Genomic DNA, 124,058 nt, shown 5'->3' on the forward strand with positions numbered 1-124,058 from the left:
ACTGCAGACTTACAGCCACTGCAGTAAACACATAAGCTGCCTTATGTCGACCTAATTGTATAGTGTAGATGAGTCCACAGTGACCTCACCGTCATTAGCTCACCAACGCCCTGCATGGCCCCTCCCTCCCCCTTCCCATCCATGCAATGGAGAATCAACCCATTGGAGGGAAATCCTGCCTTAGGTCACAAAGAGGAAAGTTTGCCCCTCCCAGTCTAGCTTGCCCCAAGTCCCCACATAATTTGGCACAAGTCACCAACCTTGGCATTCTCACTTCAAGAGCATCTAGGGTCTACAGTAGCAAGAGGTGCTTCAGGTCTGACCTGAGCATTCTGAAAAAGATGGTGCTAATGGCCCTTCAGGTCACTAGCATTAAACTCACTCTCAAAAAACACAATGGCCATATGTGAAACCAGCATTCTGCCAGTTCTGGGTAGCTCCTAACTGTAACTTGCTTTATTTATACAGATACACCAGTCCTGAAATGAGATGGTCAAACAGCATGCAGTGCTATCCCTTCTCTCAGGAATCTCAGCCCAGTGCCAATATCCAGCTCCCAGAGAACAACTCTGCTTCAAGAATTAAGTCTAAGCAGAGCCCAGGGTTAATAATCAATAAATGGCCCTGAGGCCCTAAGACTGCAATTCTGCAAACACTCATGTACTTGCTTTACTGCTGGGAGTAGCTGCATTGATTTCAGTGGTGAAGCTCAAAGTACGTTGTGTTCATGTGCATAAGTGTTTTCAGGATTGGAGCCTGAAGGATGGGTTTAATGAAATAAATATCCAGGCTTATGCACTGTGGAAGGCCAGGGAAACCAGAAAGAATCCATGTTTTCATGGCTCATGAATATTTACAGGGATGGTGATTTTTAGTTATTGTTTGAATCCCATCAACAAACAGAAAAAAAATGAAAGGTTGTTTTGTTTGAGAGTCTAGGCTGGTGTGCATCCAGGCAGTGTAAGTGGGAAAGGGGAATCACAGAGTGCTGGTACTGCCCAAAGCTGCTAAACATTCCCAATCTCAGCTGGCACTTGGCTGAATGCATGTAGTGTGATAAGCTTTCAGCTCCACTCCAGGCAATAGAAATGAAACCTTTTAAAGAGGATGTTCACTGGCTTGTGGCATGTTTTCATTATTATTTTGCTGTGGATGAGGATAGTTTTCCCTTCGGTGAATGTTACAAAAGATATGTTCAAACCATATCAGCCAATAATCAAAGCCATATAACAATAATTCTATTCATTAGGGGAAGGGTTACAAGAGTATATGGGTACCAAAAGTTGCAGAGAGGCAACTAGTGGAATTTTTGAAAGTGCCTGAGTGAGTTAGGTGCCTAATTCCCAGTGACTTTCAGTGGGAATTGGGCTCTTAACCTGTGCTTGTGTAAATCCTCCTGTTCACTTACCTGCATCTTTGTGTGTCAGAGGGGTAGCCGTGTTAGTCTGGATCTGTAAAAAGCGACAAAGAGTCCTGTGACACCTTATAGACTAATGTATTGGAGCATAAGCCTTCATGGGTGAATACCCACTTCTTCAGACGCATGTGGATATTCACCCACGAAAGCTTATGCTCCAATACTTCTGTTAGTCTATAAGGTGCCATAGGACTCTTATGTCGCTTTCTGCATCTTCAGGGACCTAAATACTCTTGAAACCCTGGCCCAAGTTCCCCATCCATTTCCCAAAGCGTCCAGGTTGCTGGATTTGAGGTTTTTCATTCTGAGCCACTCAGGTCTGCCTTGCACAGCTCAAGAGCTTGCTCTTTGCAACCTTTTGATCCCCCCAGTGCTAGGACTGCAACTTATACCAACCTAATGGCTGCTCTAACTTGTGTCCAATTGTTGTTCACCAGCTCAGGATCACAGCAGGGGATCAGGCTATGCTGGCTTTATGTCATTTGACGATTCCCCTAAGCAAGGAGAATCTTTGAATGGCTCTTTAATTAGCTGTCCATCCTCTGTGCTCTGCTAGAACAAAAGGTACAAAGCAGGGCTAGGACTGGTATTTTGAAACAAAAGAAGTATGTAGTTAGAAGGGCCATTTGAATACTGCTCTCTCCTTTATTTTAGCGTACACTAAACTGCCATAGATTTAAGTGAAGAGGCAACTGACTTTAGCATTGCACGGGCCAGGATTGGCTTGTGCTCTAGTGGCTGATAGTGTGAAAGTGGCACTGGGCCAGCGTTCTAATCAGACTGAGCTGATTCATTTGAAGCACAATGATTTTTTTTTTTAAAAGAACATAGACGTGTTTTTCTAAGTCCTGTAGAGCGCATCCATTACTGAAATGGCTTTGTCACAGGGCAAGGCGAAGCAGCCCAAAGCAAAAGCAAACATTCCCTCCTCTGAAAGGCTTCACTGTGATCACAGTAATACTGGCTGAATCCTAAACAAAGGTAGAGCAGCTCTGGTGACCATTTAGAAAATAATTAATTGAACTTTACATGACATTCAGATGCTTCAGATCTCAAATGCCATGCTACTCCATGCCACGTATTCTGGGAATTCAGCAAACTACAGACAGTATTTGTTTAATGGTGGGGTGGCTCAGTATGCCCATGGTGTGCTGAGGCCCTGTATTTATGAAGGAAAAATATACACAGGATCTTAGATCTAGATACTAAATTGCTACACTTTGAGTGGGCTGAAAGATAGGCAGCCATATGGAGAGAATATAGCGAGTGCTTATGAAAAAGCCTCATTGGTGGGACAGCTGTGGGATAATTTTTCAGCTCCCCAAAGAGACCCTTCCGATAGCTTTGACTTTTTTCTGCTGTATCAATATTTCTGCAGTGCTCGGAAGGGAAGTCTAATGTTATACAGTAAGATCCATTTTATAATGTTACTGTCTAGCATTTTAAAAAATGCACTAGAATCCTCTAAACTGAGATGTTTCCTACCAAACTCCCCAATTAAAATTCACAGATTCTTAGAGTTTGTTTTGGGCAAGACTAGGGTCCCTTAGATCATCCAGTCTGACCTCCTGTATTTCACATGCCATTAATTTTCACTCACATACCCCATATTATCCCAAAGACTTTAGTTAAACTAAAGGATTTCAGTCCTCAGAGAACTAAACTGTGTGCCATAGGCAGATAATGCGAGAGACCGAGGTGCCCTCAATGCTTGTGAATCCTGCAATAACAGGCAACTGATTAGGTGAGATATGCCCATATGATCCCAGCTGGCATACCATGCCCCAAGATGCAGAGGAAGGCAAAAAACCTCTAAGATCCCTGTTATGTGAGCTGGGGGATAAATTCTTTCCTGACCCCAAACCTGGCAATCAGTATGACCCTGAGCATTTGAACAAGGCACACCCGCCAAACATTTAAAAGAAAGATTCTCGGCATCACCTCAGAGCACCGGTCCACCTCGTCCACTGTCCTGTCTCCTGCTGGGACCAATCTCCTATGCTTCAGAGGGAGATGGGGGAAAAGACCATCCCAGAATACATCTAGCCAATAGTGCAGGGGAAATGCTTTTCTGACCCCTGCAGGTGACTGGCTGAAGCCCTGAAGCATGAGATTTGATTATAGTCATTATCTTAATGCAGAGCTGCAAGCATTATGAGCATGTTGAGGGCTATGCAGGCAAGCCTGTCCTCCCCCAGCCCATGAAGGAAGGGGATAAACAGGACTCAGGTACACAGATTCCAAGTGCAGACGAGACCAGTACAACCATCCAATCTGAGACCGCCCCTGCACCTCCTCCCCCCCCCACATACATGAAAGCTTATGCTCAAATAAAATGGTTAGTCTCTAAGGTGCCACAAGTACTCCTCGTTCTTCATACAGGCCATGGAATTTGTCCCAGAACAAGCAGCTGCCCTGACTGAGATACAGATCTATTAAATATTGAAGAGATTTTAAATGACACAAAACACCAAACTGAATAAAAGTACAAGATTAAATATCATATTCACTCCGTTTCATTTTTCTTCCATTTTTAGGGCAGGATCCTCAATTGATGTAAATTGGCATGGTCTGTTGAGGCCAATATTTATTTGACGAAGTCTGCATTTAAAAGATCTGAGCACAACAGCTCAACTCTAACTCATGACTTAACCCTTTGGCACTGGCCAAATGTATCCACACAAAGGGTGACTTTTGTGAATACCATCCCATCACCACTATTTGCTTCCATAAAGCTAAATTTGTCATTATACCAATAATGTGGCTCTCTGAGATCATGTGAAGTGTATATCTATATCTATATATAGAGATATAGATATCATGACAAAGTTCCTCCTCTACCTTGGTGGGTCCTGTGCTTATTGGCAGATTTGCTCACCTCAGTGATCTTTCCCACAGTCTAGATCAACTCCTCCTGTGTCTGATCAGGAGTTGGGAGGTTTGAGGGGGAACCCAGGCCTACCCTTTAGTCCCGGTTCCAGCCCAGGGTCCTGTGGATTGCAGCTGTCTATAGTGCCTCTTGTAACAGCTGCATGACAGCTACAACTCCCTGGGCTACTTCCCCATGGCCTCCTCCAAACACCTTCTTTATCCTCACCACAGGACCTTCCTCCTGGTGTCTGATAACGCTTGTACTCCTTAGTCCTCCAGCAGCACACCCTCTCACTCTCAGCTCCTTGTGCCTCTTGCTCCCAGCTCCTCACATGCACTTCCTCTCCTCTGGCTTCCCCCTCCCTGACTGGAGTGAGCTCTTTTTTAAACCCAGGTGCCCTGATTAGCCTGTCTTGATTGGCTGCAGGTGATCTAATCAGCCTGTCTGTCTTAATTGGTTCTAGCAGGTTCCTGACTACTCTAGTGCAGCCCCTGCTCTGGTCACTCAGGGAACAGAAAACTACTCATCCAGTGATCAGTATATTTTCCCTCTACCAGGGAAAGAGCTCACTCCAGTCAGGGAGGGGGAAGCCAGAGGAGAGGAAGTGCATGTGAGGAGCTGGGAGCAAGAGGCACAAGGAGCTGAGAGTGAGAGGGTGTGTACCCTCCTGTACAGACTCCTGTACCCCACTGGTCTGGGTCTGTCACAATATATATATGTTTCTAAACAGATACAAACGAGTGCTTAACTGTCCAAGGAGAGTTACAAAGTCCAAAAGCTATCTTGCAATCAAGCAGATTGAAATGGAGATAAAACTGCATCAGAACAATCCACCTCCCATTGCTTGTGGGCTTTCCTGTCTGCGTTGTTATTAGGAGCAACCAACGATTCTCAACATGTTTTGTGTTTGGCATTTCCAATAGCCGTGACAGCGCAGCCTGTCTGTGAGCTGGCTGAGCCTTCTCCTGCATAGCTTGGTGCTAATCAACCCATCGCAAAAGAAACATGTCCTTGGTTTTTCAGTGAACCCAGCACTTTGCTCTCCCTTCCTTCTGCTTCCCCTCTCACTCCCTTTGTCCCACCTGAGGCTCTCTCCTAACCACGTCCTTTATGCTTCTCATCTTTGAACCTCCTCCCACACTGCCCATTTGTGTATGGAATGCTCTGCGCTTCATGACTGTCAACCAACCAGTTTAAACCTCTCAGCGATAATCTACCTAAGACAGATATCCATAATTCTATAAAAGCAGCAAAGAGTCCTGTTGCACCTTATAGACTAACAGATGTATTGGAGCATACATCTGTTAATCTATAAGGTGCCACAGGACACTTTGCTGCTTTTACAGATCCAGACTAACATGGCTACCCCTCTGATACTTGACATCCATAATTCTATACATTTTACAGTGGCATGGAAACCGGAATTTCTGTTTCAGAGAAAAATTCACATTTCAGAAAAAAAATCAGATACGCAAAGGCTGTCCACAGCTGTGGACAGGGAGTGGCACAGAGATTCCCCCATCCGTTCTCTCACAGTAAGCATGTGAAGCAACAGACAGACACAATGGCATGCCACTTCTGCTGCCTGTGATCACACAGTAAATATTAACACAGTAGGAGAGAGAATGGACTCCATATGGACAAGGAAAGCAGGTTGGCCTAAATCCTGAAGTCTTGATTCAGGTTTTCTCCATCACTTATTCAAGCAAAAGCCTTAAGAGAGAGAAAAAGTCTTGAGAGTTTGCCTAAGATTTGATGGTTATGTAAGTAGAAGATGATAGATAGATAGATAGATAGATAGATAGATAGATAGATAGATAGATAGATAGATAGATAGATAGATAGATAAAAATGAGTAAGGACCTCAGATGACCCATTGCGATTATTTCTGATTACACTTCCCCCTAGTTTCCACACTGCAGAAAGTATCTACCAGCTCTTGCTGACTACTTTTAGCATGCTATAGTTGTAGTTCTCCTACAAAGCATTTCAGTTTCAGAGATATTTTTGTTGCAAAACAAGTACATATGCAGGTGCATTCTAAAGGAAATAGCTGAGCGTCGTTAGTGGGTCTGGCTTTCATTCACCGGGCAGAAAATAAAAATTACCCAGTAGAGGTGTTCACCATCTAAGAGGGATATATCCAAGATCTTAACTCTCTTTGGACTGAAATCAAAAGGGTGACAAAAACACTCACAGTTTGTGTAAAAGATAATGTAATCTTCAGTGGAGGGTGATGGCCCCAAGGAAATATTGAAATAGAAAGGTAAGCTCAGAGAAGTGGCTGCCAATCAGATTCTTTTTGACTAAAAATGAAAATGTGTCCTAACTATTCAAACCTTGAGAACTCTTTACTTTATGGGGCCTCAAGTGGCAATCTCTGTGCTAAACCATTTAACTCACTTCAGCATTAAATAGTTCCTGCTGCTAGTACCATAAAAATATCCCAAAATATAGGGACATCCTTCATGTGCAATTAATACAATGACTGAAAGGCTACGTCAGGCTTCTACTCAGAATAATTTGAGTTGTTTCATTAAGTGACTCTGGAGAGATGTGCTTGTGCTTCAAAACAGCTCAGAATTGCTCAGCACTTCTGACTGTGGAGTTGAGGAGCCCAGCAGTTTTGCAGGGAAGTACAGGTCAATTATAGCAAGTACTCACTGCCAAAAAGCTAAATAGTTTTTGAAAGATCTGATTACCCATTGCTTCCCTTTTATTGGCCATTCGTTTTATCCATGGATGGTTTCATTGGATGTGCAACTATAAGTGAGTTCTGTCCCAGGGGTGAGGTGCATTTGGTGACTTAAGTGCAGTCACTTGTCATGATGGATATTTCCACAAATGTATGTTTTCCAAGTTTGCATGTCTTTTGTCAATACCTCGGTTCTCCTAGGAACAGCATGTCAACTTCCTACACTCTTATAGTTGACTGTTACTGAAAATCCGTCTGTTATGGTTCTCTGAAGCCTGCTTGATGGGAAAGGCTTTTTGACAATCCCTGCCTCTCCAGACCTCTTACCTTGATGCTCCTCTCTTTCATTTTTCCCCTTCCCAATAACAGACCCTGTTATTCAGGGTGGCACCTTTCTTCACCCCAATCTTCCAAAGTATATCTGCAGCAAACAGGTCTCCAGCTGGAGAACACTAGTGAAGCTCAGCAGATTAAGGTTCAAGGGTTACTAACATTTTTCCTGTGGACTCCTTCTTCACTGTGAGTTTGAAAGTTTGCATTAAGCCCATGCTGAAGGGTGGACAAGTGAATAAAAACATATCACTGAGGGTAGCGGGGAAACTACCACTACTGCAAGCACAGAAGTCAGCAGCTGGCACAAAAGTAAAGAGGTCACCACATTATGATCCTGTGCAGCACACGGGTTTTATGGGTGTTTTGCACAAGGCAAAACTTTAGATTAATGTGGGAATTATATCAGAGGGAGGAGAAGGAGGATATGGCACGAGCAGCATTTTGCTCCAAAAATCATCCTAGAGGATGAGAGAGAGGAATAGAAGAGGATTTAAGTGCCAAAAAAAGCATTTTGGGGAGTGCTGTCAGCATATACTCAGTATTCATTCAAAGGGAAGGACTGTCAGGAATCTGATACAAGAACATAGGAATCAGCAGACTGGATCAAACCTCTGGTCCATCCCATCCACTATCCTTTACTCGACAGTGACCAGTACAAGAGGTTTCAAAGAAAGAAACCCTGACAAGGGATAAGTTGCACTCCAGGAAAATCTACTCCTAGCCCCCAATAGCTAGCTGTTGTTTTATAGTCTGAAGCTTGAGGGTTTAAACCCTAATAATTGATGCTATTTGTTCCCATTTTACATTCCCCTCAAATGGCAATTAAAACAGTCTCATTGCTTTCACCTTTGATTTTAATTTGACTTTACATTTTTATTTTCATCCATGAAAACTGTTTTGTTTTCCACATGAGCTTTTTTGTAAAAGCCCTTTTCTAAGCACTAGAAGTCAACAGCAGCCTTTAAAGTGCTGCTTTAAAAAAAATATGCTTCCAAGCAATTGAAATAGAAGAGAAGAGGGGTGAGAGGAACATGGAATTGAAAGCTGCTCAAAACACCATTTCCCCTCCAAAGATATCCAAGACATGGAGAGATCCACCCCAAAGGAGTACATGGCTCTGCGTGGCTTTCCTGGAGATATATTCGATGACCTGACAGAGACTTGTCAGGGAGAGAAGAGAAACTCAGCAAAATATTTTATTTATTTATTTTATTTTATTTTTAAGAGCTACATAAACAGCTGCACTTTTCCCTGCCCTTTTCCTTTTTGGAGATTTATTTTAACCATGATCTAACTGAAGCCCATTGAGGGAAGATCAAAACTAAATCTGAACAGAACTTTTAAGTATTTCTCCTCCAGAGCCTCCACCTTGGAGAGGGACAGATTCTCTGGTTGCAAACTGGTTGTACCTCTCTGGCTGGGGATTCCCAAATTGTGAGGTTGTATATCCATCATAGCTGGTTCCCATTGCTACACCACCCCCCTTAGCCTTTGGTGTAGGCAGCATACTGGGGACAAGGAGGGAGTGTGGCTGGAGCCCTCTGTATTCCCAATATTCTCAGCTGGTGGAATGTTCCATCATGGCCCTGCCAATTGCTGCATTTAGAGCAACCCCTAAACTGCTCTAAGCAGTGCAAGAGCCAAAGCAGAGCTGGCTTGAGGGTCACAGAAACACAGCAGGCTACCTTGCAGCCTTCTCTCCCCTCATGCTGTGGCTGGACATAGCAGAGAATCTGGGATATAGTTTGCTTTGCTATATTTTTGAAAGCAGTGAGGGGAGAGACTTTTCTGGTTTGGAATTGGGAACAAAGTTCAGTGATGCAGACTAAACACATAAAGACATAATAGCAAAAGGGAATATTTACGCCCACAGCCTATCCTAAGAATCCCAGCCTCAAAAGTCTGGTATGTGCTTCTGTTTCAACTCTGTGTTGTAACATGTTGCTACTAGTAGTTCTTCATCTCTGGCCAGTGTCAGAGTAGAAGAACTCCAAGAGGTGACTGATAACCAGGAAAAACCTGTCTGATTGCTGAAGGTTACAAAAAGCAGGCAGCAGCCTCTTCCTTGTTCCACCTCCTTCATGGACTGAATAGTTAAACACCAGGAAGAGCTGCTGTGGAGAGACAGCAATGCACGTAAGAACTTTCAGCAAATGCTGTATTGCAGCAACAGTCCCAACAAGCATCCAGCCTCTGAATCATCAGGATATATCAGAGCCAAAGATGTGTGAGAGAGCATAAAGAATCTGCAGGTGACCTGTGTACGTAGAGGACGAATACATTCACATATGGCTGTTTTGAAGGCTCAGCATTATATATTAAAGACCACATTTTCAGAAACAGGCACCTACAATTATTCCATGCAGCATGCACAGCCAGGGAAAAACAGGTATGTGTGGGCACAAAATAGGCAGCTGTGAGACATACCAATAGCTGTTTTCCCCACGTGTACATGTTTTACAGGTGCAACGTAGGCACTTACGTTTGCAGATCTGGCCTGAAAGCCTCAAGGAAAGTAGCAGAGTAGTGCACAAAGTTTCCTTTCATCTGCTTGTAGGAAAAGCTCAAAACATCCAGCATCTGCCATTAGCTGGCAATCCCAGCACTTCCACTTCTTCTTCCTAACTTCAAGCACTGAGCACACTGATGATTGCTGATGTGGGGAAAGAAAACAGAGCTAAGACTGCATGCAGAATAAGGTTAATGGTCAATATTTCCTCCTGGTGGGGACTTTCATGAACAAACTACAGGTGTTTTGGCAGCAGGAGAAGTTGTCTGAGCAGCTGGGCTCCTAGCCCCACTCCTGAGATGTTATCCTGCCCACCCTGATCCTTTCCTCCAGCACTCACATGTTTCCTGTCTCCTGCCAACACAATAATGGGCAGGTGGGGCTTAGTCCCTACGGCAGTCTAAGGGTCAGAGCTACCATTTCTACTTCTCAGAACACTTCGAGCCACTTGGGGTTTGCCAACAGGAATGTCCTATGAAGATGAACCACAGACAGTTCCTCAGACTGGAAGTGCTAGAGGTAAAGAAAAGCATTTTCCCCTGGTCCAGTGGGTATTACAGGGGAAAGGACGATATTGGAGGGGGATATGGATAGGGTGGCATTGATCTCCCCCAGATCTCTCCTCTACCCATTCTCCCCTCTCCGCTCCTTCCAAATGGAGCATTCACTAGCTATATCCCCCATAACTGCCTGTTCCACTATCCTGCCAACCGCTGTGAACGTCACCTCTCTGTCTCTGGCTCCACAGGGCTCTGTACTGAGCCCAGTCAGTGAGTCAAGGAGGCTGACAGGTAGTGCTGGAAACAGGCAGTAGCTGCAGAGCTGTCACCTCCATTTGGTGGAGACAGAAAATGTTATGGCGGATTGGGGAGATAGCTTCTAAAATGTTAACCTGGAGAATCTGCAGCTTGTGATGCGGTGCACATATGTTTAACTGTGTGTGTGTGTGTGTGTGTGTGTGTGTGTGTGTGTGTGTGTGTGTGTGTGTGTGTGTGTGTGTGTGTGTGTGTGTGTGTGTGTGTGTGTGTGTGTGTGTGTGTGTGTGTGTGATGCGGTGCACATATGATTAACTCTGTGTGTGTGTGTGAGAGAGAGAGAGAGAGAGAGAGAGAAGTTCAGGGTTTATTAGGGTCTGTGGTTCTTTAGAGGGATCTAGAAAAAGAGAGGGACACATCAAATTTCAAACAGGGAGCATTATTTCAATGCTCCTGCTGCCAAAGTGACTAATTCTTTAAACAAATGTCTTTTAGAAAATTCAGTAGGGCTCGGAATTCATTCAAAATATGGAAGGTACATTAAATCACCTCTGGGTTAAAAACAACTATTTCATTCCTACTTTAAATGAAAAGCTTGTCTCAACGTTAGCTGTGCAGTCGCTATTGCCTGGTCATACTACATTTTCCTTAACATTCCCCCTAACATTTTCTTACTTTTAAATCCTCCACTGACTTGAACAAGCCTGTGGTATGTGCTAATATGGGTGAGATTAGCAAAACTGCTAATCTCCCTACATCCCGGAGATGCTAGATTGCCCGAGTTCTGGTATTCATTGTTATCCCCCTCTGCCTGTGTCTGAAACTTCCCCTCTCTATTCACTATCTCTCTCTGAAGTGTGTTGTGATAGTTTATATTATTTCTTCTTTATGTAGTGCTAATGAAAACTGTTGTACTCATCCTCCTGGAGACCAAAGTCCTCTGTTTATCCACAGAACATGGTAGGACAGAGCAAGCACAGGTATCACAAAGCAAGCTTCCACACCCAGCTTGCCACTTGTGCATTACAGCACATACTTGACCTGTGGAACTCACTGCTACAAGATGTCTTTGACAATGCTAGGATAAGTACCTGACAATGGGTATCTGCAGTGGGTGCAGCTGAATTGGTGCTGAGTACATCTTAACTGCAAGTGTTGCCAAAAACAAGCTATGTAAAGGACCATTCCAGAAACTGTGGCTACAAATGCACAGATTCTGGTCCTGCTTTAGGAGTTAAACCCTTTTGGTCATTTCTAAACCAGCCTAGATTTGAACCAGCAGTCCAGATAATCTGCATCCTATCACCAATCTTAAACCATTTGGGATATTGAACTGGATGTTGCATAAAATTGTATTGCCATATTCACTTAGGCCTGGTCTACACTATGAGTTTATCTCGAATTTAGCAGCGTTAAACCAAATTAAACCTGCACCCGTCCATACAACAAAGCTCTTTATTTCGATATAAAGGGCTCTTAATATCGATATCTGTACTCCACCCCGACGAGGGGAGTAGCGCTGAAATCGGTATTGCCATTTCGAATTAGGGTTAGTATGCCGCAGCTTGACGGTATTGGCCTCCAGGAGCTATCTCACAGTGCACCATTGTGACCGCTCTGGACAGCAATCTGAACTTGGATGCACTGGCCAGGTAGACAGGAAAAGCCCCGTGAACTTTTGAATTTCATTTTCTGTTTGCCCAGCGTGAAGCGCTGATCAGCACAGGTGACCATGCAGTCCCAGAATCAAAAAAGAACTCCAGCATGGACCGTACGGGAGGTACTGAATCTGATCTCTGTATGGGCAGATGAATCTGTTCTATCAGAACTCCGTTCCAATAGACGAAATGCCAAAACATTTCAAAAAATCTCCAAGGCTATGATGGACAGAGGCCACAACAGAGACTCAACACAGTGCTGAAACTTAAGGAGCTGAGATAAACGTACCAGTAAGCCAAAGAATGAAATGGATGCTCACGGAGGGAGGGGCAACTGACGACTGTAGCTATCCCACAATTCCCGCACTCTCTGAAAACCATTTGAATTCTTGGCTGAGCTCCCAAAGCCTGAAGGGTCAAAAACATTGTTGTGGGTGGTTCAAGGTATATGTCGTCACCCTTCCCCTCCCTCCATGAAAGCAAAGGGGAAAAAATCCTTTCTCGCCTTTTTTCAATGTCACCGTATGTCTACTGAATGCAGGGCCGTCTTTAGGCCGATTCACCCGATTCCCAGGAATTGGGCCCTGCGCCTTAGACACTTTTTTTTTCTTAAACTTACCCTGGGTCCCTGGCTGCGATCTGCTCAGGGGTCTTCCGTGGTCCCGCTCCCTTGAGTGAAGCACAGGCGGGAGCACGGCAAGTCCCGCTCTCCCGGCTGGAGCTCCAGCCAGAGCACAGCAAGCCCTGCGGCCCTGGCTGGAGTCGCAGCCGGAGAGCGGCAAGTCCCGGTCTCCTAGCTGGAGCTCTGGCCGGAGTGCTGCAAGCCCCACTCTCCTGGCTGGAGCTCTGGCAGGAGCGCAGCAAGCCCCGCTTTCCTGGCTGGAGCTCCGGCCAGAGCGCTGCAAGCCCCGAGGCCCCACTCTCCTGGCTGGAGCCCTGGCCAGAGCGCAGCAAGCCCCGCTCTCCCGCCTGGCACTCCAGCCAGAGTGCAGGAAGCCCTGTGGCCCTGCTCTCTCGGCTGGAGCTCTGGGCCTTTAAATAGCCTCCAGAGCCCTGGGGTAGTGAGGGGCTCCGGGGGCTAATTAAAGGGTCAGGGCTCCAGCTGCCTGCCTCTGCCATCCTGGTCCTTTAAATAGCTGCCAGAGCCCCGCCACCCCCATGCATTCCCCAGGGCTCCCGTGGCTATTTAAAAGGTCCAGGGCAGGGTAGAAGCTGGGGAGCCCAGGGCCCTTTAAATAGCCCCCAAAGCCCTGGGATAGCAGGGAGCTTGGGGGCTATTTAAAGGGCTGGGGCTCCAGCTGCCTCTGCTGCACCCCCTGCCCTGCCCACACCAGCCCCGCTCCCCCTGCCTGCAGGCAGCTCTGCACCCCATGCCCACAGCCAGTCCCTGTCAAACCCCCCTGCCGTGTCTCCAGTCAACCCCTGCCACACACCCCTGTGGCCCTGCCCAAAGCCAGCCAGCCCCACACACACTGCTGCCCGCACCAGCCCTGCACACCCTGCCCTGTCTCCAGCCAACCCCTGTTGCACCCCCCTGCCTGAAGCCAGCCAGTCTGACACTCCTCTGTCTCCAGCCCTGCCAACCCCTGCTGCATCCCCTCGCGGCCCTGCCTGAAGCCAGCCCGCCTCACACACCCCCTATCTCCAACCAGCCCCGCACCCCTTGCCTTGCCTGCAGCCACACCCTGCCTCCAGTCAGCCCCTGCCCTGCCTCCAGCCAGCCCCATGTCCACTTGTGCCCTGCAGTTCCCAGGGCAGTAACCCTGCACACCTGCTTCAATGAGGGGGGCAGGAAGCAGCTGGGACCCACACATGTGAAACGGCAGTCATTAATAACCAATCAACAGCATATATGATGCAATGTACATAATATATAATTTTATTATTTATATAGCTATGGAAAGTAAATAATACTTGAAAGAAATGAAAGGCTTTTTTTTCCACTTTTTTTTTTAAGTCATCCCTGCCAGGGCCCCGCCGAAAATGTTCGAATTGGGCCCCGCACTTCCTAAAGCCGGCCCTGACTGGATGCTGCTGGCAGACATGGTGCTGCAGCGCTACACAGCAGCATCCCCTTCCCTTCCCTTCCCTTGCGGATGTAGACAGTACAGTAGGACTGATAGCCATCATCGTCATCCCGTGTGTGCTCCTGGCTGGCCTCAGTGAGGTCGGTCGGGGACACCTGGGCAAAAATGGGAATGACTCCCAGGTCATTCTCTTCTTTAAGATTTGTCTAATGGAGATTCACTCCTGCCTGGAATATCATAGCAGCTGGAGGCTGCCCTCCCCTCCCCCCTTTGATCTCTGCTTGCAGAAGCAATAAAGTCAGTGTTGTTTCTTATTCATGCATTCTTTATTACTTCATCACACAAATGGGGGGATAACTGCCACGGTAGCCCAGGAGGGGTGGGGGAGGAGGGAAGCAATGGGTGGTGGTGTTGCAGGGGCACCCCCTAGAATGGCATGCAGCTCATCATTTCTGCGATATGTCTGGGGCTCTGACTCAGAGTGGCCTTTGCCTCTCTGGTTCTTTAGTAGGCTTGCCTCATATTCTAGGCAGGACAGACTCTCCATTAGACAAAACTTAAAGAAGAGAATAACCTGGGGAGTCATTCCCATTTTTGTCCATGCGCCCTTGACCGACCTCACCAAGGCCGTCCAGGAGCACCCACGACAACAGCAGATGGTACAGTATAACTGGTAACCGTCATTGTCAACTTGCAAAGCAGAAGAGGGTACAATAGGGCTGGTAACCGTCTTTGCTAACTTGCAACACACAAGGGGATGCTGCTGTGTAGCACTGCAGTACGGCGGTCTGTTAGCAATATCCACTAGATATACGGTGACAGTGAAATAAGGCTGAACGGTCTCCATGGTTGCCGTGCTATGGCATCTGCCTGGGCAATCCAGGGAAAAGGGTGCAAAATGATTGTCTGCCATTGCTTTCACGGAGGGAGGATTGACTGACGACATTTACCCAGAATCACCTGTGACACTGTTTTTGCCCTATCATGCATTGAGATCTCAGCCCAGAATTCCAATGGGCGGGGGAGACTGCAGGAACTATGGGATAGCTACCCACAGTGCAACGCTCCGGAAATCGACGCTAGCCTCAGTACATGGACACACACCGCTGAATTAATGTGCTTAGCGTGGCCGCGTGCACTTGACTTTATACAATCTGTTTCCAAAAACCAGTTTCTGTAAAATCGGAATAATCCCGTAGTGTAGACATATCCTTAGATGCTATTGTGATGGGGGACATATAAGCACCTAGACAGATGGACAGACAGACAGATACATAGATAGACTTCAGAAAGTGGAAAAGTTGGATACAGATATAACCATATCATCCCATTTTTGCCACCACACCCATTTCTGTTCATAGATTCATTCAAGAACAAGTAAGTTTTAAAGGCTTACAAGTCATTACTTGAGCATTAAGTTGCAACAGATTTTTCACGTGCTATCTGGTTTGCTTTGTGGGGACAATTAAAATAAAAGGCTGACGTACAGAGATGTATGTGGGGCATAGGTAAGGCAAATGTTCATTTACATTTTCTGCAGTTTTCTTGAATGAAATATAGTACCATAGCTTGACAAAGGAACATCCAATTGACCTCAAGCTTTCTAAAGAAAAATTCTCCTCTGGCATAAGACTAAGCATGCCAAAATTTCATATGATAGATAGATAGATAGATAGATAGATAGATAGATAGATAGATAGATAGAGGGGGTGTCTGGGGATAGATGGATAGATAGATAGATAGATAGATAGATAGATAGATAGATAGATAGATAGAGGGGGTGTCTGGGGATAGATAGATAGATAGATAGATAGATAGATAGATAGATAGATAGATAGAAACTCTGAGTTTAGAATGAGAACTTCCTGACAATCTTATCTATGGAATCACTGCCCTGGCCCCATAGCTGTCATTATATCACAAGGGAGTTGTTATGATAACTGCTCAATACCCTAGCACAGACAAATAAAATATGAAGATAAATCTTGCAACACTTTCTTGATAAGTACTTTAAGCAAGTTAATATTCTGTTGGGGCGGCCTTAATGTATGATTCCTCCTCCTTTAGTTTCCTTTAATTGATTTGCATATTTGTGAGTAGTGGAGACAAAGCTTCTGCATGTACGATATGCAGATGAACTTATACTAGCTCCAAATGTGCATGTGCTTTATCCTGCCTTTCCCTGTCCTTTCGGTCTTGATCTTCTGACCCCTTTCCGAAATGTCAATCTGGATGTCCTGCTACAAACTCAACATAGCAACAACTGAATGCCCCATTTTACTCCTAACCCCCTCTCCTTTACCACTTCTCCATTACTGTCAGTGATTCCACTCCCCTTCCTGTTCCACAGATCCACGACCTATGTATCATTTTCATCTTCTCTTTCCTCCTCCTCACATTGCTGCTATTGCTAAATCTTGCCAATTATTCCTCTACACCTCCAGCATCTACCCATTCTCAGTGCTAAGCTCCTGGTGCAAGTTCTGATCACTTCTCACCCTGATTAATGCAACCTCCTCCTTTCCAATCTCCGTACTTCTTGCCTCACTCATCTAATATAAAATGCAGCCAGGAAAATCCTCTTCCCTGCCCACTGCTATGACCGCCTCCATCTGCTTTGCACATCCTTTGTTCTCACCTTACCCACCCAGACAAAACTGGAATTTAGGAGCAGAGAAGCTAGGTCAACTCAGATGATCTCAACCACCTCGGAGGAGAAGTGGCTCATGTGTCTCAGGAATACATTATGTTTAATAATGAAGAGAGAGGAGAATTATAGAAAACCTGCTGTATGAGCAGATTTGTATCTAAATGGAATCTTTCTAAAATTGTGCCATGACATGTCATTGACCATTTAATGCAGTTGTTTAAAAATTCACAAGTCCTTTGAAAATTATATTATGATTCCCCTACCCAGCCACCTGTTCTTTTTGTCAGGGGAGAGAGTAAAGGCCAGCCACACAAGCAGCCCCTGGGCTCAGGACAGTTGAGGGGCTGATGTTTAGTTGTTACCAATGGGAACAACTGACTAGAAAAGCCATAGCAAGTAGACAAAAACCATGTCTCCAGCCCATCTACATGCCAGCGAGTTCCACACGGGAGGAGATGTATGGGATGCATCCTTTAAAGGTGTGTGACAGATGGCTTTCCCCACTCCGGTACAAATAGAGAACTCTAGGAAGTAGCCTGCTTTCTCATGCTTCCTAATGTTGCCTCTAGTATGATGAAGCAATGCACTCCAATATAAGTGTCACAATTTAGTCTTAACTATGTAGTGGGGCCCAGAGCGCTGGCTGCAAGGCGAGCTGAGGCTGCGAGGGTGGGGGAACAGTAGGGGAGGGCCCGGGGGCTAGCCTCCCCGGCCGGGAGCTCAAGAGCTGGGCAGCATGGGCCCACGGGCTGTAGTTTGCCCACTTCTTCTCTAAAAGAAGAAATTAATCTGTGCAGGTGTTTCAGGAGAACCTATTAAATACACATAAGTAGGATGAAAGGCAAAGGCCATGTTGTAACTAGTGAGATGGGGCAGCAGACTACCTGGTTGCTCATCTGATATGTAACAGTGGTTTGTGGTCTGACCGTAACCCAACATTTTCAAAGGGGCCTACTAATTTGGAGTTCCTCAGTATTTTTCAGTTCCTGTCTTAATACACCTACAACTTGATTTTCAAAGATTCTGAGCACCCACCATGCCAAATGAAGTTAATGAATGGTGCAGGTGCTCAGCATTTTAAAAAAAACCTTTCAGACTGTTATAAACATTTTAAGTTTGACTGCTGTGGTAATTAATTAGAACAGCACACTAGCCAATTGTCCCCACTGCACACTCAGACCATAATATTGAAGCAAAATATTTATTTTCCATGGCCATTCCTCCAAAAATGTTCTTCAGTGTATTTCCTTGTTATTCAAGGCTGTGTCTCCATTTTATTTTGTCCCCAAAATCCCCATTTATTCACTTTCAAACGTTGATGGATATTCACTAAAATAGGGTATTTTGTTTTCCTTCCCGCCCTAAAAACCTGTTGTGCAGTTAAATGAGCTGTCAAGTAGTGCACGTAGTCAGCCTATGGAACCTCATGATCTTGTCATCTCTACCCCAGATTTGCAATCACTTGTTGCAACTTGATTTAAATCAGATTGCAGGCACTCTGGGGGCAGGGACAATGTTAATTTGTGTGTGTTGAGCACCCAGGACAATGAGGCTTGACTCGTCACCTTTACCCACCTTTCCAATTGTAAAATACATATATAATTTGTATAGCTGCTTTCCTTTCCCCTCTAAACCAGGTTGTTGGGGTTTTTTTTACCTGCATGGTCTTTTTATTTGATTCGGTTTTTTGAGCATCTAGCAAGCTGCTTTTTCATGATTTGCAGGAATCAATCACATTTTATTTTCCGATTAAATTCTCCCTCCCAGCTGATTTGGCTCATAACAGTTCTTTGGCTTTCTGAAGTCTTTTCATTGAATAATTATTGTCGGACGCCCCTCCTCCACCCCACCCCCAGCCCTTAGTTTCCCACAACTGTGAAAAATTAAACAGATACAAATAATTTTTAAGAACGTTGAAAAATACCTCGATATTATCTGTGAACGTTATTTTCAAAAATATATTAAAAAATCGAGTTGTGCCAAGCCTAGTCCATGGGAGGACTCCGGGGCCACTGGGGGGAGAGGTGTGCTCTGAGGGGGCCCCGACGCTGCAGCTCCCCAGCACTGTCTGCAGACACCCCACCGCCTGCCCTCTGAGGACACTACACCCCCCAAGGAGACAGGCTACCCTTCCCAGAATAACTTGCGAGGAACTCCCGAAGTTCTTCCGATTACCTCACGAGGACTACAACTCCCAGCAAGCTTCGCGGGGCAAAGAGGCATACCTCCCCCAGCATGCCTTGCGAGGGCTAAGGCCGAGAGCGGCTGTGAACGCTCCCCGCCCGGGAGTGGACTACAAGTCCCAGCAGGCCTTGCGGGCACGTGCCGTCAGCTTCCGGAGGCTGGGCCGGGCCGGGCCGCGCCGCGTCCGTGGGTGCCGTTGAGCTGTGGGGTGAGGAGGCGGCGAGCCGAGGCGGGTCTGGCCGGTCGGTGCCTCGGCGGCGGGGGCCTGGGGAGCGGCGAGCGGGGCTCCGGGCGGCGGCGGAGGAGGGGACTTTGGCCGCGGAGCGCTCTGTGCCACCGCCGCCATGCTCAATATGTGGAAAGTCCGGGAGCTGGTGGACAAGGCGTGAGTATTATGGGGTGTCGGGGTCCTGGCCTGCGGCCGCGCGCTTACCCCCCACTAGGCCCTTCCTGCCCTCCAACATGGCCGCTGCCCCGCCCCCCGGTGAGCTGGCGGGCGCCCCCCGCCCCTCGTGTCAAGCTATGTCCTCGTGCTGCCCTCACGCCTACTTCAGCTGACTCCCCCGTTATGGCTTCTGACCCCATACCTCGTGACAGCCTCTTCTACCTCACTACCCCCCGTGTGTCCCGTCATGGCTGCTGCCCCCCCCCCCCGTGTGTCCCGTCATGGCTGCTGCCCCCCCCCCCCGTGTGTCCCGTCATGGCTGCTGCCCCCCCCCCCCCCGTGTGTCCCGTCATGGCTGCTGCCCCCCCCCCCCCGTGTGTCCCGTCATGGCTGCTGCCCCCCCCCCCCGTGTGTCCCGTCATGGCTGCTGCCCCCCCCCCCCGTGTGTCCCGTCATGGCTGCTGCCCCCCCCCCCCGTGTGTCCCGTCATGGCTGCTGCCCCCCCCCCCCCGTGTGTCCCGTCATGGCTGCTGCCCCCCCCCCCCGTGTGTCCCGTCATGGCTGCTGCCCCCCCCCCCCGTGTGTCCCGTCATGGCTGCTGCCCCCCCCCCCCGTGTGTCCCGTCATGGCTGCTGCCCCCCCCCCCCGTGTGTCCCGTCATGGCTGCTGCCCCCCCCCCCGTGTGTCCCGTCATGGCTGCTGCCCCCCTCACAGCCTTATCTGCCCCCCCCCGTGTGTCCCGTCATGGCTGCTGCCCCCCCAACCTCATCTGCCTCCCCCCCGTGTGCCCCGTCATGGCTGCTGCCCCCCTCACAGCCTTATCTGCCCCCCACCCCGTGTGTCCCGTCATGGCTGCTGCCCCCCTCACAGCCTTATCTGCCCCCCACCCCGTGTGTCCCGTCATGGCTGCTGCCCCCCTCACAGCCTTATCTGCCCCCCACCCCGTGTGTCCCGTCATGGCTGCTGCCCCTCTCACAGCCTTATCTGCCCCCCACCCCGTGTGTCCCGTCATGGCTGCTGCCCCCCCAACCTCATCTGCCCCCCCCGTGTGTCCCGTCATGGCTGCTGCCCCCCTCACAGCCTTATCTGCCCCCCACCCCGTGTGTCCCGTCATGGCTGCTGCCCCCCTCACAGCCTCATCTTCCCCCCCCCCCCGTGTGCCCCGTCATGGCTGCTGTCCCTCTCACAGCCTCATCTGCTCCCCCCCCGTGTGTCCCGTCATGGCTGCTGCCCCCCCAACCTCATCTGCCCCCCCCCGTGTGTCCCGTCATGGCTGCTGCCCCTCTCACAGCCTTATCTGCCCCCCCCCGTGTGTCCCGTCATGGCTGCTGCCCCTCTCACAGCCTTATCTGCTCCCCCCCGTGTGTCCCGTCATGGCTGCTGCCCCCCCAACCTCATCTGCCTCCCCCCCGTGTGTCCCGTCATGGCTGCTGCCCCCCCAACCTCATCTGCCTCCCCCCCGTGTGCCCCGTCATGGCTGCTGCCCCCCTCACAGCCTTATCTGCCCCCCACCCCGTGTGTCCCGTCATGGCTGCTGCCCCCCTCACAGCCTTATCTGCCCCCCACCCCGTGTGTCCCGTCATGGCTGCTGCCCCCCTCACAGCCTTATCTGCCCCCCACCCCGTGTGTCCCGTCATGGCTGCTGCCCCTCTCACAGCCTTATCTGCCCCCCACCCCGTGTGTCCCGTCATGGCTGCTGCCTCCCCCAACCTCATGGCCCCCCCCGTGTGTCCCGTCATGGCTGCTGCCCCTCTCACAGCCTCATTTTCCCCCCCCCCGTGTGTCCCGTCATGGCTGCTGACCCCCCCCCCCGTGTGTCCCGTCATGGCTGCTGTCCCTCTCACAGCCTCATCTGCCCCCCCCCGTGTGTCCCGTCATGGCTGCTGTCCCTCTCACAGCCTCATCTGCCCCCCCCCGTGTGTCCCGTCATGGTTGCTGCCCCTCTCACAGCCTCATCTGCCGCACCCCCCCACCCCCCCGTGTGTCCCGTCATGGTTGCTGCCCCTCTCACAGCCTCATCTGCTGCACCCCCCCCACCCCCCCCCCCCCGTGTGTCCCGTCATGGTTGCTGCCCCTCTCACAGCCTCATCTGCTGCACCCCCCCACCCCCCCCGTGTGTCCCGTCATGGCTGCTGCCCCTCTCACAGCCTCATCTGCCCCCCCCATGTGTCCCGTTATGGCTTCTGCCCCTCTCACAGCCTCATCTGCCCTCTCCCCCCCCCCCCCATGTCCTGTCTTGGCTCTTGTCCCTCTTACAGCTCTCATCATGTGTACTGGAAGAAATCCTCAGAATACTTGCAAAGGTTCATCCCCTCTTCTCTCAAGTTTTTTGCCACCCCCCGAATGCACATACTGCACCTTATCGCTACTGTGGATATAACTGACTCTCAACTGCTTGGCCAGAGGTGGAGTGAGTGGGGAAAAGGAAATCCGGGAAACAAAATGCTCCTTTTGTGAGGACCTTAGTTAAAAAGAAAAATAAAAAAATCCAGATAGTTGAGGGCATTTCTACACTACAAAATGAAGCTGGTTTAAGTTACATCGACGTACAGCCACTACAGTAGTTAAATTGGTTTTGCATGTCCACACTATGGTCCTTGTGTCATGTTCTCACAGGGAGTCCTTGCAGTGATTTAACTGTCAGTATGGGGCAGTGTGGGATGGCTTCTGACAGGCAGCAAGAGTTAATGTAGGCAACGCTGTGTCTACACTGATGCTGTGTCGACCTGATTACATTGACCTGAGTGGTATGTCTCTTCTGGAGGTGGAATTAAGTTGATATAGTAGGTGAGTTATGTTGGTGGGAGCTACATTTTCATGTAGATGCTTACAGAATTAGGTTGATGTAAGCTGCCTTAGGGCAGCCTAACATGTAGACTCAGGTATTTGCATAGTTACATGCTGCACATGAGAAATTCTGTCCCTAGTACGGCTGCCTTGGTTACTATCATCATGACCATCACCTTTGTCTCGTTTTGAAGAATGTAGCACGACATGAGTTATCACTTAGTGTGTTTCTCTGCCATTCCTTATTTGTTGTGTTGGAGAAAAGGCTGAGAATTTCACCCAAAATGTGTCTGCATCAGAGAATGCAGTTTTTATTTAATGGTAAACTTGTTGCAACTTTGTATGATCTATCAGCTTCAGTACAGGAGTAACTGGATGAAATTCTATAGCCTGTGCTGTACAGGAGGTTAGACTATGTGATCTAATAGTCACTTATGACCTTAAAATTTAAAAATCTGCTTCAAAACATGAGACTCTTATTTGATTTAATCTTCAGTTACTCTAGTTTGTCTGAACAGTTTTTAACCATCCTGCTTTAGAAACAGCCAGCTGAAGAGGAACAGCAGCTTCATATTGACACTGGTTAAGTATTCATTTTGCTTCCTGGTGCACCCTAACTCAGTACACAACTGAGACTTTTCTAGGACAGGAAACAAAGTTGACATTTAAAAAATGCAGGGTGTCAGACTTTTTCTGAGGAAGTTGTTTACCTTTTCTCTGCTGAGCCTCCTTTTTATGACAGTAATTGACTCTTGTCAAAGGCGGACACTAGTTTTGATAGATAGAAAAAGTGGTATGTCAGGTTTTGTTGCCTTTAGTTTCTAGTGTTCCTGTGCCAATCTTGAATTCCAGGTTTTAAAAGGACGTTGTCAGGGAGTTCAGACACAGATTAGTTTTTGTTTGCATAGGTTTTGTTATAAACAAATATACATACACACTTACTTTACTAAACATTAATATAGACTTTCTTTACATTTAAAAATTGAATGTTTCATTTAATTTTTAGTATTTCTTTTAAACTCCAACATTGCAATGTGCCAAATGAATTTCAGAAAGTGAAACTTTTTCAACCTTAGTGAAATGCAGAAATAGTTCAAAAGGTGAAAAATAAATGATTTTAAAATACTTTTCGGTTTTAGTGATCTAATATTACCCATGTGAGGAAGCTGGTCTTCTGCAAATTACTTTTAACTTGAAAGCATTGTTGTTGCAGTAGCATCCAAAACCCTCAGCCATGATCAAGACTCTATTGTGCTAGGTGCTGTATAGAATAAGTCTTGTGTTTTACATCCATAGATCTTCAAGTACTTTACAAAGAAGGATAAGTATCATTATCCTCCTCTAGATGGGGAAGGAAGCTGAGATATTTAGTGAAAGAGCTGGGAATAGAACTCAATCTCCTTATTCATGTCTAGTGCCATATCCACTGGCTTTGACAATTATAGTAGCTTCTCCACTCTCTTTAATTATTAAAAATCAGTCATTCAGAAAACCCTCTTTCTACAGTGTTGAATTTTAAGAAGAGTAACACTTTCTTCCTCTGAAGAGGGAGAATGGGATTTAAATAAGGAAGTGGCTTGAAATGTGTGCAAGTAACTTGAAAACACAGTTCTGGAAACTTTGATTTGAAGGCTTTTGCTTACTTTATCTCCTAGACCTTGGTTCTACATAAAGCTGATTTTGGCCTATTTACTGTTATAACTTACTGATCTATTATAATTTCATACAAAAGGTTTGTGTTGGAAATAGCTTGATAACAAAAAAAGGCTTCCATTCAATCATTTATGTCTATTCTTTGGGTTGTGATCCACACCACGATGACCTGTGTCCTTCACTTTGGCTTTTGCTGGCTTAGAGATCTCCTTGATCAGTCATATCAGATGTCAAACTGGAGAACCACTTCTAGACTTTCTAGGCTCTCATTCTCTAAAAAAGACATTGTGGAGTTAGTAATCATTTGTTTTTAAGTTACTACTATTACGACTTTTTTTTTATTTTGTTGTTGTTAACATCTGCATGTGCTAGATGAATTCCAGAAGAGGTATAAAACATGTTCTCTGCCCAGAGAGTTTATAATCTGAGACTAGACTGGGCATGACAAGAGATGACAGAATAGTTGTTTAGATTATGAAAAGTGTAAATAAAGATCCTAGTTTATAATTAACATTTTAAGGTGTTTACTTTATGTGCTTCCCTCAGTTTAGACAGAAACTAGACAACTCAGTTTTACTTTTTGATTTACCTGCACTAGCATCACTTTGCAGTAGTATCTAGATGTCCAAAACGAGATCAACTTCCCATTGTGCGAGGCATGTTTATACATATAACAAAAACTTGGTCCTGTCCTTAGAGAACTTCCATTCCAAGGCATTGATCCTGCAGTTTGTTAATGTGGGTAGATCCTTGTGCCCACACATAACCCCATTCACTTGGCTCCATGTTGGTGCAGGGACCCATGCATAATAAATTGCTGATTGGGACCCAGGTGGTGGTGGTTGCTGCAAACCAAACACTACAGAGGAATATTTAAATCCAAACAAAATTTTTCTTGATTACTTCAGTTTCATGAAAATATTTTTATTTTAACTGAAGTTTTGTGAGATTTTTATGTTGAATAAAATTGTAATTTTTTATTTTAATTACCTGATCATATCCCTTTTAAATTTTGGGAAGACGCTATGCCAGTTTCCACTGTGTGACCTGAGTATTTTTAGCTATTAATATAACCTTTTAGTAGTCTTCACACTTTTTTCTTGTTAAATTTATGGGTTTGAGTAGTTGTACATGAATAATAATTTCATGCCTTGTCTTTACTGGCCAGTTGAAAATAGTTTTGGGCCTAAACCAAATGGATAATGTAGGTTTGTTGCTATACATATGGAAGGGATTTTGTACCTTTAATTTTATCGCTGCTGTCTTTAATTTAGCATATTTTTCACAGAGATGTTCAGAAGTAATTTAAAACATAGGCTACTAAATATCACAGTCTGTACAAGTATTCCTCAAATGTGTGGTATTAGTATGAGGAACTGTCTGTCTGCATAGCTTAATACTGCTTGCAGGCCTCTGACTTGAATTTTCTCATCTTTTTTGTAATAAATTGCCATTTTTTAGTTGTTGTTAACTTGTAAGTAAATTAACATTGGAACAGATTAAACCTTTGATTCTGTGAGTTTGTCATTTGGAAGTTAGTTTATTTTTTTAAAAACTAGGTAATATTTTAAACAAAACTATAAACTCTTTGACTGCAGCCCTACTGCATTGAGCTGTCATCTTGTTCACTGTCCTACCACCAAACAGGGTTGATTCTGCTCAGTATTTAAATGGCAGAGCTCTCTTCTTCCTGCCCAAGAAAAATCTAGGGTGTTGCATGATGTGATCTTGATGATTCAGGTGGCACCCTCCCCTCTGAGTCATTGCTGAACCAGTGCCCTGGCAGAATGTTATGGAGGGCTGTGCTGCCAGAAACTTAGGTCAAGGTCTACTGTAGTAGTGCATTGCCAGTATAGCTGTGCTGTTATACTGTTCAAGCCTAGTGTAGAGGCAGCTGATACCAGCAAATCAGTGCTTTTGTTGGCCTTGTTTGTTTAAGCCCAACCCCTACAAGTAAAATCACCTATGCCATCAAAAGCACAATTTTGTTCATATAATTGTGTCTACAATAGGGGTTTTTGCCAGCATAGCTATTTCAGTCAAGTCACACCTGATCACACCCATGACAGAAGTTTGTAGTGGGAACCTGGCCGTGGTCTGTTGGGTGAAACATACATTTTAGACCTTGATGTTGGCACGTTTTAACTATGGGGACTGAATATTTTGTAATTATGTATCTTGCAATTTCCTTTTTTCAGTTTTGTTTTGTGCAATGCTTCATATTCTTTAAAAGGTTTTTCCAGGGAAGCTTATAAAAGAAAGTTTAAAACAAGACAGTCCAACCCCTTCACCCTCCCCCGTTATTAATCTAACACAAACTAGAAGTCACCAAATGAAATTAATAGCAGCAGGTTTAAAACAAACAGGAAGTATTTCTTCACACAACACATAGTCAACCTGTGGGACTCTTTGCCAGAGGATGTTGTGAAACCAAGACTATGAAAGAGTTCAAAACAGAACTAGATAAATTCATGGAGGATAGGCCCATCAATGGCTGTTAGCCAGAGTGGACAGGGATGGTGTTCCTAGCCTCTGTTTGCACGAAGCTGGGAATGAGTGACACGGGGTGGATCACTTGATTCCTTGTTCTGTTCATTCCTTCTGGGGCACCTGGCATTGGCCACTGTTGGAAGACAGGCTACTGGGCTAGATGGACCTTTGGTCTGACCCAGTCTGGCTGTTCCTATGTTCTTAAGATCCTTTGGTACTTTTCAAAGGAATGGAAATGTTAGCTCTAGTATCCTTGCCAAATTCTAATTTAGGTACCAGTAATTGTACGTATGTTACGACTACCTGAATCCCTCTTCTGCTTTCAGTTGGATGCAGTATTCTTAATTTACTGTCCTGAATGAATTATTTGCATATTGTTGCTATGCCCTGTTTAAACAACAAATGTGTTTTTCCCTGAAGTGGCTGCATTTAAAGTAGTGTGGACACGATTCCTATGTGTTTGTGTTTCTGTAGTTTGCAAAACAGTTTAGGATCCGGTAGGAGAATAGAAGCTGATGCATAAATATAACATGTCATTGTAACTTTGTGTATTGTCTAAGAAGCTCCCATCACAGGCTTTTAGAACACATTGATAACTTGTTTCCTCCATCCTACTTACAATAGGTCCAAGGTTGACACACAACAATCAGATCTCAATCTGTTGACTTTATAGCCAGGGGTTTCACTTTCTGCAGCGTTTCATTATTTTGCTTCTCCAAGCTTCTGTTATCTCCTGAATGCCTGTGGCTTCTGGAGTGAGAAATGAATTGATAATAGTACAAAATGTTAGACAAGCTGATATTTTATCAATTTAAAAATTAACATTCTCCTACAAGGAGAAAGTAATCTTGAAATAAGAGGTTTGGACTATCTAAAACCAGGAATGGCCCAGACAAAGTAGGTGTCACGCTGAAAAATATGAATGTAATGAGCATGGGATGATCCAAAAGTTTTCAGACTGTTTTCATTTGGGTTACAGTTTAGATGTATGAGTTAACAGTACAGAAGATTGGTAGCCAGATGATTGGTCACTACTCTGCTTGTGTTTTGAAGATACTTGGACATACAGATTGATTAAAGCGGTGAGGGAGATCTTGAATTCTGAATTCCCTGCCCTTGTATAGATCTCTTCCTTCCCCTCCCCCCCCCCCCCCCCCCGGGTTCTGATCCTGTAGTTACATAATCAGTCTCGGAGGACATCATAGAATTGCTTTGGAGCTTTCATAGTTGAAACTTGACCATACCCCTCCCCAGAGTGAATATGTCACCTACACAACACTTCAACATGCCACCTCGCTGTTGGATGTAGAGGTAAATGCATATATATAGCTCTACTCCCATGTGACAGTGCATAGTTCCATATCAGTGTAGGTTCTACGTCAAGTGGGATATTTATGGAAACATATTTCACTATTACTGTCCTGCCAAATATATGCATTTAGGTAACTTCTGTGTTTTGATATGCAGAGCAAGTGTGTATGTCCCAGTTTGCGCTAGTATTAAGTGCTCAGCTCTGTACGTGAGACAGTGGTAATGAAGGATAGTACTCTGGAGTCCCTGGTGCCTAGTTGAATGTGCTTGTGTATCAGCCCAAGTTAAGTTTGCACCATGTTGAGTGATTAAATAATATTGCCTATCAATAGTTTACTCTACAGTTATATGGCTTATATTTCACTTCCAATTCCCTGTTGCTTGTATTTTTTTGCTGATATTTGACCAAGATGTCAGTAAGGCCTTACTTACTATTACCCCACTGTGTGATTTAAATCACCTCACTTAACTACTTTCAGCAATTTTTCCTTATGTCTGTAATTGTTGAGCTTGTTTACAGGCAGTTTTCTTTTTGGTTTATGGATTTATCCACCCAGAGTATGCAGCCCTTCCATGACTAAGTTATTGCTCATTGGCTTAGTAATTGCCAGTATTATGGTAAATGATCTATCACATGATCTATCCAGCTGAAGGGTAAATAACAGTCTAGTACTTATCTACTGCTGTCTGACCTTTCTGTAAACTCCCCTCTAGCTCCAGGGTCATTTCATTTTACCTTATATTTAAGATTTATTTTGTTCTGCATAAGTAAGATCTCTAGAGCAAGGACCATTTTGATCACTGTATGTAAGGGACAGTTAACCCTCACTGCATGAGTTATCCTTCCATTGCTGCTTTATGAAACCTCCTGGTGATAACTGCTTTAACAGTGAGCATTTTGTATCCTTATTACAAGCAAGGCGATTGTTACTGTCTCTGTCCTTGTATGTACTTTTCCTCTCTGCTCTTACCAGTCCTTCTGAGAGAGAGAAGAGGAATGTAGTGTTGGGATTGAGAAGAAAAATCATTGTGAAGCTATATGATGCATACAAGCACAGAGTGTAACTGTGTCTGCTAAGCACGGTTGTCACAGGCAGTATCGTTCCCAAAGCCCTTGTTTCTTGTGGGGCTGGATGAACAGCTTAGTAACAAAAAGAGAACAGTTCCAGCTTAATTTCAAGTAGTCACTACCTACTCGTCTGACTTTCTAAATGAATCCCTCTAGTTACTAGTGCATGTAATTTAATATTACAATATAAACTACTTATTTTTGAACGACCATAAATTCTGCATCTCTTTGCCCATTTGCTATTTTTGTGGCAAAGCATATTTTCTCCATCCAAAATGTACCAGTAAATTATTGCCCAGAAAATAAGGTAGATCAAAGAAAGTGAAGCAATATTTTTAATGGAAGATAAGTGGGTGTAGTAATATACACACAAATATATACATGTATTACACAAAGTAGATTGGAGTGCAGGACACTTGGTTTACATGAATACCCAAAAAATTGAGTAAATCATGGTAATCATTAGAACAGATGAATTATTTTTTTCCCTCTACAGGGAAGCTGTATTTCACCCTTTTGGTGTGGTTTTGTTTTGCTAAATTACTCTGATTCCTCAGTTTCCACGAAGCACAATGTAGCAGTGGAATCTGCCCTCTGCCAACTTGGAAAGTAAATAAACCCATATGCTTCTGGGCAAAAGCCTATACAACCTCTGCTGAGGTAAGGAAGAATTGTCTGCTGGCAAGTTATTCCATAATTGCCTATTACAGGGTTTCTTAAAACTTTCATTTGAAGCATCTGTCCGTTATACGGGTATTGGACTTGGCTGCACCTCAGTTGGATCCAGTATGGCAATTTCTATGGCTTAAGATCTTGAAATACCTGACCTTCAATATTAATGAGATCTTATGGTTCATATAGACAAGTGAAGGTAGCTCTGATTGCCTGGTATTGATAAGGGTGGTTAGGATGGCTTGAAGAAATTACTTTCTAAAATGTGTCACTTTGTCCCTTAACTTACTGCTGTACCTTGTGTGCATTAGTAGGCATTGTACCACTGATGATTTGTAACCTTTTGTACTAAGACCTGCAGTACGTAATTGCATTTACTGGGTAACGTCATTCTGTGGTGTTAGAATGTTCAGCCGGTGGAGCGATCTAATTGGGCACATGATTTTAAATTAAAAAGGCAATTGCAATCAGGAAGACTTTGGGAAGCTTGTGTATCATAACTCATCCACTCAAGCTTTATTCCTGTGATGGCTTGATCTTAGAGCTCCTTAATTATTATTTATTTGTGTTTCTATAGTTCCTCGGAGCCTAGTTATGGAACAGGACCCAATTTGGTTGAAACTCTTACCCTTGTATGGAGTGTAAATATACAACACTTAGAACCAAGATGAGCACTACATGTACTGTATACTAATCTTAGTTCAAGTGCCTGATCTGAGCATCTTTAAATTGCTCTTCAGACATGAACTAACTTTGATAGCTCTCTAGTAGCTTAGCCTTGCTTCCATTTCATAGCTAAGGGAAGTCAGGCAGAGGTGAAGTGCCTTGCCCAGCACTCCGCTGTGTGAGTGCAGCAGAACCAGGATTAAAACTCAGATGTGCTTTACTTCCAGTTCTGTACTATTTCCTCCAGATAATGCTGCCTACCACAGTGCATTATAAAATCGTGTGGTATACGCATGCTTTCTTCCCAAAGCCTAATTTCTATCCATTGTGTACATTTCTAATCAGGATTGCCGCTTTCCAAGTTATCTATACATAAACATCGCAGCTGTCACTGAATAATTTGAATTCCAAAGGAAGAATCCTGCACTCAGATTCTATATATGCACCTTCTAATTTCAGCTTCTAACTAAACTATGCAGCAGCTGCTTTTTTTTTCTCCCCATGTGTGGTAGCATAGACTGCCATGATCTGTTTTAGTGGAAACCTTAAAGCGGGGACCATTGGTGCCTGGCTTTCTCTTCCCCTTGGGTGAACAGTGAGCACATTTACAGGGTTTAGAGGTAGAGCTGGCTGATGGCCATTTTCTCTTCCTCATTTTCTGGAAACAGCATGATGAGGCAGATGCAAAAAATTATGAATCCCTCTGAATTCCTCCTAACTGGAATAGCTTTGCTTCGTTGTAAGATTTGCTTTACGGCAATGTTAGGAAAGAAGAGAGATCCTCTTGGATGAGTAGTTGTATGCATCACTGACAGGTGACTGGGATATCGGATTTAGTGATGGCTCCATGTCAGAACTCGGTAATAAAAACAAGAGATTTCCTTGATTGTAAGATGGTACTTTCCTACCCCGACAAATCAGGAGGGTGAGCCTGCCTTTGTTTTCTCAGTCCATCTTTAAATAAAAGGAATAGTTGAATGGCTGAAAGCATTAAGAAAGGAGTGCTCAGTTGTAAATTAGTTGTGACTGAAAGCATGATGATAGTGCTGTCCCTATTTCACAGCCAAAAATATCAATGTGCATTTCTGTTTTCATATGTCACTTTAAAAAGCAGCCTTTGTATGCTTGAGATTTAAATCTTTCTGTTTAATTAGTTTTGATTGTTCTCCTGTTTCAACATTGGAAAATGGTTTACAAAATAGAAAAACAGAATAAAAATATTGATTAGCTCTAACCTCCAGTGTATAAAGTGTAAAGCGACACTTTGAAAATAGAGATGTTTTCAAAGAAGAGAAAGCTGCTACTTTTTTCTGAGCAACCATGTTAAAGGCATCTGGTCAATCACTTTTACTAAAAAAACAAACAGCCTTCTTCCCCCAAAACCTCATAACTTGTTGAACAATGTAATATAAAATCTAGTTACCAATAACGAAGACATAAATAGCAGACCACCATTTTTTCCTCGATGCACATGCATGGCTCCAGTTGTTTGTGACAGTTATGTACATGTATCAGTGGGAGAATAAAACCTACACTTCAGCTATGGGGCCTCTTGAACTCAAACTACTTCTTCAAGTAGTGTCCCTATGGGTGTTCTACTTCAGGTGCGCATGCACCTCTTGAGCCCTTGATTGGAGATTTCGAGCTAGCATTTGGCCTGCACATGTCTCCTGTACTTACTCGTGGCAAACCCTGAGGCTATATAGAGGTGCGAAGCCGCCCTCCGGTTCTTCTCTACAGTCTGAGATAGAACACTACAGCATACGCAGCCTTCTGGTTTTTTCTTGCAGTTAGATAGTTGTAAGTAAGGGCTGGTCTTCACTACAGAGGAGATCAACACTGATGCAGTTGATGCTGCTGGTGTCGATTTAGCAGGTCTAGTGAAGACCCTCTAAATTGACGGCAGAGCGCTCTCCGGTCGACTCAGATCTGATATCTCCAGCTCCCCGAGAAGAGTAAAGTAAGTTGACCAGTGAGCATCTCCCGTCGATAAAACTCAGACTTAGTCATGGAATACACCCTGCAAGCCATGGTATATACCATGGAATACATCCCAGGTCAGGAGCCTCCCTCCACCCCGCCCCCCCCGGTACATCTGTTCCCGAACAAATCCAGTGCCCCATCAATCTCAGGGCATGGTTCCCCTGAGAAAGGAAAGTCTGTGAAACCCACTGGGAAGACTCCCAGAAAGAGGACCACAGACTCTCACTCTAAGGTGCCTGCTCCAAAAAAGACCACATCCCTGGTGAAGTCCTTGGTTGCTGAAGGTAGCATTGAGTCTGAGGACTCTCTCCAGTACCAGCAGACCTGTGAAGACCCGCAGCTCCGAGGAGAGGATGCATGGCTCCAATAGGGCACCGATGCCCTCCACCAGTAAGAACAAGCACAGAGAACCGTTGAGTTCTGCCTGAAGCATCTTACTCAGCTATTGGTGCCGACACATTCCTCAATCCAGCCATCGGTATTGATGCAGGCAACTTAGTTAAGAGTACCTATGCAAGTGGTACCCTCAGTACCAAGCAAGCAATGGCATCTGATATCTGCAATGCCTGCAGTATGCCCATCATCATCAATGCTGTTGGGAGTTCCTATACCTGAAGCACCTCTCAGTGTTGGAAGAACCAGAGTCCTCACTGTTGACAGGCACTGAATGTCTCTCGTTACTGAGACCTCTGTCTCTGAGCAGCCATTACATGCCCAGGGTTCTCCTCCATCGACAGTTGCTGCGCAACCTCCCCCATGGGAGGATGTGCAGGAAGAGGATTCTCAGAAAGTCTCCTTGGTTTCAGTGAGGGGTTCTCCTACATAACCTTTTGGGAATCTGCCTTTAGCTAGCCACAGGGAGGACCTTGCAGGTGACCAAGGATGGTGGAACCAGCTTTGCATGCACCTCTGCATCTTGGCAGACCCCATAATGGCTGTATTGGGACCTGTGGGCTGCCTGTTGGCAGCAATTTAACAGACCACACGTGCTATACCTCAGGGAAACCAGGGTTTCACGTCCTGCCCCTTACCGATCCCCCCCCACCACAGATGGAAACTTTCAAAAAACAGGAAGCTAGGGCAAATGAAGAAGTCACCCCTGAGACTCCAATTTCATCAGCACCGGATGAGACGGTTATGCCTCCACCACCTTCCGTGGCTGATGACTTCGGCAGATTCAGGACTTCATTAGAAGAGTAGCAGATACTCTGCAGATCCGGCTGGAGGAGTTTAAGGATCCTCAAAACAATCTGCTGGATATTTTGCAGTTGGCAGCACCCTTCAGAGTGAATCTACCTGTTAATGAGGCTCTCCTAGACCTGACTAAGATGATGTGGCAAATGCCTGCCATTATTCCACCAGTGTGCATACTAATGTGTTCAACTCTCTCATTGGTCTACCTCCATCTTTCTTGCAGCATCTCTCTCATCTTCCTGACATCGCAGTCATGGGTATTCACAGGAAATGGATAAAGATAGAGGAGATGTATATTAGTAGTTTTGGGTGAGGGCTTTGACTTCCCAGCTTAAACTGGAATAAATGGATATTGTTTAGCTAAACTCCTTCACATTTGAGAATGTGCTCCTTAGACAGATATGGAAGTGCGTCTGGGACTACAAAGGTCACTCAAATGAAGAAGTCCAACAATTTCTTTAAAGACTAATTTTATTTCTCCCTGTTCATACCCTGTTTCTGAAGACTACAGCCGAATTATTGAATGAGTATCTTCTTTTAGGGAGATAGTCATTTTGGAATTTTGCCTCAGTGTCCTCAAGTGGGACTGTAGTAAGTTTAAAGAAAGCAATCCGAATAACTAGGTTTCAATTAATCTACTTTCAACTGATTAAGTTATTTACTTTGATATTTCCCAGACTAGGCAATCACTGTGGGTATGTCTATGCTGCAACTGAGAGGTGTGATTCCCAGCCCAGATAGACTCTCATAAGCTCAGTTTGAGCTAGCACACAAAAAATCACCATGTGGCCTTTGCACCATAGGCTAGCCACCTGAGCTTAGACCCAGGGGGTTGAGGAGCCTTGGACTCAGGTGGCTAGCCCAAACTGCCATCAGTGCCAGCTAGTGTAAGTCTGTCTACCCACTCTAGGAATCCCTCCCCAGCCATAGTGTAGACATAACCTTTGAGATCTGCAAGTACAATGGAGACATTCATGATAGAATAATTCCATCAATAAGCCTAAGTGAAGCCTGTGTAAAAACGCATGCTAAAAGTTTTGAGGAATTTTGCGACCTCAAAAGGGACTCTCCTACTCTGTCCCCGAAGGGCAAGGATTATAAAGATGGGATAGTACAGAAATATTTAATGTCTCGATTGTGACGAAGTGGTTTTTGGTCTCTAGAAGAATTGCTCTTAATAATGTTTTAGGACAGTTGTGCATGTCCCAATGATTACAACTTTAGACTTGGCCACACTTTCTTAGGGTTGCATCCTCCTCCTCACGTGTCACTACTTCAGACTCCTGACTTGTTGTTTACCTGATGTTTGTTTGCATTTTCATCCCAGTCAATCTTTTGGGGTTGAACATTCCATTATTTCTGTTTTATCTTGGGCACCTCTGCTAATTTCTGAAGACAGCAGCAAACTGAAGTAGATGATCACACATTTGGCAACTACAATTTGATTTAGCAGCTGTGCAGATAGCCACATATGAGAGACTTTCAACTCCATTTCTAAGCTAATGTAATTGTGATAGAAGCACTGGAGGGATGTACTTTAATTATTCTTGTTTTAGGGTTGATGAATCATTAACAACCAGTACTTTGTGTAGAATAGTATTTTTAAATAGATAAGTAAATCTGTTTGGACATGGATCAGATTGTAATTAGGTTCCAGTTAGTGTGATACCAGGTCACTGTAGAGCAGTGGTCCCCAACCTTTTTGTGGCCAGTAGCACAACCATGTTTTCAGAAGAGTGTGGCGGCGCCAACAATTTTTCAAGGCTTATTTTGTATTTGTACATTAAATAATACGAAAAACATCATATTTAATATAACATAATATATGAATGAAGAGAGAAGCTGCAAGGACAGAGAACACTGGCACCTGGCCTGCAGCCCCAGAGTTATCTGTCCCCGGCAAGCGCAGGGCTGCAGCTTCTCTCTGACTTACGCCAAGGCCCCGCACCTGCCAGGGATCGAGAACACGGGCGTGCACAGCCTGCAGCCCCGGAGTTCTCTGTCCCCATCAGGTGCCGGGCCGCAACTTCTCTCCCCTGCTGGGCACTAGGTGGGTGCACATAAATGCCCCGGCAGGCGCCATGGCGCCTGCGGGCACCACGTTGGGGACCACTGCTGTAGAGTGTGTCTGTGTTTTAAGGAAGATTTTTTTTTTAAATGTTGTCACACTGCTCATAAAGTGCATTCTATATCATCCTCACCAGTTTGATATAGACTGCATATTTATTGTGTAGCAGAAAATAGCTGGCCCATCTGGGGTACAATTAGAAATGTTAAAATGACAGGATTAGTTAGAATTTCTCAAACCTCTTAAAATAAAATGCAGCCTCATTAATCTGCAGCAGTGATAAGACGACCAATTGTGGATTAGGGAACACGCTCCTCTCCTTGTCTGCCCTATCCCTGCCCTCAAAACAGCATCTGATATTAGCCTCATTTGTCACTTGAGAGTGCCACCTGACATGCACAACGTAGGATTTCTTGTCTTTTAAGTGGGACTGGGGGGGAGTACTGTGGAAGACTGGCAAGGGACAGGAAGCGTTTGGGGGGCTTTGTTCTATAGAGGTTCTAAAACTTCTTAAAATATTCAAATTAATTTTGGAATGAATTTGACACTGTCAAAATCTCCTCTTAAATGGGGATCTCACTGAAGTTGGTAGAAGTTTCATGTGCATCTCTGAAGCATGAAAGAAAGCTGTAATTTTCCTGATGCTTTCTAGTCACCATATGATGATACAAAGTAAGGCTGATATAATCTGCTTTCCAGTTAAGCCTTTAAAATACTAAACATTCAGGCTGTTGCATGGTAAATTCAGTAATCTTTTTGGTGACGTCATAATATAGTTTTACTTGCAATAACTTGGAAACTTAGAAATCCAAAACTTTCTAATTGGAATCTGGGTTCTCTCAGCCTTATTTTCCATCATTAAACTGTCAAAATAACAGAATTCTTTTGGTTAATTATGCAAAATAATATAAATATATTATAACAATTTACTTTGTGCAATTGCAATGATCAGATTATAGTACAGTAGAACAGAGTTAGGAACTGACGGGTCAACCACACACCTCATTTGGAACCTGAAGTACACAATCAGACAGCGCAGCAGCAGAAACCAAACAAACTAACGCCAAAAAACCCCAAATACTGTACAGTAATACTGGGAGTTTAGAAACATAAACTACTAAAAAAAAAAAAGGAAATTTTAATTTTTTTTTGACAAGGTAGGGAAACTTTCTGTGCTTGTTTCATTTAAATTAAGATAGTTAAAAGCAATATTTTTTCTTCTGCATAGTAAAGTTTCAAATCTGTATTAAGTTAATGGTCAGTTGTAAACTTTTGAAAGAACAACCATAATGTCTTGTTCAGAGTTATGAACATTTCAGAGTTATGAATAACCTCCATTCCTGAGGTGTTCATTCCCCTGAGGGTTCTACTGTATGTACGAATCTTCACATTAAAACATTTAAATAATTTTTCACTAGGATACAATATAAAAACAAAAATTAAAGTTTGTTTCATCTCAGATTATCCTCTTTTGATTGTACTTGCAAGCAGAAACTAGAAACTGGGGCTATGATGCAAATGAAACCTCCTTGTTGTCTTTTGTGGATTTAATTATTTGATCTGCTAGTGGAACCATTTTAACAAATGATACCTCCGAAGGAGAGGAAACTTCATGTTGTCCTTCTATATAAGCATTTAAAAGAACTTTGTACGTAATATTGGCAGTCAAGTTTTGCAATACAAAAGAATATTTGTCTTCAGTGATCACTATAAGGTATTTGTATTGTATTTTTTAGCTCGTCTCAGTTAAGTTCTCTCCCTACCCCCCCCAAAAAAAAAAAAGTTTAAATAGATACTGACCTATATATAGATATCTCTTATCCTGGATGTTCCATTGTGACAATTTTATTTGTATGCAATTTGTCTGGCAAAGTTTAGTGTGCACCAATGGATGTGGACTGTAGCCATTAATACAAGATCGTCTGGCTTGTTACATCTTATGAAATAACTTTATCCAACTCTTTATAAAATAAAAGGATTTGTAGGTTGTGACTCTGCTTCATTGAAAGCTTAAAGGCAAACAGAAGTACTGAGCTAATTGAGTATATTGGGAACTGGTGACTGCATCTTTTGTTATCCTTAATTGGCTATTCAGGGAGTGGGAAAGCAAAATTATAGTAATCCATATTCATCAGAGAACAGGGAGAAAAATCTGAAACAGCAGAAGATTGGGCAGCAGTGGTGTTTTGCTATTCTTTAAAGCTGCTTCTTTTGATTAACTTCAATGGCTCTAGTATGATAAAAGCGTGAAGATTAAAAAAAAATTGTGCTATTGTACATTGGGATGTTCCAGACCATTGGTTTCAAATATATTTAAGATGTATCTGAATTTTGTTCCCAGTATGCAGTTCAAACAATAATGTTTACCTAAGGAGATAAAATTTTGCATGCAGAGATTATTCAGGCTTAGTTTTTGTAATGTGAAAATTCTGTTTTATTTTTCTAAGGGAGAACTTGGATTCAGACAGAGCAAACTGGATTAAAATGTTATGGCCAAGGAATAGATTCTGAAAGTAAGATTATAGTGGAAACAATCTCTGGAATCTTAGGTGCTGCCTTAATACAACACTTAAAGTAAATTAAAGTAGAGTGCTCCTAGAATATCCAGAGGGAAGAGGACAAGAAAATATACTGCCTCCTTACAAAATATATGGAGTTCTTTTTAACTTAGGAAAAGGTTTGTAGTATAACTCATTACATAATATCTCTTCTAGAGAAGAATGAATACATTCCATTCTCAGGAAAACTTGTTTCATTTTAAGTATTTGAGTGTAGCCATGTTAGTTTGTATCCACAAAAACAACAAGGAATCCGTAGGCATCTTAAAGACTAACAGATTTATTTGGGCATAAGCTCAAAAGCTTATGCCCAAATAAATGTTAGTCTTTAAGGTGCCACTGGACTCCTGGTTTCATTTTAGTTTCAGCTGTCTTGGGCTTGATCTACAGTTTTTGTGAAGATTTAACTATTTTGGTTGGGGGCTGGGGGGGTTGACTTTTTAAACCTAAATCATTGGTTCCCAAAGTGTGGGGAACCCTGCCCCAGGGAGGCATGACGGACTGTTTGGGGGTGGGGAGAAAGCACCACCCAGGCCCTCCCTGCCCTCAGCTCTCCGGCAATCCAGCCCCCAGCTGTGTCCCCAGCACCGTGCACGCCTGGTCCTGGCCTGAGCCTTGGCCACTGACGGCAGCTCCTTTCCCGGCCTGAGGCCAACGCTGGGGGCAAGGCCAGGAGCAGAGCTGCAGCTGGCCACAGGCCTGGCTGTTGGCCCCCACTGCAGCCTGGCTGTGGTCTGATCCCACCCCAAGACGTGGCCCCGCTTCCAGAACCACCCCTAGCCGCAGCGTCCTTACCCCTGTTCATATTATACACACACACCCCCAGCTGCAGTTCCATTCCTGGCTCCAAGGGGGACGGGGGGAGGCAAGGTCAGAGGTAAGGGGAGACCACAATCCTCCAAAGTTTGTGGTTCGCTGACCTAAATAGTGAAAGCAATATACCCCCAACTTTGAACTCAAATATACTAGTGGAAAGGTACCTTACGCAGGTGTAACTTATTCTCCTAACGCTGTCAGCACTCTGGGTTTGTACTGTTTTTAACTATACAGGCATAGCTAAAGTGGTACAGTTTTTGTGTTGACAAGCCCTAAGCGTTAGTGCAGACCGGCTTGGGTGTAAATTTTAATACATACCAGTGTGGTGTGAACATGACTGGTGCATTTTAAAAGTTTTCTAATGTATGTTGACATAGTACTGTTTGAAATGGAACTACATCCATGCATGCTAGGGAACTTCTAGCATGCATCGACGGGCCAGTTAGTGCACAGCACACTGGTGTGCACTAGAGTTTGTACCCCAGCTTGTGCATATCAACATGCAGTGTAGACAAGACTGTAGTATGTTGCAGCATAGCCTCTCTGCAGAATGTCTGAGCCAGTGCTGGGGCACTAAAAAATGAGTAGTGATGTTTGAGATTGGAAGAGTACCTGTTGATAGCTCCATCACATAACTAGCCAGCATATTGGCCTGAATGTTGTAAGGAGTTATTAAAAGATGTATGAAGTGGAAAAACTTCAAGTTGTTGAATTGGTCAGCTCTCATTTTATAGATTTTTGCTGACATAAAGAGGTTTTTCAGCAAAATTAGGTGTAATCAGGCTAAAATTAACTAGATCTGGAAGTGAGGCCTCGGAGTATTGCTTTACCATCTGAACTACTATTTCAGCGTCTTCAAAACTCTAGATTACTTGAGCTCAAGAGTTATTTCCTATCCATTTATTATCAGGGTGGAATAGCCTTAGTTTTGGCAATTCTTACATCCCCAGAAAAAGGGAAGCCACTCTGGAAACTGTCTTAAATTTGTGTTTCTGTATCTTCAGCAATGTACTCTTCCTGCTATATGCCAATGGAGTCTAGGAATGAGCTCCATTGATCTAGTCACAGCCAATGCATTCTTGCTTTAGCACAATATAGGGGAAAAATAGTGTCACTTGTTCACTGTATTTATCTGGCATGATTTGCGAGATAAATTTGATAACTTTTTAAAATCAGATTTCAATATTGGTTGTGAAAGGAATGCAGTAGATGTATTACAGCTACATGTGAGTAAAGCCCTTGATATAATACGTGGTTTGGGTATAATCAGTATCTCATGAACTGAAAGCCTGTAAGCGAACACACAGTAGTAAAGAGCAATGTATTGAGAAGGTGCATTGTGAGGATATCATTTTTTGTTAGGTACTCAGGTACTACAGTGGTGGAAGACATAGGAGTCTGTAGATTGAGAATGTTTCCCAGGAAATTAATGTGCTTTGGTGGATTGAAAAGTAGTAGTAGTAATTCAGAGTATGAGGACTTGGATGGAAGGTTTAAGTGTTTAAAAAAAAAAAACCCACAAACTATAACTGTAGATGATGCTTGCAGCATATTGAAAATATGCAAGTTTTATAAACTTGTTTTTAAAATTGACTAAGGGCTTGTTTTAGTTGCAGTGTTGGTTTCACTTCACTTCTCCTGAGTTAGCCTAGCTTGAGTGAGAGCAGTCACACTGCAAAATAACACTGAAACTGCTTTTAAAACAGGCTCCAGAGGTGATCCCAGCAATTACAGGCCAGTAAGCCTGTCTTCAGTACTGGGCAAACTGGTTGAAACTATAGTAAAGAACAAAATTATCAGACAAATAGACGAACCTAATTTGTTGGGGAAGAGTCAACATGGTTTTTGTAAAGGGAAATCATGCCTCACCAATCTACTAGAACTCTCTGAGAGGGTCAACAAGCATGAGGACAAGGGGCATCCAGTGGATATAGTGTACTTAAATTTTCAGAAAGCCTTTGACAAGATCCCTCACCAAAGGCTCTTAAGCAAAGTAAGTGGTCATGGGATAGGAGGGAAGGTCCTCTCATGGATTGGTAACTGGTTAAAAGATAGGAAACAAAGGGTAGGAATAAATGGTCAGTTTTCAGAAAGAAGAGAGGTAAATAGTGGTATTTCCCAGGGGTCTGTACTTGGCCCAGTCCTATTCAACATATTCATAAATGATCTAGAAAAAGGGGTAAACAGTGAGGTGCAAAAATTGCAGATGATTCAAAATTGCTCAAGATAGTTAAGACCCAGGCAGACTGCGAAGAGCTGTAAAAGGATCTGTCAGAACGGGGTGACTGGGCAACAACATGGCAGATGAAATTCAGTGTTGATAAATGCAAAGTAATGCACATTGGAAAACATAATCCCAATTATACATATAAAATGATGGGCTCTAAATTGGCTGTTACCACTGAAGAAAGAGATCTTGGAGTAATTGTGTGTGGATGTTTTCAGAGAACTATCCAATGTGCAATGGCAGTCAAAAAAGCAAACAATGTTGGGAATCATTAAGAAAGGGATAGATAAGACGACAGAAAATATCATATTGTCTATATATGAATCCATGGTACACCCACATCTTAAATACTGTGTGCAGATGTGGTTGCCCCATCTCAAAAAATATGTATTAGAATTGGAAAAGGTTCAGAAAAGGGCAACAAAAATGATTAGCGGTATGGAATGGCTTTCGTATGAGGAGAGATTAATAAGACTGGGACTCTTCAACTTGGAAAAGAGACAGCTAAGAGGGGGATGTGATAGAAGTCTACAAAATCATGACTGGTGGGGAGAAAGCAAATAAGCAAGTGTTTACTCCTTCTCGTAACACAAGAACTAGGAGTCACCAAATGAAATTAATAGGCAGCAGGTTTAAAACAAACTGAAAGTATTTTTTTCACACAGTGCATAGTCAACATGTACAATTCCTTGCCAGAGGATATTGTGAAACCAAGACTATACCTGGGTTCAAAAAAGATCTAGATAAGTGCGTAGAGGATAGGTCCATCAGTGGCTATTAGCCAGGATGGACAGGGATGGTGTCCCAAGCCTCTGTTTTCCACAAGCTGGGAATGGGCGACGGGATGGATCACTTGATGATTAGCTGTTCTGTTCATTCCCTCTGGGGCACCTGGCATTGCTTTCTGTCTGAAGACAGGATACTGGGTTAGATGGATCACTGGTCTGACCCAGTCTGGCCATTCCTATGTTCTTATGACTGTATATGGATTATCAGCACCAGAGTGATTATTGTATTAGCAGCACAGGGTATTACTAGTTCAAGCATCAGCAGCTTTAGTTAGCTGGCCTGCCATGGAGCAAGGGTTAAAGTTAAAACACCACTTCACTCTATATCTTGAGTTTTTTGTGTGTAAACAGGAGTTTATGTAGGGGCAACGCTAGAGTTATACCTTGAGCTAACAGTGCAGTAATGGAAAGCCAATGAATGGGTCTTGTTTGATAAACCTGATCCCTTACAGTGGATGTTTTACAATGTAAGAACTATACTTTGAAGTGTGTACATTCTTCTTTGTATACCCTAGCCCCTTCAACCACTAATTCCTGGATATTTAATCCCAACTTCATTCCTAGATGTAAGGATAGTTCTAGATGTATCTAGAATTCCAGTTTGAATCATTGCACTTCACAGTGTATTTGCTAAGACCAGTTGAAGACTTTCTCTAAGAATTCCTTCTGTTTTGTGGCGTAAGCACTCAATTTCTAATTGTTCAGCTAATACTTTTCAAGCATTTATAGTTTCAAGACCATTCTTTGGCATGCTGTTACTTGTTTGTTGGCAGCATAACCCTGTCACATGCTCGTGATCTCTTTAGAAAGCCATGGTATGATCTGTTATGCCTTACTGGAATACAACCAAGAGAGACCAGTAAATGAACAGTCATTGATATACCAATATCTTCAGTGTTAGTTTTTATTTTTTAAATCAACCAAATTCTTGTGTGGAGTACAACTGCTTTTGTTTTCTAAAAGAATTATCTTAATGTAATTTTTTTAAACAAATTGACTCAGTGCATTAGCTTGTTGATACATCATTTGTTTACAATGCAAAGAATAGTTGACTGTTTCTGCACTTTTTACAAATTTAAAAAGAAAAGTTGCCTTATAGCTATTTTGGAATAATCCTGCACTGAATTCCCCAAATCCTTTCTCTCTATATTGTTAGTAATATGAAGCATAAGGTTCAAGGCATTCAATTCTTTTTTGTTTTTATACAGCTTCTTATAATCCCTAGTGCTGTTGTCTCTCCTTTATACAAAAAAAAAAAAAAAAAAAAAAAGGTGAGTGAGTTGAACCCTGATTGTCCATTTGAAACCATTATTTTTATCACTTGTGTCTCATGGTCTTTCTAGGGTCAAAAACCTGATTCTCTTTGCTGTGTGGAGATTTTTAGGATGTTGAAGATGTTTAGGGCCTGATCCTGCAAGCTGATGTACACGAAGCCTCTTTGTCTTCAGTGGGGCTCTGTGCAGGCCTCAAGGATTCTCTTAGGGTGGGGAGGTTTGAGTCTTAAAATGATAATTTAATAGCATGTAATTATGCTGGAGGAAAATGACATCAGATGTGTTAGACAGTAACACAAATGTAGTCAGCATTTTATAAACGCACTTGAAATTAGTTTTTTTCCTACAAGGACATTACTGTGTAAATGATATAAACACAGCAAGGGGTAAAGAGCTGAGTAGGGGAGTTAAAAACAGTGAAGTGTTGAAGATATGCTATGTTTAGGTATCTTGTAAAAGGAAAAAAACCTGTTAATATAGTCAAGGCTTTGGAGCGGAGCCTGGAGCGGGAGCGCAGACCAGTAGGTTTTTGCCTGGAGCTGGAGCGGAGCCAGAGCGGAGCAATTCAAAAATTGATTGCTTTAAATCCCTGAATATAGTTACTGTATTAGTAAAATTTGGGGTGATTCTTCGTTTGTATTGCAGTAGTACCTAGATACCTCAATCAAGATTGAAATTGGTTTGTGTGAGGCATTTCATGCCGCATAAGGAAGAGTTTCAGTCCCAAGTAAGGCATGTGGCAGGTGCAGCAAATGGATAGGAGAGCACAGGAGGACAGTAATACTATTATGATTAGTATAATAAGCAGCAGACACACCATATCAGCTGGCTTAGTCATCGTTGAATGTTTTGTAGGCTAAGGTGGAAGCTAACAATGGAAGTGAAACGATGTGCTCCCTTTTCTCCTCCAAAATCCATCCTTGCTCAAATAACTCTTTAGCCGATTAACTTCAGAGGTGAAAGATTTGATACTGGAGACTTGGACATTTCTTATCAAAAGTACTTTGACTCTTACAGAATATAATCAGACTTGTTCTTATGTGTCCCATTTTGAGACACTTGTCAGAGACCTAAAGGAAATGTTAGTTTTTGTTCAGACCATTCTTATAAAGAAAATAAGTGCTTTAACATGTCCAAATAAAATTGTACATTATAAGTTAGTTTACACATACAGTTCACTCTAGTTCAACAGCTGTATTCACACCATGGAATTTTACAATAAAACTTCATCAGTTCTTACACTGATTCAGCTGAATTGATGGGACTCGTAGTCTAGGCAAGGCTTCAGTGACTTACAGATATACAGTGCAGACTGGTACAGCTTCAAGAACCTCGTCTACCCTATGGTTCCCACTAGTTCATCTGAACTTGTTTCGGAACAAAGGGAAATATAATTTCTACAGAAATCTCTAGTGTAGACAAGCAAGTATGTTCAACACGTTATACTATATATTGTAAACCAAACTGGCTAAGGTGGAAGGATGGCCTTGAGGCTGAGGCATTGGCCTGAGTCTCAAGTGATCTGGTTCTGTTTCTGCCTCTGCCACAGACTTCCTGTGTGACTTTTGGGTAAATCACTTAATCTCTGTGCCTTAATTCCGCATCTGTAAAATGGGGATGACGTAAGGATCATTGCCTGTTGTCACAGGTTGGATCACAGAAACCCCCCTGGGAGCTGCCAACCGATGTGCCAAGACTACTTCTATCTCTGTTTTCCCTGCCAGCTTAGGACTTCAACACCCTGTCTTGCTGAGCCAGACACTCTTGTCTACTTCAACAAAGACCCAGAGTCTGAATTACGTGCCCCAAAGCTGCATGTTTACCTGAAAACAGCTCACAGAAGTATGCTTGTCTTTAGCACCCAGATGCCCAACTCCCAATGGGGTCTAAACCCAAATAAATCTATTTTACCCTGTATAACGCTTATGCAGGGTAAACTCATAAATTGTTCGCCCTCTATAACACTGAAAGGGAGATATGCACAGCTGTTTGCTCCCCCAGGTATTAATACATACTCTGAGTTAACTAATAAGTAAAAAGTGATTTTATTAAATACAGAAAGTAGGATTTAAGTGGTTCCAAGTAGTAACAGAACAACGTAACTTACCAAGCAAAATAAAATAAAATGCGCAAATCTGTGTGTAATCAAACTGAATACAGATAAGATCCTCACCAGTTCCAGAATGCTCCCTTTTACAGACTCATCTCCTTTTAGCCTGGGTCCAGCAATCACTCAAACCCCCTGTAGTTACTGTTCTTTGTTTCAGTTTCCTTTAAGTATCCTGGGGTAGTGGAGGGACTCCTTTTTTAGCCAGCTTGAGACAAAATGGAGGGGTCTCCCAGGGGTTTGAATAGACTCTCTTTTGTGGGTGAAGACCCCCTCCTCACCCTGTGTAGAATCCAGTCACAAAATGGAGATTTGGAATCACATGGGCAAGTTACATGCCCATGCATGACTCAGGACCTGCAGGCAGCAGTCATTACCCACATGCTACCTTGAATGTCCTCAGGTAGACTTCTTATGTGGATTGGAGTCTTCCGAGCTCTTTTGTCTGTTAATGCTTCTTGATTGAGTACATTCCTTTCCCAAGAAGTGGCCAAATGTTCTAACTAAGGCTACTTAGAAATCAAGCAATTATACAGCCAATGTTCATAACTCTGAACACACAAATGTTGCCTGCATACAACTAGTAGATAACCAGTAGATCATAACCTTTACATAGATATGTTACATGGCATATGTAGCAAAACTCTATTCCAGTTATATCATATATACATTTATAAGCACCCCCCATAAAGCCTTATGGGATACACTGTCACACCTGTTACGTCTGTTTAATCGGAAAGGTCATCTGGGCTGATACTCCTAAGTTTGTATAATGCCTAGCACAATGGGTCCTCTGATCCCGGTTGAGGCCTTTAAGAGTTACTGTCATAAATATATTAAAAGTTTGCTATGGTAGCATCTGGAAAGCAAAACTTGGTACAACTGGAGCCTTAACTTGAGAGGTCTTGTAGCAGGAGTTTTGCTGGTCAAGAAAAATAGTGGAAATTCTGGGTGAGAAGCTTGCACCCTATTTAGCTGTAGCCAGCTCTGCCAGTGTGTCACTCATATAACAGAGAGATTCGCTAAATTCATCCCAAAAGGCAAAAGGCGACATTAGTGTAATGATCTACATATTTAGTATCCTTTGCACTCATAGTATCTGAAAGTCTATAATATTACATGTAATAAACATGTATTGTTACATGTAATGGGCCCAAATTAATCTCTGGTATAATACCGCTGTATTCATTTGAGCTATACTAGGGATGAACTAGCCTCAGTGTTCAGAAGCATAATATGTTGCATTTTAAATAAGGATGGGTTTGGCTATTAAAAGAAAATAGTTATGATGCGCGTTCACTTGATGGGAGATGATTTTGTATTAAGCATCTAATTTACAGGCTAGTGCTTTTTTCTTTAAGAACTGTTGACTTCAGCAACTGATTGCAGAATAAGTAATCCAATTTAACTAGTGATTCCATCTGTAACTGTAGATAGAATATTAGTATTTATCAATATTTTGTAAATTAAGGTTTATTTGTGTATTACTTACAATAAACAATTAACTATTGCTGCCTCTGACCCTTCTGTAAACAGGTGTGGTTTCCACCCTCCTTTGACTAAATCACATGCACATTTTGCATAGTCCAGATTAGTTCTTTTCTGAGATTTGACTTTGATACTCAAACAAAGCCAAATCTTTCTCTCCAAGGTTTATTGCTGCATGAGCTGTTTGACCCAGACCTTTGTTTACCCATGCAAAGAAAGTTGCAACAAAATCCACCAGAGGTGGCTGTATCGGTAGAAGGAGCAGTCAGCAGTAGCTGTTGCAGGAGCACTTTTTTCTATCCTGGACATGGTTGGTGAGCAGCTCCACCAGCAGTCAGATGGCAGGCCAGGGAAGCAATCCCTCTCAATCTCTAATGTTGTTCTTTTAGGCAGTGGCTAACTCTGTCCTGAGGCAGGGAATGAGATGTCTAAATCCTGTACATGAACACAGTTAATTTTAAAAATACTAATCTAATTGCTAGTTTGCCCAGTACCCAAAGAAAATGTTTTATTCACTTGTCCTGTTCGTTATCTAAAAGTCTGAGAACTGGTCAAAAAGAGAAGTGTCATCATTCTGGCTACGAAATGTATCTAAGCTGTAAGAACCAGAAATCTACATGTCAAAAATTACTAGGATACCCAAACTACATGTTTTTACATATTTTGGTTGTATGTTTATCATAATTTAAATGTAATTTGCATAACCTTGAGAGCATACAAATCAAAAGGAACTAAGCCTGCTAAACAGTAACTTCAGCTGTAATAAGCCACATTTGTGTGTGTATATTGGTGTAGGAAAAGAGATGGGAAAATTTTTCCAATATGCAGTTCCATGACTACTTTTGCTGTTGTATTTTTTTGAACACAAGTTTACTTTTCTAGCATTTAGCTGTCTAAGTATTGAGTCTCCTCTGCAGCTAAGAGGGTGTACTGAAAAGGAACTATTAAATCTCTTTGTGAAATTGGTTACATTTTTAACTAATTCCATTCTTAGGATGTTTCGTCATAAAAAAGTGCATTTGACTATAACTTTATAGCAGTGAATACTGTTCAATCTAAATATCATAAATCCACTGTGAGAAACCTAATATAATGAAATGAAACTCTTACTCTATATTTACCATGTAGCTGTCGAGTTCTCCCATTAAAAGGAAACGTGGTCCTTAAGTACTTGAATTTAGAACTTTCTAAGTACTTTGTGTATTAAACAACCTTTTTAAAGAAGGAAGTTTGTATAAGAGAGATCATATGTTAACTTTTATCCTGCTGTAGACATGGCCGTAGATGGGACCAAACAGCTTGAATTTAGAGAGAAGATAGTAATGGTTAGAGGAGGCCACTGACAGCAGCACATGCAGTGATTGTTTTTTTTTATTTTTTATTTTTTTTTCAAGTTGCAGGACTTTGGGGCTGGGGAAGGAAGCAAGAGGTGACCATTCAAGTGTTTAAACCCTGGTCTATTCCTTGAAGAGAAGAGGGATGTTTTAGATGTGGTACTAAGTATCTGTTGACAACACTAAATGTGCTAATATCACAGATGGCAAACCATTAGTATATCATTTGAATGAAGTCACTAATTACATTACCCAGAAATGTTGATACCTTTGCTTGGTATTAAAACTGTTTATTGTGACTCTCTGCATAAACTCTGACGTAGATACTTTCTATAACATTCTGATGGCGGAAGAACTGGAAATATGCACTGTAACTTTTTTTTATTTATTTATTTATTTATTTATATATATATATATATATATATATATATATATATATATATATATATATATATAGACTTGAAGAACTAGCAAATGTTTGACACTAAAGACTCGTGAGTGACATTTCTGTTATCCATTATGCCACTTGCTTCTCTCATCCATGTTAAATATGGCTCTTAGACTGTAAGTTCTTTGCGGAAGGGTGTTGTCTGTACTGCAGCTAGCACAGTGGGGCCCATCCTTGTCATTAGGAGCAACCACAATATAAAATTTTAATTTATTAAGAAATGGTTTCTTGCTGAACTTGGTAAGTCTTAATTTGGCCACTGTATCAGCTCCCCCACACACCTTCTCAATCCTCTAATTTATTCTTACCCCAAAAGATGCCTTAATGTGATTGTAAATCTAGTGCTCACAAAGCTGATGGAACCAGCCTTTGAGCCCCTAGCCACTTTAGATTGCCTTCCTTATTGCAAATAACATCATCAAGGAGATGATGGGTCATTACAAAATCTAATTTTCCCCTACTGTTACTCACACCTTCTTGTCAACTATTTGAAATGGGCCACTCTCATTACCACTACAAAGGTGATTTTTCCTCCCTTGGTATCCTACTCTTAATTGAATTGTCTCTTTAGATCGACCTCCCACTTGGTAAGGCAACTCCCATCTTTTCATGTACTGTGTATTTATACCTGCTACTGTATTTTCCACTCCATGCATCTGATGAAGTGGGTTTTAGCCCACGAAAGCTAATACCCAAATAAATTTGTTAGTCTCTAAGGTGCCACAAGAACTCCTCGTTGTTTTAACATCAAGGAAAGTTAGTGCACTATTGGCCCTGGTGCCTGATCTTCCTTATGCTATTTCATTAGGTTAGGAAACTGAGTAGACTCCCAGGCCCATTGAAATCAATGGGAGTTTTGTCTTGACTTAAGTGGAACTGAGAATTTCACCCAGTGCCCACACCCAGAATTCTTACCAGAGGTAGACTGACTTCAACTTAAACCAGATTCTCAGTTTGCCAGCCTTCTTCCCTAAATTACACTCATCAGTGGAAAATGGACTTTGAGATGTTGTGGAGGGGAAAGAAGACACACTGGGACCCTGAACCCTTAAATACTATCAGACCCGAGTGCTCACCACTGTGAGAGAGTTTACCTGTGGCCTCAATGGCTAGAGGTTTGTAGCGTCACGTTCATCAAAAATTCTTTCAGAATATAACTTTCTCTTATTCCTAGGTGTAGCATCACAGACTAGATATTTTTTTGTTCAGTGTATAGCACTGGATCACTACAAGTTTAGATAGTTCTAAGGTTATCTTCCAGTCCAAGAGTCCCATTGTCCTGTGCTGTTGGGCTTCTTGACTGGTTTAAACTGCTGTTTGTAAAAGGCCTGACATATTTTGTGCACTGCCAAATGAGCTTAGCTCACATTGGTGAAATATTTCCACAATGGTCTATAATCTGGGAAAGAGAAGCCATGGATTTAAAGATTATGGGTGGGATTTTTCAAAAGTTCCCATGTGATCTAGGCACAGATTGAGTTTTCAGTAGAGCTCTTGCTCCTGACTCATTTGACGTGCTTTTGAAATTCCCACCCTATATGTCTTTTGGAAAATACTTAAATATATTTATCATTCTGTTTTTTAACAGTTACTAATTGATTTCAGACAAATTTCAGTGGACAGGAAAAATTGAACTGTTGATAGTTTAGGGGTTTTTTGCCCCAAAACACTTTTAAAATTTCACCAGAAGGGGGTGACTTCCTCTCTTATGACACAGGACACTGCCTTTCAATGCAGCTTTCATTGTATAATTACTTAAAAACTATAGTCTCATTTTGAAAAGGGTGGGGGAACTACTTTAGCTATAGCACAGCATTGACATAAGTTGTAGCAGCTCTGGAACTTAAATCTATTTTAAGTAAGAAGTAAAAAATTATGAAGAGAAAAGGTATATTCTGTACAGTGTATTAAGGTGTTCATAACAGCATGCAATCCTCATTTCTTTAATTCAGCGTGCTTTTTAAAGATTTGAAAAAGGGGCTGCTGCATAGTGGGTTATCTTATTTACTTGGTACTGTTTTAACCACAAAAGTTGTAAGGCACAGGAAATAGCTTTATGGTTCCTTCCTCCCACAAGTGATAATTCAGTTGTGGACATCAGGATGTTTTTCTTGGCTTATCACTTTCTGTACAATTTGCCTTGCACATCTGCCACATAAATTATTAAACTGTTAACTTGAAAAGTTGAAAATGCTATTCAGACTTTTATTGTGCTATAGTGAAGATGGTATCATTGGTCAAAAAACTCAAATGTTTGAGAGTTCCAGAGAGAGAATTCTTATTATATCCTGTATTTATATACAACGTTGCCTGCTGTTGTCATCAGTGGCACCAATTCAGATATTTCTTTGGGAGGGGGAGCAAATTCTGGTTCTCCATCCACCCCACAGCCTGGACCCTGTTCTGGTATCAGCTCATCCACCCTCCTCCTGCAGGAATCTGGAATTTCTCTTGGCTGGCAAGTCTCCCCTCTTACCCACACAGCGCACGAGCAGGTGCCACTAGGAGTTGAGTATTTGCCAGACTACCCCATGCTGCACCGTATGCTAGAAGACTTCCTGTGTGCTAGCTCACAACACCACTTTCTAAAATCTGGCTCAGCAGCCTCTCTCTATGTAGGGGCAGGTGGGTCAGATTTCAGTGGCACCGCAACCATATAGCCCGAGCAATGCTACAGACAACTCTGACAGCATCTGTCCTGATTTAGTACAGGACCACTGCTTAAGTGTTCTGGCCATATCCCTCCCCAGTTTCACAGCTTATGAAACTTTGAGCAAATGCAAAACCCTTGAGAGAGGGAGCCCTTCATGCTTCCTCTCACTCCAACTCCTTGTAATTGTGCCACTGCTCATCATTCTTGTGGTATTTTAAACTGCTGTTCAAACGTAGGTAATTTCAAATGGTTAGGTAGCACTTGAACTAAGGTATTTGGAAAGACGTTTTAGAATAAGGGTGCCCATCTCTTTCTCGGCTGAATTTGGACTGCTGGTGTCATAGTTAGCATCCATATGTTGCATCTGTAAGATCTTAAATCCAGACTGCACATTTCATAACGGTACTGACATAACTGACACAAACTAAATGAAAATGATGTGAGCTGGCTAGTTGAGAATAAGTGGGGGGTTGCTGTCTGGTAGCATGGTCACTAACCTATGTTGGATTAATGAAGACAACTTTTATTTTTTTTAAATGCACTGTTAAAATTTATTCCAGGTACAGTTGACTTCCCTTCCACTGCAAACCTAGTCAATAAGCTTGAGGTACTTTTTGATTCTTGAATTTCTGTGGGGGTGGTTGGGAGAGCAGACAGGCAAGTAAGCATGTGACCTCCCACTCCCATCTGTGAACCAAGCTACTTGATGCATTAAGCTTTCTAAGGCAGTGACACATACTCAACAGCTTAACCAATGAAATCCTAAGGCTATAATGCACCTTTTCTTCTGAGCTCTGATATATTCTTTTTTAAACCTTTAAGTCCTGTTCCTTGTATATTTTCAGAAACAGGCGCTTGTTTTGGATGGGTGATCAACTCTGTTTCCTTAGAGTCTGGAACAAGTGATGCCATGATAATCTGCTAACAGAATTAGATGAATAGAGCTGTGCTGTATGATCAAACTTTTCCTCTTCTGGGATGTTAATGTTTCTCGCGTGTTTTGCTGGCCCCTAGTGGCTGATGAGCAGTGCTGGAGTTTGGGTACTCTGGTTTCTCGTGCTACGGTTTAAATGCTCTATTGAGAATATTTCAGGCACAACTGGCTAAGTATTAGGTAAATTATTTTCATAACAAATTAATGCTTCTGGAAAACTACTTGTAAATGCTATGTAGATGGACTAAACAGGTTAAGGGCAGCTTAAGTAGGAATGTGGGGAAATAGCTTCTATAAGAGCAAGTTGGAAATTTTGTATGTTATGTGATATTAACAGTAGACACCAACTTCTGAGTCCAGTATTGAGACTGGATTGTTTTTATGGAAGGAAAACCTTTAACTTTTTAAAATGCATCTATTTTCCTCCAATATATGACTGAGGATCCTTTAATTAGCATCTAGGTACTAAAGATACTTTATCCACTCAAACGTTTGGACATAGCACTTCTGTTCTATCTCTTGATGATTAATCTGTTAAATGGTAGAGAACTTCTATGACTTTTTAAACACAGTGTCTACTGGATAACTGCCACCTCATTGCACGTATAGTATTAATGTGAGCTGCTTTGTGTACTGTTACAGTGATGTGATAAATGTTCACCCTAGTGATATAGTGTGTAAAAGAGAGGTTATTTTACTTACGAGGGTGGATGTTACTATCTTTTGACTTCTACAGATTGTGTAGTATAATCTCACCTTTAAATAAACCCCCTCTTTTTACCTATTATGCAGTTTTTAGCCCCTAGCTATGCTGCTTGTGTGAAGTCAGGGTACAGGTCACTGCTCTGCTGTCTGAACAAAGCTCATAACAGAGGCACCATGAGCTGACTGAACTATTAAACTGGGTTTCTGTCTCTTACCACAAGCAAAGTCCATCTCCTCCAGCTTGGGTGTTTTAGGGCAGATCCAAATAACATGCACTAAAGTAGTTAAATTGGCTGGAGAGATGGTCTCCAGCACTTGTATTACTCGAATGAACACAGAGCTCAGTCTGAGTCTGCTTATGATCCTGGAAACTCCAGTTCCACACTGGACATGCTCAGAGGTTTACCTCAGGAGTTAGTTATTACTAGCATGATACTATATGGATAAACACTCCTATGCTTTCGTGTGTACCCCACCTCAAGAGGCTTGATACTCTGAGACAGCTGTGCAGGAGGGAGAGTAGAACCAACTACTTGCTTATTGAGCCAGATACAATGTGGTCTTTACCCCTGTTGTAAGATTGATTTTTGCATATCCGTTTTCAGATGATGTCAGCCATTGACCTCTCATGGTTGACAAGTAACTAGATTGATATGGCCAGTCTGAAAAATACAACAGACATTTGGTAACATTTTTATTTGGTTTTATGGGTGCAGGGCTTGAGGCTGCTAAAAACACCATTTACTGATGTAGAAGAGGAGAGCACTAGATTGTTACCAGCTCTGTATACTATACATAGCCATGTTTTCATGGCCCCAAACAAAGGTTTTATCTTATTCTCAGCTTAATAAGAAAATTCCATTTGAAGTGGTCAGGTAGAAGGCATTGGGGGAACTGCTTCATAAAAAGGGAATAAGCCGCTAACAAAATTACCGACTTGATGAAAACTAAAGTGTTCACATCTCAAAATTGTTAAAAGGTATGACTATTCAGCAGATGGTGATTATAGATTGAGGATAGGACTCTTAGGCATATACCGTGATAGCTCTTATAGAAATAACTTCAGTTAGTACAAAAATAACCAGATTACTTATTTCTTGCAAAATTTTCTCCCTATACTAATTAATGTTTTACAGTAATAGAGCTTTTGTTGCCCAGTACCCAACCTAACAGTCTTTATCAAAGGAGTAATTCTTGGGAAGGAATGATTCCAAATGTGGGTTGTTGGGTGGCTTTTTTGTTTTTTGTTTTTTAATTTGGTGTTTATTCAGTAGTGTAGGTATTAAAGCTTTCTATAATATATAACACACGCACATACACTCAGCTTTACTCTTCAAATGGAGATATTTGAATGATCTTTCTCTGCAAATTGTTAATGGTGGTAAAAAAGTAGAAAGTTTCTCATTTCAGCTTTTAGTATTTTAGTGTTCCCAGTTGTAAAATTAAAAAAGGGAAAACAGAAGGTGCATAATCCAGTAAGGTCCTTGGAGTAATAGTTAAAGGCATAATATTATGCACATAGGAGTTCATGTATACATGATGTCATAATTGGTTTGAAATATGCATTTAAAAAATTTAACTGGGTAGCCAGGTTCCCTTTTCCCGCTGCTTGCTCCCTCAGCACAGTGGGTAGCTTCCCAAAGGTTTGAGAAATGTTTCTAATTAAGTCTTGCCCTGTCCAAACCAATACCTTTTCCCATCACTATAAAGGAACTATTATAATATTCCCTTTCACTAGAACTTCAATTTATTTTAGTTCTCACTAGTTTTGACTTAGCATTTAACAAAGCCAGTGCAGACCTCATGTCCAGAATTGTCCCTGTGCCTTCACTGACACCACCTACATCAATAGGAGTCTTAATTCTCATAGCTCTTTATATGTGGCCTGACTCTTACTCTAGGCTGCATTTGCCATTTTTTAGTGGTGCAATACTCATTTAAATAACTCTTGTAATGCTGTTTGAGCCCTTAACCAGTATTAAGTGAGTTCTGTTCTAAATGTGTGTGGATATGTTTTACTTTCCCATTACACTCCTTACTGTGTGTAGTTTTTTTCTTTTTCTTTTATCGCACCCCTTTTGATTGGTTCATATTTGGATTCCTTACCTAATATCGGCTCTTCTAGCTACTTTGACATAATTGTCAGTGCTACAGTGGGGATTGAATTAAGGGAAAATACTTCACTAGTGTTGCTTACATGGGAGTGTAGTTTTATTCAGCACAGTGATTCTCTCTGTGGTAAGAACTGTATGTGCAAACTCCAGTAAATACTGATTAAAGTGTGCTGCAATAGTTTAATTTTTATCCACTTCAAATTTTGTATACTAATACTTGTAAAGCAGTACTCCTTGATACTTTAGGGATATTTCCCAGTTTGGGTCTGGATTGGGTGTTGAGGGAATCACTTGGACGTTTCTGAATCCAGAAACTTCTCTTGTCATTAGAGGATTGTTATGCACCTTGAAGGGCTGAAATGTCATTTTTCTGGTGAGCCAGGTATTTGTAATACTTCAAAAGAGCATTGCTTCCCAAAATCTAGAGCTGGACGGTAAACCTCACTTAGGAGTTCCAATTTGGGTACAAGTACAGCATAAGAATCTGTGGAGGGTGTCCTGTGATCCAGAATAATGAAAACCACATGATTGATTATCAAGGTTTCACCTCACAACATTGCAAGTATTATTTAAAACTGTTTTCCTTAATGTTTTGGCTGAAAACACAAAATAGAACAGATTTTTTCCTGGTGACTGAAGTGATTTTTTTAGCGTAAGGGAACTTTCCTTTTCAGTGTTTGTTTTATGGGTGTTTTATGGTAAAACACTTTGAAGAGAAGTTGATACTTTCTGGAGAGAATAATACACTTCACCCTCATTATTACGCTGTTCTTCAGAGCTGAGGAGCATTATAGAGATTTGATTCTTTCAGTGTTGCGAAGAGCCATAGTACAGTAGCCTAAAATATTAAATCACAGCCACAGAATGTATTGAAATCAAGTACGTAGAAAACTCATGTGCACAACGTAATTATCACTTACTTGAGTACACAGTTTCTTGTGCCTACTTTGTTCCTGAGTTCTGTTCAGCATCTGTACGGTGAGATATGATCTCTTTATGCTTTTTGTATTTAGTCTTGTGAAGTACACTCCTTCAGAAGATTGTAACACATGTAAATCTTTACTTGCAAATTTACTATATTTCATTTGTATGCTTTAAGAAATCCATATTTGTTTGTTTTCAGAAGAGCATTTCAAGTTTCTTCCCTCATTTTATTCCTGAAAGCTGATGTGATTTATGAGTGTTCTAGAATATGAGTAGGAACGGATAGCTAATTTGTAAATATTCTGCACAACAAATTTTGGATGGAGCTTATTGTTTTTTGGCTTTTTGTTATCTTTGTAGGAATGCTTACAGAACTGACTTTTCTCTCCCACACCTCCTTTCTCCCTTCTCCTGCACAAAAAAAGACAAGCAGCAGAAAATTTAATGAAGCACATACAATATTTCTCTCCTACCTGTTTCCTCTCTTTTCCCCTTTTTTAACTCATTTTAAGGCATGACACTTAGGCCTTGATGAGAGCCACATCGCAAATATTCTAGATCTCAGGAAACCATAACTCAAAGAAATTTGGAATATTTATGAAGTTGCTGTATAGTTTTTTCATAGATTCTTTTTCCTTTTCAGAAGCACATAAAACACTTTAGGTAAACTGGGTATGTTTAATTACAATAAAGGCATCTCTCTTTTTTAGTTTCTGCTTGTAGAATTAGGTGTTAAATATAAATATTCATTTTTTTCAAAAACATGAGGAATATTTAATCTTTGTTAATTGAGCCACACTGAGACAAGCCAAATATTTTTAAATAATGAGGTGTACTGGCATTCCCGCTGCCAAAGAATTTGAGAGCATCACTTGAGCTACCTTTTAAAAATTGTTGTAAATGTGTAGCTTTTTGTATTTATAAACTTAACCCATCTGTTGCTGAGATGTTAAAATAAAGTACACCCCACTGACCACAGCTTTTTTTTTTTTACTGAACCCATTTATTTATTTTATTGCCAGTTCCTCTTTATGGCTAGAAATATAATAACCAAAGCTTTACTGACATCATTGATTTTGAAAAAAGGTGCTGGAACAGTGAATGGAAAAAAAAAAAAGTTAAATGTATCAGTGGGAGTTGACTATGGTCTATAAGATTAAAAAGACAATTATAAGAAAGCTAACATGCATACATGTACCATGTAAGCAGAAAGGAATGTGGCAAAGGTTTTGTAATCATTAATGTCCATTTATTTTTTCCATGTGCCGTACTTTTAACCTAATTGCTAAATCCACTTCTTCCGTTTATTTAACATCTCTATCCATGTCAAAACTGGCTTGTTATAAGATTTCAATTGTGAAGGCTTTAAATTAATGAGTTGGTGTAAATCCAAAGGGAATCTTTGAGATTATAGTGTGCTTTAAGCGTTCAGTACTAGGATTCCTTCTGTTGGTCTTAACTATTGTATAATCATTTGTTTGCAAAGCAATCTGTCCATGAAGTCTAGCACGATTCCCTGGAAGCTGCCCAGTATAAACTAATCAGAGAGCCCCCTCTGGCGTCTGAAAGTGTCCTCGGATATTAAATTTATATCAATCACAGGAAGTCTTGGCAATCAAACTAGTCACTTTTTCCCTTCACATCTGGACATAAATTATTTTTTGCTGCAAAGGTCACAGGAATCATGGGTAGGGCATGGAATGAGGGCCATAGAAAACATGGGAAAGGAAGAATAAAACTATATTTCCACCTTTTTAGAAATAGCTATTTTTAAAAGACCTGGAACAAAGCCAAACTATACAACTTTTTTAAGTTTACATTTGTTTCTGAATTAACTGTGGCTTAAAGATATTTTGTTTTGGAACGTTTTGTGCCATTAGATCTCATCTTGGCATTTGAGAGCTTTCTACAGTTTGCTGAGAACAATAACTTTACTGCTGGATGGTTTTAGAATTGGAGCATGTCTCCCTATTTTAGTGGGGTTTAACTGTGCTCCCCCCTCCCACCCTCCATTGCTTACTTCCCCCCAGTACTGTTAGCCCTGTACTTTGAGAAACTATTTAGTTGATGCTGGTATTTTTACTGTGTTTCTTTTTTGAGGTTTTTTTTCCAATCTCAAACTTTACTTGAAATATAGGAAACTCAATTTTATATTCCCCCTCCCCATCCATCCCTTCAAACAAGAGCTTGGGGAGGTTTTGTAAAAACAAACAGAACCTTTCCCTTTTGACCCACAAGTTTTCCTTACATAGGACAAGAAAACTAGTGTACTGAAAGCTGCAAAGCTTCTGAAGCCTGTAGTTAAATAAATAAATGAAAATGTTCCATATGCATGAGAATTGAAAATGGTACTAGCTTACATCTGGATGTCTACAGCAAACAAAACAGCAGAAACCGAAGTTTAGAGGTTTTTTTAAAAATAGTTTTTAACAATTATTTTATACAACCCTAATTGCTATTGTTCATACCTATTGCTGAGTTTGGAGATGCTTTTTTATACAGATCATAGTCTGTTGGCTTGCTGATTACTTATTCAGCCATGCAGGTTACGCTTTCTTTAGCTAGTCAAATAAAATTGTTTTTCAGAATCTAATTGCAAGGATTCTAGTGCTGAGAATCCCTGATTAAGTCTAGGAGTTCTACCTCTGATTTTATTACCCTCTGTGTCCTTTTCTGAGTCTTAAAAGAACTTGTTTCTCCTTTCTCTTTTGCTTTACACTCCCAGTTCCATCATCCTTCTGCGCAGAGGGTTGGATGAGTGTCACTTAAAAACCTATTCATGCTTCTCCCTAAACACCCAGACGGGTGATTGTAAAGCAGTGTTTTTGCTGCCCTTCCAGATTCAGAGAACAAAGGAAGGTGATGAAATATTGAACCCACCCTCCACCATAGCATTACTACTAGGCCACTGGACCAGTTTCACATTCCATTCCAGTTGGTTTACAAGACATTCTGTGGACTCCAAGTTGAACACAATCATGTTGCACCAACTTCTTCCAGTTCTGAAACCAGTTGTATAATTATGTACAGTATTTAAGTTTTTTCTAAACTTTGTAGTACAAAAGGTACAAACATAACCATTGCAAATCTATTTTAAATACACTAGAGAGTGTGATAAAATTATACAAGTAGGCAGAGTATAGGTAATGGTGTATCTTTTAGTTGTGCAATGTTTTTCTGATGTAAATGTGCATATGCACAATATTCCATTTTCCCAGTGGCACAATGTCTGAAAATATACATCTTAAGGTATTGCAGTTGGAGCTCTTTTCATGTGAATACAGTTGTTAAGGAATAAATGCATCGAGCCCCTCTTTTGTTAAGGTTAAGGCAGATCACCTTGCTTCCAGAGTATATTAGGACTTGTTTTTTGTAAGAAAGTATTAAAAATTAGGCTTGTAATTAAACGTTAACATTTTCTGCAACAGCTATTCATTAAGAAGGCAGATTCTTTCTTTCACTTAGAGATGATACCAAAACATCTTATTTCCTCTTTCCATATTGTGTTTTTGCAAGAACTCCCGTAGAGGGTCCTTGAACTCTTGATATTGTTTTCACTCCTTTAATCGGCATACAGGGAGCCCTGTAGCTTCTCTCCCTTTCTCCTTCCCATTTTCCCTTAATTAAAACTGTTCAAGCTGAAAAACATACTTCCCTGTGAATTTCTCATCTCCCTTCTTTCCAACTTCTCCTTTCCAACTTCTCCTATCTGTGTAATTTTGCTAGCACCTGCTGGGATACTGACATTGTTTGGATTTCATTATATTGCACATGGTTTGAGAAAATACACATCCTCTTCTGTTCATTGAGTTATAGAAGTACTGACAAATAATTGTGCAACATGTAAGCCAGCAAGCAAGCCAGATCTAGCTGGGGAAACTACCAATTTAGACTCTAGTGGTTGTTTCAGTCTTAAGTTGACCAAAAGCCATTTTTACTGGACTGATTCCAACTCTCATGTAATTCCTAGTCTCTCATCTGTATTCTTGAAGACTAATGGATTAGTATAAACCTTCTTCTTAAAGATAACTTAAATGTGTTGTATAGTGTCCTCAGGGTAGCTTCTGCACTAAAGATGTTTTCTTTCCCACCCTGTAGAGGTATCTCATTAAGGTACCCACTAGTGTCATTATTAAGTTTTCATGTGTTCCTCAGTTTGATGCTAATCTTCATGTGTGTGTTAATTCTTTTCCTTTGCAGCACCAACGTGGTTATGAATTATTCAGACATTGAGTCTAAGGTTCGAGAAGCAACCAATGATGATCCATGGGGACCTTCAGGGCAGCTCATGGGAGAGATTGCCAAGTAAGTGATAATTTGACTCAGCGGTGAAGAAGAAGATGCATCTTTATACAGAAATATAAAATTTGCTGCCAGACCAACAGGGATGCCAGGTTGATAGAGAGGATCTGACAAATAATAAAAATTAAATTTTAAGATTATATGCTGGGAAAAAATCATCAGAATCACTGAATCAAAAACATGTCACAGTATACTTGCAGTGTAATTTTTATTTTATTTTTTTAATTTTTGGTCTTACAATATGTATCATTTTTGTGGGGTTTTCAGAATAAAAAAGATCCTATTTGGGGCTGGTTGCTTCAATACTTTTTAAAGATTTTAATCAGAGTAAGATTAGCCAAATTTTTGCTCATGAATATATGTATCGGTTTATTTTCAGAGAAGGGCTTGGATAGTGTGTGATGAGCTAATTACGAAGGGCACCACCATAGTCTTGTTGTAGACATTAAACCATTGCTTTGAAGAGAATAGATTCCTCTCCCTCCCCCCCCAAAATTGATACATACTCAGCTTTGTTTGCAATGGTGGTGTGTGAATAAATAAGAAATTTTGGTAGCTCTTCACTTAAAGTTTGATGGAATTACAAGTGTTTTAGACCAAGTCTGCCATCTACTGTCAACACTTAAATTGTGGCAAACGATTGTGGAAAACTGTTATGAAAATAATTGCTTTGCTCCTTTTGTTTACTTCTCTTAGAGCTACATTTATGTATGAGCAGTTCCCAGAACTTATGAACATGCTTTGGACTCGAATGTTGAAAGACAATAAAAAGAACTGGAGGAGAGTTTATAAGGTGTGTGCAAATAAGACATTTTTAGGTTGTGATTACTCTTACTCTGTGTACTAAAGAACAAACACTAAGGTATTAATTTTGGTTTCATATCTTCATGCACTGTTTTCCATGTACGTATTCAACTATGTTACATTTGTATTATAAAGAAATTGTAGTTACAATAAACTTTAGATTTCTGCTGTCAGATGTTACTGTTAACTCTGTTATAAAAGTCTAATTCCTGTTTTGTTGTTCTGCAGTATCGAGCTTTCTGAAAACAAGTGTTTTGTGTAAAATGCTTTTTAATTAACATAGCAATCTTATTTTAGTGTTGCACAATTGTCAAACAGAATAACATCTACATTTTGTACTTAAACAAAAAAATATCGTTTGCATGTATGTCTGTCGATAAACAATTTTTTTCAGATTTTCTAATTCTTTTTAAGCATTCTAGAGGATATTGTTTCTAACTAGAAAAATTAAAATTGTTTCCAAGCTATACAGCTTAAAACTTAATTTCCATTAGCATTCTGCCTCTAAAGAATCCAAATTTTCGCACTCATTTTGAAGATTGTATTTCATTCGCCTTTTTGACTTACTAGTGGTAGAGAAAGCACTGAACACCACTTGAAATTTTCTTGGCTTTGAATAATTTGTGTAGCGTAGATCAACTTTTTCCTTAATATTGTTATGCTGTACTTCCAATCTAACAACATATGTAGGATTATATTGGGAGGTTTCGAGGGTGGGGTGGGATTGATATAGCACATAACCATCTTTAACATTCAAGGTTTAGATCCTACTCCGTCTTGTTTGAGGCTCAGATTATAACAAGACAAAAATAATTCTAAGGCACACTCTGTTTTCTTGGGGTGCCCAATGCTTTATAGTCATAGTAATTGTTTTCCCTGAAGTATAATGTAAATTAATATTTAATGCTCTCATACATACTACTTAATGTTCTAAAGACTTGTTGGAATTATCTACCAGGTTAGAATATATTGCATTTTGATTACGTATTTTAACTGGTAGACTCTGCTTCACATATGACTTTTTTTAGATGGAATTTACTGAAGTTCAGGGAAGTTCACAGTTTTAAAAAATACTTTTTCCACTTTTAAAATTTTTGTCTTGAAGTTTTCTTTAAACTTACTCCAGAGTACTGTTTTATACATGAACACATTCCTGTAGAGAGCAACATAAATAAGTCACCATAAAAATTGCTTTTAAATGAAAAACATTGGGGAATTGAAGGGATGGAGGGGAGACAAGAAAACTGTTTTTTGTTTAACAGAGTTGGGTTTGCTTTTTAAATTTCTATAGCCATCTTTTCTGATAAGTTATTTGCTTCAAGAATTAGTGATGAGTTAATATTGGCAATCGACTTGGTTTTTACTGAACAAATGCAGTCTAAATTGCTTGCGATATTTATAAACAAAAAGGAGGAAGAAAAAAGAGAACCTGATAAAAGGCAAATCAATGTAATAGTTACTTATTTAAAAGGGGAACAAATCTTGTCATTGACTAACTTTTGGATTTTAGGGTTTAGTTTTTTTTATTGCACTTAAAACAAATTCTGATAAGCTTTTGTTCATGCAATCATTTAATGTACTTTGTATTTTTATAGTCTTTGCTGCTCCTAGCTTACCTCATAAGGAATGGATCAGAGCGTGTTGTTACGAGTGCCAGAGAACACATTTATGATTTGCGCTCCCTGGAAAATTACCACTTTGTAGGTGAGCAATAGAAAAATCTTATAAGCAAATTAAAACAGTAGTTGGAGTTGTCAGTCACCTGAACCAGCTTAGAAGCCTCCCTGCTCTAATTAGAATGTGACTGTTGCCGGTTCTGTGAAGAGTGCAGAATCCAAGACGTGGGACCCTAGAGTATTAATTAGTGAAGACAAGAACTTGCAGAAAAGACTGGCTAATAACAACAGAACCAACACAACATGAGTGTTCGGGTTTATATTAAAATATGCACTAGAGACTGGTCCCCTGTGGTGTCCGTAAAGGAATAGCTTTAATCATATGGGAAGAAAAGGTTAGAGCTCCAAAACACACACATCTGTTTGAAGCTGGGTTTTTTTTTCCTCCCACCAAATAATATTTACAGTGCAAAGGCAGCAAGGCCAATGTGTGTTTTGAATGTGAAAGAGGCTGGTGAGAAAAGCAAATTTTAGTTTTTTAGCTGAAAGCACTTTAAAAATTCAGTTTTGCAGTGAGACAGAATTCTAGCAATTAGTGTTTCAAAAACTGCACTAAAAAAGCTAAAAACTGGTGTTGCTGGTTAAAATCGGAATAAAATATGAGTGAAGAAAATAGTTTAAATCTGAGCCTGGTTTTTTTTTTTTAACTCCAAAACTTCCTGCTGTTGATCTGTTAAAGATTAATGTTAGACTTTTCTAAATAGAAATTGTACGTAATGAAAATACGTGATTTAGTTGAGGATGAAATTTCAATTGAAATAAAACATTGTGACACCTCATATTTTAGACTGGTTCAGTGCACTTTAGGATTTTTCTCATAATTGTTCATTTTGTAACTTTTTTTAAAATTTGTTAGCTTATCTAATGCTGAGGACTAACTGCTACTGCTGAATTTTTTCCCCTTTGCCAATATATATATATAGATGAGAATGGCAAAGACCAAGGTATAAACATACGCCAAAAGGTGAAAGAAATGGTAGAGTTTGCCCAGGATGATGATCGACTTCGTGAAGAGAGGAAAAAGGCAAAGAAGAACAAAGACAAATACATTGGGGTTTCTTCTGACAGTGTCGGAGGGTTCAGATATGGTGAGTACAGTGCTGTGTTGGTCAAGTAGATGAGGAGAGCAGTTTGCACCCAGTGACTTAGCTTGGTTTCATGGATGTACTGCAAGGAGCAAATAAATACTGAGCAAATCCTTCCTGGACAATTTGTCCCTTTCTAAAGGACTCTTTAAAATATACCTGGCAACTTTATTACCCTTATCAAGCTAATAACTTTTCAAATCCTTCTGCTACATCTGAATAGAAATGAAATTAGAAATTTTCAAATGTACTGGTGGCAGTTTTTCTTGGTCCTGTGGTGGAGGGGGTCACTTAAATGAACTAAATGGAGATTTTGTTACATGGCTGATGGTGATCCACTGACGCTTCCAAAACTTAACTGATCTATCTGAAAATAGGCATGCAGGGTTCTTTGCCACAATACAATTCTAATGGAAAGTTTGAAGCAAATCAAGTGGCATTTTCAAAATATAGGCCTTCCAGAAGAATTGTGGGTTTGTTTTTTTTTAAAGATTGCTAATACTTTTTCACCTCTTCATAACTGAAAAATGGCTTGACCTAGACACCTTACCCTTGTCTCAGGGAGCTGACCTCGCTGAGTGCCTTTAATTGTGGTGGTGGTGGTGAGTGCGTGGTGTTAAAGAAAAACAATGTGTACCTTAGAATATGCAAGCAGATCTTAAACTCCCATGTAGCATTATATGGACGCTTGAAACATAGGCCACCATATGTATGTATTTTGATATTCACATAAGGTCTGTGTGTTTCTTGTTAATGTGCATGTGATGCTGCTTGCTGATCTACAATCTATAATGGAGTTTGAGGGTCTGCATCTGGTCTATGTGATTTTTATTGCATGCATTGAATCTGCAGCTTCCATGTGCACCTTAAGGAGCATGCTTCCCAGTGCCAGCACCACACCCACTTTGCCGTGACACACTAAGGGTATGTCTACACTACGGGATTATTCCGATTTTACGTAAACCAGTTTTGTAAAACAGATTGTATAAAGTCGAGTGCACGCAGCCACACAAAGCACAATAATTTGGTGGTGTGCATCCATGTACCAAGGCTAGCATTGATTTCTGGAGCGTTGCACTGTGGGTAGCTATCCCATAGTTCCCGCAGTCTCCCCCGCCCATTGGAATTCTGGGTTGAGATCCCAATACATGATGCAAAAACTGTGTCGCGGGTGATTCTGGGTAAACGTCATCACTCATTCCTTCCTCCGTGAAAGCAACGGCAGACAATCATTTCGCGCACTTTTCCCTGGATTGCCCTGGCAGACGCCATAGCACGGCAACCATGGAGCCCGTTTTGCCTTTTGTCACTGTCACTGTATGTGTCCTGGATGCCGCTGACAGAGGCGGTACTGCAGCGCTACACAGCAGCATTCATTTGCCTTTGCAAGGTAGCAGAGACGGTTACCAGTCATTCTGTACCGTCTGCTGTGCCACTGTAAATTGGAGATGAGATGACGGTTATCAGTCGTTCTGTACCATCTGCTGCTGTCATGGGTGCTCCTGGCTGGCCTCGCTGAGGTCGGCCTGGGGCGCAAAGACAAAAATGAGAATGACTCCCTGGGTCATTTCCTCCTTTGTTTTATCTAAAAAGAGTCAGTCCTGCCTAGAATACGGGGCAAGTCTACTAGAGAACCAGTGTACCAGAGAACCAGTGAGCACAGCCGCTCCATGTCAGATCCCGCAGAAATGATGAGCTGGCTGCCATTCTAGGGGGTGCCCATGCAACAGCCCCACCCGTTGCTTCCCTCCTCCCACAACCCTCCTGGGCTACTGTTGCAGTGTCCCCCCCATTTGTGTGATGAAGTAGTAAAGAATGCAGGAATAAGATACACTGACTTTTTAGTGAGATAAAATGAGGGGGAGGCAGCCTCCAGCTGCTATGATAGTCCAGACAGGACATTAAATGGTGGCAGGGGAGAGGAGCCCAGCCCTCCCGCCGCTGTGATAGTCCAGGCAGTACAGAATCTTTTCTTTAGACATGAAAGGGGGAGGGGCTGATGGAGCTCAGCCCCCAGTTGCTATGATGAAGACGGTTACCAGCCATTCTATACCATCTGCCGGGAATGACGGGGAGTCATTCCTATTTTTACCCAGGTGCCCCTGGCCGACCTCACCTGAGGCCAGCCAGGAGCACTCACGGGATGATGACGAGGACGGCTACCAGTCATTCTGTACTGTACCGTCTGCCACCGGGGAAGGGAGGGGAGAGGATGCTGCTGTTCAGTGCCGCAGCACCGTGTCTACCAGCAGCATGCAGTAGACATACGGTGACAATGAAAAAAGTCAAGAAACGATTTTTTTCCCTTTTCTTTCACGGGGTAGGGGGAGGAGGGGTAAATTGACGAGAGATACCCTGAACCACCCCGGACAATGTGCTTGACCCTACAGACATTGGGAGCTCAGCCAAGAATGCAAATGCTTTTCGGAGACTGCGGGGACTGTGGGATAGCTGGAGTCCTCAGTACCCCCTCCCTCCCTCCATGAGCGTCCGTTTGATTCTTTGGCTTTCCATTACGCTTGTCACACAGCACTGTGCTGTGGACTCTGTATCATAGCCTGGAGATTTTTTTCAAATGCTTTGTCATTTCGTCTTCTGTAATGGAGCTCTGATGGGACAGATTTGTCTCCCCATACAGCGATCAGATCCAGTATCTCCCATAGGGTCCATGCTGGAGCTCTTTTTGGATTTGGGACTGCATGGTCACCCGTGCTGATCAGAGCTCCACGCTGGGCATACAGGAAATGAAATTTGAAAGTTCACGGGGCTTTTCCTGTCTACCTGGCTAGTGCATCCGAGTTCAGATCGCTTTCCAGAGCGGTCACAATGGTGCACTGTGGGATACCGCCCGGAGGCCAATACCATCGATTTGCGGCCACACTAACCCTAATCCGACATGGCAATACCGATTTCAGCACTACTCCTCTTGTCAGGGAGGAGTACAGAAACCAGTTTAAAGAGCCCTTTATATCGCTATAAAGGGCCTCGTTGTGTGGACGGGTGCAGGGTTAAATTGGTTTAACGCTGCTAAATTTGGTTTAAACGCGTAGTGTAGACCAGGCCTACGAAACTTGTAGACCAGGCCTAGGAAAAGCTGAATATCTACTGTGCTGCTTTATTGCACCCACCAACCCTTGCAAAACTGAAGGCAGGTCACCCATTCAGTGTTTCAGTGGGTGCTTGGGAAACTTAAAGAAACCTTGTTGAACAACAGCTGGTATTGAAGCTTGGGGAACTATGGATTTAAGGGGAAAAAACTAAGCAGTAGCTTTGTCTTAAAAATCAGTTTAAAGGGATATTCTAAGGTTAAAATGCAAAAATGTGTAACTCTATAAATGCTATTAAGGTCACTTGCCCATTCATAACTCTTCATCTCTCCTTGACAGTAGACACTCCAGAGCCTAATATGTCCAGGGAAGTTGCACTTTATCTGCAGGAGTAGTTGCCTAAAATCTAGCTTGACTTAGGCATTGATATCTCACATCAGGCCTTTTTTTGCCATGTTTGAAGCTTTCCCACCTCTGTCTGCTTTGCTTAGATGATCATTCATGAGCAATGTAAGGCACTTCTTTATGCACCACTCCCTCCTTTGCCTCCTCCATGCTCCCAGTCCTGCCACAGTGAGGAACAAAGGTCTGAGCATGCATCTAAATTTGCATCTTTCGTGTAGCCCAACATGTTGCATCTAAACCATCAGTCTGTCCATATCCTCCCTGGTATTACTAGAGATCAGGATATTTTCCACTAAGAGGAAAGTCCAACCCTCATGTTCACAACTTCTGAGTGCTGCTGTGCAGTGGAACCAGTGTGACTTTGTGCGAGAATGGACTGTATGTGAGGGAGCTGTGCCATGAGTATGCATCCTCTTTGTGTGACCTGGAGATTTGCTCTGCACAAGCCACTCTGTGTGGCATTGTGGACCCTTCCATCACAGTGAGGCGGAATGGTACATGTAAGTGCCAGTGGTCTGAACTATCTCCATGGTATAGGCAAGGATTTCCCCTCTCTTCTTCCTCCCCCTTCCCTTCCCCTGCTCCCCAAAAAAGATAGGCAGTTCCACCACGCTGTAGGATAAGTGCCTCCTTGCAATATATTCCTTTGTGTTTATGCTACCTGCTGGGGACTCTAGTAATCCTCTTGTCTTGTAGAACGGTCACAGGCCACTGCCTCTGTACCTTCTTCATTATTGTCTCCTATCTTTCTATCTGGGTTGGCTCTTGTTTCTCTTTCTCCAAAGAGAACTTACTCACCCCGGGTTGATCAGTGGAAAACTTCATTCCTTCTCCATATTCTCTTCAGCTCTTTTCACCACTCTTCCAAATCTGAACCCGTGTCATCCCATTAAAATATATTTGTTTTTATACTAAAGGATCTCTAATTAGCATCACTTCATTTATCACTATATTGAAGTGTTTGCAAGCATTTGCATCATCTTAAAATGCCAGCACAAAAAAATCCCTTCAGGCTGAAATTTTACATATAAGGTCAGGTCTTTCAGCTAGAAAGGAATGGTCTCTTATACAGAAAATGGATTTTTTTGCAGGGGGATCCAATAGGAATTTTTTTGGGAAATAGTTTTAAGATTTTTTTTTGAAGTATCCAAAAACATTAGTTTGAGTTATTTTGTGAGTTTAAAAAAATGTGAACAGGCTATATTTTGTCATCAAAATAGCCCATGATTTTTAACAATGCTGTGTCAGGCTAACATGTAACAAAGTTCTGGAACATGTGGATAAACTTTACATTGGAAAACTTTTTTTTTTTTTTTTTTTTTTTGTAACACCCTCGCCCAACCTGATTTATTTTTGTTGTCTCAATCTACATTTTGGTACATCAGGCCAGGTTTTTCAGTTGCTTGTCGTCATTCTGAATGTTTATAACACACAAGGAAACACAATGTACGTTAAAATAGAGAAACAAAGAAGTGCACATTCAGTGCACATTGATGTGCTCCCTAGCACTTTCTGTGCTTCCTGTGATGGAGAGCACTATTGATTACCTGGTTTGGTAGACATTTACAAACTCTTTCAATATAATCTTGGTACATACAAGAGGGAGAAAAGGCTATAGGCACCTGGATACTAACATTGAGCCATGTGATCAGAAAGCATATCTGTACTTGTACAGATTCAGTATTGTACAAAAAACGAACAAAGGGAGTCCTTTTGATTTTCACATTTTCTTTTTCAGAGATTAAGATTTTTATTTTTGCATGTGTAATCCAGGTTGGAGAGAGGCATAACTCGGATTCAGTTGGACCTTTTCATATTCCTATAACTTACTCATTGTGTGTGGATTTAAAACTTTTAATTGAGCATGACCCTTGTGTTTTTTTAAGTATCTTACAAGTTTCTTATGAATTCCCAAATAATTTTACTTATTTACCATTTTTGCTGTCTGCTTGCTAGTTCCGTTTCCCTCGGGTAAGGCAATAAAAGAAGGCTGGTCAATGTCTCCTTTCTAATTTTCATGCACTATGACCAACATGTTCAAATATTTGGTGCTTAAATTTAAGCACCTGAATACAAACGTAGGCAACCCATGAGTGGATTAATATTTCCAGGATCCAAATACCTGCCTGTTTGAAAATCAAGCCACTGATTGAGTGGCTAAAATTTTCAAACTTAGTGCAGTCGTCATATTGTTTCAGATTCCAACAATGCAAGGGGAAGTTTTAGTGAAAATGTCTTTTTTTTTTTTTAAATTTTTTTTTAATTAACTTTACTAAATCTCAGTTTAGATGCTTACATGAAATATTTGCAGGTAATTCAAGAAAAGCTATAATCTTTTCTAAACTAACCAGCAGCTAGTTGGAGTTCTTGATTCTCAACATTCAGAAGCAAATTTATTTTGCTGTTAATTCTTGATGGAACTGTAGTGTTGAGAAATGAAAGCACTGACTGGCTACTGAGAAGGTAAGTTGCTGTACTTTCCTTAATGGTTTCTAAATCTTGTTGTTTGAGGGTTTTTAACAGGAATAGATGCTAGAAATATTACCAAACGTTTTCACACTAGTCTGTTTTGGTGTTTGGTACTGTGCCTCTGTGTATTTATGAGCTTTTAAAATCTTTGAAAGATTTACCCCTTAGTGTGGCAGCTTGGCCAGAAATGCAATATTGCACATTAAGTGACCATTATAAAAATGGCATGTTCCAATTCTGATAAGTTGCTTATACAGCCTGAGTTGATTCTCTTACGCTGTTCCTCCAGCAGGGTTTAACAGTATCCTGATGTGCAGTGCTGTGCTGTGCTCTGCAGTGCATTATGGTTGTATAGTTGTCATAAACAAAAGCTTTTGAATCTGCATTCCTGCCACTTAATGATTGGCATTCCATGCTGTGCCTTGCTGTAATAGTGTTGATTCAGCACTGTGGGAGCTTTCAGTTTGCTTTGAAAACTCATAAGGTAACAGTTTTTGTGGGGGTAATGGGGGACAACTCCAAAAAGACTACAGGCTTTTTCTTGCATTTATCATCAGTATTATGTCTTCATAAATTGTATAGGTGAAAGGTATGATTCTGAGCCCAAGTCAAAATGGGATGAAGAATGGGATAAAAACAAGGGTGCTTTTCCATTCAGCGATAAACTAGGTGAACTGAGTGACAAAATTGGAAGCACAATTGATGATACCATCAGCAAGTTCCGGAGGAAAGATAGAGAAGACTCTCCTGAAAGATGCAGGTACTTCTATTATCTTAAAATAGCTGTGTCTATTCTGAATAGTCACTATAATTGTAAGGCTTATTAGGTATCTGCATTTTTTGCCACGCTTTCTCCTCTTAATAGAAATACAATTTTGGGCCAGTCTGTTGTGATACCTCCACCCCCGCTTACCCTGCTCTGTTGGTTCCAGGGGGGCAATGTAGCTGTCATCCCCAACCCCAGAGAATAAGGAGGCTCTCTGGGTGGTCTAGAGCAGTGGTCTCCAAAGTGGGAGAAAAGTTTGTCAAAAATGGCATGGCAGGGGGTGCGTGCTCAAAAAAATTTTTACTAGTAAGAGTGCGCGATCAAAAAGGTTTGGAGACCACTGGTCTAGAGCCAGCATAAGTGCCCTGGCCTTGGAACTGTTTGTCCAGGGGGAGTCTGGTCAAAGTGCACTAAGCTCTAGTAATTCTCAGCTATTGCAGTGGCCTCCTGGGCCCACTGCGGGGAGTCTTGAAGCTGCTCTATTTTATGGCAGAGTCTAGGCAAACTCCCAAATGACCCAAGAATAAGAGGAGACACAGAAATTGCTTACAGCCACTTTAGCCCCACCCTCCACCTCCTATTTTCATTTTTTCACTGAGTTTCTGTATTGAGCAGATCTCAGGAAGAACAGAGAATTTGGCCCACTTACCCTTGTACTTGAAACAAATTAGTTTAATTTTCAGTTGTTTGTAAAATGACAGATGTCTGTTCACCTGGCCACTAAATCCTCTGCAGTCGGAAAATAAAATTGGGGTGTTTTTTCCTGCAGTATGAACTCTAAATGTAGCACTCTTCAGCAGATGTATTAAATTTTATTATTGGGAGATCAAACCCATTCTTAACAATCTGAAATTGCTACAGAGAAAATGCTCATTTAAATAATTTCCTTTTGGGTAAACATTCTAAAATTGTAGGAATTCTCATACATCTTGCATTTATGTGTATTAGTGTTTTTTCACAACACTATGTATAAGTATTTTTTTTAATACCAAATAGTCCAGCAGGGAAGTGAAAGTAATACTAATGGTGGCACTTTTCAAAACAGGGCAATATGGCCTTCCCCCAAGGACATTAATAAATCAAAAACTAGTACTCTATGCACGCATCAGGGTTCCCCCTTAGAATTTATCATCAATAGACTACAAAGAGAGGATCAGAAGAAACAAACAACTTCAGATTTAACAATAATGGTACATTGATTTGAGTTTTGTCCTTATCCTTCAAAAGCAATTTTGCATGTGAGAACATTCATAAAGATCCTTTGCTATATTTCAAATAGAAAATGAACAAATATTTACCTTGATATTACCCTCGTGTTGTCTTGTGCCACTATGGTTCTTCCTCCCACTACTGCTTATCACCTGGTTGGATCTCTGTCTCCTAGTGTGCCAGGCAAGCCTCTCTCTCCACCTTGTAATTCCTCCCCAAAACCCTCTTCTTTCAGCTAGCTTTCAACTGCTAATCTCTGCTCTTCTCCAGTGTGTTTAATCTTCTGCACTAACCAGTTTTCTAACTTAATCATTTGCTCTTTCACACCTTATTGGTATTGCATCTTGCATCTTTGGTTGTTATCCTTTCTCTTTCCTTTCATCTTTTACCAGAAGTGTCAGCCCAGGGACAATGTCTTTGATTCTATAAAGTGCCATAAAAGCATTTGGTACTATTTAAGCTAATAAAATCAATTTTAAACAAGGAGTAAAAAGGGGAAATTATGCAACATACACAAGCAAAAATGCTCTTCAAAGTAGTAGTTAAGGTGAAGTTGCACCGCTGAGTCCCACAATACAAGATAATCCAGATTTCTGTCAATATGCAGTGTCTCTAGTACCACACAAAAAGCAGTCCAAAAGCATCTTTTTGCCTCAACAGCACATATGTGGAGCCTAGTCTAGAAGCCATTACGTGTGCATTGGGAATTGAAACAAATGGAAGTTTTGTCTGTAGGAGGAGCAGTTCCTCAGGGCGGGTCCATATTGTCATAGGAATCTCATGATGTAATGTGTAATTAAAACCCAATAAAAATCCTATTGATAGTTCTTTATACTCCTAGAACTGTAGTACCTATTTTTATCATTTCCCGTTTCATAACCCACTAATTGAATACTACAGGTGCAAGTTCTACATAAATATTTAAATCTAAGTGTTGGTGATTGGAAGAAATTGGATTTTAGTAGTAGTGTGTGGCTTAATCAAAAATCCAACACTTCACAGAATGGTACTTTGAAGAATGTATGCAATAGATATGGAGCTTGTATCCTTCCCTTCTGGGTTCATGGAAATAACCTAAATCAGTGGTTCTCAACCAGGGGTACACATACTCGTGTGTATGCAGAGGTCTTCCAGGGGTGCATTAAGTCATCAAGATTTTTGCCTAGTTTTACAACAGGCTGCATAAAAAGCACTAGCAAAGTCAGAACAAACTAAAATTTCATACAGACAACGATTTGTTTATACCGCTCTGTATACTATACACTGATAGTAAGTACAATATTTATATTCCATTTGTTTTATTTTATAATTACATGGTAAAAATGAAAAAGCAAGCAATTTTTCAGTAGTAGTGTGCTGTGACACTTTTGTATTTTTGTTTGCTTTTGTAAGCAAGTAGTTTTTAACTGAGGTGAAACTTAGGAGTATGCAAGACAAATCAGACTCCTGATAAGGGAACAATAGTCTGGAAAGGCTGAGATCCACTACCCTAAATCACAGAAATGTAGGGGCTGGAAGGGACCTTGAAGTTGTCAAGTCCAGTTCCCTGCACTGTGGCAGGATCAAGTAAACTTGACTGTTTGGGCAACCTGTTTTTTAAAACCTCTGACCATGGGAATTCTACAACCTCCCCTGGAAGCATATTCCAGAGTTTAACTACCCTTCTAGTTAAAAAGTTTTTTTATAATAGCTAACCTAAATCTCTGTTGCTGCAAATGAAACCTATTTCTTGGGGTCCTGTCTTCAGTGGACATGGAGAACAATTGATCCTCCTCCTCCTCCTCTTTATAACAGTCCATAATGCATTTGAAGACTGTTATCACCCTCACCTCCCACCCCGGTCATCTTTTCTCAGAATTAAACATGCCCAGTTTTTTAATCTTTCCTCATAGTTCAGGTTTTCTAAACCTTTTATCATTTTTGTTGCTGTCCTCTGGACTCTCTCCAATTTGTTCACATCTTTTCTAAAGTGTGATGCCCAGAACTGGATGCAGTACTCCAAATGAGGTGTTGCCTGTGTGAAGTACAGCGGAACAGTTATCGCCCACATCTTACATACAACATTTCTCTTAGTACATCCCAGAATATCACCCTTTGTTGCAGCTGCATCACATTGTTGATTCATTCAGTTTGTGAGCCACTGTAACCCCCAGATTCTTTTCAGCAGTACTACCACCTAAATGAATTCACTTAAAAACAAACATCCTCCACAGTTTATTCACAGTCTGTCAGGGTGCAGTAATGTAGAATTAATGTGCTAATCAACTCTGAAAAGTGACTACATAAGGGGTACTGCCTCTATCCACAGATCTTCTCTGTATGTGTTCAGTCTCAACTATTGATGTTAGTGATTAAAACAAAGTTATTAATTTTTTTTTTTTTACTCCTGTTAGCCTTGCAGTCAGTACTGCTCTGAAAGGATGAAAACAGACTCCATCTGGCTTTCATCTCATCATTAGAATGCTTAACAAAATTCTAATTACAATCTTTATTTTTACTGATGCATGAACTAGAATAACCCAGCTTGACTTTCAGATTCCGGATCTAGTTTAAAAAAAAAAAAAAAAAAGTTTACTTGTATGCTGAACACACTTGATCTAAGTCATTGAGAGATAAATATGTAACCCCAGCATGCCATTTTTCAGAACAGAACTACACTTAAGGTATGCACAACTGTCTACGGAGAAACTGAAAATTTGAAAATACGGCTATTTTTGAACCTTAGAAGGAAAACATTCCTGTCTCTCAGAATTGTGTTCCTTTCCCAACTTATCAGTATGGATGGCTCATTGTAACTGAAATAGTAGAAGAGAAGGCAATTCAGAACGCAGTCACTAAAAGCCTCTGGTTTTCCTTTGTTGGGATTCCCCCCTATCTTAACACTAATGACCCAAGCTTGACCCCAGGGTCCTGACTGCTTTGCACTCCATTAATGCTGATTCCATCCTTATATACAGAAGCAGTATTTTCCAAATTGTCTGCAGGTACCTTAATGCAGCTGTAAAACATTTTTTTTTAATACCAGACAGGAATTCTTGAACTCTGTCCAAATTTCTCTCCAACCTTTAAGAAGCTAGTGTAGACAGCAGATGGCAAAGGAAAACAAAATGTGGTGTTGGTCTCCTATAAAACTTTAAGTGTCATCTTTGCTAAAGGTGACCTTGGTTTAAAGAGTGCTAATCCTTCTTTGCGGACTGACTAGGTTTAGGCATTCTGCCTCAAACTATCTCCCCTAGAATCTAAGGGACAGGAAACCATTTTCACTCCTTCGCAGGGGAGGAGAATCTAAAGCAAAGGAAGAGACCACAGGCTAGAGTTCAGCTTCTGGCTGTTACGTGAACATACATTGCTCATAGACCCTTATCTTTAATGATTCAATACGATACTAGATGAAACTTCTTAACATTCACTATGCAGTTCTCACATGAAGCAGTATGATTTTATAGGGATTTATTCCGTACATAGTAAACACGCTTAAAGTGAACATTAATCTATAATGTTTCATTGCTGTTAATGTGACCATCAAAAAAAAAATCAAAACAAATCTCCTGAGACCTTCAGTTTGAAGCAGTACAGTTTATTATAGAAAATTGGGCATTGTAATATTTTATGTCCTACATTTCAGTATATGTATTTAACCTCTCTGGAAAATGTTCAGATATAACACATGCATCCACCTAAATATCGCTTCTCTAATGCTGTGAATTTTGGAGGTCAGTTGACCACTCAAACGCTTTTTATTTTTGCAGAGCTAGAATTTCTGGTAGTGCAGCAATTAAGATGCTGTAGATCACTAAAGGGTGATCTGTGTCTTACTCTTGAGCGAGTGAGATTAACCTTACTACGTTCCTCTAAAACGTTTGCTATAGTGTAATATGGGCATACATCTGAAATGCACATTTCATCGGTGCATGTGACAGCACCTGCACTTATAAATTCATAGACTTGCGGTCAGAAGGGACCATTTTGGTCATCTAGTCTGACCTGCACAATGCAGGCCACAGAATCTCACCCACCCACTCCTGGAACAAACCGCTAACCTATGTCTGAGTTCTTGAAGTCCTCAAATCGTGGTTTAAAGACCTCAAAGTACAGAGAATCCTCCAGCAAGTGACCCGTGCCCTATGCTGCAGAGAGAGGTGAAAAACCTCTAGGGCCTCTGCCAATCTTCTCTGGAGGAAAATTCCTTCCCGACCCCAAATATAGCGATCAGTTAAACCCTAAGCATGTGGGCAAGACTCACCAGCCAGCACCCAGGAAATAATTCTGCATAGTAACTTGGATCCTACCCCATCTAACATCCCATCACACTCCCTCAAGTTCCCCACAACACATGCACACATTAGGTGCTTGGGACTGTACTGATGTGGTTAACAGTTAACAATAGTAATTGTATTGCAGTAGTACCTAGAGGTCCCAATCAGGGTCGGAGACCTATTGTGCTAAGCACTGCATGAACACACAATGGAAAGAACCTGCCCCAAAGGAGCTTACACTCTAAGCCAAGAGTTGAGTGACTAAATGATACACTGCATTAGTGAGCTTGCCAGTCATCTTTGGAGATGGATTAAAATCCTGATATCACAGCTGAAAATGAATGTAGTGGTCTCATTCTATTCCCTCACTTGTGCATGGTGCTAATCATTCTGTAGGCTCAGAGGACCAAGAGTTGGAACAGCTGAGAGTGCTACAAGTTGGGGATTAGGTGCACTGACAGAGCTGTGTGACAGTCTTGCACTACGCTTGCTTGTATGTCTGGCTAAAGATAATGCTATTAGTCTTTGGAATACAAAATGGAATGTTGGACCTTTATTTTGAGTGATCATGAATTGAAGCACTTCCAGTGGCAACTAGACAGTGTGTCTCCCATTTCCTATATCTATGTGAAGTATACCAAACCCCCTACACTATTCTCAGCAGAAAACAGAGGCTACCCTCTAGAGTATATTGTGGTTATCATATCCCCACTGACAAAAAGACAGTCTTTGTTCAGTTAGATATGTTAGTACTCTTGTGCATTATTAAGATACAAAAACCTTCCACTTTTAACTATGTACCCAGAAGAGAATTGCTATTTCAAAGTAGTTTTTCAATATATTTAAGCTTTCTCTCGTATTTTTCATTATGTACAATTCTGTTGCCCTAATGATAAAATGCAATATGTCTGTTGCAAAAATGAATGATATTTTACACCTTTTTGGGTCGCAAGCAAAGTAAGAATGAAGAATTTAATAGATTAAACATACATTACACTGTGGTGCATAAAAAGATTTCAACTAAAACAGACACGTGCTTTGAGGTGTAAGAATAAATGTGTTTTCTGAGCTGGGAAATTTAGAACAGTTCTGTATAATACTGTGAAACAATCTTATTAAAGCTGAGTAACCATTTTTTACAAATATTGAAAGAAAATTAAAAGCCCATATATCTCAAATTGGAAATGAGCTGGAAGTGGAGTTGGTATTCTTGACATCTCAAGACCAGCACCCTTGATGCACCACTTCATTTCAACCAGTGAATAACCTCTTGGGGCAAGGGTTGAATAGGCCTACCAACTTCACTCGTTTTCTAAATATCCCTAATTATAATAGGGTGGACAGCTTAATCTAACAAATATCTTTAAACCCCACACATGCACAGAAAAGTCTCTGGAAAATTGGGATAATGCTACCCTCACTTCTGTAAAGTGCCACTTAAGTGTAAAGTATTAATTTCTCAAATATTAAAGCTATGTACTTTCCCTAAGTCGTTGTCTACACAGTCTTTTGTTAATACAAATCAACACTCTTGTCAAAATTCTTAGGCCTGAGTCCAGCGTCCATTGAAGTAGATGAAAAGACTCCATTGATTTCTTTGGGCTTCAGATCTTGGTGAGGAGGAATTGAATCATATTTGTACTGATTATTAATAGTTTTGTTTCATTCTTCATTGCTGTTCTAGTGATAGTGATGAGGAAAAGAAAGCCAGAAGAGGTAAATCCTCCAAAGGTGAATTCAAAGATGAAGAGGAGACTGTGACAACCAAACATATTCATATAACACAGGCCACAGAGACCACCACTACCAGACACAAACGCACAGCAAATCCTTCCAAAACCATTGATCTGGGAGCAGCAGCACATTACACGGGAGACAAAACAAGTCCGGATCAGAATGCAGCTCATACCCCACAATCTACAGTAAAGGTAGGATGTAACTTAAGAATCATAGAATCATAGACTATTAGGGTTGGAAGGGACCTCAGGAGGTCATCTAGTCCAACCCCCTGCTCCAAGCAGGACCAATCCCCAGATTTTTACCCCAGTTCCCTTAATGGCCCCCTCAGGGATTGAACTCACAACCCTGGGTTTAGTAGGCCAATGCTCAAACCCCTGAGCTATCCCTCCCCCCCATTCTTCCATTCTTCCAACTCTGAAACCATTTTTGTTTTAAAAACAAGGGAACTCTGAATTAAGTAGATTATAGAGCAGCCCAAAGAGTAACTATTTTCTCAGAAATTAAAGGGTTGGATTTTCAACAGCGTCTAAGACCCTAAAATTGGACCTAGAATAAATGTCTCTTGTCAAGTAATATAATACTGTTGCTACACAAATTCAGAATGGACAGGCTCTGATGGGTGGATGTGTTGTTTTTTTTAACAAAGTAGCTATAATTTCTCTATTTTAATCTTTATTAAAAATAGCAGGAGAGAATTTAAGGTTCAAAAGATGCTTCTGTTTTTAATATCCAAATATCTGGTATTTCAAACATTAGTATTCTATACAATACTTCAGATTTTTAATAGTTTTTGTTTAAAAACACCACATTCAGCCATGTATAATTAGCAAATCTCTCAAAATACAAAGCCCCAAGTTAAAAATACAGAAACATGATTTTGATTTATCACTAGGCTGAATTAGCTTCTAAATTGTTTGGACATACCGAAGGGGGGGGAAAAATACTTGTGGCAGGCATCTTTTTGCCTTGCCCCTGCATGGGTAGCCATTTAGTATGTTCACAAATATTGTCCAACTTGTTAGTCTCTATTGCTGTTGGGTACTAGAAAACTCTGTCTAGGGCCAGTGTTTTAATTACAGTCACATCTAAGCTACAAAATAATTGTTGGAACAAGTTTGTGGTCCAAACATAACTAACTTTTTTCTGTGCACACAGGCAAAGTGAGGGAGGGGGAGAAGTCTTATAACATGGCTGGGTTGAAAGCCTGTTTCACAATAGTGTTTAAACATAACTACTTATGTAGTATAGGGTGAAGGCTCTAGTCTTCCTAGCTTCCCTTGGGTTTCTACTAATATTGTATTTCCTTACATGCCCTATCTGTTATCTTTCTGCTTTTTGTCTCCCTGTAATTGTGGGCATGCCAGACTCTGTGAAACAGTTATTTATGGTCAATCCACAGTTCATGAATCTTTGTAAGGTTCGCTTACACACATCAGAAAATATTGAAAAATTCAAGAACCTATTGACATCTCTTGGAAAATGGCAAAAACTTTTAGAAGCACCTCTTGCCTATGTGTATGTCCTTTATATTGTCTATTTTTAGTCTGACACTGACTTGCAAAATGGATCTTTATTCCTGGCCTGCTCTTTGTTCCTTATTTGAAATTGTAATCCTCTGAAATTAAACTTTCTTGTTATAAAAATAATTAGTGTCACTGAGACTGCCTCAGGCTGTTAGACACAGTGTCTTCTTTGGTTAGACTCCACAAAAGGTTGTTGCAAAGATTTCTGCTGCAAAGCTGAGTCCACTTGCTTCTCTGCCATAGAAAGGAAGAACATGTTTCCCATTGGACTTCCAAATTTTTCCTGTGGTGCTCTTTCATCAAGCATGCCCTGACAGGCACCACACTGCTGTCCTATCTGCAGGAAGTCAGAAAATAATAGGGACTTGTTGTTGTTGTTTCTCAGGTGTGAGGGTTCATCTTGGGTTCCCACAGAACCCTCAGGGCATTTGGTCATCCAGAGTGTGGAAAAGGCTATGAAAAAAGTTTCCTCAGGCTGAGATCAGTGAAGTTCACATTCTTAGGCCTTGGCTACACTGGCGCTTTACTGCGCTGCAACTTTCTCACTCAGGGTTGTGAAAAAAACACCCTCCTGAGCACTGCAAGATACAGCGCTGTAAAGCGCCAGTGTAAACAGTGCTGCAGCGCTGGGAGCGCAGCTCCCGGCGCTGCAAGCTAATCCCCATGAGGAGGTGGAGTATGTGCGCTGCGACCACACTCTCACTTCAAAGCGCTGCCGCGCTTTGTCTGCATCAGCTGGCAGGGAGGGATCAGAAGCTCTTAACTGCTGTGAGATATTTAACAGTATGAAATGGGAGGAGAGAATCCTAGCCTTCACGTAGCCTTACATACCTGAAAATGCAGTCTGTAGTCCAGTCATCGGAATGGAGAATGAGCAGCCAGTATTTCGATATCATATCTGAGATTAAGCCAGCTTTAAGCGTTCCTATTTGCTTCACAGCCAAATCACAAGTAAAACAAATGTCTTGAAGGACACACTCAATAGTTCTAGGCATGGAAGCTCTCTTCCAAATTACTTCTGCTCTCCCCATGCTTTTACTGAACAGAACAGTGTAAAAAGAGAAAAATTACTTTTCATCCTGCTCGTAACCAGTTGGTTAATGAGGCCCTGATACTTTGAACAAATGGAGATAACCATATGTTCGTTTCATCTACTGGTTACCCAGACATTCCATCTGGAACCCACCTTCCTGAATTTTGAAGTATGGCTCTTGAATGTAGCATAACAACAGAGATTTTATCTAATTCATATGTGATATTAGAAAAGCCTACCCCAAAATTGGCAGACTGGTTCTCAAAAGTCTATAGGGGCAATGCTCTCTATTGACAAATGCCCTCACCTGAAGAGATGTTCGGAGTTGACTGACCATTGATGCATATCTTCACCAGGATCTACAAACTAGACTACAGCCTTAGTGCTGCCTGTGGGAAGAGTGTTCTGAAGCAGTTCTTTATTTTTAAAACTCTTTTGAGAGGGGGATTGTAATGCTTTTCCCCTTCAGATGATCATGGGCTTGTGTCTCAGATTCTTACTGCTGGTTGTATCCCACAAGTACTAATTTAATGAGTGCGTTAGAAGGGTACAAAACTCGCATTGGAGGAATAAGGCTAATGTCAGCCATTCAGGATCTTTCTCTCACCCCCCGACTAATTTCTGAGTCCATGACAGTTCCTCTTTTACCCTCTTCAAATGTGGAAGCCTGCCAGGAGAGTTCTGGAGGGTCAGCAGACCTTCCCCTTTTTCTCATTGACCAGGATAGATTGTTCTGGACTGCCTCCCCCTTCCACCTAAAGTAAGAAATCCACAAACTCTGTGCCAGTGTGATTGAGGAAGAAACGTTTCCTCATAGGCAAGTAGTCAGGCAGACAAGTACTAAAATTGTACTTAACAGACTTTTCAGCAGGTTGTCAGTCTGCCATAGATGCACTTGAGCCCGGTACCAAGGTTCATAGAACAGTAAGAATGCCATTGTACTGCAGGAGTAGTAACGTTGGCTAAACGTGTGCATTCTTTGTGATGTTTCCTGCAAGAATATAGGATTTGGATTAACCAAACAGATGGTGATCTCGTGTATTAGAGCTGGGTGGAAAGCAGTTTTCTCATCCCATAAGACGACTTTTTTTTTTTAAACTTCCCGTCCTGAATCAGACAAGTAATTGAAATTTCAAAAACTTTCACAAACAATACTCCAAAAATTTGATTGGGTTAATTGAAATGTTTCACTTCAATTTTGACTTTAAAATTTTTATTTTTAATATAAATTAAAGTTTCAAACCAAAAAACCAAAATATTTTTGTTTCAAGAGTGTCAAAATGAGATGTTTAGAAAATTTCAGAACTCCAATTTTTTCAAAATTTGTCAATTAACTCTTTCGTGAAAACAGTTTAGCCAAATCAGCATTTTCTGATGGAAAAACATTCCTTTGGAAATTCCTGACCCATACTAGTATTAGTGACTATGCTAGTGAAGTGACATCTGATGTGTCATAGTACTGTCAGGAAATGCATTCTCTTACTTGTTAAATGACTGATAAAAGGAAGGCTTCAATACTGCTTTCCATCTGTCCCCTTTGTGACCTTGCAAGCTAAGTCAGATTCCCACAGAAACTTTGGAATTATATTTGATAATACAAGTCAGTTATTCTGAGATTTTTAGATGTGTTGCAAAACAGTTTGTCTCCCAGATAGCTCTGTCCATTAGCTAAGGGCTTGTCTACATGGCAAAATTTTCTTGCATAGCTATACCAGAATAATTATTCTGCTATAGATGTACCAGTGTAAATTCCACCGTGGACACACAATTCCAAAATAAGTGATTTATAATTTTCCAAAGCTCAGTCATTCTGGAATAAAACCAATGCAATTCTTGAATAGTGTCCACATGGAGACTTATACCAGTGTAACTAAATGGAATAATTATGTATTAATGAATTTAATAATTCTGCTATAAGTATGTGGAAAGAAAATCTCCCTATGTAGACAAGCTCTAATATCCATTACTTGGAGTACTGATTGAACATACTCACCACCTGTTAATGGTGACTTTCTTTACTAGTATTTTACTCAAGGTTTACGTCATTCAGCCAAAACCGGAGTGATTTAAACATGCACGCCTTTTATGTTTGCTTCTCCGGTTTAAATCTTCTGTGGACGTAAATGGCTACAGATAGTAAAAATAACATGGTAGGTAATGTTCCTTGAGCACTTTTTAACTTCAGATTTTCTGAAATATATTCTAGTGAAGTCTGTCTTTGCTTAATTAGGTTACTGAAACAAGCTCCCCTCTACCTGTCTGCATCTCTGCAGACATTCTGGACATTTTGGGGGGCCATTTCATCAGGACAACAGTGCTCAATTCATGTGTGAAGTTTGTGAGAAGACAGTTAGAAAGCCATGCTTGCAGTTGAACTGTAAACGGTACTTCAGTCATGTTTTTTTTTTAAAAGCTGGTAAATTCTGTCTTCTTTAGGCTTCAGTACCCCCTGGCAGCAAGTCTTCTAATGATCTGTTTGATCTGTTTGATGGTGCTGGCCAGCCAATCTCAACAGGTATATATCCTTATCCTTAATCTATGATCTGTTTAATTGTGACTGTCTGTGCACAAGCTTGTGGGTTTTAATATTGTGAGGATAAAGGGAATAGAAAAATGGTGACAAGCAAAGCAAAAATGTTTCAAGTATCCAAAAAATGGACAACTGTGCATAAGTTTATAACTGCACACAAATTACCATATTACAGTAAAAGCTTTTTTATCCGTCATGTTGGGAGAATGGGGGGTGCTGGTAAGTGAAAAATTCTGGTTAACTAAGAGGGAGGGAGTTTGGGTGGGGGAGGAGGCGTGGGACTGGGGGTTGGGGTGCAGGAGTGGGTATGGGGCACATGCTCTCAGAGGGACTTTGGGTGAGGGAGGGGGCTCGGGATGAGGGTTGGGGTGCCAGATCCAGATGGCGCTAACCTTGGGCAGCTCCCTGCAAGTGGTGACACGTCTCTGCTGCTCCTAGGCAGAGGCACAGCTAGATGATTCTGCGCACTGCCTCCCCCCCTGCAGGTGCCACCCTCGCAGCTCCAACTGACCATGGTTCCATGCCAATGGGAGCTGCGGGGCCAGCACTTGGGGCGGGGCCAGGGCAGTGCACAGAGCTGCCTAGCTGCATCTCTGCCTAGGAGCAGCAGGGACATGTCATAGCTACATGCTGAGCCATGTAGGGAGTCTGCTGGCCCTGCGCCAACTGGACAGCTCTATAAACTGGCATTTCTGATCTTCATTGAAAGTCTGGTTTAAAGTGCTGGATAACACAGCTTTTACTATATATAGGATTAATAATAACCTTAGCAAATCATAAAGATTAGCCACTAAATCAGTCTGTCATAAACTGCAAGGGTTATAATGCAGAGTTATTTATAATTAATTTTAAAAGCAAGCACAATCCAGTCAGCTTTAAGTTTCTCATGTTGCAAGTTAAGGGATAGGCAGCTATAGAAATGGATGACCTCTATTCACAAGCCACATCTAATATATACAGCAAAAGCAAACTCCTTTCTTTTATCTCCTCATGACCCCTGGATAACCTCAACCCTAATGCCAAAAAACTCACTCTGAATACTAAACTGAAATTTAAGTTCACTCATGTCCACGCTAGCACTAAACTGAAACCACAGTAACTCTCTTAGGCAAGCGTTAGATTTCAGTGACTTGCCTACAAAAGTACAAGACTGGGTTGGAAGTGTGAGTGAGGGTGGGGGTGGGGGGAGAAAGATAATTAAAAAAAAAAAAAAAGTCTGGTATCATGCTACAGACATTCATGCCAGCCACAGTTAAAACAGTGGATCATAAACTATTAAAGGGAGTTTGTCGTGTATCTGAGGTGTATTAATGGGACAATCAGAGAAGAGTTAACTGGAGGAGTATGGGGGTGGTCAGATGGCTGGATGTAATTTTTTTCCCTCTGTTATCAAGATCAATTTTAACAGAGAATTAAGCACCAGTGTGACCCTTTTGGTTGGCAAGAAACTTTTGAGAGAAGGTTTCTCTCTCAATTGCAAACAGAAATTTTACTAATTAATACAAGCTACTGTTTCTGTGTAACATGGGGCACCTTAATAGTGCTTCTTTACTTGCAGTATTTGTAGTAGCTTATGGGGCTGAATGAGCCTCCTCCCCATAGCAGATTGGGTTATAATAATTAAATTCTGTGAATTGATTGCAGTTTTTCCAGCTGTAGTCATTGAATAAAACAAATGTAAATTTTTTCAAATAACTTGTTACTCTTTTATATAATACTTGTTGGGTTTTTTTTTAGGCCACACTTCCTACTTTTGCCCAACACCAAGCATAATAGCTTTGTGGTATGATGCATAATCATTAACTAGATATAATTGTATAAGATTTACATAGAACTTAAAATGGATTTAATTCATAATCTTGTGGGTTATTTGTGAATCCATAAGTGCAAGAAAATTCAGTATAAGATTACACTGTTAGCAGCGAGGAGCAATGTGGCACCATCTCAATGCTGCTGCATTGCACAATGTCTCTTATCAAAAGAGTGCAACTTGTTTAGTTTGGACATGTTGTTTCATGAATGCGTAACAGTCAAATGTGATAAATATCATCTGAGATACTACTTGTGCTATAATGGTGTGATCTTGAAAATAGTATGGGTGACAAAGCAGTGATGCTCGGTAGAAAAAGCACACATAGTACTTATCAGACAACCAAGTTAAAATAAATAATAAATTAGTATCTGTCTTCATTTCTCTCCATCCCACTTCCCAAGATCTTTAAAGTTTTCAGACATTAACTTTGATTTGCTTTTATTGAAAGAAAGGTAAATGAGTGAGGCATGCATTTTTGGGAATGCCGAGATCCATGGTCATTCTGATATGTTCCAAAAGCAGAATCCACTTTGTCTTCCCCCTTGTCCCTTTATCCATGGAAATACTCTTTGTCGGGTTTTTTGAAAAAGCCTATTTTGTAACACTTCTTTCTTTCCCTTTTTAAATCCAGTTTTAATTGGGGAGAGTGGGGTGTGTGTGTGTGTAGAGAGAGTTTAAAAAAATTCTAAACAGGATTTTTTCATTTTTAAATTGACTCCTTTTCAAACAAATAGAGCTCTCCATATTTGAACACATCTGAACTGCTCATTCTTTTTATTGCTCTACAGTGGCACAGCAATTTTTCCCTTCTTCAGCAGCATTGAGGGGTGGTATTGAGAAGAGGCATATTACCAGCTGGTCGTTGTAAATAATCTGCTTGCTGCCCTGTGAAGGCAGTTGGAAAGAGTCCATTTATAGCAATAGATCTCCTGTGGGAATCTTTGAGGATAGCTCATGTTGTGAAGATTAGCACTGTCCTTCACATGCAGGTCGCTTGTGATGACCAATATGTTTCTTGCAGCAGAGGGTGTGGGAATGTTTCCTGGGTCACACAAGACACAGTGACGGGGTCAAAAGCAGGCTGTGATCTCCCCTGTAAAGAAATTGGCAGGGAAATACTATGAGTTCAAGGATCTGTGGAGGATTTGCTAAGCTCCTCCTCATCTATATGTATTTTTCAGTGTAGTAGGTGCTGTAACTGTTTACCCTGAGATGTGGGAACACTGAGCAAGCTTTACACTACAGGAAAGGGACGGTGAAGTTTGAGATTTACAAATTACTGAATTGCCCAAGTAAGTTGCATCCTGTTTACAGAAGGTATAAAGACTTGCATAGAGAAGTCACACCAACAAGACAATGCCATGTCCACGGAGGCACTTACGTGGTCCTAGCTATTTTTTAGGATTATTGGAGACGAGGTTTAACTCTAGGCCAATAGCTTCCTCCATTGAGAGCTGAATTTGTTGCTATCAGTGTAGGTTCTGCTTCTTTCCTCTTGAGCTTAGTGTTCAATCTGAAAATGAAACAGGCACATGAGAGAGAGAGAGAGGAGAAATTTGGCAAGAATGAGCATTGAGGCAAAAGACCTGAAGAATATTCAGAAATCCCTGACATCTTCTGGGTTCAAAGTGAGAGGGTTAGTCAGTGCTGTGGCTATGGGTTACCTCTTTAGGCTTGTCAGGAAAGCAGCTGATCTTTATGGACAAACAGGAGAATACAGAACCTATGCCGTATATTCTGTGTACAAAAAGATCAAATCTTCACCTTCTTTAACAGGAAGCAAATGAGGTATTACTATGAAAGTGTTTTCCTTTGCAGTAGACCCAGGAAGTTTGATCATCTCAGTTAGTTTCCAACTTTGATATTTGACTGGCTCATGCCATCTCCCTTCCACTATACATTATATCCAATTATAGATTGCACTTTTATTTACATTATATTCAATGCAAGGTTTTTATATCAAAATACAACAGACTAAACAAATATTTTATGTAAATTCCTTCAATACAAATCCTACTGCATTTGTTCAGGCTGCATCATCATCAGATTGAAAGTTCCTATCTTTTCTAAAAAGAGTGGTATAGGTATTACAATGGAATTAACCTTCTGTGGGAATTCAGAGACGCATGGTCCTCCCTTTCTCTTTATTTGCTGCTTTATATCAAATCATACACATTCTGCAGATAGACACCATTTCCCCTTTGAAAAACAGTCATGCCTTCCTGATATTGACGACAATAAAATAACATTAAAAAGAAATACAAGTACACATGTATTAGAAAGTGAATTGTTCCTTTTATTACTGCTAGCCATCTATTATAAAAGAGAGAGTTCTAGTTTAATTAACCCAGTTGAGAGTAGCAGATGGGGCAGAATGTCTTGCAGCGATAAGACAATTCAGAAATGGCACCAGATGTTGGAAGCTGTCCCTGGTGGTGTTTGAGTGCAGCACAGATGTTCCAGTCCCACCTGGCTAGTTTCTAAGCACTGCAGGCTAAGCAGCTGTGATGTAACCTATATAATGTACACATAACACTAAAAGCACAATAATTGAACTGCTGCTGCTACTTCTCAGGGTGTGACTGTTCAGAGGTGAAATCTTTAAGGACAAACAAAAATAAGGTCAACTTTTTGGTACTTTTAGGCCATTAGCAAAGTGTGTTTTGGACTAAGCAATTAGCCTTCTGCCTATTCCGTTGTCCCAAATATAATTATTAAAGCTTTTTTCCTTTTCTTTCTAGTTTGGGTTGAATATGCTTTAATGAAAAATAGTTACAATACTGTATTCAAAAGTTAATAATTTAACTGGTAGCTTACAAATGCATGGTTGGGACTTAAATGTTGCTCTAGAGAGAAAGCAAACTTATAAAAAATGAACACCAATGCAAGTTCTGTCCTTGAAATCTTGATACCAAGATCAATGCAGAATCATTCATGCTTTAAGAAACATAAAAACTAAATATAAGAAGACTTTTTTAATTTTTCATGGTAAGCTGCATAATAAATTAAAGATTCCTCCAGTAACAAAACAACATTTATTTTGATATTTTTTGCTTCCCAAGTTTTAATTCTGTAATCCTCCCATTACTTAGTTGTTTACACCATACTGGCACCATCTCCTGTCAGTTTGATCTCTCAAGCTTCATTGCGCTGTATGAATTACTGTTTTAGAATGAATTGTGAAACAGAACTTGCATCTTGTATTTCCTGCCACCTATATGGCAAAGCACAATCAGCTAGTTCTGCAGCATAGGCAAGAATATCCAATTTGTCTAGGTTCATATAAATACAGAATGGTGGTGGTAATAAAGCCTCAAAAAATGGTACAGACATATGACAGAACCAACAAACCCTGACTGCCAAATGCAAGAGGTTTACAAATAAAATGAAATGCCTGAAAGCAGCTTACAGAAAGCCCTTGTCAAGTTCATTGAGCAGGGTATCGCTCCACAATCCTGTTTCCTCTCATTTCTAGGTGGATCAACTGACCCGTTTGGAGGATTCGCTGACTTTGGCTGTGCTGCTGCCTCAGCAAGTTTCCCCTTGCCACAAGGTAGGATAACTTACTGACTGAAAAACTGCCATTAGGGATGAGGAGAGGGGAATGAAGCCACTTTCCTTTTTGTGGCATTATTGGCAGTCAGTTCCCTTTCCTGGAGCTGGTTTGTGGTGTTAGTTTGACCAAGAAAGTCACATGCTCACCTCAGTGGTGCTTGATGTTTTTTGGTCTCTTATGGGTATTTTCACACAGTTGAGGCTAAATAAAGAACAGCTTTCTGGTTTTGATAAATGATTCTTCTGTACTTCTTTATTGGGTATGGGTTAAAACCCTATTTTGCCTTATTTGATGCACCCTGCCTTGCTGGGAAGCATCCCTTAGCAATGTTGCTATGAAGTCATAAGATACCTTAGAGGAAATTGGCAGACTTCATAGTCACATCTATCAAAAGAATACAGGGAGTGAGGGGAAATAGTACATAAGTAGTTAGAGAAAATGGTGGTTAATAATGGAAATTTAGATGAGTCTTTTACCCTCCCTCTTCATTTCAAAGTGATTCAGATTCCCATGCATCCGACGAAGTGGGTATTCACCCACGAAAGCTCATGCTCCAATACGTCTGTTAGTCTATAAGGTGCCACAGGATTCTTTGCTGCTTTTACAGATCCAGACTAACACGGCTACCCCTCTGATACTCAGATTCCCAAGTTGCTTTTAATATCATTGCCCGTCCTGAATGTCAGGTGGCTTAGAGGAGAGTTTGTGGATGTCACAAATCAGTATTTAAATTTCAGCTTTGTATTGGCATAAGGTTTAAGCACTTAAATGGCCCAGGGAAACACAATTGTGGTATGTTGCAGTCAGGAAGCGAGAACCCCATTTCTTGGCGATAGCAGATCTAGTTGATTCTGAAATTTACAAGGGCCTTATTTCAGAAAACACTGTATCAGCGGGAGCTCCAAGCGTGACTTTGTTTTAATGAAAGTAGAATTCCATACAAACTGACATTTGGAATTATGGTCTCACTTGAACTATAACAAAATAAGATGTGGCTTTTAGGGTGGAAAATCAAGACAATAAAACTTACTCAAAGTATTCAACACTTCCAAGTTTTGTGGGTGTAGTGTGCCAGGTGACAAACACACATTAAACAGCAGAAAAAACTTCACACAGTAAAAACATTGTTTTTATATTTGGAAATGGGGAGGGGGAGCTTTTTTTAATAGGAGTCTTAGTGATATGCTGAGTGTTCCCACAGACAGTATTTGTGAACTCTTCATGCTTTCTTGGCTGTTGTTGATAGAACTAATCGCTAACTGATATACCTAATCGCTGTTCGTCAAAATGTTCTAATGCCTTATGTAAGATCATCTGACCAACTTTTTGCTCTTAGAAAAGGCAGCCTTTCTCCTTATCTTTCAAGAGCAAAAAGTTGGTCAGATGATCTTACATAAGGCATTAGAACATTTTGACGAACAGCGATTAGGTATATCAGTTAGTGATTAGTGCAGCAGCCTATTAAGTGCCACACAGGTGTTCAGGGCCACGGTGGGGAGAGATGCCTCTCCTCTAGCCCTGGACCTGCCACAGCCAGGGGAGAGGCACCTTTCCCTGCGGACCCCAGCCCAGTCCTGCTGCAGCCGGGGAGAGGTGCCTCTTCCCACTGGCCCCAGATCTGCTGTAGCTGGGGAGAAGCACCTTTCCTGCAGCCCCAGCCCTGGACCTGGTGTGGTCACCCAGCCCAGGTGCTGCTGCAGGGATTGAGAGCTGGGGGGAGCCTTCGCTCCCTGCTGGAGCCCTCACCCCTCGCACTCCAACCCTCTGCCTCAGCCCCACCCCAGAGCCCTCACCCTCCCACACTCCAAACCCCTTGGCCCCACCCCATGAATTGTATGTACACCAATATGGAGGTGATGTGAGACATCACCTCCATATTCGTGCGCATAACAAAATTCATTCCACACATTGGCTGCCAGGATCCTTTCTAGGACAGGGGTATTATAGCAACTTTATTAATCTGGAATATGAGAGCACACCAAATTGGGAGGCTTGTGAATGTCCATGAGGACACAAATACAAAGGGATTTTGGTATGTTGGAAATTCTGGGGGAAAATAACAATAGAAAGTTTGACCTTTGCCCAAAGCTCAGACTGAGTACTACATTGACAAATTGGAATTTAACCTCGGGGTAACCCCACCTTCCCACACTCCCACAAACAATTCAGCTATAAAAGTCTAACAAATAAAAACAAAAATGTAGGCTCATATGCAATGAGGAATAGCAGCCTACCTGTGCTGGAAGAATGATAATCCCTAAAGATACCTAAAATCCCACTTGTCTTCCAAGATTAACAAAACATTTGTATAGTATAACTGGAGAGACAAAGGTAAACTGGCTTTGATGGATGTCAAGGGGGATACTATCAAGATTTCAAAACCTCCAAGTGGAATAGGAGTTACACCTGGAAGGACTGACATGAGGCCAAGTTATGCCCTCAATACTCTGGTATAACTCTATTGTCTTCAGTGGACTATGCTTATGCATATCCGTGGGCTAAAACTGATGGATGGTGCTTCATAGCTTAGCTAAATGACAACTTGTTTCCAAGTATAGGAAAGATATGAACACCAAGGAGGGCAAGGAACTGTTTATGGAGGCACAAGGAATATATCTAGGAGTAAGAGAAAAGCTCTTTCTTCTAACAAGGAGAATGTATCCATAATGAAATATCATGCTGGGGAGTGGTTTCTCAAGGGAAATGGAGCCCACATCGCTTGTGATGCTTAAAACTATTCTGAACAAAGTAGTAGTTAGCAAACCAGAGTAAACAGTCTTATGCTAGCAAAGTATGTTGGAGGTGACCACGTAAAATCTCTTCTTTCTTTAACTTCTGCTTTTCTGAGCTCAGCCTTCCAGTAGGAGTCGATGGTGCTCAGCCACTTGCAGGAGCCAACTTAACAATGTTGCTCAATATGGATATTTGCAGTTGACCAAAAAGTATGGAGCTACAATCACAAGGGGTGTAGTTCTTGCTCTTCAGCCAGTTGGGAGTTGTGCCTCCGCTAAGGATCTAGGAGTAAATCCAGAATGAATGAAGACGTTTCGGTGACAGATTAGTAAATCTTTTGGCAAATTGGCTGTAGATCAGCCCTGGGAATCTTTTTGCATTATTTGCTACATTTAGGAAAGCTGTGTTGGGCATCTGTGGGTTAAAACACGCCTTTAATATTTCAACCAACAGGAAAAAAGCAGCACTGTCCTAATGGTACAGGCTTCCTTACTTGTAAAAAGAACTTTATTTTGAATAAGTATTACAAGTATAAAGCTGCCTACTATGCAAATAATTTGTGTATGAATACAGCCTGAAATGACACAATCCTTTATCTGCATTAACATGATTAATCTATACCGATCACCATTATGCAGTGGGCCAGGAGTCTTGTGAAATGATTAATCATTCTCTAACAATATAAGCCCCTCTAGTAATCCTTTCTTCCTGGATTAATCATCTTTGATCAAGTTTCCAAAAAGGGGGGCAAAATTTTCTCCTCTTACCCCACTTTTTTCTTGTTGTGTGTTCAGATCTGTGCATCCAGTACACATGGAATCAGCACATTCAGCGTTTACAAGTCCATCAGAAATACTTAAAGTGGGTTTAAATCTTTAATATGCAGTACTAATTGAAATCCTCCGATACAGTCCCTTTTGTAAGGGAAATGAAAGCCAAATGTTCTAGTAAGGCCCTGAGCTAAAGAACATTAGTCCATTACTTGCATTAAAACTACTGGTAGTGCTTGGATTTTGTAAATGAACTTGCTTCTTTCCTCCTGCCCCTTTTCCATTACTTAAAATTAATACACTAGTGAAGGTAAGGGTAACTAAAACCAGGTTTGAAAACACAGGTGTTCAAGCATTTACATGGAGTGTAAAATATTATTGCAGTTGCTTTTGACTAGACAAAATACAGCTCTAGGAAATAGCCAGGTGTGTGGATTGTACTCTTAGCCAGGTGCATGGGTCTGGTAACTTTGAAACCAGTGAAATCTTAGTCAGAGCCTCTTCCTTTGCTCATGCAGGGGGAAGTGGAGTTGATTTAATCATTCATTAGAGTTCAGAGCTCTTTCCCTACAGCAGGGATATTGCTTGCAGCCTAACTGGGAATGAGCACTTCAGCATGAGATACAACCTACAGGGGAATATCATAATTCTTGGGCATGGTGGAAATGTTCCCTCTAAGCTGTGCATCCATGTAGCAAATAGAGCAGTCCTGTGCATTTCATATGCCAGAAGAATGATATTAATCGACTACATCCAGGTCCGTAAAACATTAGCCACATCAGCAAAAAGCTGACCTGTGCAATGCCTCCCCACCCCCAAAAAAACCCTCTGGAAGATTGTGGCTCTTTAGAAACAAAACAACACAAACTACGACAGCTTTTGGGATATTTTAAATAACTTTCACTATAAAATGTTACCCATGATGTTTCTTGTAACTTACTTTACTTCCTGTAAGTGAAGGAAACTTATTTTAATGTCAGTGGTTTGTCTGATCTTTATAAAGGTAAGGAAATAGAAGGAAGTAAGGATCCTGTCATATCCTGGGCTGGCTGGTCCGTATGTAAGGATTAGGGCATGTGATCTGAAACAGGTACATATCAAAGCATTCTGTACTCTCATAGCCCAGGGGAAATAGTACTTATGATGTTAGCAGGCAACAAAGTAAGAGAAGGACCCTCTGGTAATCTGTTTTGAAAGCTCTTGGTTTTATTGGTATCCCACTTAGTGTCACTGTGTTCCTATGTTGCAAAAGCTATTAATTATATGTAATCAGAAAGTTTGTAATAAATGGCTGTTTTCTTGTATACTTTATTATGACAGTGGAATTGTGCCTCTCATGTACAGTGACTGCATAATACCCATTAGCTGGGATCATGGCTCTGAGAATATCAGAGTATCGGATTAATGTACTGGCAAGTTTGATTCTTAAACTTCTAGCCCTGCTTTTGACAGAACCTCAAATCTACTTTTCCAGTGTCTGTTTGGAGGCATTTGGATGCTGCAAACTTAGTTGAAGGAAACCTGTGTCCCACTTGTCCAGGTCCATAGGTGACACATTATCAGTTGTAGTTTTCTGTCTGTGCGTGGGTGTTTCATATTTCCTTTGCTACCTTGTTAAAACTGTTGGAATATTTATGAGAAGGAGTGATGTCCAGATGGAGATTCTACCTGCAGATGTTAATCTGGACGGACGCAAATCAGGTCTCATTTGTTTCAGTTCACAGAATGTGGCATTTTTCTGTGCCTTTCAAAATCTTTTACCTTCTTTCTCTCACCCCCAGGTACAGCAGCAAGTGGGAACGGAGACTTCGGCGACTGGAGTGCCTTCAACCAAGCCTCTCCATGTCCCAGTGCTTCAGCAGGAGAGCTCTTCGGTGGCACTGCACAGCCAGCTGTAGAGCTCTTCGGTAGCTCGCAGCCAGCTCTTGGCCATCCTCCAGCTGCCTCAAATTCTACTGACCTCTTTGATTTGATGGGCTCCTCTCAGGCAACCATGGCTTCTTCACAAAGCATGAATTTTGCTATGATGAGCTCTAGTGCTGTGGGCATCGGTCTACCCATGTCAAGGTCACAGGTATGCTGTTGTTACTCAATCCCTTAATGACTGGTTCCTCTGTGAAGAAAAGGTTCTAGGATGCTTTTGTCCTATTTTAGCTTAAACCTTCTTGTTACCCCCTAGCTCTCAGATGCAGTCTTTTATCACTCAGTCGCTCTATCTGAGATGCACTGTCATCCTTTTTGGGGGAGGGAAGGTTTTAAAGTTAGAACCTGAAAAAAACCGATAGAATATGTGTGCAGCCTACATCATCAGGTAACTGATGGACCAGTCCTCACCCTCAGCTGTGTGCTGCTCTGATGCACAGAAGGGTTACTCCAGTGGAAAGTAATTGGCTGTTGAAACCAAAGCACATTGACTCTTCTGCAAAAACCTACAAATGCATTTAAAAAAGCCCAGAATAGAATGGACTCCTTGCCTGGGAGATGCCAGGCAACTCTGATTTGGTGACACAATCCACTGATGCAATGCTTAGTGCTAACGTATGAAATACCATCCTGATCGTTTCCAAGAAGATACCAACTGATGGGGAAACTACTTTGAAAGAGATGAACATCCATGTATCATAAAAACTGATGACATCTCTCTTTGCAAATGAGAAGGTTAAAAAGCCAAACATAAACAACCATTTGTTGTACTTTAATGACATGATGGAACTGTTTATTTCTTAAACACGGCAGTAGTAAATGTTAGGGAGTGAATGGCATCATTTCAAAAAACTTTTTTCTTTTGTTTCTAGCCTTTGCAGAATGTTAACAGTATGCTGCAGAAGCCCAGTCCTCTTTATAATCCGAATGCAGAGATGGTTCCAAAAAATGCCAGCAAAACGCTACCATCCACTTGGTCAGACCCCAGTGTAAATATCAGTTTGGACAATTTAGTACCTGGTATGCAGCCTTCCAAACCCCAGCAGCCATCGCTTAATACAATGATTCAGCAACAGAGTAAGTGATCCCATTGATTTAATTATACTTCACTAGCATAACCTGCTGTACAGATGTTACCAATGTGTCTTTTTAAAAAAAAACCTGACCCCTTTGCTAGATCACCTTTTCTCTTAATTTTATTCATAATCTTATTTTTCATTTGCTACATTGCCTCTTACCATTGGCAGCTCTGTTACTGTAACGTGATCCAGAAGAATGAGCCTGGGAATGTTTCAGGGGTGTGAAGCCAAGTCTCTAACTGCAGAGGCTTGCATCATTCCCATATCTTCGCATTAGGATTCCCTCATCTCTTAAGCTCTTCCTATGCGTGGTATCAGCTATCTGTCCTCGGAGCTCAATTTGTTAGCAATAGTTAACTTGGGTGTAAGACACATTGTAAAACTTTGTTAGACTTTTCTGAATTTTAACTGAAGAAGGAAGAGATGTGGAAATTAGTCATTTTTTTGGAGGCTAACTGGCTACTGAACATAAATCTAACTTTGTCTTTTTTCACTGTAAAGTCACAATATAGTTACATAACTTCTAAAATTGTAATTCACCATGTTCAACCCTAGGATGTTGATTAAATTAAGGGCTGTTGTATTTCATTTTCCTGCAGATATGCAACAACCTGTGAATGTTATGACTCAAAATTTTGCAGCTGTGAGCCTCAACTCCCAGTCCAACGTGATGCCTGTTCGACCCCCAACAAGTTCATTGATGGGAGGGCCCATTCCTGTGGGAATGGGGATGCCCAGTGTTATGACGGGTACAATGGGTATGACCTCCTTGGGAAACACACCTGTGATGAACCAGGGAATTCTGGGAATGAATGTGAACATGGGGGTGCCAGCTGCTGGAATGGGTTTGACAGGCACAATGGGCTTGGGGGTACCCAATATAGCTATGACCTCTGCGATGACCCCTGGAACTGTGCAACCCAAGCAAGATGCCTTTGCAAATTTTGCCAGTTTTAGCAAATAAAGATTGTAAAGGATTGGTCAGAGTGAATGAAGGATTTTTAGCTGCACAAATAGAGCTGGGGGAGGGATGGAGAACACTGATCAATACCTTTCCTTTTATCAGTTAATTAAAATGAACCTGCATAAAGAACCAAAAGGCTGTTTTGTAAATGCTGAAACACCGAGCGTTCAAGCTCTGGGGAGACGAAAGGTTCTTCTGATGAATCAATTGGATGACTTTGCAATTAAGAGGCCATTGTTTTGTAGCAAGACCATCAAAAGCCTTTCTAGAAGGAAGAACCAATTTTATCATTGAAACTTGTGGGGAGACTGGAATGGGGGTTGGGTAAATCTGTTTGAATCTAATTTTATACTTTTCTTTTTTTTTCTTGAAGACCTTGATTTTTCTCTCCCTGAATCACTTTGTCATAATTGAAGCCATTCCTTTTACTACCACTCTGAGTCCATATTTGAAGTCACTCAAGTACAATGATCAGTTTTTTATAAGAATATATATTTTTGTCCAAAAAAACAAAGCTTACGTATGTGCTTATGGCTAATTCAAAGGGACCTGAAATGTGTATATATACTTTTGCTGATGTTCCAGCAACACTGCTATAATATCCAAATTTTTATTGTAAAAACCTCTTTAAGCAATTTGATCATTAAGAGGTTTAGGGGCTTTTCACACCTTTACTGCTATAATTAATACCCAGTGCTGAACTGGGAGAAATTTCATCCAGAGCTGTTTTATGGTTTCCTTTCAGAAAACTCCAGCATATAAACACTTTTTGCAGTTCTACTTCAGTGGCAACTTTATGCCACATGTACCCCTAGGGGCCACTGGGTTAGTGTCAGCAGCAGTCAAAAGGAAAAAAAATCATCTTTACAAAAAGAAAAGTAAAAAGGTAACTACATTGTCTTTTAAATCTCTAAACCCTTGTCAATCCAACAGCATTGGATTTTAGATTTTATACAACATTTGGTGACTTTTTGATGTAAATATGGCATTAGCAGCAGTGGAATCCAATAGAAAGGAGTTAAATATATATAATACATATATATATTATTATTATTAAAGGAAACCTGTAGCAGTCAAAGATTTTATTGATTTAATGAAAATAAAGGAAATTAATTAAGGTTTTGTTTTCCTGCTGTACTTCTGCATTTTAAGTTCACATACAAATCATGATTCTAGAGTCTGGAATACAAAGACATGGTTATACTCACAAGCTGGGAGTATTATTGAGAATAAGCACTATATTATAGGTATGAAATTTATTACCTCCCCTTTCTTATGTTGGATTTCTTTTTTATTATTAAATTGATAAAACTTTGTTTCCATTGTATTGACAATGTTCTGTTATACATGACATTAAAATGGTCATTGAAATCAATGTTGGGCCACTTTTCCTTTCATTCCATTTGACGTTTATAAGTGTGTTTGGGAAAAAAAATAATTATAATGTGGGCAAAGTAATTTTTATAAATAATTTAAATTTGTTTAATGACTTCTTATCTACAGCCTTTCCTATCTGGCTCTACTGTTAGGAATTAAAAATGAAGCAGGCAAGATATCCTGACCTGCTCCAGCCTTGCTAATGCTCCATCTACAACATTTCTAATTAGGCAGAAATTCATGTACTTCAGCTAAGTGGTAATGAAAAGTGATTCATTTGCTGAATAAGAGATGAGAGTGAGTGTAATTAGCTGACTGTGGTTTTTAATCTTTCAACAATTCAATGTGTTTAAATTAGTTTCAAAGAATAGGAGCTTTCAAGTGTTGTTACATCAAAGTAATCAAGGCAGACTATAGTGGATGAGCAAGATCTTGTCTCCAGTTGCCATTTTGAAACCTTTAAACTTCGTTGGAATAATCATCTTCAGAACTTATCTTGTGACAGATGGTACGATTCAAGCTGGTTTGGAAAACAGAATTGCAAGATGGAGGGAAGAGATTATTTTTGGAGAGTATGGCGGAGAACCACAGAAAGCCAAACAAATAGGACAAACTGTTAGATTGTGTCGCAACTTGAGACTGTCAGACAGTCAAAGCGAATGTCTTCTGAGTAAACAATTGGAAGCTACAGTGAGCTGTTTAGACTGATGTGCTTGAAACTCAGTTTGACTGGTTGTTATGGATGGGGCCTGACAGTCTTTTATCTGAATATACAATCTATGTCCCTGCCTGGTTTCTCCGATATTTTTAGAAGTTAACTCATTGGGGTTACTCTAGTCCCTATTATAAATCCTCTTTTTTTCCCCCTAGGTATCTTTTGTAGCCAATGGATTGGAATAGCTCCGAATGAAGTCATCTTGGTCAATGGTTTATATAGACCCACCCTATTCATTTCATAGATATAATACCTCTGTCCTTAGACCATCATAATAATATTGAACTGAGTCTTAGCATAGACCAACACAACAGTAGGCTATTGGTCCATAAAGAATTATGAAAAAGGTGAGGCATGGGCTAATATGGCTCCCTGACGTTCATTGGAACACCTCAGGGGTTTTTCCATCCTTAAAGGTTCTGCCCAAGGAAAAAGTGAATCATATATATGTGCTCAGGCTGGGCACTTCTCTGCAAACTTCAGCCCAAGATATGTATGTAAAGAGAGAGAGGACCATACAAGGCGTTTTGCTCATAGTGCAAAGCAGATGCTCAGCAAATATAGGAAGATGCTGGGAGGTGTGACCCTGGGTGCTTCCCCTTAATGAAAAGCAATTCTAGGGACATTGCACTCCCAGGATTAATAAACACAAGAATAATCCAGTAGTTTGCCCTCCCTGCAGCCTAGAAGCTATTGGGTTGATGTATTTAGTACTACTTAATTGTTTGTTTTTTTGTTTTTTAATGAAGTTTCCCAACCCTGCCATAAGTCTAATTCCACTCTGCTAATTTCTTTTAAAAATAGCAAGACTGGTTTGCGGACAGTTACATGACCAAGTTGACTGACTAACTTATTACAACATATTGCAAATGTTAGGGTGACACATGCACATGTGGAAGGATAGGAGAAACTTCCCAAAAGTCTTTCAATGAGAGAGCTTCTTGTTCAGTTCTAGACTAGGATTTCTCAATCTCTCTTCAGTGCATGTCCCCTGTTGGGAGCACTGATGTGGACTGACCACCTGTGATTTAGCCACCATGTCATCTAAATCTGCAGGGTTAGTCAACAGGGGTAAAAATGCTTGTGACCAATACAGTCTAGCACTTCAGCTGGTGATATTTCACCTATGGGAGAGAGTGACAGGTTGCATCATGGAACCTCCTCCTTGGAAACAGTCATCTGATGTGCCAAGACTACTTTTGCCCTGCTTTCTCTGCCAGCCTGGGACTTCAGCACCCTGTCTTGCTGTGCCAGACACACCAGTCTGCTCCAGCACAGACCCAGGGTCTGAACCACATGCCCCAAAGCTGCAGACTTAACTGAAAGCAACTTAAGAAGTGTTCCTGTCTTTAACACTGAGGTGCCCAACTCCCAATGGGATCCAAACCCCAAATAAATCCGTTTTACCCTGTATAAAGCTTATACAGGGTAAACTCATCAATTGTTCACCCTTTATAACACTGATAGAGATGCACCACTGTTCCCCCCCACCTCCAGGTATTAATACATACTCTGGGTTAATGAATAAGTTAAGTGATTTTATTAAATACAAAAAGTAGGATTTATGTGGTTCCAAGTAGTAACCGAGAGAACAAAGTGAGTTACCAAGCAAAATAAAATAAAACACCCAAGTCTAAGCCTAGTACAGTAATAAAACTGAGTACGGATAAAACCTCACCCTCAATGTTTCAATAAGCTTCTATCACAGACTGGATGCCTTCCTAGTCTGGGCACAATCCTTTCCCCTGGTGCAGCCTTTGTTCCAGCTCAGATGGTAGCTAGGGGATTTCTCTTGATGGCTGCCCCCTTTGTTTTGTTCCACCCACTTGTATATCTTTTGCATAAGGCAGGAATCCTTTGTCCCTCTGGGTTCCCACCCCTCCTAAATGGAAAAGCACCAGGTTAAAGATGGATTTCAGTTCAGGTGACACAATCCCATGTCACTGTAAGATCCCAAGCCTTCATTTCTCCCAGCTTGACTCACAGGAAGGCTGCCTGCAAACAAAGCCATCCACAGTCAATTGTCCTGGCTGATCGGAGCCATCAAGATTCCAAACCACCATTAATGGCCCACCCTTTGCATAATTACAGTAGGACCTCAGAGTTATATTTCATATTTCTAGTTTCAGATACAAGTCATACATTTATACAAATAGGATGACCACACTCAGTAGATTATAAACTTTGTAATGATACCTTCTATAAAGTCATATAGAGTACAGCATCACAGAGAGCAATACAAATGTTAATGTACAGCAGTGATACTCAGACCTCCGTGGTTCAGGAGCCAAATTAGCAATCAACATTACCCAGAAGTGTCACAGTATTAAAACGACTGACCAAGTATTCTACATTTGGTTGTTAATATAGTAAAAGCATCCTGATTGGTTAATGTCTTGGATTGGTTAATAATTACATCAGTGTTTTAATATGTGCTGCAAAGAATGGCAGGAGACACATTAAAGAGCAACTTGCGGCTCCTGAGCCTCTGTCCAAGGATCACTGAGGTAGAAAAGTTGGTTCCTCAGCCTTCATTGTGACTGGCTGGGCAAACAACTCATGAATGGACCACTGTGTTAGCTATCTCCCTGTGTGGAGCAGCTTTGCTGACCAGGATCTTCCTGTTCTGGCAACAGCCTACAGGAATATAGGACCAAAACTCAAGATCTCTATCAATCCCTTGAAATAGGCTTGCTGTAGCTTTTACTGGGTTTTCCTCTTCCAACTCCTTAGAAGTATTGGCAAAATAGGAAGGGCCTAAGTGTTTACCTTAGAGACCTGGTCAAAGACTGGAAGCCCAAAGTTCAACCTATTTTTTCATACATGTGTTTACATGGAAAGTGCACTTCTTTCCATTTCATGAGTTGGTTTATGATGACAACACAGCACTCCTGAGACGCCCTAGTGAACATGTGCAAATGGAGGAATCAGGGCAGAATTCTGCAGACTGCTTTTAGTTTCAAGCTACTCAGCTGTTAGACCCAGCGGTGCTGGGAGAGGAGAGAATCTTTCAATCTTAGTGCTATGCTCTCTTGTGTGGTTTTTCCTGCGGTTTCTGAGTGTGCTTCGTCGCATGGTAACCCACGTACCTGACCTACGCATGCATACGCAGTCCTCATGCCACCCAAAGTCCATTGAAGCCATTTTAACAGAAAAAAACTACACAAATCAATATTTGCCATAAATTGCCAAATGAGGGCCTAGTTCAAAACTGTTTGAAGTTGATGGGAATCTTTCCATTTAATTCACTGGGATCAGGCCCAGAGTTGCAGCACCTGCCATCCTGCAAAAATATAAAGCTGACAATGCTTTTAAGGATGAGCCTGATCTGTAGGTGACCCCTATTTAACCCAAAGCAGTGGATGGAGGGGATTACTTTGGTTGGGTAATGTCCAAAATAATCTAGGATTTTCCAAAGCCCAAGGAGCATGCAAAGTGTAGAGGCAGGTTAAGGGAACACGTTTAGACAGTGGTCAAAGGTAGGGCTTGGACACAACTTGACAAAAGGAGGTTTACTTCCTTGTCAATATAAAGGATGCACAACAAAGACTGTCTCGGTCTTGAAGAGACACTACGGAGGATGAATGTGAAGTATTAGGCAGGGAAATTATAGCAGTTTCCACTTCTCTTTAAAGGGGTCTGTATCATGAAAAACTGAAATATCAGATCCACAAACGCATCTTGTAAGCTTTTAGCAAAGGTATTGACCATATATTTCAGAAGTCTCACCAGCCAATTTGCAGGATATGAAATATGTAAAGACTGTTATTTAATACTCTTTACCTTGCTCACACAGGTAAAGATAAAATATTCTCGGAAACTATCATGATTAAACCAATCCTATAAAAAAAAATTACAGTTGGAACTTGTAAAAGCTGATTCACCTATTCCTTTGTACACTCACCTGACATTTTGAATACACAACCCAAATGATCCTGACACATTCTAGAACCTGTACAATAGCTTTCTATTAACTTTGCAGTTGGATTTGAATTGTATCACCAAACAATACATGTGGCTATATATGCTGCTAAACTGGTGGGAGATGGTGGATCTGATGGTGAATTATTACTGGTAAGGAGGGGCTGTTTTTTTTTTGCTGCTTACATCCAGTCCAGTAATTGTGCTACAAGTGTCCTAACTTTTGTATGATCTTCTAATCGTGATAAAGTGCCCACCGGTTGGGATGGGTGCTAAAAAATAAAAGTAAAGAAATAACTACAGTCATGGAGCATTCCCTAGGCTGTCCCAACCAGTGTCAATACAGCTGCGCAGTCGTGTTCATTTCAGTCCTCTAGGAAAGGCTGCACTGGCAGGCCCTACCAGGGTCCCCGCATGGAATTTTCAAATTGAGTTAACTTCTGCCTGCTGCTTTGTTCACCACTCAGTGACATCCAGCTTCCACCACCCTCACAATGAATAGCTGCTCAATCTACAGGTAGTTCCATTGCCAGAGGTTCCATGATTTTAAAGGCTGGTGGGCAGTAGACTCTGTCCCTGTATATCTGTCTCTTTGTGTAGCAGATCATTTAAAAACACACATCTTCCTGTTGTGTGCACCCAGCGCCTTGCAAAGTGAAACTGCAGCATAAGTGCAGGTTCAGGGAGAACCAGAGCATTCAGTATGTTCTACAAACGAAAAAATTCCATTCAAAACCGCTAAACAAGGGTATTTAGAGCAGCATCTGTTTCAGCTCGGAACTGTCTGATGCAGCTTGCTGAGGGAGGTAGGGGAGGGATTTATCAATGAAGCGTTTACATAATGCAGGCAGGCATCCTATACACAAGGTGATCCCAACAATAGCAGTATAACAAACATCTGAAGACTTTTTTATTCTCCTAGGTCTTTGCTCCTGGGGGCACTTACTCCAAGAACTTGTTTCTGCAGGCTCTGCCTTCCTCTGTGAGTGTGTCTATTTTATAAGTATTTATAATTACTACTACTACCAGCTGCATACCTGGTGTTGATTAATACTTTTAATGTATTTGTGGAGGAGGGGGGAATGTTTTAAAGGGACACCTCTCTCAAAATTGGTCCAAAAATAAGCCTCTGTGAAACCAAAAGGCCAATATTCATTTCTGGTTTTTTTAACATTCCAGTGGAAAATTGTTAAATAGCACTTACTTAAAAGCTTTGGCAACTTCAGCCTTGCAATTCTGAGAATCTGGAAGTGGAATTAACTATAAACCAAAGGACTTCATTGCAAAAACAGTGAAAAATAAATGTAAGAATTTTCTTCAGTCTAATAAAACGAAGGAGTTTGGACCACAGGAAAAGAAAGTTGCTTTACAATATGGTCAGGTTAATGCTTTTCTCTTTTAGATATCACAGATCTAGTAATGTCAGTTTGCACTGATAGGGAGAGATGGCCAGATGTGAATATTTTTGGACTTCTGATGAATTTGTATTGTATTGCTGAGCACTGAATTAAAGTTTCCATTGTCTGAGGGTTGACATCAGATGGAGTAGGAAGAAGGAAAAGCAATCTCCATATACTCTGGTTTTTGACTATAAAAGAGTAAGAAATGAAAGTACAAGATAAAGAAATGGAAGTCCAATATTTATAGATAGCTATAAAGTATCTATTACACCTGGAGGTTGCAGGTTGGCATAAGGGGAATGTGACCACCATATCCTTCCTCCATTGCTAAATGGGAGAGAGGTCCCTGTATGCAGCTGGGTGAGAACCACTGTGCTAGATGTTAATCGGAGTCTCCGGCTGTGGAATGGTATGACGCCCAGCTGTTTGTAAACTTCAATTCTGTTTCCACTATATTATCCAGAATTGATGTGCACAATTTTCCCTTAACATTGTTAGTCAGAGCTGACCTAATGTTTTGAGCAAACGTATTAATAAGGGTGTGTGTTTTGTTTTTCCTGTAACATTTCAAAAACAATTTGAAGGCTTGTATTTTGGAGCTGATGTTTTCAGTCATTCATAGAGCTTTACAACGTAAATATATATATATATTAAAGTGAATAGCCTTGAAAGGGATTGGGAAGAATAAGGCTGTTATGGAGACAATCCTTTATTGAGTGCAGCTAATGTACATAGGACTTCCTGTCCTAAAGAGTTTGTAGGCTATTTTGGACAGAGAGGGGTGTGGCTATGCATATGTGATGCAAGCGATTTGCTTCTCTTCAGACATCTACAAGTTTCAAGGACGTAGAAGAAAAGTCTCCATTTCTATATTGTTCCTGTACACAACGATAGGAGGAAAACCATACCAGAAACTACTGTATACTGAATGGAAATATTTATTAGAGAGGAGCCTTTAACTAGGTTTCGAGAGCCTTTCTTGACGAATGTAAATCTGAATTTTTTTACACTCACAGTAGCAATAAATATTGACAGCTGCTAGGACTCTTTGCCGATTCTGGGTATATGCTATATATAAACAGGTATAGGACTATTTACTGGTTCTTTTTAAACAATTTTGAGCAGTCCCCAAGAGTTTGCAGATTTAAATTATAAAAAAAAATACAGCCTTGTACCATAAGGTACCGGTTTGGTAATTAACTGGTTCTTTAATAGGGCTTCAATTGCTTTGCTTCATGATAAGAAAAAAAAATTACATTCCAAGACAGTGCTACATTCAACATCTGGGAACCTCCTAACAGCTGGCTAGCTAATGAATATGCATCTGCTTAAGAGGCTGTAGTCCATTAATAAACCACTAGATATAAAGCAGAAACAATCTTTGTCAGCTTCAAATGAGATTGGATGCAATGTGCTGTGAAGTGTCACTGTCACATTGAATTGAATTGGCGAGGGTAACAATCAACTCTTTGGTACCAGTGTCTTTGTGCCTGAGAACAGGACTTCGGCTTCCTTTCATGAGAAGGCAAGGGAATGGTGGCGGAAGTCACAAAGCATTGGTGGTGGTTTCTATTGCACATTGTTTTCCTTATTTCTCCTGGTGCTAGTTGTATGCTGGGCACTGGTGACCTTTTAGTTTAAACACCACGCTCTGCTTTGTCTGAGTGTGTTCTACAAAGCTGGGAGTTGTTTTTCAGCACAAATGAGTTAGGAGACCTAGGAATCCAGCATATGAATAAATGACTGGGCAGAAATTACAGGAACTGTGATAAAACATACCTATTTGACAGAGAACTGCAGGTCTCGAAGTGGAATGATCGCACTCTGGGAGCTGTTCTGACACAACAGTGTGTTCATAGGCTGAAATCAACACAGCAGGTTTCAGAGACTAAGCCGCTTTTCCTGTGAAAAGAAGGCTGCAGGAATTGGGAGGTGTCAGTGGCTGTATTCCTAAAATCCCTGACCTCAAGAGCTGTATCCGGCATAGGTAGCAGCATGTGTTGTACCAATCCATGGCAGGAGAAGGTGAATGGTGGACATCCTCCTATGATGTCGTCCCCCACCTTTGCATCCTAACATGCTTTTGTGGGATTCTAAGCAGGATTGGCATTGTCAGGCACCCAGGGCACTGTCTTGTATAGATCCTCTCAGAGTGATTCAGTGCCTGTTTCTTGTGCGTGACTAAATGGGTCTATAAGCCACACAAGAAGTACTGGTAATTGCTCTGGATTTTGGATGCAAAGCGATAAACAGGTGCAGTTCTGTACTGGAGAAGATTGCAATACAGTCTAGTTCCCATTAGTGATAGAGAGTTAATACTGATCAGCACTTTCCTTCAAGTGCTAACTAATCTTCATGCACCTCGTGAGATAGGTGTGTATTTTTCATATTTTGCTGGTGAGGGAAACTGAGGCAGCATGTGGCTCACCTGAGTCTGCACTGGGGCTGGCATTAGAACACAGACATCTCTGGCCCCAGGGTCACTCCCATTTCTGGCTCACAAAGCTGTTCGTAGTGAAACTTGTCTGGTTACCAAGTCCACGAGTGAGTGTTGCAGGTCATCCCCAATGCATGCTGATAAACCTTTCCCATCCCACAGCATCCTGTGTTCATTATACACCTCAAGCTTCTTTGGCAATGGGGACTGCTACCCAGTCTACATAAGCACTGAAAGACTCTATCAGTCTGCCCATAGGTGAGAGGAACGCTGTTATTACTGACAGATTATTTAAACCATGGTTATTGCTAGAATTTCAATTCCAATTTTTCCCCACCACTTATTTATCCTACAGTCTGAAAACCAGAACTGGATCACTGCCTTTCATTAGGTCACTTTCCAATGGCAGGGTACAAGCAACCATGCCAGCCAGAGACAGGCCCACAGTTCCATCACTAGAAGCTAGTGAGTGGTGTGATGCCGACTGAAAGCAAAAAAAGACATTTTGCTATTTGCTCATCAGCAACTGAAGATGATTGGTTTACAGCCAGGGCCAGAGGTCATGTGAGTCAAAGGATGTCAGAGTGTAAACTCCATTGGCAGCAAATACTTGTGATTTTAATGAAAATTGGTGCAATGCAATATGCGCAGGTGAAGAACACACTGATTTTATCTTAGCCCTGGAAATCAGGGAATGTAATTGTGTTTTGTGAGAAAGCCTAGTCCAAACTTCCCTGGAAAAGGTGAATAGATGTGCAAATGTACACTGTGCAAAGAGAGTGAATCCTGCTGGTCAGACTGATAACCCCCAGGAGCCTGAAACCCCCTTTCTAGCTACAGAATAGTTTTACCACCCTCAGTGAAAGAGTAAGCTATTGTCCATTGCTTTACTGGACTATGTCTTAATGTTGACCTAGAGGGGCCACTTCTAAAGGTGAAGGTGGTTTATTCACCACATCCATTGAGCCTCTCTCTCTTCAGCTGAGACTGTCAGCAAAGATGCCAAATGGAGAACTTCGCGCTGAATAGAGACTTTGCTGCTGAGGATTGGACAGAGAACACCAAACAACCATCAAGTTGGTGACAACTTCGGTCATGACTGACCTGGGCTTGGGTGTCTCAAGCTTTAATGAAAGGCTGTAGGCAACATTTTCAAAAGCACATAAGTGACTCTGAAGCCCAAGTCCAATTTTCAAACGTGACTTAGGCACTAAAGGAGTCAAAATCCTGTTGACTTTAATGACACAGGATACTAGGTGCTTAGATCTTGACAACATCCTGTTCTCAAAAGTGCTGCTTAAGTCCCTTTGTTCCTTTGGAATGTTTTTACTTTAATTTTAAAGCCTCAGATCAACAGAACTAAGATGCACCATGCAAGTAAGATGCCCTGCGTTCGCTATTGATAAAGGATACAAAAGAAGGGCTGTAAAGCAGTCAGGGGGTCCCTCGAAAGCTTTTACTTTTCAAGGTTTCAGATGCAGCAGAATCACTAACCTGTGGAGCTTTCAGCAGTTGAATCTAAATTTGTACGAAAAGTACTAGGTGTATCTATAATGAACCAAATGTACCTTGAAGCTTATTCCTCAACTGAATATGAATCACCATCTGAGTTCACCACCTCGCTGACTGTTCAGAAACTGAGTCAGCCTATGGACACTGCTGGTGTCGTTTTTGGCATCTATCAGTTTCTTGCCTTTTGTCATAAATTGGTTTATTAATGATGGAATCTTAATGATCTGTTTAAAATAAATAAACCATTTATACCATTTCCAAGATTTTGTGATGCACAGCTGATATTAAAATAGCACCCGCCTTATGTGCTTTTTCAGCAAGTGACCTAATTAGTTAATAAAGTAATTGAATATTAAAAAGGATGTTGCAAGTGATTAAAATTTAAGAGCCTTCAGACCATTATTAAAGCTATAAATCATACATCACTGTTTTAATTTGCATAGCTACAGAATTACTAATGGTCCCGCATGCATACGCTTCTTGGCAATTAGTCTTTTTACAAAATGTTGGTGATGCCAGGGGGTTACCAAAATCTTTCACTAATTTTTGATTTGCACACACCACTCATGGTGGGAGAACGTAAGGGGTTAAACTCCATGAGGCCAGGAAACTGGACTGTATACAGTCTCTCCTTTGTTCTGCAGGCTCAGCCTCTGCTCTGAAGCCTTTCTTGTCCTTTGAAATCACAGCTAGGGATGGGGGCGGATTTTAAAGAGGAGATTTCTGTTTCTGCTTTGAATTTCTGAACCCAGCCTGGCTGTGGTTTTCTAATAGCGATGTCTGTGTGTACAAATTTCACTGCGTCACAAATAATATTGTGGGCTGACAATGGTTTACCATCCGAATACCCTTTATTCTTATTTACGCTGCTGCAGTTCCATTGACTGCAATGGAGCGCCTTCTAATGCACGTTTAGGTGTGGGCCCAATGGATCTAGGGCCAGATCCTCTGCTGGTTATACCTCCATTGACTAGCCCTACTGCATTAAATGTAATTTATAATCCAGTACGTTCAGTACTCTTTTACTCGTCCTAGCATTTCAGGAGCCATCCCAGCTAGGAGAGGGTGTCTTGCAGGGCCGGCTTTAGGCCTATTCTACCAATTCCCCCGAATCGGGCCCCGCGCCTAAGAGGGCCCCGCACCCAGTGAGAATCCCTTCCCTGGCTAGAGGTGCCTTTTTAATTTTTACTCACCTGGCTGTGCTCTGGGTATTCAGCAGCACTTCGGCGGCAGGTCCTTCACTCACTCTGGGTCTTCGGTGGCGGGTCCTTTAGTGCCGCCGAAGACCTGGAGCGAGTGAAGGACCCGCCGCCGAAATGCCGCTGAAGACTTGGAGCACTGCCCAGTGAGTATAAGCCCCATGTGTTTTTTTACATGTGTGTGTTGTTGTTTTTTTAAGTCATCTCTGCCGGGGCCCTGTCGAAACTGTTCGAATTGGGCCCCACACTTCCTAAAGCCGGCCCTGGTGTCTTGGACTGCATTCTTGTGTATCTTCAACAAAATTCTCTACCAGCTTTCAATGGGAGGGCCACTCCCTTCTGCAGAGGGCAGTGAGGTTGAAGAGGTGGAACTGAGGGTATACCTATTCTGCTGATGATGATGCAGGTAGTGGAATAAACCAGCTTAATCTTCAGATCCCATGTTGAGGTTGTTTGAATGGCACTTAGAATAAACATCGTTTTACTTGCAAGTCCTGCATTTTTTCTATGGAATCACTTGTCTACACTACTGCATGGGGTCGATCTAAGATATGCAACTTCAGCTACGTGAATAGCGTAGCTGAAGTCAACGTACTTAGATCTACTTACTGCAATGCCTTCACTGAAGTAAGTCGACAGCTGATGCTCTCCCATCGACTCCGCTTGCGCACCTCATTCTGGTGGAGTACTGGAGTCGACGGGAGAGCTCTCAGTGTTCAATTTATCGCGTCTATATTAGACACGATAAATCGATCCCTGCTGGATCAATCACTGCCCACCGATCTGGTTGGTAGTGTAGACAAGCTCTGAGAGACCACAAATAGTAGAACTGCATTTTAGAAGCATATTCCAAGTACTGACTGACACATAAATTAAACTAAAGATGATATAATCTGTGTGTGTGTGTGCCCACCCACGTGCACACACACACACACGTTTCTAGTGCACCAGGCCCCATGCTCTGTTCTTCCACAGACTCAACTGTTGTACCATGTGATGCAGAATCAAGGATAGAACCAGGACACTCGCTTCTAGAACTCACAGCACTACCTTCTCTGCAGAATAGATCTATCTATCTGCGTACTTCATGTGAGCTATACAGTAACACCAGGGAAAGTCACTAGAACATTGCAACAGCCAACTGACCAGGACAACTTCTAAGGCACTGCTGCAGTTTGATAGTCAAAAATCCATTGTTAAAGTACTGAATCTGCGATTTACACAGTAGGTTGTAATGCTGTCTAGTGTGCCCAGAATCTGTTCAATGTGCCTCCTTCCATCCAAATGTGTGTGTAAAGGTATTAACATGAGTGGAAAAACAGTGAATGTACAGACAATTGTGGGCACACAAAAATAATCAAAGCGAGAATGTGCTTCTAAACACATTCGTTGATCCAAATATCTAGTTCAGGTAGGTTTAATTATGAACTCACCCCAAAGAGAGCCCCGGAGGGAATGCTATACATTTCCTAATCTTCCAGGCAAGGAATGTTTAGGTTGTGGTTAAAAGAAATGGGACATTTCAAAGCTAATTAGCAGCTTGACCCTTCTGCGCTCCTGATGTTGCAAGTCAGCTCATTGGCCTCCCTTGGAAGTCAGCAGAGCATCGGGAAATCCTAGGTCTGTTTAGCAGCCCAGGAAAGTGCACACGACTGCTCCCTTTGACACCACGGGAGGCAGTTGCATGCTAGGTTTGGCGTAGGGAGCGCAGGCTGGGCGCATGGGCAGCGTCTGGAGAAAGCTGTGTGCATGGCAGCCTGCTGTAGCTGGTCTGTTGGGTGAGGGTGGAGTTGTTGCGTGGCTATAGTCATGCAGTGGCAGGCACAGGTGCCGGAAGCAGCGAAGGAGAAGCAATTAGTTGATACTCATATAGTCCTTTTAAAAATCCCATCAAGGACCTAAGATGATAACAATCCGTACACATAATTGGAGAGAGTACCAATCAGGAAACTAGTGTGGATGGGTGGACTTTTCAAGGTAACTGAAGATAGGCTGCCTACCGAACTCAGGGTGACCTTGTTAGGTCATAATCCAAAGGGGGGCTAGTAACTCAGGGAAGGACCCACTGATAGGCTATCTCCCTGAAAGAAGTAGAATAGTGTCCCAACAGAGGACATGTTAGAGATGGTTAGCTTATTTCTACTTAAATTATTCTGTTTACAGGCAGCTCTATTTGTCCAGCCATAAAGTGATGTGAACTTTCTGATATCCGAATGCATCGTTCCTCATTATTTGCTCTACCTCCAGCCATCATAACGCCTGGACTCACAGAGATGTTGATAATACCCCATCCCAGTTATGAGATACTACACCCAGTGACCCTGAAGCTGACACTTAAGGTAACCCAATTCCTAATTACTTTCCAGGTTAAAAGGCATTCCCGAACAGCTACTGCTTGTGGCTATGTTCTCCTATAACATCGCATCTGAAACTTGTAGGTGGCTGAACAGCAGAATGCAATTGTACTTTCCCTGGCTATTTTTGTCATTGCATGATCATGAGTCACACCTTTCCATGCTATGACTATGCAGGAGAGAAACATGCGTGTGCCATTCAGTGTCATGGAAGATACCAGCTTGACAGGCTGGGAGGCTGAAGGCTGATCCTCATTTACAGAACAGGTATAGCACAGGGCAGCAGCACTACTGGCTTCCCCACCCTGCCCTTCCAACCAGTGTCCTTTCTGCTGGGCAAGAATCACCTCCAAGAAGGATGGGGTGGTTCAGCCTCAGCTCCATTCAGTCTTGGGATTTCCAAGGCCAATGGCAGTGACATTTTCTTAGCATGGACACTTCACACTGGGCTCTGGAATCGAGCCCCCACTCAATTTGCACAGGCCACTACATAGCTGAGTAGCAATTTTTGGTCAGTACCAACCTGGATTGAATGTGACCTCGTGACCTGAAGGTGAAAGGCTCTATATCCCCATTACCAAGTTCCTGAGCCATCCAGAACATGGTCACAGAATTGCAGAGTGATACGCTCTCAAGCAGGTTGTACCCCATGGAGAAAGTGTTGCTCTGTCCAACCGAGTTGAAGGGTGGTATCTGGTATGGGTTGGCCATCAGAGCAGTCTAAATGAATGGCTTCATTCATGATCTCTGGCGTGATCTGGCCTAGGTTGTGACTGGTTCCAACTCCCACTAGCATGAGTGCCGAGCTCGTAGGGTACACGGCGAAGGGTAGCAGCTCTATGCTTGGGGGCTTCATTAACTTAACAGCAGACTGAGAAACAGTTACCCTGAATGAGGCACAGTGCCCCAGCCCGTTCTTTCCAGTTCGAGACGCCGGTATGTAAAGTTTGTCACGGTAACGTGTTTAACTGACTGTAACCCCCTTCTGCTGCCAGCCCACGCTGTCTTCGACCCAGCTTCCCAGAGCCTCGCACGAAATAAACTCAGTGCTGAGAAGAAATGTCAATGTTGCCACTTGGCCCAGCTGTACTGTGTGTAACTTCTATGGCCTCGGTCTGGGCTTGTAAGTGCTCAGCACTAAGTGGCTACTGGACTGGAGAACTCCCCGGCCAGCCTCGCGTAGGGGTTTCTCTTTAACCTACTGCCACCTCGTGGTGGAATGAAAAAGCTGAAAGGAGGATTTCTTATCATTAGCCTATAGCAACATTTCAGGGTTTTCACCTCCGGGAGTGGGTGGGAAGGGAGATGAGCCAACTGGGATTTTGCAGTTGAAGCTAAGTGCACAGGGCGATGTAAGGGTCAGCTGAAGTCAGGCCCTGTACTGGTGTGAAAAGGTAAGAAAGCAAAGCATCCTCAAGCCTTTCCCCTCCTATTACAATCACCTTGAGTGTAGTAACTCCTCCTTTCACAGCTTGGCCCGGCCAGGGATTTATTCCTCCAGCAGCTCACGCTTGCAGTGCCCGTAAAGTCCAGGCTATTCTATCCGACGCCGTCTCCTATACCACTTCCATCCCCATGCTAGCTGAACTCTGAAGGAGCAGCTTGCTCCAGGAACTTTTAAGTGAAGAAAGAGCAGTCTAAGGGTCTGTGTTTCAAAGGAGGCTTTGGTTCAAACCATGTCTTTGGGCATTTGTTACTTACAGAAGATGGCAGGCTGAACAGCTAGCCGAGTTTGTTTGCTATCAACCTGGGCTGGGTTTGAACTGCATCTGAGCCATCCGGTCTCAATCTGCCTTCCAAGGGAATAACTAGCCATGTGCAGGGGCAGTTGTTCTGCAGCGAGACCTGGGAGTCAGTTGTGCTGTGAGGTATGGGACTGTTACAGTAGGTGATGTATAATACGGTCTTGAGCTTTATATATGAGAAGCAGCACCGCTGCTGACCTGCATTAAGTGTCCAGAAACAGCTACCGTTTCTAATGATACAATAAAACAAGGGAAGTCACGGCTGTGGCACCGGCTACAGTGAAACAGAGGCAAGCAAATTAAATGTGATCTCAATCTGTTCAGCTTGTGAGCTAGAGAGCAGAGAGCAGCAAAGATGACTAGCCCAGGGAAGAGATTTAGGGGCCATTTGGGCAGTTATATTAAAACCATCTGTTATAAAATCTGCCAGACATTGTATAAAGCAAAAGGGAAGGCGATAAAGGTCCTGAGGCACAGCCAGGGTCAGATGGAGCTGGTTCCTCAAAGCAGCCCCTCCCAGGGGTGCCCATCAGCTTCGAAAGACACATTACTTTATTTTTTTAATGAAAGCTTAAGTTTCCAGCCTTTGTTGTGAAGAAAACCTCCTGAACATAACCTGATCTGCTGTTGTCTTACTAAGTCTACAGTCAGAAAAACCAGGCCTCCATTGACTAGCATGGAGCTATGCCTATTGACATTGACAGAGGTTCCAGCCCAAATGCTTTAGCCACTGGGTATTAACTCTGAAACCTAATGATGGCACATTAAAATATCAACGTTATTAAACATTTTGCTGCTGATTGCTTTTAGCAGAAGCAGCTCTGTGATTAAGAAAGGGCTCTGTGTACCACCTCTTTTTCCCAGCTTGACTCATGAACATGGGCTGAAAACCAGCAGTACGCTTTTCCGATAACACCATCAGCAGTGTCACTCACCAGCCAGGGTGCCCCCATGTGACTAGGCATGGCATGCCATGTCAAGTGCTCCTGCTTTGGCAGACCCTGCTGACGTCCACTCTGACTCGGCCCCCCGGCTGGGAAATTTATAATCCCACCTCCTCTGGGGTAAATTAGTAGTCCAACAAACAATTGTCTCCACCCTCGAGTTGGGGCTTCAGCCCAACTCCAGACTCATTAGTACTTACCCCTAATAGCAGGGGGGGTTGTGTTCTACCTTCCTTGGCAGGCTGGTTGGGGAACCTCAGCCTTCGCTCTCTTCTCGCTCCAGCCTAGGGCTCCTTTAATAAGCAGCCGAGGATTGTCTACCTGGCCCACTTCCTACATATCTTAAGCCCTTCCCCCAGCCTCTTCTCAGCTCACTGTGTATCTGCATCTCTCTCTAGACCTCTTCTCCAGGCTCACTGCTGAGCTTCTTAACACCACCTGGTGCTGCTGCAGGAGAGTTCTCCCTACACCCCTGGCAGGGCAGTCTAATGATGGGGTGGGGCAAGGCAAAGAGAGAAAAACCCAGAACACCCGCTCAAGGTTGGCCATCTATTTATTTGCATAGGCTTTTTGCTGGTGCTCATCAGCATAGTATCGGACTCTTCACAGCCATCAGTCTTCTAAGCATGCCACACTTTCGAGGTTCAGCAGTATTACTGTCCCAGTTTTAGAGATAAGAAATGGACATGCAGAGATCACAGCCCTGTGTTTTCAGAGTAGCTGCTAAGCCTCAATTTTGGTGGTGCCAACTTGAGCCACTTAGGGCTGGTTTTCAGAGCTGCTGAGCACCCACCCACAATGCTCAATGATTTTAACTGGGAGCAGAGGGTTTTCAGCATTGAGAACCAGGCCCCAAATGTGCATGTAACCTGCCCAAGGTAATGCACAAAATCTGTTGTAAAGCTCCAGAACCCAGATCTACCAGGTCCCCGTCTTGGCAGACAATAATCCTTCCTCCAGCAAGGCATGCTTCCCACATTTATAAAATTAGGTTTTAGCTCTCCATAGACACCTCCAAGTGGCAGCAGGCTTACAACAGTTTGCTGAAGACTGGAGAGTTAATACTCTTCAGGCTTCAGCTGCCCTAAAGCAATGTGATTTTTCTTCTCTGGAGGGAAAGGCTCTGAGGGAGTTCCCAAAAGCCCTTAGAGAGGATAAAGAAACTAACACTGGGGTTCTGCTCCTCCGCCACGAGCTGCAAAGAAGGCCTGAAAGGTTTTTATTCTTGTGTCATCACAGAGATCCTGGAAGCAAAACCTGAACAGAGGGGAAGTGACTTATTGAGACTGGTCAAAACTTCACCATCTGCTTAACTCATACTCTTAAAAGAAACAGCGTCTGTTAGGGAGTCAACTGCTCCTTCAAGGGCTGAGAAAACAGAGTGTGAAGCACCAAAGCAACGTTCCCACAAAACCCAAAGAGGCCTGTTTTTCCAGAAATTCCACAACAAGTAGGTTTTAGTTCTCAAAGTGGTAAACAAACAAACATACATTTTTTTCCCCTCTCCTTGTTACAATATCAACTCCTTCCCAAAAACTGGAACAGAGCAACACCACAAACAAGAGGCCACTACTTATAGGGCTCTGGGGACATTGTGCAGCATCTCATTGGGGCAAGAACCTGTAATCCTGTCTCGAAAGCTGTAGTTTTACCATCTGAACTAGCACTGATCCCATTTGATTAATCTGAAGCAATTAAAGAGTTTGGGCTACGAGCTGCATAACTAGCATTAGATGCACATCACCTCTCCATTAACAGTAGTACAGGAATTAAGTGAGTTTAATTCAACTGCACTTGGGAGCGATAAACCAAGGCGAGAGATGCTCACATCAGGTATCTGCAGCAGTATAGCACCTGTCTTTCCAACACTCTGGGGGCACAACTAATGCAACTTTTTTGAAGCCCCAAATCAGGAAGGTATTTAAGCACATGCTTCACTTCAAACATTTGACGTTAATGCAGACTACCCCGTGCTTTAAGTTAAGCACCTGACTTAAGTGTTGTGCGGATCTGGATGGAGTCTAATCTAGCCCTGTCTCCACAGGGCAACAATCAGTTGTTGACAGCTCATTAAATGATTTATAGTCAAGGAAAAGGTTAGAGGGACAGGGAAGAAAGAGCCGACTCCTAGCAAAAAAATGAGGTTTTTGGAGTTGGGTAATGGGTTAGATTCCCAGTGAAAGTAAATGAGTCTTAACTGGTAACCCCAGGCCAGGCCCCTCTTCCCCCTTCCTATATACATCTTAGTGCTGTCACTCATTGTCTTTTTATTAGGTTTTCTGTTTTTCTTAACAGGACCTGGATTATGACAATAGATTAATGCTTTTAATAAATTATACATGTGCCTGGATTAAAGAGCCTAAGAGCACAGCTACCCAAACACACCAAGCTACTCCAGCCACAAAGGATTTACATGGCAAACAGAACTGCCACAAGGTACAGTACTTACATCCTTAAAGTCTGCCAAGTACTTTGCTAAATTAGGGCCTAGCTAGGTAAATGGCACACCATGATCACGCTCAACAATATCATAGAATATCAGGGTTGGAAGGGACCTCAGGAGGTCATCTAGTCTAACCCCCTGCTCAAAGCAGGGCAAATTCCCAGGTTTGTTTTTTTTTAAAACCACAGAACCCTAAATGGCCCCCAAGGGCTGAGCTCCCAACCCTGGGTTTAGCACGCCAATGCTCAAACCACTGAGCTATCCCTCCCCTATCTCTTGCCTACTGTCTTGAGCCTTATAAGCAAGCTGACTGATGGCAGGGAAAACTGGCACAGATGAGGGATCTTGCCTAATCTCTTCCACAAGTGTCATAGGATGGGAATCCTCATTTTCAGTGGCTGGCCAAGTGGAATGTGGACTTTCCCTTGAAGAGGCTCTTTGGGGGCAGGGCCTATCTTTTTGTTGTGTCTGCACCGTGCCTAGCACCAGAGGGTCCTGGTCCATCACTAGGTACCTAGGTGCCACTCTAATAATACTACCTCAGATAGCGAGCAGCTCCCATTCAAGGGTCTCCGACTGCTTTACAAACATTAAGTCTCAGCATCTCTCAGCGGTGTGCAGGCATTATCCCTATTGCACAGACGGGTAACTGGAACAGACAGGTTAGACATCTTGCCCAAGATCATACAGGTCACCTACCCTGCTGGGAAGTAAATGCAGAGGCCTGGGCATAAACAACTTTTTTCTTTGGAGCGGGGGGTATGAGCTAGAATTAAATAATAAAATAGCTGCTGAATATCACTTTAGTAAGTACCCTGTACCACACCTAAACTGATCCACTTTTATTCAAATGAGATGAACTAGTTTGGAGCAGTCTCTTTATTTATTGATACAATCCCTATTTTTTTACATCACCCTCCCCCCAAACTGCCAGCTGTCTATGTGCGAGTGGTCTCTACCACCAGTCTTCTGCTCTAGCCACGAGGGTAGGAGCCACTTGATACACAAATTAACAGAACATAAAAAAAAAACAACACACCCTTGGAACGACCAGTGTTACACAGATATTTATTGCTTTGCAGTTTCAGCATTTTTATACAAATATTTGTATCTGGAGAGCAAATTCCTTGTTAGATTCATAGCAACAATTCCTTCCTAGAAACTAAATGTTTAAGAAGACCGAGAAAGATAATTATGAGCAAGTTATACACTTGTTTATAACCATTTTACCAGGGCATGGTATTCTGGTTGTGAAATAAAAATTTGCAGTCACTCCATGTGTAGCCTTGTAGACACGAGTAATTTCAAGACTGAAGTGTTACAGCCGATAGCTGAACATCTCTAGTGTGCCACAACACAAGGCTAAAAGGTCAAGCACTGTCTAGTGGCTGAATAGAACAAATGACCTGTATATCTGCTTCCCCTGTTGTATTATGGCTTTGAGAATACTTGGCATTTATACAGTGCATACCTGTGAGATAAGCAGATGTGGAAAGTGAGAGAGTGAAAGTAAACTTGCCACAGCCATGCAGCAGGTTAGTAGCAGCAGTAGGATTAGCACTAGGCAGCTCTTCACTCTTAGGCTTGAGTTCAATCCACTAGATCATGCTGTTCTTCACGTATATGGCTTAACACTGTGGTAGCTGATTAGCAAGTCCCAAGCCATTCAGCTACGCTGGATACAAGCACTAGCAGAACCAAGGTCAGCCTGTCAACTCCCCTAAAAATGCCCATTTTAGGTTTTAAATAAGTGGAACATTTCTCTCAGTTTCTAAACTTCAAGTGATCTATCAAGTAGAAGATACAATGATACAGCTGCACTTTCCTCTGAAGCAGGGAAAATCAGAAGCAATTGCTAAAAGAGCAGAAGCAGTTTTCATTTCTTTCCTGAGGGAGAGCTCCAATCTTTTGAGAGGAAAGAAGGATGGATATGTTTTTACACAAACTGATCAAACTACTTTTCATTCTCAACGAATACAAGGCTGACAAAGTCTCAGGTGTACTAATTTTCTTCAGCTATGTCATCCTACTGTATGCTATGAAGCTAGAAGCTAATAAAATAGCTATCCGGGAACATCAGAAGCCATTTCTCCTTCCTTGACAGGCTTTCAGTTCTGTCAGCTGAGAGCAAGAGCACTTATAATGACATCTAAAAGGGCCTGTAAACATCATGAGACAAGCCATCTCTGATATTCCCCCACTGAAGTAGTCCTTTCTCCTCCATCCCTAGGAAATAAACAAGAATCACCAAGACACCAGTCTATCTCTAGTGCAAAAAAGATGAATTTGCTTACCTGATTTTTCTTTTCCCAGTGGGTTTCCTCTGCAAAATTTTGGAGGCAGAATCAAACATGTCAGTTAGCAGAAATAGGGCTTGGCTGTGTCCCCTAGAATCACTGCCAGAGGATGTGTTTCATGTGCTATAAAATATGCAGAGAACTAATGTCATGGAAGTCTTGTAGTTGAGAATGCTTTCCCTTAACACCTCCCACTGTGTCTGCAGAGCATAAACCACCCAATGTTGGCCAAATTACATTAACATCTGAGGAGGTGAAGGGAAGAAAAACTTGTCAGGTAGGGAAGTCTCTCTCCGCTGTACTCATATCTGGCTTTACCGTTTCTTAGTATGGAATTTTAATAGTGGTGAAATACAAAGGATGGGCTAAGGGAAGCGGCAGATCTAGATGTACAGGAAGGAATTTGGGGTGTGGATGGAGAGCGTATTACTGCATGCAGTACCTGTCCAACAAAAGCAGCATCTGTCACCGAAGTCTGTGGCATTAATTGTGCAGTGTCCATACGGCTGGAGGACCAGTTTCCTCCCTTGCCAATTTTTTCATAGTTGGCCTGAGATTTTCCTGCCCAGAATGCTGATGTGCCTTGGGTCTGATGGGCAATAATAGATTACAGAAAGAATGGGTGCTTAGAATGATAAACTTCTTCACCACATAATTTCAGCCATAAGACAACTGATGACTCAAAGGCCCTTTTTCCCATTAGCGATATATGGCACAGACAGCTGTGGACTTTCTGAAGGCACTTTTGAAATTTACTTGGAATGAATTAATTTTCCTTACATCCAGCTGATGCTATTTTCCTCTTGAGGTACAGAGTTAGGACAGAAGGAAATAAATGCAATCTTGTGACCTATGAAGAAGTATTTACTTCAAGGATGGTCTAATCTTAAGACCATTTTGTAGGCATGCAACGCACAGCACTAGCTTCATAGACAGAATGTCACGCTGATGTAATGTTACTTTGATGGCAAGACAAAGATAGTGGCTGAAGCAGTTTGAGTGCCATTTTCATTACAGCATTGTAACTAACTATCTAATTGTTCTGAACAGAGCATACACACACGCTCCCTAAAGCCCAGACTTAACCCCCCCCCCCCGGGTTTGACATTTTTGGTAACAAAAAGGAACATGGACCTCACCTTAAGTGAGTTTCCTTGAGTTTGGCAGTTTGAAGATTTCCCTGCAGTGCCTCTGTCCCTGCTTCCCTCTGCCTTCAAGTGAGGCACTCCAGACCCACATGCTTCCACACTGGAGTTAATTGGTCACACCTGATCTGACCTCAGAGTGACTCCGCAATAATTATTACACAGCACTTTCTGCAGAGCACGTGATAAAAGGATGATGGCTGCACAGGTCTTATAATCTGCCACCTTTTTGCAGGCATCAAAATACCAAGTTAAGCCTCCACAATGCTACTTGGTGGATCTCTGAAGATTAAGCAGCTGTGCTGCTCCTTTCAAGAATCTTCTGATGCAAGATTAGTCAACTGCTCACCTGTAGGATAGTGACAGGAGGTAGGTTTAAGCCAGGCTCTATCTAGAACTCATCTGTCTGATGTGAAGGCATAGATTCCGCAAACTGAATGAGGGCTCTGGTCCGTGGGCAAGTGGATCAGAGAGTCAGGTGGGATTTTTTTTGCTTACTTGTGGAACTGGCTTTGCTTCTAGACTTCTCTACAATAGCTACCATCAAGCCCTAGAAATCTGGGAAGAACTGAAGCCTTGAAGGAAGTATTTCCCTTTGGTAGGATGGTCTGAAGTCTCTTTTCTACTGACTACAGAAGGGAAATATTTCTTATTTCGGTTATAAGTCCCCAGTAGTTTCCTAAAGAATTTTTCACCTGCACATTCTGAGAATGCTAGGAGATTTCTGGCTTAGCCCTCTCCTTCTCAGGATCATAAAGTTACCATAGCGGTCTCTTAGCAACTGCAATGTATGCTAAGGACTCAGAGGCAAATCTCAGGGAGCCCAAACATGAAATGAAGCTCACTTTGGTGGCTAAAAACACTTCATGTAGCACTGATTTCAGGTCTCTCTCATTTGGGTTTAGTTTTGGAGAAAGTCTCTCCATGGTAGGGTCGACCCTGGAAAGTATGCAGGAAACGTGATGTACAGCTCTTTTCTAACAAACTAGGACATTTCTCGGTGGGAGGGGGGGAAAAACAAAACACCCTGCAGTTCACTAAGCAATCCCAACTAAGGGTTCTGCCCAAAGATGGAGTTAAGAAGTTTTGCCCAATTGCTCTGTAAGAAGGGAGAAGAAGATCCAACAGCAGCAGCCTGTGTCTGTCTGGTGCCCAATGCCTGCTGACTGTCAAAACCTAACTCCAAAATCTGCACAAGAGAAACCCATACCTAGAACTACTGAACGTGGTCATGAAGGAGAATGAATAGAGCAGACACCCCATAAAAAATACCTGGCAGGAGATAATAAAAACCTTTAGTCAGCCACCTACAGACAGGCAAATCAGTTTAGAACAGGAACAAACATTTTACACTTTCTATTAAAGCTGGTTCCATTTCTTTGGATCCATTTATTCTAATGCAAGAGCCACATTTAAGCGACAGCTGATATCATGGCAGGAAAATGGTGGAAACCGTTCCTGTCCACAAAGAGAACCAGAAGCACAGCACCTTCACCTACACTTAAAACACCCGAGCCATATATGCTATAGCTCTCCTTAGCAGCTTCCATGCATCAATATAACTAACATAGTTCTGATCCCAGTGGGGACAGGGCTCTGATTTAAAGATCCCTTCTTTAAAAAAGTAAAATAGTAATAGATTTTTTTCCATTGTAGTGGGTTGGCAATAAAGAGACTACAGCATATTTGATAGTGTGAAAGCACAGTTTGATTCAAGGACCTTTCACATTATAACAGCTAACATCAAATGATTCCACAGATTCTGTATTTTCTTAGTATTTTTAGAACCATTTCTAATATTTACTAGGGTTTCATGACCCTTCTTCAAAGGCAGTTTCGAGCACTTTGTTTCATGTAATAAAATTTGGCACATCAAAACACACACCTTGTGAATGAATTATTGTTATCCAACCATCTGCAGAACAGTAAAACAAGACTAGACAGAATGCAAGCAGCATGTCCATCCCTTTCCAGTGTACCACAGATATTCTGTCCATGTAGTTCTTTGTTTACCCATCTGCTCCTGATGTTTGTTCTTCACCTGAAGTTATCTTATTTGTGACACCACAGTTAACTGTGGCAAATGCATAGTAGGAGCAAACAGTATATGTATGAAACAAAGATCCTTTTTTTTTTTTTTAGGCAAAAACAACCCAGGGGGGGGAAAAAAATCAAGGAAGTAAATCAAAAAATATAAACAAACTATTTTTAAATACTGTTTTGCAAATATTAACAAAGATTTAGATGATGTAGAAGAATTCATTCCAGAAGATCACAGATTTAGGGCTTGCTGACATATAAAAGTGTGAATTTAGAGCATATTATCTATTCCAGTTAGTATTTTAAATTCAGATTAACCATGTCCACACATGGAGTTAATTAGGAATAGCTATTCCAGAATGACTGCTCAAGTAGACAAGCCCTTGTATAGTAACTTTTATCCAAAGTGCTGCATACGCATAAAAGAAACACACAGGATCACTATTGACTGGTTTGTGGCTGAGTGACAATACCTTCCACTCACAAGAGACAAAGTTCATAATAAACAATTTTGCAGATGGGTTTTAAAAATCACTGAATATCAGAAAGAGGTGGGGAAGGGGAAGAAAGCACCAGCTCTAGGGCTATATAAAGAAGAGGACTATTTAGAAACATGTGGAGATATGAAAGAAGCAATAAAAGGAAGAAGGACCAGATCAAGCACTGTACTGTAAGAAAGAATTTTTAGATGGACAGCAAGACATTGAAAGGAAAGCAGGAGTAACATGAATGGTGAAAGAGCAAAAAAGTAAATGTGTTGGGTAGTTAGTCAACTGAGATGGCTGAAGAGAAGATTTTGGAAAAGCAGATCGATAGCAATGCAGAAATCAAGGCACAAAACAAGCAGCTCAAGGATCAGGATTTTTACTGTAATGTAAATAGGAAGCCTACAGAGGGATGTTTAGAAGGTGATATCTGCAAGGTTTAACAAGAGAAAAGGGTGGAAAAAAGTTGTTAGTTGAAGATAACATCAAGACTCATAGAAGCAGCAGCAACCAGATTGAGGGGAATATTATCAACAACAAGTAAGCAGTGGAGATGAAGAGAAAACATTCATCTTGGTCATATAAGGCAAGTGGCTTTAGTCTAAGTGGACATGAAATCAAGTAAGAATTATGGGTATATGAGAAAAAGGAAAGGAAAGAACACAACTAAATGTTACCCTATGATTGGGCCTGAACAGAGATAATCACACCCAGCAAGGGGACCAAGAACAGAGCCCTTTGGCTGAGAAAGAGAAATGGTCGTCCCAGGATACCCTAAATAACAAAATGAGAGAAGAAAAATCACTGGACTACAGTCAGAAAAACAAGTGAGGCAATGAAAAAAAGAAGTCAGTGACTCTCAGTGACAGAAGATGCTGAGAAGTCAAGAACAGAAGTAAAATCTTTGGCTGCAACCTCAAGCAACAATAAAGTGACCTGACAGAAAGCCAAACTGGAAAGGCTGAGTGAATTAAGGGCAAATATAAAAATAAGATTTCTGCTCCAAGATTTTAGAAAGGACTGCAGGGAGAAGGAAGAAATCAATAGAAGGCTTTTTAAGACTAGGGAAAATAGCTCAAAAGAAGGTGGACAGAGTCTGAGACCAGAGAAGCCTTTTCAGTGGCCAAAGTCTGAGATTAGGCAGTGGTTTGGTAACAAAGCTATCCTTAATTATAAGAAGTTACAGTAATTCACTTTTTTCGTAGCAAGTTTTCAGAATCTTATTAAATTTGCTTTATTCCCGCTATAGTCTTCAGTGATAGTGATTAATTCCATTTCATTTTCAGTCCTTATTATCGCAGACTGGATTTGAACTGGCAGCTCAGAGACTTATCCCATCAGTCATCCAAGTCCCCATAGGTGCTTTATTTGAAATGTTTATAGAAGTTTCAAACAGCTCCCCCAGACAAAAGGCTGTTTTGAATGTCCAGAAACTCCTGTGTATCAGATGTATTCCTAATTATATATAATTTATACATCACTTAACAGCAAAATTCTACTCCTAAGGTTTTATATAACCAGTAAATTCTAGGACTGACTTTTTATTGCATTATGACTCAGGTTATAAAGCATTAAATTGTTCTCACATCAGAATGCTGGATGGTCTTAATCCTCATTTTTAGTGGGGGAGTTGCTATGCAGCATCAGATAAGAGATCAATACAGGAGAAATGTAATATCTTATGGATATAAATTCCAAAGCCAGAAGGGACCATTGTGGTCATCTAGTCTGACCTCCTGTAGAACACAGGCCAGAGAACTGCCTCAAAATAATGGCTAAAGGTCTGCTCTAGAAGGACACCTATTCTTGATTTTAAAATGGTTAATGATAGGGAATCCACCACAAACCATGGTAAATTGTTCCAGTGGTTAATTACTCTCACTGTTAAAAATTTAAACCTTATTTCCAATCTGAATTTGTCTAGCTTCAACTTCCAGCCATTGGATCATGTTGTACCTTTCTCTGATAAACTGAAAAGCCCATTATTAAATATTTGTTACTAAGACTGTAACCAAGTCACTTCTTAACCTTCTCTTTGTTAAGCTAAACAGATCAAGCTCATGGAGTCTATCACTAGAAGGCAGGTTTTCTAATCTTTAATCATTCTCAGGGCTCTTTTCTGAACCCTCTCCAATTTATCAACATCCTTCTTGAATTGTTGGCACTGGAAAACAAAGTATTCCAACAGCAGTTGCACCAATGCCAAATACACCTCTACCCCAATATAACGCGACCTGATATAACACAAATTTGGATATAATGTAGTAAAGCAGTGCTCCGGGGGCAGGCAGGGCACACTCTGGTGGATCAAAGCAAGTTCAATATAACGCTGTCCTCAGGAGCCAAAAAATCTTACTGTGTTATAAGGGAAACTTTTATATCGAGGTAGAAGTGTACAGAGGTAAAAAGAATCTCTCTAGTCCTACTCAAGATACCCATTTATGCATCCCACGATTGCATTACTCTCTTGGCCACAGCATCACACTGGGAGCTCATGTTCAGGTGATTATCTGTCATGACCCCCCAATCTTTTTCAATGTCACTGCTTCCCAGGATAGTCTCCTCATCCTGTATGACCTATATTCTTTGTTCCTAGATGTATGCATTTTAAGA

The 124,058-nt window shown here is 41.6% G+C and overlaps 1 protein-coding gene and 1 long non-coding RNA gene across 3 annotated transcripts; one reads left to right on the plus strand and one right to left on the minus strand.

Annotated features, from left to right (window-relative positions):
• Nucleotides 1-19,183: 19,183 nt before the first annotated feature.
• Nucleotides 19,184-96,806, plus strand: CLINT1 (clathrin interactor 1). Of its 2 annotated transcripts, XM_050961292.1 has the most exons (12): nt 19,188-19,485; nt 59,949-60,053; nt 60,747-60,843; nt 62,450-62,558; nt 63,454-63,618; nt 70,119-70,296; nt 77,452-77,695; nt 82,500-82,578; nt 87,882-87,959; nt 93,247-93,539; nt 94,261-94,465; nt 95,067-96,806. In XM_050961292.1, exons 1-12 carry the CDS (start codon nt 19,445-19,447, stop codon nt 95,429-95,431), a joined length of 1,959 nt encoding a protein of 652 aa, XP_050817249.1. In that variant the 5' UTR covers nt 19,188-19,444; the 3' UTR covers nt 95,432-96,806. The 2 variants fall into 2 exon arrangements, with proteins under 2 accessions (XP_050817250.1, XP_050817249.1); XM_050961293.1 differs by lacking the exon at nt 87,882-87,959 and having other exon boundaries at nt 19,184-19,485.
• Nucleotides 96,807-116,529: 19,723 nt separating this feature from the next.
• Nucleotides 116,530-121,219, minus strand: LOC127054934 (uncharacterized). The gene is made up of 2 exons (XR_007775367.1): nt 120,806-121,219; nt 116,530-117,898 (listed from the first exon to the last, which is right to left on the minus strand). It is a non-coding gene; the product is annotated as an uncharacterized LOC127054934 (long non-coding RNA).
• Between the last annotated feature and the right edge of the window lie 2,839 nt (nt 121,220-124,058).

The sequence above is a fragment of the Gopherus flavomarginatus genome, chromosome 7, assembly GCF_025201925.1.
Source record: "Gopherus flavomarginatus isolate rGopFla2 chromosome 7, rGopFla2.mat.asm, whole genome shotgun sequence".
In the NCBI taxonomy this organism is placed as follows: domain Eukaryota; kingdom Metazoa; phylum Chordata; order Testudines; family Testudinidae; genus Gopherus; species Gopherus flavomarginatus.

Bases quoted from the DNA above. Each gene is read 5' to 3' on its own strand.
- CLINT1 (XM_050961292.1), top strand. From the start codon at position 19,445: ATGCTCAATATGTGGAAAGTCCGGGAGCTGGTGGACAAGGC. The intron at 60,054-60,746 runs GTAAGTGATAAT...TACTTCTCTTAG, and splicing joins CTCATGGGAGAGATTGCCAA to AGCTACATTTATGTATGAGC. The intron at 77,696-82,499 runs GTAGGATGTAAC...TGTCTTCTTTAG, and splicing joins CCCCACAATCTACAGTAAAG to GCTTCAGTACCCCCTGGCAG.